The sequence below is a fragment of the Hylobates moloch genome, unplaced genomic scaffold, assembly GCF_009828535.3.
Source record: "Hylobates moloch isolate HMO894 unplaced genomic scaffold, HMol_V3 SCAFFOLD_4, whole genome shotgun sequence".
NCBI classification, from domain to species: domain Eukaryota; kingdom Metazoa; phylum Chordata; class Mammalia; order Primates; family Hylobatidae; genus Hylobates; species Hylobates moloch.
In genome coordinates, this window is record NW_026652279.1 from 163618157 (window position 1) to 163762335 (window position 144179).

Sequence of the window (144179 nt, forward strand, 5' to 3'; positions counted from 1 at the left end):
ATGACCCAACATATGGTCTATCTTGGTGAATGTACCATGTGTACTTGAAAAGAGTGTGCCTTCTGCAGTCATTGGGAGTATCTATAAATATTAATTATGTCAAAGTGTTTGAAATTGTCATTCACATCTTTTGTGTCTCTGCTTAACTTGTGCCTTGTTGTATCAATTACCAAAAGAAGGGTGTTAAAAATCTTCAACTATGATTGTGAAGTTGTCTTTTCTCCATTTAATTTCTTTTTTAAAAACGAATACATGTCTAATAACAGAAAATTTACCGTCTTAACCATTTTTACGTGTACAGTTTAGTGGCATTAAGTACATTTACGTTGTTGTGCAACCATCATCACTATTCATCTCCAAATCTCTTTTCTTTTCTTTTTTGTTTTTTTTTTTTTTTTTTTTGAGACAGTGTCTCGCTCTGTCGCCCAGGCTGGAGTGCAGTGGCGCGATCTCGGCTCACTGCAAGCACCGCCTCCCGGGTTCACGCCATTCTCCTGCCTCAGCCTCCTGAGTATCTGGGACTATAGGCGCCCTTCACTGCGCCCGGCTCCTTTTTTGTATTTTTAGTAGGGACGGGGTTTCACCGTGGTCTCGACCTCCTGACTTTGTGATCCGCCCGCCTCGGCCACCCAAAGTGCTGGGATTACAGGCGTGAGCCACCGTGCCCGGCCCTTCTTTTCATCTTACAAAATAAACTTCGTACCCATTTAACAATAAATCCTCATTCCTTCTCCTCACAGTCCCTGGAAACCACAATTTTACTTTTTGTCACTGTGAATTTGACTATTCTAGGTACCTTATGTAAGTGAAATCATAAAGTATTTGTCTTTTTATGACTGGTTTATTTATAGCCACCCCTGCTCTCTTCTGGGTACTATTTGCTTTGGAATACTTATTTCCATCCTTTTACTTTCAGCCTATTTGTATCTCTAGATCTAAAGTGAGTGTTTAAGAGATGGCATATAGTTAGCTAATTTTTTCTGTTTCTATTTTTGTATGTGAACCCACGTATACAAAAACATATTTTTAAAAAATCCATTCTGCCAATCTCTGCGTTTTGAGTGGGGAATTTAATCCATTTACATTTAAAGTAATCACTGATAAGGAGAGACTTTTGTCATTTTACTACTTGTTATTTATATGTAAAAACTCTGTTCCTATACTGCTTCATCCCCACTCACTTTCAGTTATTGATGTTATAAAATTACATATTTATATATTGTCTGAAGACATAAACTAGTAATTTTTATGTATTAATCTCTTAAATAATATGGAAAACAAAATGTGGAGTTACAAACCAAAGTTATTATAATAATAACTTTTTTATTTTTATTTTTTATTTTGAAATAGGGTCTTGCTCTCTTGCCCAGACTGGAGTGCAGTGGCACGACCATGGCTTACTGCAGCCTTGACCTCCCAGGCTTAAGCAATCCTCCCACTTCAGCCTCCTGAGTAGCTGGGACTACAGGTGCACATCACCACGCCTGGCTAATTTTTTTAATTTTTTTGTAGAGATAGAGTCTCACTATGTTGCCAGGGCTGGTCTTGAACTCCTGGGCTCAAGCAATCCTCCTGCCTCGGCCTTCCAAAGTGCTGGGAATACAGGCATGGGCCACTGCTCCTGGCCTACTACTAGCTTTTAAACTAATAATGATTTTTAAAAAATGTATTAGTCTCATAAATCATATAGAATACAAAAACTGGAGTTGCAAACTAACAAAATAAACACTGGCTTTTATAATTGTTCATGTATTACCTGCACTGAAGTAAATTTATTTCTTCCTATGGCTTTGAGGTACTAGCTAACGTCCTTTCATTTCAACCAGCAGGAATCCTTTTAGCATTCCTTACAGGGCAAGTCTAGTGGTAATAAACTCCCTCAGTTTTTGTTTGTCTGGGAATGTCTGAGTTTCTTCTTCACTTCTGAAGGACAGTTTTGCTGGATTTAGAATTCTTGTTTGAATTTTTTTTTTTTTATTTTAGCACTTTAAATATATCAGCCCACTTCCTTCTGGCTTCCAAAGTTTCTGATGAGAAATCTGTTGATATTCTTATTAACAGTCCATTGTATGTGATGAGTTGCTTCTCTTGTGTTGCTTTTAAGAGTCTGTCTTTGTCTTTTTGCAATTTTTAAATTTTTTATTTGAGACGGAGTTTTGTTCTTGTTGCCCAGGTTGGAGTGCAATGGCACGATCTTGGCCCACCACAACCTCCACCTTCTGGGTTCAAGCGATTCTCCTGCCACAGCCTCACAAGCAGCTGGGATTACAGGCATGTGCCACCATGCCTGGCTAATTTTGTATTTTTAGTAGAGATGGAGTTTCTCCATGTTGGTCAGGCTGGTCTTGAACTCCTGACCTCAGGTCATCCACCTGCCTCAGCCTCCCAAAGTGCTGGGATTACAGGCGTGAGCCACTGTGCCCGGCCTTACAATTTTATTATAACGTATATTGGTGTGGGTCTTTCTAAGTTCATCCTACTTGGAAATTGTTGAGTTTCTTGGATGTTTACATTCCAGTTTTTTAAATCAAATTTGGAAAGTTTTTAGCCATTATTTGTTTGGATAATCTCTCTACTCCTTTTTCAGTGGCTTCTCCTTCTGGAACTTCTACAATGCATAGGTTGGTCTACTTGATGGTGTCCCCAGGTCCCTTAAGGTCTGTTCACTTTTCTTCAGACCTTTTTCTTTCTGTTCCTCATACTCAATTATTTCAGTTTTCCCATCTTCAAGGTCACTAATTTTTCTGCCTGCTCAAAACTGCCTTTGAATCACTCTAGTGAGTTTTTCATTTCAGTTATTACATTTTTCAGCCCAATAATTTATTTTTGGTTTTAAGTTTTCTATCTCTTCATTGATATTTCCATGTTCTTCATACATACATCTTTCGTTAGTTCTTTTAGCATCTTTAAGATAGTGGTTTTAAAGTCCTTGTCTAGCAAGTCTGCCATTTGGTCTTTCCAGAGATGCTTTCTGTTGGTTTATATATTTTTTTGTTTCTTTGAATGGGCCTTATTCTGTTTCTTGTTATTTTTTGTTGTTGTTGTTGGAAACTAGACATTCAAATATTATTTAATAATGTAACTCTGGAAATCAATACCCCTCTTTCCCAGAGTTTGTTGATTTTAGTTTTTGTTTTTTTATTGCCATAGTCTGTTTCTATGCTGGTAATCAACCTGAGGTATACATTTAAGGGCTTCTCAGGGAAAAGCCCCTGCCTTTCTCCGAGTGTGTACAGTGATGTTCTACATTTCCCTGTATAAGTGATTGCTTTTGAATATACTGTTTTTGAAATGTCTGGCTCCCCAAAGGGAAAATGGAGAGAAAAAAAAACAGAACAAAAAAACCACACCAAAGGTGCTAGCCCCTTAAGTCCTCTGGAAATTGCTTCAGTTGTAGTGGGAGGGGCTTGCAACATTGGAGGGAGAGTTGCAACAATGGCTGCCCCCCTGTATCTGTGCTTTCAAGATCAGAAGCAGCAGTCAGCAATCAGAACACAGATTTCCAATTTTCATAGGACCTTTTTGCCCACCGTGGTTCCCACAAACTGCCTGGAGCTTCTCCAGGAACATATGCACAGTTGCCTGGACTTGGGGATAGGTGGTTGTACCTTGCTATGTGCTGAAATTGACCAAAATTTGCATTTACTGTTCAGGACTTCCTCTGAAAGTTGCAATCCTTTGAATAGACTCTGGAATTCCAAAATAATTACATCAGACAGTTTCTGCCAGTGCAGTTGTCTAGGTGGGGAGACAGATTCCTGGTGCCTCTTACACTGCACTTAATTCTGTTAATTTTTTTTAAAATGTAATTTGAAGCTCTGTTGTTAAGTTCACATACATTTATGAGATTTATGCCTTCTTCCTGAATTGACCCTTTTATCATTATAAAATATATTTCGTTATTCCTGGAAGTATTTCTTGTTCTGAAAGTTACTTTGTTTGATATTAATAAATCTCCTCAGCTTTATTTTGATTATATTTGCATGGTTTATATTTTTCCATCTATTTATTTTAGTTCTAGAATTTACATTTTTACAGCTTCTATTTCTCATCTGAGATTTGCTGTATTTTTCACTTATTACAACAGCATGTTATCTATGTCATAATGCATAGTTATAATATCTACTTTAATTTCTTATCTGCAAATTTCAAAATCTGGCTAATCTCAGAGTAGGCCTTATCTTTTTTGTTGAGAATGAGTCATATTTTTCACTTTCCTTACATGTTCTATAATTTTGCGTTGTATCCTAGATAGTCGGACTATTATGTTATGGTAACTCTGGTATATTCCTTCAAAGTGTTGATTTTTTTTTGGTTTTGGGAGGCAGTTAATTTGGTTGAACTAAAACTGTAAATTCTGTCTCCTTGGTACAGCTCCAACCATCTCAGTTCAGTTCTTTTAGCTGTGTTGTTTGAATTTGCTCCTTGCATACATGGTCCAGGGGTCAGTCCAAGATTTGGGCCAAATTTATACACAGAATTTGGGCCCCCTCTTCTCTGTGGCTCTCTTCTTTCTGGGTTCCCTCTCACCTCACTTTCAGTGATGGTGTTTGCACAGGACTCTGTCCTTTGGTTCTTCCAGTAAAAAAAGACAGTGGATTTTCTGCTTTTGTTTGCTCTTCTCATACCTTTTTCTAAAAGTCAGTGTGTGGATACATATATCTATGTGTGTGTGTGTGTGTGTGTGTGTGTGTGTGTGTATTTGGTGTTGAGGCTGTGTGTGTGTGCTGTGGGTAGGGTGAGGAATGGAAGAAGGAACTCAGTAATGAGAAGCAGCAGTGGGCGAAGGTTCTTGAAGCTGAGGTGATGGGAGGCAGAAGGTGCAGGTGTTGCTCTTCTATGTTCCCATCTCAAATGGAGCTTTCACTTTGATGTGGCTTCTTTCCCTCAAATCGAGTCAACTTTTGCGTGTGGGACCAGCTCTTTCTGTGGCAGTGTGGGGATTTTATGAAGTATGCTCATTTGGACCTTATATGCTCATTGATCCCAGGGGCAATCCTAGATTCAACAAAAAGAGAATGGGGGCAAGGTCATGGAACCCTAGAGGAAAGTGTGAGTACAGACTGTTTGCAGAGTCTGTCAAGGTCATACATTTCCATGTTTCATTAGCCTTAAAATTTTAAGTGGCCGGGAAAACTACTTGGGGAATTAAGTCATTGTTAGGCAGTGAAGACATCTCAAGAAATGTTAGAAACTCATTCTTCTGTTATCTAAGAGTCATTTTACCAGTCAAGGAAATTTGGCACCATTAATGAGATTTGGCACAATTGCTCGCCTTTGCCAGTGATGTTCAGCTCTGTGAAAAGTGTGTTCTGTGTAAAAACTAAGAAAAAATAATTAAAAGGGTCGAGCATGGTGGCTCACACTTGTAATCCCAGCATTTTGTGAGGCTGAGACAGGTGGATTGTTTGAGCTGAGTTTGAGACCAACCTGGGCAACATAGCGAGACCCTGACTTTATTAAAAATACAAAAATTGGCTGAGCATGGTCGCACACACTCGTGGTCCCAGGTACTCCTGAGGCTGATGTAGGAGGATTGCTTGAGCCCCGGAGGCAGAGGTTGCAATGCGTGGAGATTGCGTCACTGCACTCTTGTCTGGGCAACAAAGCAAGACCTTGTCTCAAAACAAACAAACAAACAAACATAAAGAATAATTAAAAGGAAGGTGAAACATTGTTTCTTGACTTTATAGTCTTCATTATTATTACATTTTTACAGAAATTCCCTGTGTAATAATAGTTCCTGAGTTCCAGCTGTTCGTAGGTGTCAAATGGTTTCCGTGTATAGTATCTTGAAGGAATAAAACCGATCTCTTTCCATGTTTGCTCACTAGGCATATATGTATATAATCTATTTTATAATTTATGAATGACTCATAAAAATGAAATATTAGCCTTCAGTTAATTTTTATAACAGAACTCTTGTAAAATAGAATATGTGTGAAAGATTAAAGTATTTGAGCATAGCTATCTGAAATCTTAATAGTATTTTAATGAAATGAGGCTTGGATGTTATTTATTGATATTTTACTTTATATAATTTTTTACTAGATACTTCACTAACAATTTAGAAATAAAACATATAAAAAATAAAAAGTATAGGGATGGATACCCCATTCTCCATGATGTGGTTATGTCACATTGCATGCTTGTATCAAAACATCTCCATGTACACCTACTATGTACTCTCAAAAATTAAAAAGTACAAATTTTCACTCTTACTTTTGGCTCCCTTTTGTCTAGCTCCCAATTCTCCTTTCCCCAGTAGTAACCACTGTTGTTTGTCTTGAGGGTCTTTTGGAGAATGTATGTATTTGTGTGCGTGTATGAGTGTGTGTGTGTGTACATGCATACATACATGCATACATGCACACACGAGGCTTGCTTTTTATTCTAGTTTCTGTACTAAAGTTGCATCTTAGTAATGTACATGTGTGCATCATTCTTCATTCATTCCGTCGTCTCTGTAGGTCCAGAGATGTTTTTAAACATCACATCATCACATTAATGGATCCAGTGCTTTTACTTTCTTAACAGAGTTGCATTAATTTGGTTTTATTGTTTTATAGAAAGCCTTCATTTTCTGGAAAGTGATCTAGTTAAATTTTTTTACTGTCAATAATTTGATTTTCTGGATATGGCTAAAGATTTAGTGATTGTTTCACCAGCTAAGTGACTAGCTCTGGAATTGGAGTATAAGAACCTGACACAAAATAGGATTCATGGTTGTTTAAATTTGTTTTTATTCTTTCTTTTTAAGGTAGGGGACTATTATTGAAAATACATGTATTACTTCACTGTGTTTGCAAATATCATTTTTAGAACCTGTGGCAGTTATTTATTTATTATTTTTTCTTTGCACTTTCTCAGCAGAATTATTAAGGCAGTTACTTCTTAATTTTGGTGCATAATTACTTTTTGTCGTTTCAGTTTACTTCATCTTAAGCATTTTGCTTATTTTATACTCTTGTATTCTAGGCAATGCAAAGAAACAAGTTTCCAAGAGAAAAACTTCAGATAAAAAGGGAAGATATCAGAAGGAATGTCCTCAGCATTCTCCTCTTGAAGATATTAAACAGCGGAAAGTATTAGACCTCAGACGATGGTGACGTTATCAGTTTTTATTTTTTTCATTTTTGAAATATGTAATATATGTTGGCAGTAACTTAGCAGTTTACAAATTAGTACATTATATGTATCATAAATATTTTTATTTCTAAAATTATTACCAGGATTTCTGAATATTTAAAGTCTACCACAAATGTTTGAAGTAGATCAATAATGAGCTATGCTGGTCTTTCCCAAACTCGGCTGATCATTAGAGTTATCTGTGTGACTCCACATAACTGCCATCTAGATTTAACAATGATTAACCTTTTGATGTAGTTACATACTTAGCTTTTCATTGCTGAAGAATTTTCAAGTAAGTGACTGATTTTTATCGTATTTCATCTAAAGTTACTTAAGTATGCATCTCTAAAAAATGACTTTTTTCTACTTAACCACAATACTTTTATCATACCTCATAAGATTAACAATATTTCCCTACTGTCTAATTCCCAGGCTAAATTCACATTTCCTAGATTGTTTTGAAAAGGTCTTCACATCTGTTTGTTCAAAGTGGGACCCAGTTGTGAACCACATGTTTGCTTGTCATGACTCATAATTCTGTCAATCTAGGACAGTCTCCACCCCTCTTTCCCCCTTGTCTTTTAAAAATTCTATTATTTTAATCGACAAATGAGAATTGTAAAGATTGGCTTATTGAAGAGACTTGGCCAGATATTTTGTAGAATGTCCTACATCCCAGATTTGTTTTTTCCTTTTAGTTTCCTAAATTATTCATCTAACCTCAATATTTCCTGTAAACTGGAAGTTGAATATAAAGACTTGATTAAATTCCAGTACAACTTTTTGTGCAAGAACACTGCTTAAGTGGGCCCTTATACTTCAAATGTTTCACATCAGAAGGCACATGGTATCTAATTATCCAGTATTAGCAATTCTAAGTGATTACTGGGTTAAGGTGGTGACAGCTGTATTCTACATTGACGAGTTCTTTCTTTCTCCTTTGCTACCCTCAAGTAATCAGTAGGGTGACAGAGTGGCATTAGGTAATAGCCAGGTTCCATCAACTTTTTACCTTATGGTTTTAGCCAAATGTATTGACAACCCAAACCCATTGATGATCCTTGTCTGAATATTTGTTGCAAAATGGTTATATTTCAAAATTCCATTTTTTTTTTTTTTTTTTTTTTTTACTTTTATTACCCAGCCTTCTTCTGTAGCTTTCATTGATCAACTGGGGCTATTTGGTTATCTTAAAATACAGTTCCTAGTCTAATGAAAACAAGTTTAATTCATGACAACTTTTATGTATTACTGACCCTGATTTGGGTTTTTAAAATTCCTTTGTATGACATTTTAGAAATATATTTTTATCACTTCTTTAATAAATATTGGACCCTTTGTTGTAGGCTGAGAAACAGAGATGCACACAACATGGTTTTTGTTTTCCCAAGGTTTACAATCCAGTTGAAGTGAGGGGACTAAACAGAAAAATGTTAAATATCTTAGGCAGTTTGTCATGTGATGGGTATGAATCACTAATTAACCATGAAAGGAGGTAATGATCACCAAAATGCTTTACTAAGGTCCTGGGTCTTAAGGGAGATAATATGAAGGGTTGGAGGGGTGAAGGGTCTTTGAAAGGATTACAGCATAGTGTCTCTGAAATGTGGGTAATGAAGAGTAGAATAGCTTGTCTAAAGTGAGGCTTAGAGAAGCCAAGAAACCTGCCAATGTCACATGGCTAATAAGTAGACGATCTTGTGTTGAAGCCGAAGAGTCAGACCAACATTCATGCTGTTTGCGTATAATACGCGTCATGATCTGTTTCTTAGATATCAGCCTCAATATTTAGATGTTTTTTTTCTGAGTTAAAGATAAGCCATGGACGATTTCTTAACAAAAGGAACTTTTATAAAGATAAATTTGGAATAGTTAGTGTGTAGGGAATAATGGAGAAGAGACATTAAAGTCAGAAACATTCATTTTAGTTTCTTTGAAAAGAAGGCTCTGCTCCTTTGTGCTTCTAATCACTTAGATTTAAGCTTTGTTTCAGCAGCAAATAGTATAACATGTGAGGCCATGAAGGCTGGGACTGGGAAGGATAGATGGGAGAAATGCCCTGAGGGGAAAACATCACCAGGACTATAAGCCTGTTTTCCACTGAGAATATTACAAGGTTAGGTTAGAATGGAAAGTCCCATAGAAGATAGTAGAATGTTGGTAAACATTTTAACCTGGTCATAAACAAGACTAGGAAACAAGTTTAGATTGATGAAAAAGTATGAAAAATCTTAAGAGAAATTCCCCTTTCCCTCTCCTTTTTAAAAATTCTTTCAGGCCAAATTTAGTGTTATGAGAAAAAATATACACATGCATGTAATACTTTGTTAGTAAATATATGTAAACATAAATGTTATAAAATATAAAACACTGTTAGTATTGGACTTGTAAAATAATACCCAAAATTGAACTCTGGCAAAAATATTCGCAGCAGAAAAGAAAAAAATCAGTAAATGAATGAGTTGCTTGTGTTTTATCAGCATGGGCCATATAGCTTATGATGACAGAGCTGTTAATAATCACTTGTCCACAAAGATCTCTTAGGTTGGAGTTCACACTCATATTTAAACAACTAGGGCAGATTACTTGAATAAGGACATTAGTAAATTGCTCATATGTTTCCAGGGATGGGGGAAAGAGGAAAAAGGGAGTTGTGTTGTTCACTGGGTAAAGAGTTTCATTTTTGCAAGATGAAAAAGTTCTGTTGCCTAACAATTTGTATATAGTTGACACTACTGACCTGTACACTTAAAAATGGTGTACATGATAAATTTGATGTTTTATATTTTTTACCACAATTAAATAACAAAGCAAAACTGAGGGAGGACTCAATAGATTTGACAATGAGGTGTTGAAGACAGCACTTAGTATGTTAAGTGACAGTTATTAGCTTTTGTGTGTCATTTTGTGTAGTTGAGTCTACAGATTTAGGGCTCATGGCACACGTTCTCACTTATAAGTGGGAGCCAAACAATGTGAACACATGGACACGGGGAGGGAACAACACACACTGGGCCCTGTCAGGGGGTGGGAACCAGGGACAGGAGAGTATCAGGAAAAATAGCTAATGCACACAGAGTGTAATACCTAGGTGATGAGTTGATAGATGCAGCAAACCACCATCACACACATTTATCTATGTAATAAAGCTGCACATCCTGCACGTGTACCCTGGAACTTAAAAAAAAGAGATTTAAGGGTCATGGTTAACTTGTATGTGTGCCAATATGCATAGTATATATACATATACAAATGCATATATGTACACATGCATATGTCTAATTTTTCATTTTGTAATTAATTTTCAGATGACACTAAAGTTGCTCTTAGTGATGATAGGTCTTGTTTCTTTGTTTCATTGTGGCTACTTCTTAGCACCTTCTTTAGAAAGCAGTTAGGAGAAGATCATTTGAAAGCCAACGAGTGTTGTGGGTTATTGTTAAGCTGATTTAACATTGTCTCCCCCCACAACCACGCATGACTAGCTTCTTGTTTGGCCAGGTGCAGTGGCTCATGCCTGTAATCCAGCACTTTGGGAGGCCAAGGTGGGAGGATCACAAGGTCAAGAGATCGAGACCATCCTGGCCAACATAGTGAAACCCTGTCTCTACTAAAAATACAAAAATTAGCTGGTTGTGGTGGTGCACGCCTATTGTCCCAGCTACTCGGGAGGCTGAGGCAGGAGAATTGCTTGAACCTGGGAGACGGAGGTTGCAATGAGCCGAGATTGCGCCACTGCACTCCAGCCTGGGCGATAGAGTGAGACTCCATCTCAAAAAAAAAAAAAAAAAAGAAAGCCAACATATTTCTTCTTAAAACAGAATAAATAAATAGTCTGTCTCTTTCTCCTTCTGTTCACATTCACCCCAGTTTCTTCTCTTGAATCATGACGGTTTGGAAAATTGTCTGGGTTGCTTAGTGCCACTGAATCATGCCATGGAAGGATTTTGTATTTCACTTCTAAAATTCTCTGTGACAGGAGAAGCACTGCTTCGTGGCTTCTTGCCCAAGGATTCTAGATGGACACAGTGGGTAATAAATGGATGATTTTTAGTTTGGGTTGAAGAATCTCTCTGAGAAGTTGACACGTGGGGGCAATGGTTTGTTTCTCCTGTATTTCTGAAGTTGCAAATAATCATGTAAGCAGTTCAACCAGGAGTTTACACCAAACTTTTAATAGGTGATATATCATTACTTTTTTCCCATTGGTTTGGATAACATCCACTTTAACTGGTAGTTAGTCATACTTAGCTATTTTTATTAAAGCAGGTGATTTATGGTTACTTTATATTATGACATGATTAATAAGTGAATATGGAAGATTTTACATTGACTTAGGGGATCAAAGTTTTCATTATATTAACACCTTTAATTGCCATGAGTTTTCTATTTCTAGCATGCATATTTTGTATTCATTCAAGTGAAGAAAACAGTCTTTTGTTTTCTCAGGTACTGCATAAGCCGACCACAGTATAAGACTTCTTGTGGCATCTCCTCATTAATTTCTTGTTGGAATTTCCTATACAGCACAATGGGAGCTGGAAAGTAAGTATGTCAATTTGTCAGTATCCCCAAACTCCAAAGTAATTCAATGTTGCTTTTTCTATAACAGAAAAAAATTTAAGAATAGACTTTTTATAAATTTAAAAAAACCCTGCTGTATTTTAGTGTAAGTCTTTTAGCTTAAAATATATACATGTATTATTTTCAGTGAAATAAAAGTGGCCTGGGTACAGTGGCTCACACTTGTAATGTCAGCATTTTGGGAGGCCAAGGTGGGAGTATTGCTTGAAGCCAAGGAGTTTGAGACCAGCCTGGGCAACAAAGCAAGACCCCATCTCTACAAAGTAAAAAAATAAAAACAACTAGCCAGGAACAATGGCATGTACTTGTATTTCTAGCCTCTTAGGAGACTGAGGCAAGAGGATCACTTGAGCCCAGGAATTTAAGGCTGCAGTGAGCTATGATCACGCCACTGCACTCCAGCCTGGGCCACAGAGTGAGACCCTGTCTCTAAAAAAATAAATAAAATAAAATAATGAAAAATATTACTAAAATTATTTGCAAATCAGACAAACATATTAACATTGCAATAGGTTGTATTTGCGTATGATTGGAATTGAAAAATGAAAGGCAATGAATATTTCTTTTGTAGTCTTCCACCTATTACTCAAGAAGAAGCTTTACATATTCTGGGCTTTCAACCTCCATTTGAAGATATTAGGTTTGGTCCTTTCACGGGAAATACAACACTTATGAGGTATGAAGACCCTCTTAGAGGCAATACCGTGTTTCTAGTTTTGCAAAATAATAATGATGTAGATGTGTGTTGATAGTAAACCATGTATCCAGCTGCTGGGCTTCAACCTCTCATAGGTATACCAACTTTGGGCTATGCCTGAATTTCTTTAGAATTGGAATAATGCCATCTTTTTGTAGAATTGTTGTCATGAGCAAATCTTCTTGTTATTTTCAGGTGGTTTAGACAAATTAATGACCACTTCCATGTAAAAGGATGCTCTTATGTTCTATATAAGCCTCATGGGAAGAACAAAACAGCAGGAGAAACTGGTAGGTAAACATATAAAGATTTACACACACACATACACACATGCACACACACACACATACACACACACGGTTTAGAGTTCATCTCAAAGACTGGCTGTTTAGCTTCCTGGGACATTATGTAAACCCTCAACACAGTCTGTTACTTGCATGTAATCTGTAGGGCACTTTTTAATATGCAGTTTAATATTTTATCTCTTCTAACCTTTTTATGTAGAACCTTTAGAACTTTAAGGTATATCACAAACACTACTCTAACACATTGTATTGTTTGGGTCCATGGTGTGTGTGTGTGTTTGTGTGTGTATGTATGTGCACGTGCACATGCTAGTAAAACTCTAAGGAAGTAGCATGGAGTTAGCAGTTTTTCTTTCTAAGAAGGAATGTAAGGATTTGAGAATATTTGATGTTAGACCTGTGTGGTAACATATAATGGCAGGAAAATAGACTGTTGAAGTGACAAAGTTCTGCTATAAAATAGTCTTGTTTATAACAGAGATATTAATGGAGTTGATCTCAATCATTATTTTAGTTATGTGCTAATTAAATAATTTGTACTATTTAGCAATTTCCATTTTTAAAATTGTTACAATCTTTTGACTGTATAAATCAGAAAATCGTAATACATTGTTAAAGAAAAAATTATTCTGACACTTGTTAAAAGGGTGAGAAGACTTTATTTAAGACTTGTGAAAGGCCTACCGTAGTAGGAATGAGAGATCAGGCTCAACTCTGAATACAGCAAAGACAACAAAGACAACTGTGACTTTATAGCCAAGGGACACAGTGAGGGGTTTGGGGGTGGGAAATTACTAAGAGGGTCAAGGGTATGGGGATTCTTGCTAAACTGGCCTAACAGACTTCTTGCTAAAGGCAGGTCAAGGGCTGAGACATCAGGAGTTGGTAGGGGAGGCCCATGAGGAACTTGATTAGATATTAAGGGTTATGGGTTCTCTCTAAACTGACTTAGCAGGATTCATGCTAAAACTGGACACAGAAGTCTAAGGTCCAGGCCTGTTTGAGAAGAGGACTCAAGGATTAATCAGGAAGAGAATTGTTATCAATAGAGGGTATATGGTTTACCAAGGTAAAAGACTGAGCACAAAGGCAGATATATTTCTGTTGATCTATATTGGGCATATCAAGTTGGTTACTTGGAGGCAGGCTTGGAGATTACATGTTGCTTTCTACACATACTAGTTTTGTGACCTTGAACAAGTCACTTGCTGAGCCTTGATGCAGACCTTTTATCTTTCTGTATTTGTGTAGGGTCAGTGTGAGGATAAAAGGAGACATATTTGTAATGTACTTAGCATGCTGTGTTACAGAGTAAGGGCTCAGTAAGTGCTAGCATTTATTCCTACTGACTAAATTCTATGCATTCACATGGGGCCTGTCTATCCCTCTGGAAAACATGGCTTTAAATGCTGTGTTGCTATTTATTTCTGTTTCTAGTGAGACTGTCACTACACTACTCTCAGTAAGTGATCAGGCAACAAAAAACTAAGAAAGGATATATTATCCTGTTTGGTAATTTTCTCTTTAGCTGTGTCTAGTTTGCTTTTTATACTGCCTATTGAGTTTGAGTTTTTTAAAAGAGGTTTTCAATCATTTTTATTCTAAAATATGTAGTTCTTTTAAAAATTGGTTTTTAAAAATAACCTCATTCCTTACTCATATTTTCATACCCTTTTATTTTTTAAATCTATTGAAACTTTTTTCCTCCATATTTGGTGTAATGTAGGAAATGTGTATATATCTGATTTTGCTGTCTCTTGTTTCTTCTGGATCTTATTTGAGGTGCCTTCGTGTGCCATGAAAAGAAAATGCATAATTTGGCATTGTCTTTTATAGTTCTTTAATGTGTACTTCCACAGGATGTGCCAAACCTTTTTCTGGTCCAAAAGATTTTCACAGTCATTCTCCAGTTATTAGAAGGTATAATAATGATTCTGCCAGTTGTGTTCATTAAAAGTTTTATAAAATGTCTGCCAATGACATTTTGCACCCTGTAAACTGAATACATAGCAGTTCAGTGAAAGCAAGTGAAAGGGTAAGGGGTGTCAAGGCATAGTAATTAGCAACCTGAGCCGGCACCACCATGTGGAGTTCCTGCCCCTCTCTCAGGATAGCACATGTGTGACCTGGGACCTTTGGATGTAGGGTTGTATAGTGTAGACAGCATCCACACTCAATCCACAGAATAAATACTAGTAAAGCTTAATTTCTTTTTAAAATACGAGGATCACTATAAACAAATGTTCTAATATTTTGTTTCTGTGCCCACAAAGGGGGTCATCTTGTATAACCACCTGGATGTGTCGGTACTGAAAATCATTAACCTAGAGGAGCAGTAGTTGGCAAATGTTTTTAAATAAAAGACTTGATAGTAAATATTCTTGGCTTTGAGAGACACATGGTTCTGGGGTAGTCACAGCTGCTTGATGCAGCTGCTTGGATCTTGAAGGCAGCCATAGACAACATGTAAACAAATGGATATGGTAGTGTCCTGAGAAAACCTTACTGATGGACCTGAAATTTGAATATCACATAATTTTCACATGTCACAAAATATTATTTTTCTTTTGAACTTTTAAAAATTTTATTTTTTATTTTTTAGAGATGAGGGTGTCATTCCATCCACTAGGCTGGAATGCAGTGGCTGTGATCATGGCTCACTGCGGCCTTGAACTCCTAGGCTCAAGCGATCCTTTCCCCTTAGCCTCCCAAGTAGCTAGGACTACAGGTTCATGGCACTGCACCTGGCTAATTTTTAATTAAATTAATTAATTAATTATTTTTCTGAGACGGAGTCTCGCTCTGTTGCCCAGGCTGGAGTGCAGTGGCGCTATCTCGGCTCACTGCAAGCTCCACCTCCCGGGTTTGTACCATTCTCCTGCCTCAGCCTCCCAAGTAGCTGGGACTACAGGTGCCCGCCACCACGCCCGGCTAATTTTTTGCATTTTTTTAAATAGAGATGGGGTTTCACTGTGTTAGCTAGGATGATCTCGATCTCCTGACCTTGTGATCCGCCCACCTCGCCCTCCCAAAGTGCTGGGATTACAGGCGTGAACCACTGCGCTTGGCCTAATTTTATTTTATAATTTTTTTCGATTAAAAAAATTTTTAGAGATGGGGGCTCACTATATTGCCCAGGCTAGTCTTGAACTCCTGGCCTTAAGTGATCCTCCTACCTCGGCCTCCCAAAGTGCTGGGATTACAGGCATGAGCTACTGTGCCTGGCCCATTTTTCTTTTGATTTTTAACAATGTAAAAACCATTTTAGCTTGCTGCCCATTTCAACACAGGCCACAGTCTGGAGACTGGATTTACCTGTTGGTGGGAGTTTGCCAAACCCTGACCTAGAGGATGAAGCCTAAATTCCTGAGCATGGTGTTTGAGGGACTGGCTTTTGAGTATCCTGCTCCAGCCTACCTCCCCTGATGTTCAGCCATGCTGGGCTCCTCGATGTTTCCCTGTTCTTCACAAGGTACGGGTCATGCTTAGGCCTGTGTGTCTCACTGATGGGATGTCCTGCTGGGGAGCATGTGGAATGTGGGATTTCATATCTTTGTGATTGGTGGATTCCTATTTATTTGTCCATCCTGGACTTCAACATAACAGATGGATATGGTGGTGTCCCAGGAAAACCTGGGGGGATGGCTTTTTCTTCTGCTTGCCAGGCAGGATTCAATCCCTTCCTCTCCTGGGTTGTCACAGCACCATGTGTGCCTCTGGTAGAACTTTGATTTCGTTGCGAGGTAATTCTTGGTGCACCATATGGTTTCATGCAGAAAAACTAGAGTTGCTTTTCTTGAGGATTAGGCCAAGTTCTTACTCATTTGTGCATCACAGTGCGTGATACTTAGGTGCTCAATAGGAGTTAATTTAATGAATTCTCAATTGAGGAAATGAGGCAGGAGGAATTCAGGAGATTGGGATTAGGAAACTTATAGGAGATAATTTTGTTGTCCATTCCAAAGCTGGCATTCTTCTTTTGCAAGAGTTCTCTCTTGTGATGTGGAAAGGAAAATGTTTTCAAAATGTTTTCTTTTTCCCTTTCTGTAGCTCGTCTTTCCTTCTGGCTCCTACCTGCTCTCCCCTCCCCACACTGCCAGACACACACTCACCTGCACCTGTGTGCTAGTTCTGCCCTGCTTTCCGTCAGAACCCAGTGTGTCCTCCTTCTGTCTTCTGGAGTCCCTCAGTTGACAGTTTTTCACGTGTTCCTAAGGACAGGAAATGAGCCAACTCATTGAATCTGATGTTTTCAACTTTACATCTTAGCAGTGCCTTGAACATTGCCTTTTACATTATAAAAAGAGATTAAGACTGTCTCAGAATCACTTCTTAACCGATTCACAGGGTGGCTTTATATCTCTTTTAATGGGGTGTGGACCAAAATGCACGTCTGGGATTATAGAAATGATCACTGGAGTGAATGTCATACTTACGTGTCGGATATAATGGAAAGCTATTACAATACAGTTCTCAGTCTTGTGTCCCAAGACTGCATTATGAGTAGGGCCCTGGGAGACACCAGAACAAGACTCATAATTCCTTTTACTTGTTTTCTTTTTGCCTGCTGATTAGAAGAGGACTTCATTTGAGTAGTTAATGGCTTTCTATTAATATCAGCAGTATCTGGATGGAGTGAGAGGATAGATGAAGAGATGGGTCAGTCAAAGTAAAGGAAATTAGGGGAAGCAGGAAGACCCAGAGAAATTAGAATAAGAGAGAAAATCTATCAAAGAAACTCTGGGTATCGAGGAAACATCAGCTATATAAATTTAATCAAATTCCCGAAGTAAGAACATATAATTTTTAAATTAATGGAATGGAATAAAACACTAAAAGGGCCATGGAGAGAGTTGACTTAGGAACCACTATTCCGGAATTTTAAAAGATTTTTGATCAACTGTCCTGTCCAATTTTAAGATTTTATACTATAATTTTGCTAGAAATTCTCATTTGTAGATCTTTTGAATATCTGTACTTTATTTGTTTTATTTTCCAATAGTCTGGTACCTCCCAAGTTCTTTGTGACTTATTTAAATGTAATGATTTGGCGCATGTGTTAACCAGTTCCCTTAATAATCTAGGATGTGTAGCATTGGGTCCCAATGACTTTTTTTTTTTTTTTTAACCTATTTGTTTAAATTTCCTCCAGCATACATCCACGCTTTTCATTGAGGAATGGGATAAACTACCTATTTTCCTTAAATTTGTTTTCTTTTATTTTGTTAGGGGGTTGAGGTGGTTACTGTAATTTCTTTGGGTAAGTTTTAATATATTTTTCAAGTTTTATTCCTACTTTCAATTTTTTTTCCAGAATATTCAACTTCTTACTGCTTTTCTGTGTGCATTTCCTGAAGGATAATTAATCTTTCTATGCCTCCTGGAATATTTTTGTCTTTACCTTTGCTAATTGGGGGACCCAATTAAGCCCTGCTTCATCTCTGATATGTTCCTTGGCCACCTTAGCCCTGGATTCCTCTAAATTCCTGTAGTACTGATTATTCACACCCATCATTTTCCATTTGCTATGTGCTATGTTTTATTATGTTTCAGGGACTCCCCGGTGCTTATTTCCAGTGGGCTCTCAGTAACTGTAAACTAAGCACACTAATGGAATAAAAGTGAAGTCCAGGGATTTTGGTAAGACTTAGCTGTTAATATTAGTGTTTTTTTCAGAGATGTCACTAGTCACAATGAAAATTTATTCTAGGAGTTGCCAACATTAGGTCTCTGTTCAGATAACTTCAAAGTATGGGTTCACTTAGCCACCAACATTTGTGCCAGGCAAGTCCAGATTCATTCTTTTTAATCAGCTAGCTTGAAAATTGCATTTATATTCATGTATTTAGTTTTTTCTAGTGGGTATTGCAGTTCATAACTTTTGCTTAACAGAGAAGACCCGTCTCTGGCCTCATTCCTATATAACTCACACATCCCTTCACCATGATTGTTGTTACCAGCTTACTGCAACACCTCAGTACATCTCAGGTGGACAATGCATTAGTATTCTGTTTTCCTCATGTACTGGTTTTCTCCAATTCATATTAGACACAAATAATAAATCTCTTGAACATGCAGTGCTAATATACCCCTTTCCTCTTTAGGAGCTGTCTGGTGCTTGCTTACAGCATAAACTGCTTAGTGTCATTCCAAGCTGACACAAATTGGCCTTCCCCTGCTGTCCTCCATGTACGGTTGTATTTAAAAGATGTCAGGGGAGGCTGGCATAGTGGCTCACGCCTGTAATCCCAGCAGGTTGGGAGGCCGAAGTGGGTGGATTCCTTGAGGCCAGGAGTTTGAGACCACCCTGGCCAACATAGTGAAACCCCGTCTCTAAGAATACAAAAAATTACCTGGGCATGGTGACGTGCACCTGTAATCCCAGCTACTCGGGAGGCTGAGGCATGAGAGTGCTTGAACCCAGGAGGTGGAGGTTGCAGTAAGCTGAGATTGTGCCATGCACTCCAGCCTGGGCATCTTTTTTTTTTTTTTATTTTTTATTAAAAAAGATGTCAGGGGAATAAGGACCTTGCAGAGTAATGTTAGGGTGCTGGATTACCTGTCAGAGTTTCAGAAGCTATTCTTGTCTTTGAAGGTGTAAAAATATACTCTAGTAAGTTCTTCTGGAGTTATCTAACATTCCTTTATAGATGATCAGGGTCTACAGGACAAGCTCATACTAAGCAAACTCAGAATGTCAGAATGTTAACGGAGTAACTTGAAGTAAGAAACATAATCTCAAAGGGACCAGAATTCTCTTGTTGGCTGCTCAGGATACCTGCTCTTCTCCATGCAGCAGGCCAGTGAATTCCTGTAGTTTTGTTCTCCTTTCTCTATGCCGTGCAGATCATGGCTCTGCATTTGGTGGTGGTTGCTTTGTTGCTTAAGTTTCAGATTTTAAAGATATACTGAAGTACAGACTCAACTTCATTCTGAATTTAGCTTCCTTCAGTAACACATTTGTGTCTTCTCATACACAGAATTACTTTCTTGGACGACTACCTTAATGTGTTAAATGCTGTATTTACTGGCTTGGCACAGTGGCTCACACCTGTAATCCCAGCACTTTGGGAGGCTGAGAGGGGTGGAACACTTGATGTTGGCAATTTGAGACCAGCCTGGCCAACATAGTGAAACCTGTCTCTACTAAAAATACAAAAATTAGCTGGGCGTGGTGATGAGTGCCTGGAATCCCAATTACTTGGGAGGCCGAGGCATGAGGATCATTTGAACCCGGGAGGTAGAGGTTGCAGTGAGCTGAGATCATGCCACTGCACTCCAGCCTTGGCGACAGACCAAGGCCCTGTCTCAAAAAATAAAAAAATAAAAATATATAAATAAATAAATGCTGTGTTCACTATCTTTTATTTCAGAGGGTGATCTTTTTCTGATTTTGCCCTGAAATTGTTGGGTTGTCCACAGTAGGCTTCTCTATACCATCGTACCCTGTATGCTATAAATTAGATCATGGGCTGTTCCCTGAGTATATTCCTACTTCCCCAGTGGTTTATTCTCCTAATGCTCTTTCCTCTGTCTAGATTGTTGAAATCCTGACACTTCATTAAGTTTCATCTTGAATACTACTTCTTCTTGACTCCTCAAACCTGATGTGCTCTTTCTCCTTTGAATTCTATGCCCCTTTTGTGGCACTACCGTATTTCACCTTATATAAAAGTTACTTGTTCCATCTTCCCTACTAATGCACTTGAGGGACCATGTATCACTCCTTGGCTCTCTGCTATGGCCGTGGACCTGCTGTTCCTAGTGGTCTTCAGCTATTTCAGTGGCCAGAAAGTCGATCATTGAAACTATGACTTTCAGGCTTTCATCTGCTTCATCTATTTTTAGGATTTCTAGTTTTAATGGGCTGTTTATGAATAAATAATTTAGCTTCTTCTACGACATGCCAGTTAATGAAACCTCAGTTAATGGCTTTGAGTACTAAGTGCTGGTGAAAAGTCATTTCTTATGGTAATACTTCTGAAATTGACTACTATTATAGTTATGGCAAATGTCCAAGGAAGAGTGGGTATAAGAGGTTGTGGTGGTACTACCAGCCTGTCTCTGTAGAGATGTTATCTTGTCACTTGGCTTGTGAAGGCTACTCCTCTAGCCTCCATAACTTTTGTGTAAAGATTAAAGTGTGTGTTAGTGTTGTAGAAAAAACTGGGTTCTTATCACACAACAAGGAAAGATTAGGCTCACAGATACTTTGAAGGGTGAGAGGGAACAGAATTTATTGGGTGAAAAGGAAAAAACTCAGCAAAGCGAGAAGAGTTCCTGCTAACAGGCCCCCATCTCACAGACTGAATCCCAGGTTACCACACAGGGACAGGAGAGGCCAGGCTCCTCCCCACTGCAAACAGCGGGCACTTCCCGAGGCCCAACCCCATCCTCCCACCACGCAGGCCAGGTGGAGATTCTCCAGGAAGCCCTTTTTACTTGACTGTCTCATTAGTAGGAGAAGTTTGCATTTTTAGAACTTGTTTATTACCTGGAGCTTATTTTTATTTATATACACCAGTAGTCTTTTAAGTTGGGGTGTGTGTACTGCATATATATTAGAACCTCTATATTTTAACCTAATTTTAAATTCCAACTTTTTGTATATCTTTTATAAAGACATATTAGTACAGTGGTATATGTATATACTTTATAAATGCATGTACTAACATTGGGCATGCTTGTTCAGAATTTTAAGTGATAGCTGTGTACAACCAGAAAAGTTGAAACCATTGCTGAATACACTAGGTATTAGGTTTTAGACAAATTAAATTTCATAGACAACTATGTGTGTTATTAGAAGGTTTTGGTAAGCAAGGACATATTTTAGTTCTTTAGTTTGCTAATGAGCTTGCCTGAATTTCAGTTTAAAGAGTAAAACAGAATACATTTAACATTTTTTGTACCTATCAATAGCTTCTTGTTTTTCCCCAGCAGTGTCAGTGTGTTCCAAGTCATGTCTTTTCTGTCCTTAAGCCCTTAACCGGTCCTTTGTGCAAAGCAAGGACACTGCTTTATGGGCTTTCAGTTTGTTTATTTGTTTGTTTTTAATAGCTTCAGGGGCCCTGTCAAAGTTAACCCGTGGATTGAAAGACGAATCGCTGGCTTATATCTATCATTGCCAAAATCATTATTTTTGTCCAATTGGCTTCGAAGCAACCCCTGTTAAAGCTAATAAGGCATTCAGGTAAGCATTGACATGTTTTAGAAAGTGCATTTTAAGAAATATTAAAAAATAGATGGGCGCGGTAGCTCACGCCTGTCATCCCAGCACTTTGGGAGGCTGAGGTGGGCGGATCACGAGGTCAGAAGATCGAGATCATCCTGGCTAACATGGTGAAACCCTGTGTCTACTAAAAATACAAAAAAAAAAAAAAAAAAAAATTAGCCGGGCATGGTGGCGGGCGCCTGTAGTCCCAGCTACTCAGGAGACTGAGGCAGGAGAATATCGTGAACCTGGGAGGCAGAGCTTGCAGTAAGCTGAGATCGTGCCACTGCACTCCAGCCTGGGTGACAGAGCAAGACTGTCTCAAAAAAAAAAAAAAAAAAAAAAATTAAAAAATATTTGAAGTCTCTGAAATTGGAAGGCTTGGTGATCTGCTTTCCTGACATCAAGCTAGACTATTCTTTAAACATTATGACTTATTCTTCTGCAGAATTGCATTTAGTTAATTGTGCTGTTGAAAATATTCATTTAGATACTGTTGTTCAGCCATTATAGGAAAAAGCCATTGAAAAGTCACTTGTTTTCCCCTTAGAGACAGGGTCTCACTCTGTCATCCAGGCTGGAGTGCATAGGTCACTGCTGCCTCAAACTCCTGGCCTCAAGCAATCCTCCTGCCTTAGCCTCCTGAGTAGCTAGGACTACAGGCATGTACCACCATGCCCAGCTCATTAAATTTTTAAATTTGTGTTTTCTATAGAGACAGGGTCTTGCTATGTTGTGCAGGCTGGTCTCAAACTCCTGGCCTCAAGTGGTCCTCCTTCCTGGGCCTCCAAAAGTGCTGGGATTACAGGTGTGAGCCACCACACCCTTCCTGAAAAGTAATTTTTACATTTATTATAAAACAGTTGCAAAGGATTTTACAGACTATGTCACAGTGCCTCATCCAACGTCTCCCGTGAACAATATATTATAGAATCTAGTGTCAAGAAGATTGTCACAACTGAGTAAATTAAAAAGCATCTTCTTTTCTTAAAGTGAAGAACATGGAATTTATCTGGGTTCCCCCTTTGTCCTGATTGCAAGGAAGCTCTGAGCCAATTTTTATTTCCAATGTCAGAAACTACATGACTTTCATGGTTATATTTCTTTTTTGCCTAATCTAGAGTTTCTGTTTTATTAACTATATAACTTTACAGGTAAACTTGCATCTTTTTGGAAGAGATGATCCCTAAGAAAGAGAAGGTGACTAAGTTTTAATGGTTTTTTTCCTGCTTAGCCACTTTTCCTTATGATGGGTTGAGATAATACCAGGATGGTTCAAAGCCAAGGGAGAAGTATCTAGTTAAGAATTGGTGGGTGGGGTGCAGTGGTGTAATCCTAGCATTTTGGGAGGCTGAGGCAGGCAGATTGCTTGCACCCAGGAGTTCAAGACCAGCCTGGGCAACATAGTGAGACCCTGTCTCTAAAAAAAATACAAAAATTAGCTGAGTGTGTTGGTGTGCACCTGTAGTCCTAGCTACTTGGGAGGCTGAGGCGGGAGGATCGCCTGAGCTGAGATCATGCCACTGCACTCCAGCCTGGGCAACAGAGCAAGACCCTTTCTGTATAAAAAAAAAAAAAAAAAGAAAGAATTGGTGAAAACACAAGCCATGACTACTTTGAGCAAAGGGATTGGCTTGGTCATGGGGATAGGATAGGGTTTTTTTGTTTGTTGTTTTTTGTTGTTGTTTTTTGAGACAAGGCCTTGCTGTGTTGCCCCAGCTGGAGTGCAGTGGTGAGATCATAGCTCACTGCAGCCTCGACCTCCTGGGCTTAAGTGATCCTCCCACCTCAGCCTCCTGAGTAGCTGGGACCACAGGTACACACCACCATACCTGGCTAATTTTTCTATTTTTTTTTTTTTTTTAGAGACAGGGTTTCAGGGTTTCACCATGTTGCCCAGGCTGTTCTTGAACTCCTGGGCTCCAGTGATCCGACCACTTCAGTCTCCCAAAGTGCTTGGATTATAGGCGTGAGCTACCACACCCAGCCAGGATGGGTTATTTGGGGCTGGAGGCCATGTGGCCTTGGAGTCCTACTCAAAGGCCCCTCGGGTTTGGGAAAGAGAGGGATTCTGAGACAGGTTGGAATGACCTGGGAGAACTAGGAAGCTGGAAGTTGTGTTTTGTGAATAAGGAGCAAGAGGGAACTCTCTTGTTCTCTCCAAATGCTGAAATGCTTTATTCATCTTTCTGGAGGTAGAATTTCTTGTAAGTGAGGTATACTGTGTGTTTCTTTTATGATTTCATCCTGCAGCTTCACCTTATTTCAGACATTTATCAAATATAAATCATGGTTTGAAACCAACTTTGTACCCTTTAAAAGAGAGTTCCTCACTTCTGCCTGTACCTAAGAATCATGTGAGATTTTTTTAAAAAAACTATACAAATCCCCAGGCTCTACTCCAGACCTATTTGAATTAGAATGTCCAGGGATTGGTTTAGGATATCAGTGTGTTTAAAGACTTCATTGCTTTAGGGTTTTATTTTTAGGATGCCTTTTGAGATGTCTTGAATTCATAGTGAAAGAAGAGTAGTGGAAAAATGCAGATAGCATTCCAGCATTTTTTTTCCTCCTAGAATTTTAGAGGTGGTATATTAAAACATTTTATAGCCCTGGATTTTGAATAGAGGATTAAGGCTGAAATTTAATTTGTGAGTTCTCTTTAATGGCCTGTAGAAATTTGCCCTCACCTAAGCTCTAATGTCTATTCTTGATGAATGAATGCCAGGTTTGAATACACTCTAGTATGCCTTTTATTAATATATAGTTGAAGCAGTATACTCAAGGAAGTAACTATTAAACTTACTGTGAATGTATTTTATATTTAGCAGGGGACCTCTCTCACCACAGGAAGTTGAATATTGGATCTTAATTGGAGAATCAAGTAGAAAACATCCTGCCATTCACTGTAAAAAGTATGTTAACTTCCCTTTATTTTCTTTAATTGAGGTAACATTTAGATACAGTGAAATGCACAGATCTTAGTTGTATATAATTAGTTTGATAAATGAATGCACCTGTATAATCACCACCCAAATAGGATATGGTACACATTCATTGCCATGGAAAATACTCCCACTCTCTACTCCTATCAATCTCCGTAGAAAGCCCCTCTTCTGATTTCTGTCACCACAGATTTGCTTTGCCTCTTCTTGAATTCCATGTAAAGAGAATCATACAATATTATTTTTGCATCAATATCTTAAGTAACATTTTTGAGATTCATCCATTGTGTCACGTGTATCAAGAGTTCATTATTTTTTTATTGCTGAGTAGTATTCTGTTGCATAAGTATGCTATAATTTGTTTTCCATTTTCCTGTTGATGGGCATTTGGATTGCTTTGAAGTTTGGTCTCTTGTGAATGAAGCTCTTAGGAACATTCATGTACAAGCCTTGAAACAAATTATATAAAAATTTTATTAAAATATAATTCACATACCATAAAGTTCACCGCACCCACCATGCGCGGTGGCTCATGCCTGTAATCCCAGCACTTTGGGAGACTGAGGTGGGAGGATCGCTTGAGCCCAGGAGTTCGAGACCAACCTGGGCAACATAGTGAGACCATGTCTCTACAAAAAAATTAAAAAATGAGGCAAGAGGATTGCTTGAGCCTAGGAGATTGAGGCTGCAATAAGCTGTGATCGTACCACTGCACTCTCGTCTGGGTGACAGAACGAGATCCTGCCCCAAAAAAAGGGAAAAAAATGTACAATTCCATAGATTTTATTATAGTTACAGGGTTCTGCACCAATCACCACTATATAATTGCAGAACATTTTCATCACTCCAGAAAGAAACCCCATACCCCTTGGCAGTCACTCCGTATTCCCTGAGCCCTGGCAACCACTGATCTACTTTCTGTCTCTAGGGATTTGCCTATTCGTTTTTGTTTGTTTGTTTGTTTGTTTTGAGACAGAGTCTCTTTCTGTCGCTTAGGTTGGAGTGCGTGGTGTGATGTCAGCTCACTGAACCTCTACCTCCCAGGTTCAAGAGATTCTCCTGCCTTAGCCTCCTGAGTAGCTGGGATTACAGGCGCCCGCTACCACGCCCAGCTAATTTTTGTATTTTTTGTAGAGATGGGGTTTCACCATGTTGGCCAGGCTGGTCTCAATCTACTGATCTCAAGTAATCCACCCCCCTCAGCCTCCCAAAGTGTTGGGATTATAGGCGTGAGCCACCACGCCTGGCTGGGATTTGCCTGTTCTTGACATTTTGTGTAAATGGTGTCATACAGTATGTAGCGTTTTGTACCTGGCTTCTTTCACTTAATACAGTGTGTTCAATGTTATCCATGTTTTAGCATGGATTAGAACTTCATTCCTTTTATATGGCCAAATCATTTCCTTTGTATGGAGAAGTCACTTTTGTTGTACAAGTCTTTTAGAGGACATATGTTTTGTTCTCCTGGAAGACACCTAGGACTAGAATTGCTGATTCATAGTATAGATGTATATTTAAGAAACTGTGAGAAAATTCTCCAAAGTGGTTGTAAACCTTCTGATGAACAGAAGTTCTGATTCTAATTAATTTTAATCAAATTTATTTTATCAATTTTGTTCTTTTATATGTTTTGTGCCTCTATAAGAAACTTTTGCCTACTCCACGACCTCAAAGATGCTTTCCTGTTTTTTTCTAGAAGCTTTATAGATTTTATGTTTAGATTTCTGATCCATTTCTATTATTGTTTTGAGACAGGGTCTCTCTCTATCACCCAGTCCAGAAAACAGTGGTGTGATCATGAATCACTAAAGCCTCGACCTCCTGGGCTCAAGTGATCCTCCCACCTCAGTCTCCTGAGTAGCTGAGACCACAGATGTGTGCCCCCATGCCCTACTAATTTTAAAATTTTTTTGTAGAGACAGAGTCTTGCTGTGTTGCCCAGTCTGGTTTCAAACTCCTGGACTCAAGTGATCCTACCTCCTTGGCCTTCCAAAGGGCCGGGATTACAGATGTGAGCCACCATGCCTGGCCTTAATTACCTTTTGTGTGTGGTATGTGGTAGAGCTCAACTTTGATTTTTTCCCCCCAGTGTTTATCTAGTTATTCTAGCACTATTTGTTTACAAGGATTTTCCTTTCCTTATTTAACTTCTTTGGTGCCTCTGCTGAAAACTGTATGTGTGGGCTGTTTCTGGACTCTGTCCTACTACTCTGTCTGTCCTTTTACCGATGCCACACTCTCAATTGTTGTTTATACTAAATCCTGAAATTAGCACGAATTCTCTGAATTTTTCTTTTTCTTAAAAATTGTTTTGGCTCTTCTAGGACCTTGGCTTTTCCATAAAAATTTTAGAATTTTTCTTTTTAATTACAGCCTGTAAAGATTTTGATGAGGATAGAATCTATAGAATTCATAATTTCGGCTGGGCACGGTGGCTAACGCCCGTAATCCCAGCACTTAGGTGGGAGGATCACTTCAGCTCAGGAGTTCGAGACCAGCCTTGGCAATATGGCGAAACCCTATCTCTACGAAAACTACAAAAATTAGCCAGACATGGTGGCATGTGCATGTAGTCTCAGCTACTTGGGAGGCTGAGGTGGGAGGATCAACTGAGCCTGGGAGGTCAAGGCTGCAGTGAGCTGAGATTGCACCACTGCACTCCTCCCTAAGTGACAAGGTGAGACCCTGTCTCATAAATAAAGAAAGAATTCACAGTTTAGTTTTGGGAGAATTGACATCATAACAACATGGACTATATCTTTACTTAATTAGAGCTTTAATTTCAACTTTTTAAAAAAAAATTTTTCAGTATGGAGTTTTCTGTCTTTTGTTAAACATTTTTTCTCAATGTGTTCTTTTATACTGCTGGTGGGAATGTAAATTAGTACAATCACTATGGCAAACAGCATGGAGATTCCTTAAAGAACTAAAAGTAGATCTACCATTTGATCCAGCAATCCCACTACTGAGTATCTGCCCAAAGGAAAATAAGTCATATGAAAAACACACAGGCACACACGTTTATAGTGGCACAATTCGCAATTGCAAAGATGGAGAATCAACCTAAGTGCCCATCAACCAATGAGTGGATAAAGAAAATGTGGTATGTGTATACCACGGAATACTACTCAGCCATAAAAAGGAATGAAATGATGTCATTTGCAACAACTTGGATGGAGCTGGAGGCCATTATTCTAAGTGAAGTAACTCAGGAATGGAAAACCAAATATCATATGCTCTCACTTTAAGTGGGAGCTAAGCTATGAGGATGCAAAGGCATAAGAATGATATAATGGACTTTGGGGACTCCTGAGGGCAGTCTGGGAGGGGGGTGAGGGATAAAGACTACATATTGGATTCAGTGTACACTGCTTGGATGATGAGTACACTAAAATCTCAGAAATCACCACCAAAGAACTTATTCATGTAACCAAAACCCAGCTGTACCCCAAAAACAATTGAAGTAAAACTTAAAAAAGATATTGCAATAAAAAGGTTTTCCTCAGTATGTTATACTTTTTGATGCTATTGTAAATTGATTTTTTAAAAAATTTCATTTCCTCATTATTTGCTGGTTGAATACAAAAATACAATTGATTTTCCTACGTAGACCTTGAATCTTACATCTTTACCAAATCCTGTTAGTTCTAGTAGTTGTTTTGTAATTCCCTTGAATTTTCTGTACAATTGTGTTGTCTCCTAATAGAGACATATTAACCTTACATTCTTTTAAAAGTGGACTTGACTGTAATTGAAAAGGAAATGTAGCATATTGCTGCTTCAGCCTGAAGGATGTCATCTAACATGTTGGTATTTATTTATTCTGTAGGAAGGGTAACCAATTGTATACTGAAAACCTTGGCAATGGTTGGATGAACAGAATTGTCATAAAACTAGAAGTTATTACAGTTTAGTGGATGAAACAATGTTGAGATAAGAGGATTACTGCCAATTATTGCTGTGATAATATTGCAGCAACTTGCTCATGAAAAATTCCATTGCAGTGATACTTTGGACCTAAAGAAAATTGTGCTTTATCCTTTCTTCTTAACTATAGATGGGCAGATATTGTTACTGATCTAAACACTCAAAATCCAGAATACTTGGATATCCGGCACTTAGAGAGGGGACTGCAGTATAGGAAAACAAAGAAGGTAAGAAGAACACCATTGTGTTTGAAGGCATTTCCCAGCTGACCAAAATGCAGTGTTTTACTTAGCACTCTTTAGGTTGTAAGTAACAGAAACCTATATTTGATAGAGGAGTGAAAATTATTTTAAGGACACAGGGCTGTCTTTAAAACCCAAGGGCAAGGAGTATAACCTGGAATCTTAAAGGAATGGTAGATGGTAGCAGGTATTGGAATGATAGCAAGGGCCAAGTAGCTGATAGTCTGCTTCACTCTTTTGGGGGCTATATATTGTTCTTAGCTCTCCTTTTGTCTGATTACTTTCTTCTTAAGATCATCATCTTTCAATTTATGTATCTATGTTAGATGAACAGTCTAGACTGAGACTGACCTGTCTTGGATTCAGTTCCATAGTCTTAGCCCAGCTTGGGCCAGGTTAACTGTGGCCTTGTGGCAGAGTCATGTGTACAAACAAGGCTTTGGGAGAGGCTCTCAGGAAATGATATCCCATTGATGCAATCTTACTCATATAACTATATGAAGAATAGGAGAGAGAGCAAAAGGAATGATCTTGGTGTTTGAGTTAGGCAGATGGGGAAGTTCTCTAGTATGTGTTGGGAGTGAGTAGTAGAGAGGCACGGGGAGGAAGGTGTTTTGGCTCCGGTGGGCATTGTTATATTTTGTAAAGGCAGCTGTTAGAAAAGGTGCAGGATAAGGTGCTCTGATGGTGCCTGGAAGGAAAGTACCATTTTGAGGCAGGTGAAGTAAAAAAAGAAACAAGGGAGTTCATAGGGACCTACAGATTAGTACAATTAATTTACCTTTATTTTCTTCACCCAACTTTTTTTTCTTCTCAGGTTGGGGGAAATTTGCATTGCATCATAGCATTCCAGAGACTTAATTGGCAAAGATTTGGCCTTTGGAACTTTCCATTTGGAACCATTAGACAAGAATCACAACCTCCAACACATGCCCAGGGAATTGCCAAATCTGAGAGTGAAGACAATATTTCCAAGAAGCAGCATGGGCGTCTGGGCCGGTCTTTCAGTGCTAGTTTCCATCAGGACTCGGCATGGAAAAAGATGTCTAGTATCCATGAGAGAAGGAACAGTGGTTACCAGGGTTACAGTGATTACGATGGGAATGATTGACTATGCTTGGTACTGAACAGCTGGCATTATATATGAAACTGCTATATACAGGACTGTATAAAGACAGTAGAAGATTTTAGTAAGCCTACATTAAATAGGAGCAGATCTTGTGGTATAAAAAATAACCTTGTAGTTCTCCAGATACTAAGCTTGTATATGATTATGATGGGTGATTTCAGATATATAAGCAGATAAGCACAGATTATTGTCCTTTCAAGTTAAAAGTATATAATCTGGACAGAAATTTTCACAAAATTCAATAAAATTACAACGGTTGTCTAAATAAGTGAAACACAAATTCACTTAATAGCATCAAGATTTGAAATACTTAAGCATGAAGTAACTTTTTTAATGACTCGATCCCTAGACATTTGTTACAGATAGTTTTATTCCTAAGACCAAGATGTAAAGTACCATCTGCCCTTAAAAAAAAAAAATTGGGGCTGTCAATTTCTAGTTTTCACTCATGGTTAACGCGCATTTAAAATTATTTCATGAGTCTAGTAGTTCTTTGATTTTTAGCAGGATCTTGCTTGCCTCGTTTGTTTCCTGGTTACGTTCTTAGGATTCTGACTAAGAGGCAAAAGAAAAGACTCAAGAAACTGATCCTGGAGATCGAGATCATCCTGGCGAACACGGTGAAACCCCGTCTCTACTAAACATGCCGGGCGTGGTGGCGGGCACCTGTAGTCCCAGCTACTCCCCGGGAGGCTGAGGCAGGAGAATGGCGTGAACCCGGGAGGCGGAGCTTGCAGTGAGCGGAGATCGCGCCACTGCACTCCAGCCTGGGCGACAGGGCAAGACTCTGTCTCAAAAAAAAAAAAAAAAAAGAAACTGATCCTTTTTTTCCTTTTTTTTTTTGGTGCAAATGGGTGACTTATTGCATTGATTTACATTTTTTGACTTTCTTGATGTAGTTTTTAATAATCAAATATTGACAAGAACCTTAGGTCTCGAAAGGCTTTTGTAAGTCTAGATGACGTTTGCCTTAGGGATAAAGTAAAAGAACAATTGGCACCTTAAGTTTCTATACCCAAGGTTATCTGTGAAATGAGATTTCCTGATATTTGATTGTTCTCTCAATATGGAGTCATATGTTGATAACAGTACTGAAGATGCATAAGAAATGCCCAAGTCACTCAGAGGACAACTACCAATATTCCAGACTCTGAGCTGTTTCCTTTTTTAAATCATATAGACAATTAGCTGTTTGAAGTGAGTATTAAATATTTCAGAAGTGTGAATTTCATGTATTTGAGCTCCTCTAGTTGCTGTCGGTTTTTCTTCTGCTGCCAACCTGTGACTCACAAATGACTAGGATCTCTTGTTCTTTAATTTTAGGGTCTTGATCCAGGACTCAAATCAGTAACTTGGTGATTACAAGGTGCTGAATGTGTTGGTAACCATATCGCAATACACCTCAAGGAAAAGGTTCAGATTTTTATTTTTAAAATATTTTCATTTTTTTCTTGAATTTTATATCCATTTGTTCACTCATACATGCCTAGCCTACAGAAGGGGATATATATTATGAAATGGTCATTTTTCTGAAGAGAATATTTTGCTTGAAATGCAAAGGACTGAAAGAGATTTGTAGGTTGTTGATTTTGTTACTTCATACTGGAACTTTTAAAAAAAGTTTTCATCAAATAAAGTTTTGTTTTCTACTTTTAATTATATGAATGTTTTTAAACCTTTGTTTTAGGTAGAAAGTACCGTTATGTCTTTGAAGTACATGATAATTTGTCACTTCTGCTCAACTGGTACATTATAAGAAACCATCTTGAGTCTTTTATAATTAATGAAACAATATGCATTATGATGACTGTAATTTTAGATTTCTAATTTAATAGGAAGTAGAAAATTTGATTCTTTTATTAGCTTGAACCAAATGAAGTTGTCATCTTTGTAGGTCAAAAATGGTTGAATATCAGCAATTTCATACAGTTCAACTCAATATTTCAGAGAAGAGGTAGGTAGGAAGAACCAAGAGGAAAGGAGAAAAATGCAAAATAAAATAAGAAATTAATGGATAGGGAGACACCTAGTAGAAGAGGATGAGTTATTCAGACTATTGACCATAATCAATTTTTATAAAAGTCTTGACCTGTTCTAAGTTTGGCTTCCAAGTTTGGCTTTCCAGTTATTAAGAGCACAATGAGGTTTGAGTTTAGTGAGATTATCTTTCCCGCAGAAGCTGTAAGCAGGAGTTACTGCATACTTCTCTTAGAAGATTAGTAAAATTCCCTTGATATTTGATTTCTTGGTCAGCTCTTAGGAATCCCCATAGATACAATGAAAGTTCAAATACTGGCTCTGCACTTACAAGCTATATCACCTGTAGTGATATAGGCAAGTTAAGGTTAATTTTTTTTCTGTGCCTATTTCGTCATTAGTAAAGTGGGGGTAATAGTATCTACTTTATAAATGATTTTGAAGAATAAGCTAATACATGTAGTGTTCAGAACAGTGCTTTGTAGATAGAAAGTGCTATTTAAGAGCTTGCTATTATTCCAAAAGATGTGAATTTTACTATTCAGAGTCTTTAGAGAGAGCCCTTTAGATAGCATCTTAAGGAGCTAATTCCTTTTAAATCACATATGCACCCCTTAGTTGCTGTTTCTTCAAAAGAATATTTCATATTCAAGAATGTTGCTTTATTTTTTTGAGACAGAGTCTCGCTCTATCTCCAAGGCTGGAGTGCAGTGGTGCTCTCTGCAACCTCCGCCTCCCGGGTTCAAGTGGTTCTCCTGCTTCAGCCTCCCGAGTAGCTGGGATTACAGGCATGCACCACCATGCCCGGCTAATTTTTGTATTTTTAGTAGAGACCGGGTTTCACCATGTTGGCCAGGGTAGTCCCGAGCTCCCGGCCTCAAATGATCTGCCTGCCTTGGCCTCCCAAAGTGCTGGGATTATAGGCATGAGCCACCATGCCCAGCCTTTGCTTTGGTTTTAAAAGTCACTTACAATACTCAAATGCCTATGTTGGCTATTTATTTTTACCCAGCTTACGGGCAGAAAAAAATAAAAGTTTATTTAGGTCAAATTCTGCAGCAGTTCCTTTCCCTACTGCTATTACTGTTAAAGAACCGTGTGCCATCATTAGGCCAAGTTGGTGCAGCACCTACAATACTTCCCAAATTGTCTTCTCCCAGACTGGAGGGGCTCAGGCAGCTCTTCTAGGATCCATCACATTCTGCATCTCAACTTTACCCATAACACTCCTACCCTTCTTGTACCAGCGATTCACTCAACAAACTAAATAATAACACCATTACCAGGTCAGTTCTTAAATAGCTCAACAACAACAACAACAAGATGTTGGTGGCATTCTCATTTTACTGGCAGAAACTGAGGCTTTCATTGGTGAAGAAACTTGCCTAGGATCACAGGGTCTTAGTTTCTCAGAGCTACCATAACAAAACACCACAGACAGGGTGGCGTAAACAACAGAAATTTATTTTCTCACGGTTCTGGAAACTGGAGTCCAGGAGCAGGCAGGTTTGGTTTCTTCTGAGGCCTGTCTCCTTCACCTGCAGAGGGCCGCCTTCTCACTGTGTCCTCACATGGCCTTTCCTCTGTGCCTATCATCCCTGGAGTCTCTCCCTGTGGCCCAATTTCCTCTTTCTACAAAGACACCAGTCAAATTGGATTTAGGGCCTATCCTAATGGCCTCATTTCAATTTAATCATTTTTAAACGCTGTGTCTTCAGATAGTGACATTCTGAGGTACTCAGGCTTCCACAAGTGAATTTTGGAGGACACAATTCAGACCACAACACAAGGCAACATATGTCTCAGATGAGCTCTGAACGAATTATCAGCCTAACCTCCAAGCAGATTCTTTCAGCAGACTGCAAGGTGCACTGGAGAGCTTTAGACTAGAGGCTTAAGAGGTCATTTAGGCAATATTTACAGAACTGCTAAGTGCCAGGAGTGGGGGACGTAGCAGTCAACAAAATCGTTCTTCGTTCCACTAAGTTTACAGTCTACCATGGGGAAGAGACAAATACTGAACAGGCAATTATATTACTCTCAGTAAATGACAACTGGGAACGGTTTCTGGGGATTACTTTACATATGGAGGAAATGCAAAAAACACTTTGTCAGGATCATTCCTGTAGCAAATTAGCTGTGACTAGGTCAACCAAACATGGCCACTGTGAATCATCTTGTTGGGCATAGAAATGGTTTTGCTAAAAATGGATTTCTCCACAGAGCATGGTGGCTCATGTCTGTAACTCCAGCACTTTGGGAGACTGAGGCAGGAGGATTGTTTGAGACCAGTTTGGGCAACAAAGCAAGACCCTGCCTCAAAAAAAAAAAAAAAATATCAGGGCGTAGTGGTGGGGGCCTGTAATCTCAACTACTCCGGAGGCTGAGGCAGGAATATCACTTGAGCCCGAGAGGTGGAAGTTGCAGTAAGCTGAGACTGCACTACTGCACTCCAGCCTGGGCAACAGAGTGAGACCCTGTCAAAAAAAAATAAAATTAACAATCAATCTCCCATATACTTCTGTTATAAAGAAGTCTTAAAAAATTGCTCCCTTAAATCAGCCTTTTCACTGAGTTTAAATTTAGTTCAAATTCGTACAAATATGGATGCTAATGCTATCATTTATTGAGTAGTTACTAGTGCGTTGCATGTAACACCTTGAATCCTTACTCAAGTCTGCAAGGTTGGTTTTATGCCCTGATTACTGATGGAGACACAAATTCTGAACAAATGTGACTTCAGGAATGCTAAACACCATAGTGAGGCACGATGGGGGGATTTGAATCTTGGCCTGAGGGTTCCAGAGCTGTGGCCTTTCCTGGGGTTACTCTGTTAATTGATTTCTAGTCGTTTCTGATCTACAAGCCGTGGCATTATAAATTTTAGATGCTGAAGAAAACTAAACTATATGTCAAGGATTAAGGCTTGTGAACCCCCAAAATTTGAGACAGGTCTCAGTTAATTTAGAAAGTTTATTTTGCCAACGTTAGGGACGCGCACCAGTGACACAGCCTCAGGAAGTCCAGATGACATGTGCCCAAGGTGGTCGGGGCACAGCTTGGTTTTATACATTTTAGGGAGACAGGAGACATCAATCAATATATGTAAGTACACTGGTTCCTTCCAGAAAGGTGGGGACAACTCGGAAGCAGGGAGGGCTTCTAGGTCACAGGCAGATGACAGACAAAGGCTGAATACAAGTTTCTGATAAACCTTTCCAAAGGAGGCAATCAGAATATGCATCTATCTCAGTCAGCAGAAGGATGACTGACTAGAATGGGAGGCAGGTTTTGCCCTGAGCAGTTCCCAGCTTGACTTTTCCCTTTCGCTTAGTAATTTTGGGACCCCAACATTTTCACAGGCTTTAAATTTTATTATTCTTTAGTTACTACGTGCTAGCATACAAATAAATAGCACAAAACCAAGAAGGCATCCACCTTTCGGTTGTCTCTTCACGTGTAAAACAACACTTTAAGCATCTTCACAACTGGCGGCGCAAAGGTGAGAACCGATACTAAAAAAACGCATAGAAAATCGTCACCTCCCAGCCTGGGCAACACAGGGAGACCTCATTGCTACAAAAATAATTCGCCGAGCATAGTGGTGCGCGCCTGCGGTCCCAGCTACTTGAGAGGCTGAGATGGGAGAATCGCTTGAGCTCGGGCAGCAGGAGTTCCAGGCAGCAGTGAGCTAAGAAGGCGCCGCTGCACTCCAGTATGGGCGACAGCGTGAGACCCTGTCTCAAACAAAAACAAAAACCCGTTACCCCACCAAGAAGGCGCTTTTGCGCGTTGTTTTAATGCTTAATGCCTTCAGGATGCCAGCGTGGCGGAAGCAGGTAACTACCAAGAGCTCAACACTAGGGCTAAACCTCTCACTTCCGGAGTGCTGCGAGCGCAGAAAATATACGTCATTTGCGGAGGCGGGGCTTCCGCCCTACGCGTCGTATTAGACGGAAACCGAGCGGGCCCATTTTTCGTGGGTTTGCGGACCCACCAGCGAAGGGGAGCGGTGTCGCAGGGACATCTTCTGGCTGTTTCCGTCGCCTGCGTGGCCCTTGCATCCCGGTCGTCCATTAGAGGCGCAGACGTTTGGGCCTAAGCGCTGGGTGAGGCGACGCCCTGCCCCTCCCCGCCAACGGCCATTCTCTGGACCTTTCTTCCGGGAGGCGGTGACAGCTGCTGGGACGTGCTGCAGCCGGAGTCTCTCCGCTTTAATGCGCTCCCATTAGTGCCATCCCCGCTTGGAAAACCGTGGCTTCTGTATTATTTGCCATCTTTGTTGTGTAGGAGCAGGGAGGGCTTCCTCCCGGCGTCCTAGGCGGCGGTGCAGCCCGTCGTAGAAGAATTAGAGTAGAAGTTGTCGGGGTCCGCTCTGAGGACGCAGCCGCCTCATGGGGGTCCAGGGGCTCTGGAAGCTGCTGGAGTGCTCCGGGCGGCAGGTCAGCCCCGAGGCGCTGGAAGGGAAGATCTTGGCTATTGGTATCCTTAACGCCGCGTTGGGACTTGGGGTGCACGGATTCGGGGCTGGATTCCTCGTGGGGCTCTGCCTTGGGCACAATGACATCTGCAGGATGGTGGTCTTGGGTCGGGGTCGGGGTCACTGTAGAATCTCTGTCACTAGGTTTTCTAAGTACAGTCGTCCCTCGGTATCCCTGGGGCTTTGATTCCACCCCCCCTCCGCATACCACGATGTTCAAGTTCCTTCAAGTCCCTTATATAATGGCGTGGTATTTGCATATAAACTACGCACTCCTGTAATCTTTTAAAAAGTTTCTAGCTTACTTGTAATGCCGAATGCAATGTAAGTGATCTGTAAATAGTTGTTATACTGTATTTTAAAATTTTCCTAGTTTTTATTGGTATGTTTTATTTATTTTTTTCCACCGCAAATATTTTTGATCCGTGGTAGGTTGAGTGCGGAATCGGGTGATGAGGAGGGCCACCCTGTCTGCTTTCCCCAGCTTTGCAGTCTTAGCGGCCTGTGCATCCTGGTTTGTGACTGTGTGGCGGTGCTTTATGTTCCTCTCTGCTTTAGTTCTCTCATCTGCAAAGTAGAGGTGGTGATAGTATCTACACACAGGATTGGAATGAGGAATAAAGAAATTACCTAAATGAGAGAAGTTTAGCGCGATTAATACAGTAAATCTTAAAGTTATTATCCCGTCCGGGAGGTCAGTAAGGAGAGAAGAGTAGACTTCGACCATTAGTTTTGCTTGAGTCTTGCCCCATTTATGTTTCTTAGAGGAAGGGTAGTGTGGACAGGTGTTTTACCAATCTTTTTAATTGACTTTTTATGGACTGTTGTTTCTGTACATGTTTGGCTGGTTTTGTTTGTCATTGGAATTAAATTCTTTTTTCATTAGCAAAACATGATATTGCTTTTGAAATTTTTATCTTTTTCTTTGTTACGTAGTCATTTTTTTCTTTGAGTATTCTGGCGCAGAGTCTGGTGATACCTTACACCAGTTTCCTAAATGGGGATCTATGAGTCTAGGGGCTCGTGGGCTTGTGGAAGGAGTCCTGTAAATGATTGCGGGGGGATTGGGGACGGGAAATGGAGTGCAAGAGTGTGTGGGCGTTCAGCAAAGGAGTCCATGACTGTGGAGCCCTAATTCTTCAGTAGGTACAAAACTTATAAATAAAACTACATTGATAAGTTTTAAAACATAATGAGATTGTTATCATTTTTTGCAAGTGAATAATCTTTAAATACATCTGTAATTGATTTTTGGCTTAAAAGTTTTTATACAGGGTACTTTGAATTGGGGAAAGCCAAAGGGTTTTTTGTTTTGTTTTGTTTTTGTTTTTTGTTTTTTGTTTTTTAGAGCATATGCGCTGTTGCTGCCCTCAAGCGGTTCGTCAGTATCATTGCAGTCTAGATTTTCTCAGAAATAAAGGGTAAAGGTTAGTTTTCAGTGAGAAGAACCCTTAAAACTTCAGCAAAGATTTAGATCATTTTATGTAGCAGCCCTTGTGAAGAATTACTAAAGAGGACTGTGGCCAGGCTCAGTGGCTCATGCCTGTCATCCCAGCACTTTGGGAGGTCAAGGCAGGAGGATCATTTGAGTCCAGGGGTTCAAGACCAGCCTGGGCAACGTAGTGAATCCCTGTCTCTACACACAGTTAAAAAATTAGCTGGACGTGGTGGCCTGCACCTGTTGTCCCAGCTACACGGAAGGCTGAGGCAGGAAGATTGCTTGGGCCCAGAAGGTCAAGGCTGCAATGAGCCGTGTTCATGCCTGTCTCTGAATAAATAAATAAAGAAAGAGGACTGTGAAAGACATTCTAGTCATAATGACAACCTCATGTATTTATAATAACCTCGTTTATGTCAAAGGAGTATATCTGATTACTTGTTCTACAATTGGTTTTGCTTTATTTCATTTTCATGGGAGTTCAGACACCTGAAATTATTTAGATTTTATTCTATTGTTTGTTAATGACAAACTTACCCGTTATTATACTAGTTTCATAATTTACTCTTGTATCTCTATAATAAATTGTTTGGTCTTTAAACCATCTATATAGCTTAGTGTCTTATTTATACAGTCTAAATGTCTGTGTCAAATAATGCAGAATTAAGTTAAACTTTTGTCTCTTAACAGATTTTAATGTTTGTAAGATGCATTTAAGTGTATTAGCAAGATATTACCATCTCTTTAGGCTATGTATACTAATGGAGATTAATTACATTTTAAGTCACCTAACTAAAGAACTAAAGAAATTTATTTTTTGTATTGAAATGTTATTGGTCTTTGGGTCTTATACCTAAAGTGATTTTTGGCTTTGCTGCAGATTTTAACTTTTCTGTCCGCAGAAATTTAATTTTGCATATATAAACTTACTGAAATTAGACAAGTCAAATTATCCAAATATTTTCAGATTGTCTCATTTTTCATATCTCTTGTCTAACAATTTATGTGAATATTTTCAGATCGTCTAATTTTACATATTTCATCTCTAAGAATTCAAGCCAAAATTCTCAACCCTAGCTGAGAATTGGCACTACCTGTAGTTAATTGAAAAATAAAAAATAAAAGAAGACCTACCTCAGTCTCTATGATTTAGAATTTTAGGCCCATGGGGTTTAATAATCCGTATGTTTCAGAAGCTTCATATCCTATTCTAATGGATAGCAGGGATGAGAGCCACTGATCTGAAACTAGATTTCCTCACTTAAGTTAAAGTTTAAAGTACTAGGCCAAGTAGAAACTAATTTAATCCTATGTAATAGTGAGCTCCATGGCTTTTCCAGACTATACTTGTAGCAAGCAGAAACATCGATCTAATACAAGACAGATGTGCATCAACACTAAGTTCTACCTCTGAGATGTATCTTTTATCCGACCTCTTCTCATGGTCTCCATCACTACTGTCTGCGTTAACTTGGGCTATTGTAACCCATTTTAGAACTGGTTTCCTTATAATCTGTTCTTCACATGTTCATCAAAGTTATCCTTAAATCACGTTCTAGAAACTTCCCAGTGGCTGTATCACCTCCTGCCATTCCTTTTGTCCTGCTGCACTGGCTTCGTGGAGATAGGGACTATTTCTGTTTTGTTCATGGCTGAATTGTTTGGTGCCTATCCCTAGGGTCTTGGATATGCCTGGCCCATGGTATTGCTAAATATTATAGAAATAAGCATAGCAGTAGCTTGCTTTCCACTAGGTATTTTGTTACATAATGTTTTGTAAGTTAATTGTTGATGGGCCTACATTTTTTTTATGTTAGTAAAAGTTAGGCTATGTACATTCATTTAAATACTAAACTGTTCAACTTATTTAATAGCAGATATTTATTGTGTGTAAGAGTCCCTGTGAAAGCGAGTGCGGTGCACAAATTGCCTGGGCAAGCCATGGAGCATACAGGCTGCGTTTTTTCTCTGCTAGAGTATAACCTCCATAGGGCCAATACTGTGTTTTGTTCAGTGCATTGGATATGCCAGTGCATAGAAAAATTGCTGCCACATAATAAAAACAGAAATAACTTGATAGGGATTCCTTCAATATTCTTTCCTGTATTAGAAATTTACCTGCAAATATTAGTATCAGTCCAGGTTTCTCTCTGTTTTTTTTTTTTTTTTTCTTTTCTTTTTTGTTTTTTTGTTTTTTTGTTTTTTTTAAGACAGAGTCTCCCTCTGTCGCCCAGGCTCGAGTGCAGTGGCATGATCTCGGCTCACTGCAACCTTCGGCTCCCGGGTTCAAGCGATTCTCCTGCCTCAGCCTTATAGGTGCACACCACCATGCCTGGCTAATTTTTGTATTTTTAGTAGAGACAGGATTTCACCATGTTGGCCAGGATGGTCTTGGTCTCCTGACCTCAGGTGGTCTGCCTGCCTCGGCCTCCCAAAGTGCTGGGATTACAAGCGTGAGCCACCGCACTCGGCCTCAATGTATTTTTTAAATAGGAATGTATATAAGGAGGAGGTCTTCATCTAGACTGAGGAAGGGACCCATGGACTGAGACCTTAGAGTAGGAGAGAACTAGGCGGAGAGAGGGAGAAACTGTTTCAGGCAGAGGAAGCAGCATGTAAGAGGAACCTGGAGGCAGGAAGGAGCTTAGTGATTTCCAGGGTTTGAGGAAAGCCCAGGGGCAGAAAGTGAGCAGAGGCCAGATCATTCAGGGCTTCCTAGACCAGGAGAAGAAGTTTTAGATAGTATCTTGAAGGCAGTGGGAAGCTTTGGATGGTTTTCGCAAAGATACGTTGGTGAAATCTAGTATATACCTTCAAGATAATATTAGAAGGTAGAATTGATAGACCTGGTAATAGCTATAGGGGGCGATACCCTGCATTCTGCCTCGGGTGAATGGCAGGGACATTCACTGAGATGGGGGCATGAGCAGCTGAGTGGAGAAGACATGGAGTTCAGTTTTGATCATGTTAAGTTTGAAATGTCTGTGAGGCATGGGGTAGAGATGTCATCTGGGCTCTCTGTTCTGGGGTCAAGAGAGCACTCTGGGCCAGACATACACATGGAGTCAGTGCGTGGTGTATGTGGAGGGGAGTGGAGGTTGATAGTTCAGACAGGAGGAAAGAAGAGGACCTGAGAAAGATCACTGACGAAGTGAATACTTTAACAGTGTTACAGGAGCTGGCAAGGAGTCTGAGAGCAGGAAAACCAGCAGAGCGTGGTGTCACTCTTTCTTTTGGACAAATATAAAATTTTTTGAGAAGCACCTTTTAGAAAAGTTAAAAAATGTAAGAAAACTTCAAGATGAAAATATAAATTATGTTTAATCTCAGCAGACATAATATCTTAATATTTTGGTGTGCGAACTTCTAGTTTTTTTATATTTAACATATATACTGTATCAGAAAATGGAGTTATACTTTATATATTTTTACAACCTGTTTTACTATCTTTAATAATATTTAATGACTGTCTTCCTTATCATACATGTTCCTGCAACTTCCATTTTTAAGGGCTTTTTGGTTTTCTAGCAAATAGGTCTGCCATAATTCGTTTTTTTTTTTTTTTTTTTTTGAAACGGAGTCTGTCGCCAGGCTGGGGTGCAGTGGCACGATCTCGGCTCACTACAACCTCTGCCTCCTGAGTGATTCTTCAAGTGATTCTTCTGCCTCAGCCTCCTGAGTAGCTGGGACTATAGGCACGCATCACCATGTCCAGCTAATTTTTGTATTTTTAGTAGAGACAGGGTTTCACTATGTTGGCCAGATGGTCTTGATCTCTTGACCTTGTGATCCACCTGCCTCGGCCTCCCAGAGTGCTGGGATTACAGGTGTGAGCCACTGCGCCCGGCCTATGATTAGTTTTTTTAAAAGACCTGCTGTAAAACTTTTAAGTTGATTTTTATATTTTCATTATTATAAACAAGCATTCTGTAAATAACTCTCATTATATATCCATGATGATTTTCTGAGGATCGATGTCTGGAAGTGGTAAAATAGACTGCAAATTTTTAAAAAGTTTTTTTCACTTTTTAAATTGTGAATTGACAATTCACAATTTGAATTGTCAAATTGTCCTCCAGAAAATTTGTGCTAATTCATGAAAATTCTTCAGCAATCACTTATTTTTTTTAAAGAAGCAATTCTTTGCAATGAGACTTCTTAAAAGGATATGTCTGTCTTTGTATGATTTTCAAATTCTGTATGTGAATAGGGGTAACAAGAGCTCAACTAAAGTTAACTGACTTTAGGTAGATCCCATGAGAGCTAAATGTTTTTCAATTTTAAATGAATAGTGATAAGTATTTAGTGTTCAACATTTGGATAATATCAGTTATTAGGAAATTGAAGTTGTGAGGATGAACAGAAAAATTCCAGAGTTTTTTCCATTAACAATTCTCCCAGATATTAGCATTTGGTTAAACCAAGCACTTAAAGGAGTTCGGGATCGCCATGGGGACCCAATAGAAAATCCTCATCTTCTCACTTTGTTTCATCGGCTCTGCAAACTCTTATTTTTTCGAATTCGTCCTATTTTTGTGTTTGATGGGGATGCTCCACTATTGAAGAAACAGACTTTGGTAAGTGTCATAGAGTTTTTGGTGTCAAATAATTTTTTTCTTTCTGCATTCTTAGAAAAGTTCACATAAAATTTTTGTTTTCTCTTTAGAATTTTAGAAACAGACTTATTTTGACACATAATTTAATTACATCTACTTTTTTATCTTGAACAATTAATTTTTCTTTTAAAAAGTTTTATGAGAGTTCATCATGGGTACAGTGATAAAATTTAACTTTTAAATAAAACTAACTACTAAAAACCTTGCCGTTGAGGGTTTTGCCCTTAGAGGATCTTGTTAGGTGTTCTATATTTCTTTTAAGGATGTGGCCATCACTCAGAACACTGTGGAAACCCTCTTTGGGAAGTGCCTCCCTGAATCTGAGATCAAGTATCCTCTGTGATAGCAAGCCTTCTTTTAAGGGGAATTGGATTTTAGGAGTAAGCAATGTTATGTGGTGCGAAGTGGTAACTAAAGTGGATTATCTAGGAAGGAAATTGACCATGATATAGAAGAGTGAGAATGAGTTGCTGCTTTATTGTTCTGGAGGTAGTTTTTAAAAATGTTTTCGGAAGGCCGGGGGCAGGAGGATTGCTTGAGCCCAAGTCCAGCCTGGGCAACACAGGGAGACCCCATCTCTAAAAAAATGACATAAAATAATGTTTAAACAGTCCAAATGACAGCACCCATTTGGATATATGACTTTTATTTGTTGAAAATACCAAAGTAATGAAGTGATGACTTTGTAATCATACCAGACAGATACTCTCTAATTAAGTGAGGATATGGGATAAAAGTAAGGTTTTATAAATGCTGGGGGACCTTTGTTGCCTCAGTAAGAGTGTCTAGTCTTGAATGTTGCAGTTTTCAGTTACCCGAGGCATACTGTAAATGAGGTACTTTGTGGAAGGATTAGAAAGGAAAAGAGAATATCTTGGTTATTTTCATCCGATATTCAGCCATAAGCACAGGGACTATCCATTTGTCACTACTTGAGCATTTCTTACGAGATATTTCTATACATTTTAGAATTTCTTATGATATATAATCTTGAATATTGAAGGGCCGAATTACATGTAAGTAATACATGTTTATAAAAAGCAATATTAGAAATTGTTGTTGGTGTCACTGTGACATTTTATAGAATAAATAAATAATTCCTTTTGGGAAGCATTTAAGCTTTCCACTTCTGGGGCATATTAAAGGATATTTAAAAGAAACTGAAAGTAAATTAATAGTTTCCCAAATATATTGTATAGTAGCCCATTAAGTAATAGATGGAAACTCTGGGTGTCCATTATGTAGCAGCAACCTGAAGATATTCGTTGATATGGCAATTAGGAGGAAATGCTAAAGCAGCCATAGTCTGAAAACTCAGACAAACCAAATTCTCTGGGAGATAAAATCACAGCAATGTTTCTAGTGGTCTAATATCCTGAAGTGAGATCTTACATTCTTTCTTCTCATAGGCGAAGAGAAGGCAGAGAAAGGACTCAGCATCCAGTGACTCCAGGAAAACGACAGAGAAGCTTCTGAAAACATTTTTGAAAAGACAAGCCATCAAAACTGCCTTCAGAAGCAAAAGGCAAGAGGAAAATTATAGTCATGTTAGAGATGAAGTTTTAAAAAAGTGATTTTTGTCTTGATTTCCTGCGATTCTCTTTCCCTATCTAATTTTGACTCTCAACAGAAAATAGAGAGTGAAATGAGACAAGTAGGCTGCCATTTGACCTGGTAATTTGGAGTTGTGGCAATTCTCCGTTCTGTGAGAATCAACTTTGCTAATGAGAAAAAAAAGCTGTCGTGTTGCATCATGTACACTTTTTACTTTGATTATGCTGTTCTTGACTCTAGGTGAGCAGCCCCGCCACGGTTCCTTCCTTTCTCTCGGCTGCATTTATTTTCCACAGCAGTGGCCTGAGGGCAGCCAGGTCAGGTCCCTGTTCACCATCCTGAGCAGGGTCTGCATAATCTGTTTAAAGATTTGTGTACTTTCCAGAGATGAAACACTACCCAGTCTTACGCACGTTCGAAGAGAAAACGATATCTATGTTTTGCCTCCTTTACAAGAGGAAGAAAAACACAGGTAAATGTTTAACTACTTAAGAATATTATTTTAGTCATTGCCATATTCAGACACATTTAAACCTTGATGTGTTATCTGCATGATAAGGTGTGTGAACATTTCTTAATGCATCTGAAATAGGCATGCTCTATACCTTTCAGAATATTTTTCAAAGACTAAGTTTTTTATTTACTATTCTTTGTGTTTTGGTGATTCATGATTCTTATTCCTCTTCATTCTAAAGAACTTCTGCCAGGGCTGTGGATTTAAAATTCTCCAAGGCATGAATTTTAGTTTTGCTTACACTTTGGTTACACATGCTGTCTCTAGCTGCTTTTCAATCCAATATGGTCTCTCTCACCATGATGCGAAAATACCACAACCCATGACATTCTTGTGGCTAAATCTAGCAGACGCTTTGCACTTCTTAGTGTGCTCAACTTCTCTGCCCTAAACACCATGCCACACTGCCCCGCTCCCCCCGGCATCTCTCTGGCCCTTTCTGCTTAGCCTCTCTGTGGACTCCACTTCCCCCGTCTATCTCTTAATGGTTGGTAGCTTCTGTGTTTGAAGTGAAGGTGGAGAACCAGAAGCTTGACAAGAACCAGAAGCCTTTGTCCCCTGTCCTTCCCTCCACCTCTTCCTTTCCCAGGAGTTCCCAAGAGCAAACTTAGCTTTTGTATCAGCTCAGTTCTATTTGTCTCCGTTGCTACCACCGTTATTTTTTCTCCAGGTTACATTATTAGCTTTTAAACTTCTTTCTGTCTTTGTTTTTGATCTTACCCTCTTTGTAATAACTCCTCCCACCAAGCCCAATCTCTGTTTTGTGTTATAGTCTGTTTAAAATCCAAATCTGATATTGTCATTTCCTTACTTAAAACACTTTCTAGCTTTTCATTTCTTTCTTTTTTTTTTTTTTTTTTTTTTTTTTTGAGATGGAGTCTCTGTTGCCCAGACTGGAGTGCAGTGGCACAATCTCAGCTCACTGCAACTCCCGCCTCCTGGGTTTAAGCGATTCTCCTGCCTCAGCCTCCGGAGTAGCTGGGATTACAGGCACCTCCACCACACCTGGCTAATTTTTTGTATTTTTAGTAGAGATGAGGTTTCACCATGTTGTCCAGGCTGGTCTCGAACTCCTGACCTCAAGTGATCCACCTGCCTGGGATTACAGGCATGAACCACCACACTCAGCTTAGCTTCTCATTTCTTTAGGGTAAAACTTTAACTCCTTAATTACACTTTCCAGTCTTATCCTTTCCTTTCTTCACATCATCCACAGGCAGGCTTTCTTTTCCTTGTTTCTATATGGTTATAAAACTTAGTTCTTTTGCCTGGAACACTCTTCTCCATGAACCTCCCACTCCCTACAACTAGACTCCTCACTTATTCATGGCTAACTCCAACCAGTGTAATTGCAGGAGATCCTGAAGCTTTCGTGACTCCTAAACTGGGTGAGGTGACTTCCTATTGCATCTCTAGCGACCTGCCCTTCCCTTGTGGTGGAAGTTATTAGATCCCTCTCTAATTGCTTACTTACACGTGTCCCCTACCAGACTGTGAGACTGGTAGTGGCACAGATCTTGCTGTTTTATTCACCACTGTAGCCCCTATAACGAGCAGCACCTTGCATACAAGTATTTTTGTAAGGAGTCATTAAAAATCATAGATATTGTAAAAGTATGTTTGACTTTCAGTTCAGAAGAGGAAGATGAAAAAGAATGGCAAGAAAGAATGAATCAAAAACAAGCATTACAGGTATTTAGATCATTTTTGAATTCAAAATGTATTCTGTTATTTGAAATGAATGACATGAAAATGAATATTAATGAGGCATATCAAACTATGAAAGTTCCTGATAAAAAGTAAAGACAGATGGCTTTTTTTTTTTTTTTTTTGAGACGGAGTCTCGCTCTGTCGCCCAGGCTGGAGTGCAGTGGCGCAATCTCCGCTCACTGCAAGCTCCGCCTCCTGGGCTCACGCCATTTTTTGTGCACATATATATGTGTACAGGTATGTATACAAATACTCACCTATACGTGTGTGTGTGTGTGTGTGTATATATATATATATATATATATATATGGAATTTGCCATTATGCACATCTATAGATTCAAAATAAGCCATTTTTCTTTTACAACCAACCAACCAATAGTAATGTGTGCTTACATAGAAAATATAGAAAACATATCATTCATAAATAACTTGTAGTAACATTTTGATATATTTTCATCCATTCTTCACCTGCCCCATATAGTTGAATACCTCTGTATTTGTATATATGTATCAAAGATATATATGTGTACACATATGTGTGTATGTTCTAGTTATCTGTTGCTGTGTAACTTAGTGGTTAAAACATCATTTGTTATCATCATCTGTCTGGGTTCCAGGGGTTGATGAGCACAGCCAGGCAGTTCTCTCTGGGGTCTCTTGTGTAGATGCAGCCAGTCTGTAGCTGGTGCTGGAGTGACTTAACAAGGCTTCCTTGCTGCCGTGGGCAGTGGTTGATGCTGGCTGTCAGCCAGTCTTCCATGTGGCCGGTGCCAGAGCACCTACTTGTGGCCTCTCCACGTGGCCTGGGCTTTTTCTCAGCATGGTGACTGTGTTCTGAGGGTGGGCATCCCAAGAGAACGTTCTAAGCAGAAGCCTTGTTGCCTTTCTGACCTAGCTGTGGAAGTTGTGTAGCATCCTTCCCACCACATCCTGTTCCTCAGAAGCTAGTTACTAAGGCCAGTCCCTATGGAAGGGGCAGAGAGTTAGACAAGAAGAGTGTCCCACACATATTTTCATGAATAACATTTTTACAAATTGAGATTATGCTGTATATATACGTTTTTTTCATAAACATTTTTCAAGTTTCTTAGTGTCACAGTTAGCATTTTTTGATTCCCAAATTCACTATTTTTTGTTTGTTCATATTGTTTTGTTATATCAGGTAGAAGACTTTTGAGCTAAAACCTCGAGATCCTTCAGGTTGTGGAGGTGCTGTGCTATTAATGCAGCTAGTGAGAGCAATCTTAGTTAAGACCATGGGCCTCGTGGTCAGAAAGACCTGCATTTCAATCCAAGCTCCACTGTTCACTAGCTGTGTGATCTTACACAGATTAAATTCTCTAAGGCTTTATTTTTTTTTTGTAAAACGAAATTGATATCAATGCCTTCCTGATAGGGGTGATGGGAGCATTAGTGAGGGAAAGCACAGGAAACCCTGAGCGCAGTGGCAGGTCTGTCCTACATGTTTGCTGGTTGGTACGTACACATGTAACATACAGACATGCAGGACAACAGGTTGTATTAGCTTATCTTTTTTACTAATGAAAGATTTTAAAGTACTTTTGATAATGAGTTAAAGTTGAGAAAAGTTGAATTCCTAAGGCTCATTCTGTCTTGGCTTCTTGCATTTTCTGTTCTCTCAGCCTGAAATGCTCTGTCCTCAGTGAGGCTCTTTGATTTCTTCCAAGTCCCTGCTCACACATCCTCTTTTTAGTGGGGTCTTCTTTATCTATCACATAAATCTTTTTTTCCACTTTCTGTTCATGTAATCACTCTCATATCAGATAAATCTGCTTTATTTTACCATTATCTTGTTTGTTTGTTTGTTTATTTATTTATTTATTTATTTATTTATTTATTGTCTTCTCTCCTCTACTCCTAAGAGCAGGCACCTTATCTGGCACCTCATCCGATCTCACAGTACCTTAGCACCTAGAACAGTGCCTGGTGCCTTAGAGGTACCTGCTAAGTATTTTTTTCTTTTGAATGAATTAAAGAGTGAATGGCTACATTCCCTAATTTGCCTCCTCACTTTGTTGCCTGTCACAGATTATATGCAACTGTGTTTAGCCAATTGTTGATTATGTAGAACTGTGTTTATTATATAAACATAATACATATCCCTAATGGTGAATAGAACTAAGTGTACGAATTGTAAATTTCATGGTGCTGTGTTTTTATCTTTACAGGAAGAGTTCTTTCATAATCCTCAAGCGATAGATATTGAGTCTGAGGACTTCAGCAGCCTGCCTCCTGAAGTAAAGCATGAAATCTTGACTGATATGAAAGAGTTCACCAAGCGCAGAAGAACATTATTTGAAGCAATGCCAGAGGTGAAATACACAACAGTACATTCATGCTTAGAATTAAGAACTTCAGCAAAACTTTTTATTAGGAAGAAGAGAAAATTGATAAGCAATACTTTTTTTTTTTTTTTTGAGACAGTCTCGCTGTCACCCAGGCTAGAGTGCAGTGGCGCGATCTCGGCTCACTGCAGGCTCCGCCCCCCGGGGTTCACGCCATTCTCCTGCCTCAGCCTCCCGAGTAGCTGGGACTATAGGCGCCCGCCATCTCGCCTGGCTAATTTTTTGTATTTTTAGTAGAGACGGGGTTTCACTGTGTTAGCCGGGATGATCTCAATCTCCTGACCTTGTGATCCTCCCACCTCGGCCTCCCAAAGTGCTGGGATTACAGGCGTGAGCCACCGCGCCCGGCCAATAAGCAATACTTACATGATATCTCAGTTAACCGTAAACAGCATTTCTGTATCTCAGAGATTCTAAGAAGCATCGTATATTTATATGTTCGAGCCTATAAACATTTACTCTAAGAAGTTTTTCTTGACTTTTGACCCACGACTAGGTCTTTTCTCCTGGTCTTTGTTCTCCCAGCACCCTGTAATGTCACTTTATAGTTCTTAGCTCCAAAACATGCTTATCTTGCTCACCTCTGTATTTTCAGTGCCTAGCTCAGTATTTTTCACATGGTATGTGTCCAGTAGATGCTTACTGACTCAATTCTTAGGTTAGGTCATAAAATTTATTGTAACCTATAATATACATTGTCTATAAAAACTGATAGTAATATAGAATCTAATCACAGTGGAAAAATAAGTTCTAAATTGAAATTCCAGGTATATCTTCCTCTGCCGCAGCCCTAGAGATGCCATTGGCTCTCCACATTCCCTCCCCCTCTTCCTGGACAGTGGGAATGGGGCTTCTTCACCTTGGAACATCTTGTAGCTCGGTAGGCCCAGAAAGCTAGAGTGGAGGTGGTGTGTGTGGTTGGGTGCTAGCAAATATGTCTCCTGATCATGCTACCATTGATACTTAATGCATGTTACTATTGATGATTCCCTGTCTTAGTTGCCAGTGAGTGAGTTCTTTTTCTCTTTCTATTGCTACTACCTGTTATTTCTACCATAGTTCTCCTTTCACCCACTGTAGGACAGAATAGAAGTTTTGCAGCATCATCGATCTTAGTGCATAGATGGAGTGTTTTTTTATTTTCTACAATTTTTGAATATTGCTTAAATTGATAGCAGAAATATGAAAAAGGAAGGGTACATTTCTTTTCTCATCACTCCCTGTGTTTCCCGCAAAGAATGTGAGGTAGCACACACTAAGGTGCACAGAAGTGACATTCTTGGGTCTTTGGATATACAAAGGACAGAAGTAAATTGATTTTTATTTCAGGAGAAAAATCCAGGCTCAGTCTGTCTATCAGGCATTTTATTTCTTGAGTATGAAAGGATCTCTGGGTGGCAGTTGAGGAAGTAGAATTTTGGTTGTGTAAACACTAATAGGAAGAAATGGGAGAAAGAGAGACAGTCCCTAATGATTTACTCTTCTTTATTTTCTTTCTGCAACCATGAAGTCTCTGGAAGTGGTGGACTGTAGGGTGGTGTGGAGTAGCAGCTTATTGGATCTGTAATTTTGATAGAGATGTTCTAAGTCATCCACGTTGGGCCTTTGTATCATCTGTACGTCGTGCAAATGTAATGTTGATAATAGTAGTGATGGTAGGTAATAATAGCAGTAGTAATAATCATAATACCATAGTTCCATCTTACTCAGGGTTTTGGTTTCTGCAGTTTTCCGTGACCTGTGGTAAACTGTGGTCTGAAAATATTAAATGGAAACTTTCAGAAATAAACAATTCATAAGTTTTAAGTTGCACACCATTCTGAGTAGAGTGATGAAATCTCACACCCTCCTGCTCCATCTTGCCTGGAACGTGAATCCTCCCTTTGTCTAGCATCTCTGTACTGTAGATGCTTCCTGCCTGTTAATCACTGAGTAGCTGTCGCGGTGATCAGATCGACCGTTGCGATATTGCAGTGCTTCTCCTCAAGTCACTCTTACTTGACTTAATGATGGCACAAAAGTGCAAGAGTATGATGCTGGCAATTTGAATATGCCAAAGAAAAGTTGTAAAGTGCCTCCTTTAAATGAAAAGGTGAAAGTTCTTGAATTAATAAGGAAAGAAAAAAAATCGTATGCTGGCTGAGGTTGCTCAGATCTACATAAAAATGACTTTTCTATCTGTGAAATTGTGAAGAAGGAAAAAGAAATTGGTGCTAGTTTTGCTGTCGTACCATAAACTGCAAAAGTCATGACCTCAGCATGTGATAAGTGCTCAGTTAAGATGGAAAAGCCATTACTTTTTGGGGTAGAAGACACGGAGAGGAACATGTTCTGATTGATGACAATCAGGTTTGGTACTTCTGCAGTTTCAGGCATCCTCTGGGGGTCTTGGAACATACCCCAGGGATGCGGGGGCTGTCTACTATGTTAATAGAATCAACTATAGTAAATCGACATGCTTTTGATCCCAGATCTACCACTTATTAGCCCTGTGACTCTAGGGAGGCCTAACCTATTTAAGTCCCGATTTCTTCATTTATAAAATGATCTGTTTCATAGGATGATTGTGAGAATAAAATAAGGTATTATATGTAAAAGCATTTAGAAAAATGCCCTCCATGGGAAATGCCTTATAATGTTAAGTATTACTATTAATAACTGTGATTACTATGATTTATTGTGTCTTTCATGGGATAAGGTTGTGCAGGGCACTTCACTTGCATATTTACCTGCATGATAAAAGATTGTTTGTTAAGCCACAATCAAATGTCGTAGTGACTGCTATGCATTACATGCTCAATACATGTTTATTGAATAATGATTAAATCATAAACAGTATTCATGATTTTTTTTTTTTTGAGAGGAAGTCTCGCGCTTATCCCTCAGGCTAGAGTGCAGTGGCACCATCTCGGCTCACTGCAACTTCCGCCTCCCCGGTTCAAGTGATTCTCCTGCCTCAGTCTCCTGGGTAGCTGGGATTACAGGCGCCTGCCACCACACCTGGCTAATTTTTGTATTTTTAGTAGAGACAGGGTTTCACCACATTGGCCAGGCTGGTCTTGAACTCCTGACATCCGGTGATTCACCCACCTCGGCCTCCCAAAGTGCTGGGATTACAGGCATGAACCACCGCACCTGGCCATAGTATTCGTGATTTTTTTTTGCCCAACTCTTTCGAAGATTTTTTTTTTAAAAGGAAGCTGTAGTTTTTCTTGTTATTCAACTTTTATAATATGAAACTACCATCAATGAAAAAAGCCAATTGTTCTTTGTTCCCTGTTGGGGAAAGGGTGGAAATATGATAATATTATCTGTATTTAATATAAAACAGTAATTTTGTTTGTTTATTTTGCCTTTAGGAGTCCAATGACTTTTCACAGTACCAACTCAAAGGCTTGCTTAAAAAAAACTATCTGAACCAGCACATAGAACATGTCCAAAAGGAAATGAATCAGCAACATTCAGGACACATCCGAAGGCAGTATGAAGATGAAGGGGGCTTTCTGAAGGAGGTAGAGTCAAGGAGAGTGGTCTCTGAAGACACTTCACATTACATCTTGATAAAAGGTATCAGGCACCATCATTTATATATTTACATTAAAAATCAAAGATATATCATGACTCTGAATTCTATAAACTGGCACCCCTGGATAATATTAATGAAATTCTAGTTATGTAATAACTGTATACTGCTATTAATGGATTAACTACTATAGTGCCAAACCACTTTAAAATTAGCTAATGAATTAACTCCTAGTTGCCGATTAAATGAAAATGTATATACTTATTTATGAGAACCAGTGTTCTCTTATTCATCTTACTAGAAGTGTATTGTCACACTGTAAAACTGCATGGTGAGAAGTGTTTTAATTCTTCTTAAGGTATTCAAGCTAAGACAGTTGCAGAAGTGGATTCAGAGTCTCTTCCTTCTTCCAGCAAAATGCACAGCATGTCTTTTGACATGAAGTCATCTCCATGTGAAAAACTGAAAACAGAGAAAGAGCCTGATGCTACCCCTCCTTCTCCAAGAACTTTACTAGCTATGCAAGCTGCCCTGCTGGGAAGTAGCTCAGAAGAGGAGCTGGAGAGTGAAAATCGAAGGCAGGCCCATGAGAGGAACGCACCTGCTGCTGTAGACGAAGGCTCCATATCACCCCAGACTCTTTCAGCCATTCAGAGAGCTCTTGATGATGACGAAGATGTAGAAGTGTGTGCTGGGGATGATGTGCAGACGGGAGGGCCAGGAGCAGAAGAAATGCGTATAAACAGCTCCACCGAGAACAGTGATGAAGGACTTAAAGTGAGAGATGGAAAAGGAATACCGTTTACTGCAACACTTGCGTCATCTAGTGTGAGCTCTGCAGAGGAGCATGTAGCCAGCACTAATGAGGGGAGAGAGCCCACAGACTCAGTTCCAAAAGAACAAATGTCACTTGTTCACGTGGGGACTGAAGCCTTTCCGATAAGTGATGAGTCTATGGTTAAGGACAGAGAAGATTGGCTGCCTCTGGAGAGTGCAGTGGTTAGACATAGTGATGCACTTGGGCTCCCGAATGGAAGGGAACTGACACCGGCATCTCCAACTTGTACAAATTCTATGTCAAAGAATGAAACACATGCTGAAGTGCTTGAGCAACAGAAAGAACTTTGCCCATATGACAGCAAATTCGATTCTTCTGTTCTTTCAAGTGATGATGAAACAAAATGTAAACCAAATTCTGCTTCTGAAGTCACTGGCCCTGTCAGTTTGCAAGAAACAAGTAGCATAGTAAGTGTCCTTTCAGAGGCAGTAGATAATATAGAAAATGTGGTGTCATTTAGTGCTAAAGAGCATGAGAATTTTCTGGAAACCATCCAAGAACAGCAGACCACTGAATCTGCAGGCCAGGATTTAATTTCCATTCCAAAGGCCGTGGAACCAATGGAAATTGACTCAGAAGAAAGTGAATCTGATGGTACGTGTCTGTGCTTTTGTACAAATTTGGAACGGTAGGATTTCCCGTCTGTAGGAATTCAGAGATCCTTTAGTGTAGTCGTGTTTTAACTTTTTACAGATAAGGAACGAGAGACGTAGAAAGAGAGGTGAAATGACCTTCCCAGGGACTCAGAGCTAGTCATGAAATCTTGACCTTCCCTGTGTTGCTCTGCTTTTTGTTATCATTTTTAAAGGCGTGAAGTGCCTTAGTTGGGGAAGGTAGAGTTTCCCTCTAGTTTTTAGGAACTTTTTATTTTGAAATAATTATGAACTTTAAAAGGTTGGACGAATATTATAAAACACTGTTTCCTTCATCCAGTACCTCAGTGGCTAGCATGTTACCACATTAGCTTATAATTTCTCTTGGTCTCTCTGTGGCCCTCTATATGTATATCATATATCTCCAAATCTGTATACATATGTATACCGTTGATCCTCATTATTTGTAGATTCCATATTTGCAAAATTGCCTGATCACTAAAATTTATTTATAACTCCAAAATCAGTACTCACTGCAATGTCTTTGTGGTCATTTGTGGACATTTGCAGAGTTGGGGAAAAGCTTGAGTTGCCACACTGTCCCCTGCTGAGGTTAAGCAAGGTGACAGTCTGCCTTGTTCTCATGCTCTGAAAGAGATGACCAGAGGGTGGGGACAGTAGGGGATTATGCAATGGAGAGAGAGCCAGAAGCTCCGGCCCCAGGCCAGTTGGACCAGATTTGAATCCCTATTCTGGCACCTGTTAGTGTGGCAGCTTCAGGCAGGTCACTAATTTGTTTCTTGAACTTTGTTTCTTGTTTATAAAATAAATGGAATCTATTAAGATGGTGGTTTTTTAGGATTTAAGATAATATATATGAAATATGTTCATATATATGTTATATATGTATATGTGTGTATATGCACATATATATGTTTAGGAGCAATGACTCAGTATTGGCTAATTTAGTGTTCACAGAGACTTCATAGATGATGGCCATTTTGAATAATGAGAATCAACCACACACACACAATTTGTTCCTGGTATCTGCTAGTTTTCTTCATTCGAAAGTTACTATTTCCCTTTTGTAATTAATAAGTATTTTGTGGAAAAGGAATTTTTGGAGCTATGTAAATATGATGTTCCTGAACAAACTTCCACCCACTTGTTAGCATCCATTGATGTTTACCTGAATAATTTGTTACTACGTGGGTTGCCAAATGATGGTTTTTCTAACTCCATCATTCCTTATATATTATCACTTGACATCCTCCTATGAGGAAGACCTTTTCCTTCTCCCCATTTATTTTTATTATTTTTAATCAGTGTAGACTCCTGTATTCCTATTTTATTCAGTGAGTTATAATCCAATACTGTCATAATTTACTTTGTTACTCAAATTGTCACAGCTTTGGCCAGTGGGGGCTCCTTCTAATGGCTTTTAGCAGTTTTTTCATTATATTTTGAGCTTTTCCTTGCTTTCTGGCCAAGCTGTTCCAGGCATATCTTGTACTCACTCTGCCCTGGTCCTGGAACCAGCCATTTCACCAGGGAGCTCTGGTTCCTTTCAGTGGAGCGTGGGGTTTAGACACCACAAGCTGGATGTAAGTGTGCTTATGGATCCTGAGGTGTAACTGTCTCAGGCCCTTTCAGCAACAGTGCCAGGAAGTATATTTATGTATACATATACATGCACACACACATCTGTATTTCTCTGTCTATCTGTACTAAAATCCATGAGTTTATACTGATATCTGCAATTCCATGGAGTTCAGTCTAGCCTCCTGCTTCTTTATAGTTCTCTAACAATGAGAAACATTGCTCCCCTTATCCTCAATATATTTACATCTGCTTATTCTCCCTTTATTTGTAACCATCTCCCCCTCCCACTGGCCTCCTCCTTGGCCCTGCTCTCTTCTTTGCTTCAGCTGTGTCCTTGGTGCCAGCTCCCAGTCCCTGAGAGCCCTCTCTGTTCCGATTGTCTCCTTAAACCCAGCTGGACAGGCCTTGCCAGCCCTCTCCACCTACAGGGAAGGAAGGGAACCAATAAATATGTTTTAAGGAGAAGGAAAGACAGTAAGAGAGGAGAGAAGGGAAGTGGAAGAGGAAGAACTATTTCTTACTCACAGCTTTATTCTGTGCTGTGTGAATAGCATAAAAACATATTGAGCAACTTCCATGATTGTTTATATACTTCGATAATTCTCCTTTTTGAATTTGTAAAACAATGTCAGTTAACTTAGAACATATTTATATAAAGCGAATATGCAAATCTTAAGAGTTTCCTACTTTCAAAGACAGTGCCAGTTTACCTAATTGAAAAGGCTTGTTTTGAAGTTACAGGCATTTGTGATTACATGTATTTAATAATAACGCTACTATTACATGTATTCTGTTATAGTCATATCTTTCCTTTTTAGGATGTAGCATTTTTCAGGTTCCTCCAGAAAGCTCTTGATGATTGCAGGATCATTTTAATGTTTTGGTTGTAGATGAAGTGACCTTTTAATTTTGGTACAGGAAGTTTCATTGAAGTGCAAAGCGTGATTAGTGATCAGGAACTTCAAGCAGAATTGCATGAAACTTCCAAACCTCCCTCAGAACAAGGCGAAGAGGAACTGATAGGAACTAGGGAGGAAGAAGCCCCTGCTGAGTCCGAGAGCCTCCCAAGGGACAACTCTGAGAGGGAGGACGTGGATGGCGAGCCACAGGAAGCTGAGAAAGATGCGGAAGATTCACTCCATGAATGGCAAGATATTAATTTGGTAATACCGTAACATTGTGCTTTGACTTCTTGCTGAGGAAGCCGGGTTAAGTAGGTTTTGAGTTTTAAGGAGTTGCTGGATGAGTATTTAGTAGCTATTTGCAGTACAACTTGTGGTTGCTGATGGCTTTGTTTTTGTGTAGGTTACTGACTGGGATAGACTCTGTTTTTTATGTGGTTTAGTGATGGATCTCTAAAGATATTGCAGAGTCTTGGTTAGAAATCCAGTGGAGTACTTCCCAAGGAGAAAGAGCTTATTGGTAATTTCAGTCAGACTAAATGCAGGCTTTTTGTAACAGATGAACTCATTTGGATTATTAATATAAATCTATAAATGAAAAAAAATTTTATAGGAGGAGTTGGAAACTCTGGAGTGCAACCTCTTAGCACAACAGAATTCACTGAAAGCTCAAAAACAGCAGCAAGAACGGACCGCTGCTACTGTCACCGGACAGATGTTCCTGGAAAGCCAGGTGGGTGCAGACAGCTTGGGCTTCCTTTACCACCTTCCTCAGACCGCGGGGGGAGTGCATTGCATGAAGTGGGTATGCACTGCGCCCCCTGGTGCTCGGGGCCTGGTGATGCCCTTTCCTGGGTGTCACTGTGTGTCCCTAACTCTGCAGGAATGAATGCATTACATGAAGTGGTAGGCACTGCTCCCCCTGTGCTCAGGGCCTGGCGGTACCCTTCCCTGGGGGTCACTGTGTACCCCTCACTCTGCAGGAACTCCTGCGCCTGTTCGGCATTCCCTACATCCAGGCTCCCATGGAAGCAGAGGCGCAGTGTGCCATCCTGGACCTGACTGATCAGACTTCCGGAACCATCACTGATGACAGTGATATCTGGCTGTTTGGAGCACGGCATGTCTATAAAAACTTTTTTAATAAAAACAAGTTTGTAGAATATTATCAATATGTGGACTTTCACAATCAATTAGGTAAGACTTCAGAGTCTTTTTGATCACTTTCTGACACTTACCTTCAGAATTTGTCCTAGGAATTTTTCTTTCCAAGGAACTAGTTTGATGCATTGATGGAAATCGCAGGTCTACGCAAATTTTCATATAAGTGATCTTTGGCTTATATAGAGGAATAGGATTTTAAACATTTGAATTAAGGAATTAAGGTCCTAGTATGTTTAGGTAGTTAATCATCTGACTTAGTTAAACTTTGACTAGTTACTCAAGATCTCCAGAGTGAACCAAAGATGGTGGAGAGCGGAAGCAGGGGGAGTCACTCCTGCGCCTGGGCCTGTATTCAGGTTTCTGGCACTGATCGTCTTCTGTTCATCCAGCAAATATATGTTTGGTGACTCCTATATGCCAGTTGTTCTTAACAAGGGGGAAAGAGCAGAGAGTAAAATAGGAGAAACAGATGATAAGCAGATACATAAATCATAATTTGACAGTTGGTGGTATGTGCCATATAGAAAAATATAGCAGTAAAGGAGAGAGTGAACTTCAGGCATCGAGAGTGCAGGTGCTGTTTCAGAGAGGGTTGTTGGGAAAGGCTTTACTCACGTAACTTCATTCCTGCAGGGGCCTGCAGGAAATAGGAAGCAAGCACTGTAGATAGATGCCTCGGGACTAGTGTGTGAAAGGGGCTGAGGCAGAAGCTTGTGGGCTGTGTTCTAGGGAAGCAAGGAGGCCAGTGTGAGAGGAGGAGGGAGGAAGTGGCAAGGGCTAATGTTAGAGAATAGGAAGACCCTGAAACCCACCAGGGTCTGGTGTGCTAGGGTGTGCAGGCAGATTGAATGTGGGGCGGGAGAAGAATGAAGTTGAGGAGGATTCCAGATACTGAGCAGCTGGTTGAGTGGACCTGCTTTCAGTAAGACAAGGAAGGAGCACAGTGGAGGAGGAGAAACGAAGCGTTCGGGTTTGGGTTTGATAAATTGGAGATGCTCATTGGATACCCAGTGGAGGTGTTGAGTTGATAGTTGAATATATGTGACTGTGGTTCAGAGAGACCCAGGCTAGATAGCTAACTTTGGGGGTCAGCGTATAGAGGGTATTTAAAGCTATGAGAATGGATGACACTTTAAAAATATTAACAGAATGCCATTGAATAAAATAATTTATTTTCAAATAATAAGATATTTGTGGTTGTTGGATATAGATATACACACATATATAATTTATATAATAAAATGTTTATAAATGTTATATAAGAAATCTTAATAAAAATTAAAAAATATTGTTACTCTTTAGGATTGGACCGGAATAAGTTAATAAATTTGGCCTATTTGCTTGGAAGTGATTATACCGAAGGAATACCAACTGTAGGTTGTGTAACCGCCATGGAAATTCTCAATGAATTCCCTGGGCATGGCCTGGAACCTCTCCTAAAATTCTCGTAAGGTCTTTTATTTCTTTAATTTGGATAATTGTGTAAATACCCAAATAAGCAAATAGAACTATTATTTACAGCATGAACTGTCACAAATCATCGTTCACTGAGAAAGCAGCAGGAAGTATTGGTTGTTTTCCATTTTCTAGAGATGATGAAATCAGAGTCAGTTCTTAGTGGTGCTGGGCTTATCCTAGTTCAAGGGTACAAAGCCAGTCCTGTGGATTTCACAGGAATGTAGAAGTTGCCTTTTCATTCATTGACATATTTATAGAGCAGCTATGATGTGTCAGACACTGTGCTGGCCCTGGGGAAAGGAGAGATGAGTAAGGCATAGGCCATACCCTCAAGGACTCCCCCCATATTCTTGGAGGTGATGGAGAAGCAAAGCAAATTGTACTTGTCTGTGTGTTTGGTGTCCTGAGAGAGGTCAGCCAGGAAGCGACTTGGAAATATATGCCAGGAATGTTACCTCCAGCACTCCTGTCCTGTTTCTCACTGTGTGAATCCCGTGACGTGTTCAGTGGTGAAGTCTTGCTCCATCCAGAACCCAGAGTCGTGCTATACTCGGCGTACATTTATCATTTTGAAGATTCTGAGATGGTAGGAGTTATGAGTATGTCTGGGAAAGTAGTTTTTTCTTTGTCCTTGATGGCATCTTTTTAAAAAGTTGAAATATTAGTCACATACCACAGAGTTCACCGATTTAAAGTATACAGTGCACTGGTTTTTAGTATATTCACAAGATTGTGGTGGCATCTTTTAACCATCACTGTGTCGTGAGATGCTGTTTGGTGGTGGCTGATTTAATGATCCTTGAGTGTTCTCTCCAGTTACATATCCTGTGTTTGAAAGATGCTAGGATGCTCTGGTCTGAAGAGTCAGTGATTGGAATCACTGAAATGAACGGCGAAACTGTTGTAGTGATTGCAATCTTCCAGTCATAGCACACTTACCAATGTGTTGTATTTTATGCTTTCTTCATTCATCTTTTTCTGATTTTCTTATTGTTGAGGAAATTTATATACCGGGAATGAGTTATGAGGTAGACATACATCATGGTAGGTAAATAACTTGAAAACCTACAGATAATTTTATTATACAAATAAAGTAAATACATCATAGAAAATTATAAATATGTATTAAAAAGATGATTACAGCTTACAATTTGTTTATGTAATTTTAGACTTCTCTTCACACATATATATGCATATACATTGCATATATATGTATACTCATTTGAGTGTGTGTATTATATTTTTTTACAAGAATGGGATGCTATATACTTTTTATTTTACCTGTAGCCCATTTGGTATTAGAACAAGGCCTATTATCAACGATGATATAGATTTATATCGTTTTAAATGGCTCCAAGTAGTCTCTTTTTGGGTCTGTCAGGACTAATTTAATCAAATGTCTTTTGTTATTTCTATTTTTAAAAAGGTATTAACAGACATTGATTTGAGTGTCCTTAATCTTCAGGTTCTTATCTAATGATTATTTCAGGATAAGTGAAATAGTATCTGACTTTTCCATTTGGTTTCTTGATAACTATTGAGAGTGAATTTTTCATGTTTATAGATAGTTTGTGTTTCTGATTTAGTGAATGACATGTTTAGGCTGCTCCACGTTTCTTTGTTCAGCAGTTTTTGCTCATTTGTTGCCTGCTGAATTGTTTTCATATTTGAGCAGTTTCTGCCTTTGGTCCTTCAGCTCCTTGATGCCAGATAGGAGCAGCCTTTGCTCTGCCTGGCTCAGGACATTTAGGATGAATACAGAGTAAAGAGCAGGAAGGATGGTGGGAAACCAGTAAAATCAGAATGTGGCCTCACTTTCTTTTCTGTTCTCCTCTCCTGAGGGCACCCTGGCTGGTGAGTCATTCTTAGAGTGGGGCTGCATTGGGCCTGCAGGTTGAATTCAGCTGTAGTCACATTTGGTTTGGACTACACGGTGTATTCTTCTCTTGAGTTTAATTTTCAGTTGGCTACCAACACTTACCTTTGGGAGATTTTACACAAAATTATGGATTCTGTTGGGGGAAAAAGGAGATCTGAAAATACTGGGCTTAAATTTCTGGATAGCCCCAAAATAGCTGGCATGGAGCAGCAGCAGTTCCCCTCCCCTACCCCACGGCCTTGGACTGGGCATGAATCCTTCAGTTTCATCACAGTTGCCTCCACTCCCCCAGCTCAGCTGATTGACAGACAGCTTCCTCCTTTCATCTTTATGTGAAGTGCCTGGCCCTCCTGCTTGAAGGAGTAACCATAGCTTTGGCTTGATGAGCTCACAAGTGCGCTGATTCTAACTGGCAGTCACGATTACAGTTTCAAAAACGAAAATCTGCAAGTAAAGTAGAGGAGAATTATCGGTATTCTCTCAGTGCACTCCTGGAAAAAATGTTGTAAAAGTAATGAAGAAAAATTATTTTTTCCTTTTTGCATTTTGTTGCTATAATACAATGAAGACCGCAGTTAGTCATTTCCAACGCTAGATGGCACTCCTGCATCGGTGAGGCGGACCCTGGCCCTGACAGCCGGTCTGGGTGGGTTCCTAATGTTGCACTAGCAAGCTTGTGAAGCCGGGGAGCCTGAGCTGCAGGCGTTTTTTCAGGTTCCATTGAGTACATGGATTGGTGAGGATTATGTTAGTAACTTTGATGGCATTTATTTTTTCCTAATTGTATAAATGTTTCTGGTCAGCTGTTACTGCATTACAAACTACCTTCAGCCTTAAGTGGCTTCACACACCAGTAGTCACTGATTTTGCACATGCCTCTGAAGCTCGCTCAGGCCTCGTGGGGGTGTCTTGTCTCTGTTCCATGTCGGCTAGGACAGCTCGGCTGGGCTAGGACCCCTTAAGATGGCTCACAGGGCTGATGAGGTGGCTTCGGCCTCGGGGCCTCTCCACCTGGATGGCCACTTTGTGAGCTTGGCTTCCTCGCAGCATGTTGGAGCCAAGAGCAGGAGGTCCAGGGGACAGGAAGTGGCGAGGGCCTCCCTAGGCCTGGACGGCTTGAGTCAACACTGGTCAGCCATGGCCGCCCTGCTCAAGAGGAGGCCACAGGGACCCCCTTCGTGATGGGAGGAGGGTCCGAGAGTGTGTCGCTGTCCTTATCCGGCCGATTTAGGCTTAGAATGGAAAACATTGAAAAATGAATAAAATATAAAGAAGAAACTGAATGGCTGTGTTCTCACGTAGAATATTGCCTAGCACACAGCCAAATAATAGTTGTTACTGTTATTTATTTTAAATATCTGTTTACTTTTCTCATATATGTGTTTTTTCCAAAACTGGAATCATACTTTAAGTAGAGTTATCTCTGTTTTTATATATATTTATCTGTTTTACGTACATATATATTTATATATATAAAATGTTAAATTTTAAAAACAGATACATATATCTGTTTTTACAGATTTGTTAAATTTAACATTTTCTTGGCATATTTACATTTTATTAAATATGCTTTGATCCATTATTGTATTTGATTTGAGGTAAATAATACAGATACATTACTTCCATTTTACTGCTGAGAAAGAGACCCAGAGAAGTTGTAACTTCTGTGGTATAATTACGAGTGTGGGCTCTAGAGGAAGACTGTACCAATTCCAGCTGTGAAATCTTGAGCCAGTTACCTATTTTTGAGTTCAGTTTCCTCCTCTGTGAAGTGAGGGTAACGATAGGACATGGCTTGTGTGATGATTGGGCATGTGAAATATTTAACACAGTGCCGAGCACAGAGGAAGCCTTCCATAAATGTTTGCCATCATTATACATTGTGGCTAATAGTACTAAAATTAATAAAATATTCTATATATCATATAATTTGAGTTAGAACTTGAGTTTACATGTTCTAAGTTTAGTTCTTCATCCATAGTGCATGAACTGTAATGTCTTTGCTGTGTGTTTCCTTTACTTTACAGAGAATGGTGGCATGAAGCTCAAAAAAATCCAAAGATAAGACCTAATCCTCATGACACCAAAGTGAAAAAAAAATTACGGACATTGCAACTCACCCCTGGCTTTCCTAACCCAGCTATTGCCGAGGCCTACCTCAAACCTGTGGTGGATGACTCGAAGGGATCCTTTCTGTGGGGGAAACCTGATCTCGACAAAATTAGAGAATATCCTTTGCTTTTAAAAGAGAAGGAAACACCTTGTCAAATATGTGTTTGGTTTAAAACTTACGGAAGAGAAACTTGGATCGTTTTTTTCTTAATATCCCATTAATCCCATTTTCTTAATATCCCGTTCTCCTTTTCACTCCTTTTTTCCTCTCCTTAGTTGTTGTTTTTTGTTTGTTTGTTTGTTTTAAAGGAACAATGTATCACTCTGTCACCCAGCCTGGAGTGCAGTGGTGCAATCATAGCTCACTGCAGCCCACTTCCTGGGCTCAAGGGATCCTTCTGCCTCAGCCTCCTAAGTAGCGCAAGCCACTGCATCTGGCCCCTCTCCTTAGTTTTAAAGAGGGTCTTTGTTTGAATAAGCAGTGATAAGCATTCATAGATATAACCACATACTTAAATATTATTGATTCTGAAAGAAAGAAAGATGACTAATCTTGTCCTTTTTATTACTGGTTGTCCTTTCCGTGTATATTTAAGTAATCATTTAGATAGATGTTTCAAAACTTGCACTAGAATTAATCCAACTACATTTTATTTTTTCTTTTAATGAAGTAGGTAAGATATCTGAAACTTGTTTTTATTCCAGTTAACCTTTTTTCATAGTCACAAGTCTTTGATGTCCTAAAGTGAGAGCTAAGTATGTTTTATTTTAGAGAATTGAAAAGGACATAGTGCCAGATGATTATGCTGGAGTCATTTATTTTGTTTCTTTTAGCACTCTAATCTTTATAAATAGGAAAATCTTAGGAGATACGGGGAATTGAATCAAGAATGGGTTCTTTGGACCTTTTTATTTATCACTTGTTTAAATATTTTTCAAAATATTTATAAGTCTTAACTGCATGCATATTTTGTCAGCGGTATTTCGGCTGGAACAGAACGAAGACAGATGAATCTCTGTTTCCTGTATTAAAGCAACTTGATGCGCAGCAGGTAGTCATGGTGGACCCTTTTCCTAAGTTCAGGATGAAGGGTAGGCTGTGGTTGACAGCTGTTAAAGACCAGTTAACTCTTTTATTTTAGGGCACAGAGCAGACATTTTGATATTAGGATAATTTAGATGAGAGAAGAGAATAGAAAAAGAAAAGTTAGACTTTGGCTTCATTTTCTATGATCACTCTTAGGGCTGAACTTTGGAGTCCTTTCATATTCATTTTTTTTCTTTGAAAAAACCAGTCTAATAACTGATTTCACACTAAGGTGTTTCTGACTAAATACATTACCCCTTGGGCATTACTTTCATTTTTTAATGAAAGGAAGTGTTCAATCCAAAGCAATTCTGATCATTTAAGTTTTTATAAGTACTAATATTTTTAAAGTCTATAAATGAATCTTGAAAGGTAGAAGTTCAGTCATTATTGTGTATCAGTAGGAGAGGTTTTTGTGGGGAAGGAGCCCTTTTGTATGATCTTTAGTTCCTCTAGGTACGTACTTCTTGCTTTATCTGTATGTTCTGACTTACACAAAACAAGCTTTTGCCCACACTAGAAACAACCCACAAAACATACGTACAAATAAACCACTTAGCAGAAATGAGAGTGTAGCTTTTGTGATAATATATTTAAATTAAACCTGTTTTCATTAGGCTTGGATAATTTTGAAAAACGTGAACAAAACTGAGACAACATTTCTACGAGTTTCTCTTTGTTTTTTGGATGACTATCTACTGGAAACATTATAAACCAACCAAAAAGGAAAGCTGTTTGGCTTAGTGTCTAGTGACTTCTTAATTTCAGATAAACTTTGTTGTAATATTTATCTCCCTTTTCATTCTAAAACTTAATGTGTTTATTTTTCCAAAATTAGAAAATGAAGAAAATGAATTAAAACTACTCATTAGTTACCTCCTCTAATACAGATGTTAACATTTAGGTTAAAAAATTTTCCTACATTTATTTGTGACCATACGAAATGTAACTTAATAGATCTAATCCTCCCCCCAACTTATTAGCGTATTTTCTTCTATGTATTGTGTGGCTTTCTTAATTCCAGATGACTAGATTATATTTCATGAAAGAGATTTAAATAATTAGTTCAGTTTATTTGTTGGACCTTTAATTTTCAAGTTTTTATAGTAATGCTGTGATGAACATTGGGCATATAGGTTTACCCATATATATATATTATTTTTTTTTGAGACGGAGTCTCACTCTGTCGCCCAGGCTGGAGCGCAGTGGTGAGATCTCGGCTCACTGCAAGCTCTGCCTTCCGGGTTCACGCCATTCTCCTGCCTCAGCCTCCCGAGTACCCGGGACTACAGGCGCCTGCCACCATTCCCGGCTAATGTTTTGTATTTTTTTAGTAGAGACGGGGTTTCACTGTGTTAGCCAGAATGGTCTCCATCTGACCTCGTGATCCACCCGCCTTGGCCTCCCAGAGTGCTGGGATTACAGGTGTGAGCCACTGTGCCCGGTGGCCAGAGAATATCTTCTTAAAAGTGAATTTGCTGAATAAAAGGCAAGAATATTTCTTACAATTGCTAATATATACTGTGAACTTGCCTCTCAAAGGTATTGTATGATGATAATGTTTTTAAAAGAAAGATATAGTGGGACTTAGAAACAGGCCCCATGAAGTTGTGTCGCTCCTGAGGAAGATGAAATGTTTAGCTACAGAAAAATATTTAATGCTCTTTAAGTATCTTAAGAAGAGATTTCTCATTTGAGATGTGGACTAAAGATTTAGTTGACAGAGATGGTACAAGTACTGCTTTAGGTATGATTTAAAAAGTGAAAATTACTATCAGTAATTCATTGGGAGAGAACTGGGTTTTGGGAGATAATGAATTAATATTTTCTGACATAGTAATCCAACGTGAGTGATCAAGGTTGAGCTTGTTGATTTGGTTTAGAAACTTGACTTACTTCTCTGATTTATTATTGTTATTCTTTTGTTATTTTTTTAGACACAGCTCCGAATCGATTCCTTCTTTAGATTAGCACAACAGGAGAAAGAAGATGCTAAACGTATTAAGAGCCAGAGACTAAACAGAGCTGTGACATGTATGCTAAGGAAAGAGAGAGAAGCAGCAGCCAGCGAAATAGAAGCAGTTTCTGTTGCTATGGAGAAAGAATTTGAGCTACTTGATAAGGCAAAAGGAAAAACCCAGAAGAGAGGCAGAACAAATACATTGGAAGAGTCATCAAGCCTGAAAAGAAAGAGGCTTTCAGATTCTAAAGGAAAGAATACATGTGGTGGATTTTTGGGGGAGACCTGCCTCTCAGAATCATCTGATGGATCTTCAAGTGAGGATGCTGAAAGTTCATCTTTAATGAATGTACAAAGGAGAAGAGCTGCGAAAGAGCCAAAAACCAGTGCTTCAGATTTGCAGAACTCAGTGAAGGAAGCTCCTGTGAAGAATGGAGGTGCGACCACCAGCAGCTCTAGTGATAGTGATGATGGAGGGAAAGAGAAGACGGTTCTCGTGACCGCTAGATCTGTGTTTGGGAAGAAAAGAGGGAAAAGAGGGAAACTAAGATGTGCAAGGGGAAGAAAAAGGAAAACCTGATTAAAAAATATGTATCCTCTATAATTAGTTATGACAGCCATTTGTAATGAATTTATCGCGAAGACATAATAAAATTAACTATTTGCACAGTCTTTGTATTTAGTGTGTGGTTCTTAAAAATACAAATGCTAATTTCACATTTGTTTTTTAATGTTTTACTTTTCTAGTATTTTTTAGTTGAATATTTCAAGTATCATTGGATATTATCTTGTAATCACAGGCTTTGTCTTTTCATGTTTTCATTATCTTACAATGTCTGATCCTTCCTGGCCACATGTAAAAAAAATGAAAAAGATTTCTATTGATCAGCACTCACTCTCAATAGGCATTCCCTCTGACATTCAGACATAGCTGAGAAGAAACACGTGCATGTTTCTAATTCCACAATAGTGGCAGTTTTACACAACTGTTTAGCCCTGCTGCCCACGGCTTTGCGTTTTCCCTCAGGTTCCACTTAAAAGCATAGCAGGAGGGAGCCTCACTGCTGGAACATATTTGAATATGTTTGCTGTGGTTTTAGCAAACAATTAGGAAACCTAAATGGTGTGCATCATTCTACCTGTGAGCATTAAGTGTATGGGAACCTCTGTACCATTATGTTTGGCTTTTAAACGAGACTTCACTTATCAGAAGCTGACTTCTGTGTAAATGGATTTGGAGGCTCGGGGCTGGAGTTGAACTGGGGTAGGTGGGTCAGCTTTAGGAGGGGCCTGCAGGGGTTGATTGTTGTTGACACAGTGTTTGTTCAGAGTGGACAGGGAAGGTTATTTTAAGACTGCTCCTGTGGAGACCTCTCCCAAGAACAACCCCCAAGCTCCTATTTGCTTCGAGTTAAGAACGATTGGAGGAGAGTACTACCAATTACTTTGAGCGTGGGTCCTCTGCCTTCAGAGCTACCTTCCCAAGTCTGTGTCTTTTTGGCATCATTAGTATTTCCATCTTTCCTGACTTTTTCCTTCAGCCTTCAAATTGAAAATCTTCACCAATGAAAACAAAATCCAAATAGATAATCTCCAGCAGTCTTTCAACGACTCCTAGATGTGTTGTTTTTTAGGTTCCCATTTATGTTGACTTGCCAGCCAAACTTCTCCAGTACTTGGACTACAGCAGCTGCTTTTCTTTGCACACTATTTTTTCCTAATTTCAAATAACGTCTTCTGCATCCATCATTCTTCTCCAGCAGCTTCCTTCTAAAGTCAACAATGATTTCCACATAAACTCAGATCTTTTCTTCATGCTTTTCTCTGGAGGTACTTGGAGCAGAACATTTTTGGAGGCAAGGGGAGGGGAAAATTAACTTTTTTTGTGTTTTTCTCATTTCTCAGAATTACTCGTCACTGGGAGTTTTCTGCATATATATTTGCAGGTAGAATAACAGTCTTGCTAACAAATTTAATTTGATGCCTTTAGTAGATATTTACATTTGTTTTTCACTGCATTAGCTGGGGTAAAGGATAAGCCACTGTAACAAAAGATGCTCATATACAATGGTCCGAATAAGCTAGAACATTACTTCTCTCTTACTCAACATGTCTGGCCAGTCTGAGCTGATGAAGCAGTTGTGCACCTTGAGGTCATTCAGTCCTGTGTTCAGCCAACCCCTAGGGTGCCATCTTGCCTGAGTGGTCTGTACTGGGTGATTACTTCATCTGCATTGCATCCTGCCAGAAGGGGAAAGAACCAAAGTCCGGGGCAAGCAGAATATCATGTTAAGGGTGACTAGGAACATCGCTTTTCTCCCATCTTGTCGACCTGGGCTGAGCATATGGCCACAGTTGGATACGCTCAGAAATGGAATTTCTACCCCGTCTATGTGCCTAGGAAGAAGGGGAAATGGATGGTCAGGACCATGAGAAACCTGGTCTGTAACACTATTTATATAACAGTTTGATATATCTTCTTTTTCTCTTAACCCTGTGACCAAGACATAATGCTTTTACAAGGGGAGAAACACGTTTAAAGACATTAACTAGTTTTGCCAAATTTACCCATGTAGTAGGTAAAACTTCTTGCCTGAACCAAAATCTTCTAACTCAAAATTCCAGGGTGCTATTTTACCTATAAAAGAGGTTGCCTGTTTAAAATAATCAGCAGCTGAACAAATTTTTTATTGTTCACATCAAGTTGGTGTACCTGGAGCTTATTTAGGATGATGACCATCATATGCCTTTTCGATTATCTTCCAGCTCATTAATATTTTGTTTAGCTTTATCTATACTTGCTGTTAAACCCATATATTGAATATTTTATTTCATTGATTGTTATTTTTCAGTTTTATTTGACTTTTTTTTTCAATTTGACTTATTTTTATAGATTCCAGTTCTCTGGTGTACTTCTTGTCATCTGTTTTTGAGCATCTTAATCACAGTTACTTTAAAGTCTGTGGAATAACTCCAATATCTAAGTCACCTATGAGTTTATTTCTGTTGTCTGTTTCTTGGTATGCTTGGGTAAATTTTGACTGAATGTTGGACAGTCTGTGAAAAATTAGAGGTACCCTGTATCTTCCTCTAGAGAGGATTCCAGAATGTATTTGGACAGGCAGCAGAGGGGAAGATCACCTCAGTGCAGCCAGCGAGGACCAAGTGGATTGAAGGCTAGTTTGCAGTTTTTTCTGTAAGACTCCAGCTTCTAGTTTCACCCATATTCCAGGAAAGTCACTTTCCACGAGTGCCCTCGTGTTTCGTCTTTTGCGCTTGGATCTGCTTTTGCCACTGAATGCTTCAAAAATTAGCCTCTTGCCCTAAACAGCTTAATCAGTCAATTCTTCGACTGAATGGTCAGCACTAAGTGTCAGGCTTCTCTGTCCCTTTTTTCTGGGATCTTGGGCCCACAAATCTGGCTGTCTTGGCAGCCACAAACACTCTTCTTTTGTCTCCACAGTTCTGTGAGATTGCCTGATGCTCCGCTGCTATCCTTACATGCGGTCTTCTCTCTTTGGCTTCCTCAAGAAACAGCAATGCCTGGAATTCGTGGCTGCCTTGACAGCTCTCTGATACTTTATAACAGAGGTATGTTTGTGTGGGGCGTGTGTGTGTTTAAAAATCTGCTTTTCTCATTCTTAATAGAAGCTGGGGTTTGCTATAAGCTATTTACAGCTGGAGGCAGAAGTCAGTATGTAGTTGTTAAACAGTCATGTTGGTTAAGATGCTTGATTTAGGGATTCTGCCTCTTAAGATATGTAACAGTGAGGATTGCATGATCTTTCCAAAAAATCCTTAAAAAAGACAATGGTTTTTATTCGTCATTTATTTTGTTTTTAAAAAAGCCCCAAAGAGAGAGTATTCTCTGCCCCAAATTAACTGCTTACGAATAATAGTTCGCATTGCTTAGGATTTTGAACTTTCCAGAATGTTTTTACCTATAATATTCACCCCACAAATATATGTTGTATGACCTTTGTATCATTTTTAAAAGACATTTATATTTTTTTGAGACAGAGTCTTGCTCTGCTACCCAGGCGGGAGTTTGGTGGTGTGACCACGGCTCACTGCACCCTCCATTTCCTGGGCTGAGTGGTCCTCCTGCCTTAGCCTCCCAAAGGCTAAGGCACCCTGCCAATATATCCTTGTTTTATAGATGATGAAACCAAGAAACATACTAAGTAAATGGCTTAAAATCACAATCTAATTATAGGCAGGAATAACTAAAATCAGGCTTCCCAACTCCTAGCCCTTCCAATACATTCAAGTGACCTCGATTCATCTGTGTATACATCATGGACCTGTAGTCACACTCCTAAGTTTAACTGTCCAATATTGCTTCATCTTAACTCTGTAACTTTCTATCAGGGAGCTTTCCAGTGGCATGGGAAATGTGTATGTCCTCTGAGAGGCACATGTACATACACTTGGGCAGGTGCACAGGTGGATCTATATTCTCAGCCTGCCCATTCAGTCTGAATAAAAAGGAATCATGGTAGTTTGATTCCTGGGTGCAGAGCAATGCTACACATATTCTAGTATGGTTGTTGGAGTCTAAAAACAGTGTTCCAATGCAGATAGGTGCCATGAAAAATATGTAGCGTTCATTTCCTGGAATGTCATAGCCACGGAGTCTTAGAATAACTCTTGGCATCCAAGATAAAAGCTGGATCACTTCCTCCAAATAGTCTTCACTCACTTCCGGGAGTGGGTTGTATTCACCTTTAGCTCTGTTCATGAGACACTCACATGGGATATTCCTAGCCTTCTGCCCCCTTAGTTACGGGCATTGCAGCCTCACTGCTGTATAACCAGAGGCATGGGAGCTGCAGCTGTCAGAATCCTAATCCTTTCTGCTTGGACTCGTTACCAGTGTGTGTAGTACTAAACTGTGTGCTGTGATGCTAGCCTTTCAGTCACTACCAGAGGTCTCAGCAGCAAAAACAAAAATTGTGGATGATACATTTTAACCTTCTAGAAACTCAGCTAACTCGTTTAGGTATGTCCAGGCTTTCCATTTAAATATCAGCCTTAAGGCAGACACGTCTTTCTTTAATGGAAGAGATCTAAATTGGGAGCAAAACATGTGACCACTTTTGCTATCGTTTTAGCTGTGTAGCCTCAGTGACATAATTTAACCTTGGTTTTCCTGATTTGCAAACTGTAGGGAGAATAATGTCTTCTAACTTGCTGAAGTATGCTGTTAAAGAAAATGTGGTGGCTGTAAAAAGTGCTTTCAGATTCTCGGAAGAAAGGAGTGCTATATTAATTCACAGTACTGCAATTGTTATTTTACCCCAGATTGAGAAGTAAAATATCAAATTGTTATTTTCTAGTTTGAATAACTGTTAAATTTATTCAGATAATCTGCTCTATTCAAGAGGCATAGTTTCTTCAGTTTTAAATATATCGGCTGTGATAGTATGGACTCCTTAAGGTAGACGCTGCTCAAAAGATTATCTGGCAGTGAGGCTGTTTGACATTGCATAGGTGCTAATGATGCATTGATGGTAACAAGTGAACTTTCAATGTTTTAATCGCCTCTTAAATTTTAGGATTGCAATCTTACTAGTCAATATGAAGATGATGCCTTTCTTTGTTACAACTGAGGTAGTCTCTGGTGAAGAATATGTTTTCTTTCTGTAGTAGCTTTTTAAAATTTCTAACTCAGAAGCCTTTGTTCTCATTTTAATTTCTTCTAGATAGTGTTTAGATGGTCTTTCTTAAGTCACGCTTCGTTAATATATGATATTTTAATATAATTTTGTCTGCTGTATTTGAAGTTAAACTTTATTAAGAAAATATAAAAGCACTCCATACATATTTTGAATTAATTATTACCATTTGATATTTTAATGTATTATCTGTCTAGTTTTCAAGAAATAATGAAGAAAACATCAATATATCACCTACCATCATTTCATTACTTGATGGATTCAGAAGCTCAAGAAGGTAAGTCATTTTATGTTTATGTAGCTTACCAATTCTAAGAAGACAAATAACTAATAGAATATAAAGTGTCACCTTTGCAGTATTCATTAATGTCTTAAATGGAGCTGGGACTTTTATCAATGGCATATTATGTCTTGGTTTATATTTGCGAGCCTGCAAACATCTTGAATAATGTTTAAGTCTATTACTATAGCGTGATCTTGATGATATGTTAAAGATACTTTTGATAGATTAAATTAAATATATAGACTTACTAAGCATGTACAGGGTTTTTGATCTTCAAATAAGGAATACATTTTTTCCTCAAGTGCTGTACACTAAATGTATGATGTGATTTCTAAGCAAATTTTATTTCAGATAAGAAGCTTGTAAGAAAGATAAAAATAGTTTTATGTAAAAACTATAAGTTTTTACTAGTAGTTGGATGAAAGGTGAATTTAGGCTATACAAACATCTGTAGCCTGAGTTTATGATTCCTCTAACTATTTATTAGAGGCAAATACATAATATAATTTGACCTCTGGATGTAAGGAGATTAAGTTTGAATTCTACTATCAGTGTGGTTATTTGAAATTGAACCATCATTTTTATATAGTCTTAAGTGTCAAGCGTGACTTTGCATGGGTTATGTAATATAACTGTCCTCATTGTCTCGAGATCAAAAGTACAGACATACACTCTTGACAGACTAGAAAAATTACCATATTTTTGTAGAGCGGTTGTAATACAAATCTAACTATCTTGATTTCTTTTGTTCTGTCCTTATCTGCACACACTGTAGATGTTTTCTGAACACTATAGTCCTGGTTTTTCTGTTTTTGGCCATTCCAGGTGGCTTCTACCTAGGAGAGCACATCTTTAGGCCAAGAGAGCTGGGTGTATGCCCAGTGTTGGCAGCCTACCTGGCTTTAACACAAATAGTTTAACCAAGCGATTCTTGCAAACCTAACCATTTAAGTTGATCACTTGGAGAACCTAGCCATTTAGATGATTTGAATGAAGATGCAATTTCTGTGTGGTTTATGAATAAAATTATATCATTATCATTACCATTAGTAACAATTCTTGGTTTCAACTGTGTAGAAGATAATTTGGCAAATTACAAAGGAAATGAAAGAAGTTCAAGGTAAGGTTGAGACGGAACTAGCATTACAATGTTTTACAACACAAACAAACACAGTCTGTAATCATCTATATAGCCAATTAAAGCTTTAAAAATGTGTTCACACACACAGAGCTAAGGGAATTAAGGATGTGCCCTTGGAGCAGATCAGGTGGCATTTGCTTGGAAAGGCATCACCAAGTAGAGGAACACTCAGTTCTCAAGTACTGAAGGATACTGACTTTTCCTGCGCTAACTCTTTTATACTTAGAATCCTGTGCTTGGAAAGGATGGAGCAAACCCATAGCTCAGTGCTCATATTTCAACACTGGCATGAAGATCCAAGAATTGTAGGATGTCACTTATTTATACACAGATTAAAATTAGGGCTATGGTGGGTGCTAAAAAATTCTTCTATATGTGTTTCTAAGGCTGTATTATAATCTAAGGTGTCTAAAACCTTATCCACATTAACTATTCTAAATATCCTATGTTGCCAGCCTCATGCCAACAGCCTCTCTCCAGCTGTTAGTACAGGTAGCAATCTGTTATAGAACAGTAGGGTCACCTAAGGACCTGCAGCCTTGGGGCAGATTCATCCTTGCCCAAGGCTCAGTGATTCTGGCTCACAGTGACCCTCAAGTCTGTCATGTCAGCTGCTTACTTGACATCCTACTTACTACCTCTTGTCAGTTTAGGGCCTTCAAGACGTAGATGCCAAAATGGGGCTAAGCATGTAAGGGATTTACTGGGGGAAATGTTTGTGGAGGATAAGGAAGAAAACAGAAGTAGGCAAGGGGAGCCTTCAGAGCCCAATGTGGGTCCAGTGCCCGTAAGAGGAGAGAGAGGACAGATTGGGTGGGAAGAGTCTCCAATTGCAACACAATTCTGAGACAGTCTCAGGTGGGCTGATGAAAATCCCTGAGCAGGAGTTGCCCACTAGAGGAGTGTCCTATATGGAACAGGAACCGGCTGGCTTGAGTAGGCAGCCCCAGGAGGAACATGGTCTCCCAGGAGCCACAGGTGCAGCAGTGGGCAGTGTTGGGCAACTCTGCTCCTTGTGGCAGGTTCTCTTAATCTGAGTGGCACACCCAGAGTAATATGTATTTAAAATAATTTTCCTTTACAGGTTTGCCCTTCCACCTATATTTTCGATCTCAGTCAATGGCAACATCACGCCCCAGGCTACCCAGAAACCTGGAATCATCCTGATTTTCTCCCTTTCCTTCACACCCTTCATCATTACATCTCATTGACTTTACATTCCTGATACATTTCCCTACCCCTTGTTCCATTTCCACCATCACTTGCCTTGATTCAGGTCTTCATTATCTCTGCTCCTGACTGCTGTTAGCCACCTTCTAATTGGCTGTCTCACTCCGGGCCAACTCCCTTTCTTTACCCTCTCTAGTTCTTTTTCCATACTGTAACCTGCACTGCATGATCTTTTAAAAATCCAAATCTTGTCACATTTGTCTTCTGCTTAAAATTCTTCAGTGCCTCATTATTTCTTATAGGATAAAATCAAGGCTACTTAGTATGGTGTAATGTGTTTTACCTTGTGCTACTATCCTCATTTATCCTGTATTCTGGTTCTCAGGATTTCCAAAGTTGGTCAGGAGACTTTTTGCCAGTGGGCTTTTGCACATGTCATTTCCTGTGTATGACAGGTCTTCCCTTCTCCTATTTGACAAACTCATAATTAGGAAGGCTCAGATAATTCTTTCCTGAGCTCTCTGAGAGGTAGAACTTCCTATTTTTGAGTTGCCTACTGAAGCCTCTGTTATAGCACTTTTACTGAACCTCTGTTATATAGCACTTGGTCTGCCTTCATAGTGCCCAGGTACTTAATAAATGAGTGAATGAATGAATGAATTAGCTATAATGTAACCCTATTGGCTGACTTAAATTTGCTCATTAGCGATGATGTTGTATTTCTGATCATCAGTCAGTTGACTCCCTTCAGGACCTAATATAATGTTCTACTCAAGGTATCACATTAAAAATTTTCAGGAGCATCTTCATAAATCTTTGCAGAATTGGATTAATGAGTAATATGGTTTTTATAAACAGTATTGCATTAATATATATGGAAATTTGTGTAATTCTACCACTGTTTTAAGAAACCTATCAAACTACAGTCTGAGGCAATATATTTAATATACTAGTTGGAGTACTACAGCACATATAATTACTAATGTGAGAATAACTTATTAACACATTTTAAACATTTTACAAGTAACATGAATAATTATCTTCCAGATAAGACTAATAAATTTTCTACATGTTGAATAAAAATAACTCTTGAATATACCAGTCTACTTCAGATGTCTTCAAAACTCAGATTTGAATGTCAAGTTTGAATGTCATTTGTTGCCCCTAGGGGAGACATACCACCACTTCGAAAGCACACAAGTTCATACTTGGCTCCTTGACCCAAGGCCTTCATTTAGACTCTTGTCATTTTTCATCTAGATTGTTCCAATAATCTTCTAATTAGCTTGTAAGGTCACCAGTTCTTCAGCTACTGCTGTCAGATGTAGTTCTTAAATATCAAATCTGATCATGTCAATTCCTGTTCTAATAATCTTTATTAGCTCCTCCTCACCTTATAGAACAAAGGTCAATGTTGCACATAAATTTAATTCCAACCTACTTCTTCAGGCTTATTTTCTATAGTTCCCCTGCGTGCACCTTGTGTAATGCTGATTATAATCCCTAAAGACACAATCCCAAATGCATGATCCTGAATGTTGAAATCCCCAAAGAACAAACTCCCTTACATCTAATTGAATTTCCAAACCATAATGATAGATTTGGAATTAGGTGCCATCAAAACTTCTAAAGGTGGATTTCAAGGTGTTACCAACAGTTTCTTTTTCCATGCAGCCCAATACATTTGCCGGAAAAGTCAGATGGATGGATTGCCTGTAGAATATAGTAACATGGAAAACTTCAGTTTATAATGCATTATTTGTCTGCATTGGCATTCCTTCTAGCTGATGAAATTCTAGGAGCTCTTCATGAGTTAAAGCTGAATTTGCCTGATGAAGCCAGCAAAGTTACTGACTCTAAAATAACTATGTGCACGGTAGGATAAGAAAGCACCCAATGATGTTGCTGTTCGATCACCAATATTGTTTCAGCCAAATCTGTGGTCTGTATATGAGTACATGAGCAAAGGATTTCCATGTGCCCAAAACAACATAGAAGCATGACACAGAAGATAGGAAATTTAATAGGAAATGCTCATGTGAGTGTATATTGAATCAAACTAGAATTTCAAAAAGAGCAGCATCATGTAGAAAATCAGTGTGAATGTATTCTTCAAGAAGAGCCATGTCCTAAAAGAAAAGAAACAGTTACTCATCTCCATGCAAGACTTCAGAATACAGTTAATTATTGTGGAAGTCGGCCAGCTCTTATGGGCTAGCTCCGTGCAGTTACCCATAATTTATCCCTGTAATACACTTTTTCATATGTTGAATTTTCTTTTTAGTTTCTTTGGGAAGGTTTTGTTTTTCTTTTTCCTTTTTTAAATTTTTTTCCTCACCATTTTAAATCATCAGCATTATTTTTTACAATTCACTATGGTATGCTACATGTTTCATCTTTACATTTCCAAATCTAGAGGTATAAATTGTATGAGCTTTTAGAGAGTTCTAATTTGTTTTATGCACTTTTTTTTTGCAAATTTGACTCCATGGAAGTGCATTTTAATAACACTGACTTTGTGTGTAAGCATTGTGTATATATATGTAAAAACCTTAAAACTTCCTCAATAAATAAAGGGATGTCCTTTTTCTGCATGTGCATTTGTGAAAGATAACATTTTTCAAGATCTCAGCTCTTTAGGCAACTGTATATGTGGTGGTGACTCATTGTTGGTATTTAATTTTAATTTTTTTAGCAAGGGGCGTCTCACTATGTTGCCCAGGCTGGGCTCTAACCGTGCTTCCACCTCAGCTTCCTGAGTAGCGGGGACTACAGGCGTGAGCCACTGCCTGCAGCTCCACTGTAGGTTTGGATCAGTTTCATCAAAAGACTTAGGTTGTTCATCAGGATAGTTCAAGTGACCAAACTATATAAGTGATTTCTTTATGAACACGATTTTTCTACTCATAACTGTTATGCCCGTGTAACTGTGGGTAGCACACCTGAGTGCTTATCATTGCAAAATTATGTATATTATTATTGCCAATTTTATTGTATAAAGTAGCCCACAAAGTGTTCTGTTGTGTTTTTATGTTTCTAAACTCTTTTAAAAATGTAAATATGTTTTAAAGAACTTTTAGAATTATTTTTATCAGAATTATGTATTTGGAGTTTTGATCTTTCAGGATTCAACACTGGGGATTATGGCGTCAGAAACTGTGTCTTTTGGGATTCTGGCCCAAACCCCTAGCCTTGTACCCTCGCTCCATAGATCTTCTAACAGCTCCTGGGCTTACATATCTCATCTTTTATGATGCTTCTCCTGATTCAACCAACCAGTGGTGCTTCCCATAGCATTTTAGAAAGACCTGTTTTATAGCATTTATCAAGGTATTGACATTTGTTTAGTTGTCTGCCCCTTCCGTGATCCCAGTAGCAAACTTGTAGTACAACTAATTTAGGTTTTTGTTTTTCCACTTGCATCCTAAGCAATCTCAATAAAAGATGCATTTTCTTTCTTTTGTAACGACAAAATGTAGCATTGTTTGGTTTACTTGATTAGAGTTACAACCTCCGTACATTCTTGAAACTAAGAAGACCAGCAGACAGAGAATATTTGTAGAATCTTCTCAAGAATTGGTTTCAACATAAGGGTCCAAGACCTTGGCATTGCTAAGGTTTTCAGAATTCTGTCTTTTAAGTTAAGCCTGTGACTATTTACTAATTTGAAAATATCTTTAACTTCTTTTTTTTAATCTGTAGGCATTTCTAAGAAGCACATGACATTCATCTTTGAACAGAAGATTCATTTGAATGACAGTTTCTTTCATTTAATAGAGGGGATTTTACTTTAAATTTTGCTGACAGGTTTTCATGACAGCCCTCAAATGGAAGCTTGAATTCACTTGTCAAAGCTATTAAAGAGTTGGGTTTTTTTTTGTTGTTTTTGTTTTTTTTTGGTGGGGGATGCATTTCTGTGATCTGGTCCTTCCACTTATTATTGCTATTATTGACCTTAAAGGTATAGAAGAATATAGACAAAGCCTCTATTTTTGAAGGCTTGCTGAAGGCCAGCATTGAAGTTAATTCACTGTTGAATTTTCCTCTTAAAATTCATCATCATAATGTGGCAGAATCTTGCTACTTTTCACCTTATACTTGAAACCCCTTTAATTCTCAGGAGAATAAGAGCACCTGGTAGATGTTATTCACTATCAGCAAAGACTGAATAGCAGGAAAATGGTGTTAAGACTTTTTTTGTATCAAAAGCATTAAAATAGATAAGCCCAAGATAGCAACATAATTGTAATAGTCTGTCTTGACTGTGTTTTATTTACAACCTATTTTAATATTTGTGTTTTTTTTTTTTTTGAGACAGAGTCTCGCTCTGTCGCCCAGGCTGGAGCTCAGTGGTGCAATCTCGGCTCACTGCAAGCTCCGCCTCCCGGGTTCACGCCATTCTCCTGCCTCAGCCTCTCTGAGTAGCTGGGACTACAGGCGCCCGCCACCACGCCTGGCTAATTTTTTTGTATTTTTAGTAGAGACGGGGTTTCACCGTGGTCTCAATCTCCTGACCTCGTGATCCACCCACCTCGGCCTCCCAAAGTGCTGGGATTAGAGGCATGAGCCACCGCGCCCGGCCAATATTTGTGTTTTAATATTAAATTCACCAATAAAATAATGTTCTAAAACTATAGTAGATAGCTTTTATCTGAAGATACAGTTATCAGAAGTTTTCTGCTTTTCATATAGGGAAGTCGATGTACAGAATCTTGTATAATATTATCTGGTTTTTGTTATTTTCCTAGGAGCTAAGTGCTAGATAATGAGGAAAGAATATATGTGGAAAAATTATTCTTCAGAAATGTATATTAAAATTCCATTGTATGACAATGCTATTAATTTTTGTAGGAATTGCTCTTCAAATCTTAAAAACCAGAGTATCTACTAATTCACCAGTCTTCTCAATATTTGGCTCATATTCAACAACTAAATAAGCATGCAGTTTAAGGGGCATGTTCTTTGTAAATTATTTGGAGCATAGATTTTTTCCTTTTTATTACAACAAGGCTGCTGTAGGGATGCATTTATAATAGGGCAGCTCTTTCCATTACATTCTAATTTGGAGATTCTTATTATCAACCTTGAAATGGGTGGTGTTATTGTTAGAACTTAATATTAAACATGTCTTGATTTACATACATAATTACCATTAAAACTATCACCTCAAGGCCGGGCGCAGTGGCTCACGTCTCTAATCCCAGGACTTTGGGAGGCTGAGGTGGGTGAATCAATTGAGATCAGGAGTTGGAGACCAGCCTGGGCAACATGGTGAAACCCCGTCTCTACTAAAAAAATACAAAAATTAGCCAGGCGTGGTGGCGCATGGCTGTAGACCCAGCCACTCAGGAGGCTGAGGGACAAGAATTGCTTGAACCCAGGAGGCGGAGGTTGCAGTGAGCCGGGATTGTGCCACTGCACTTCAGCCTGGGTGACAGAACCAGACTCTGTCAAAACAAAACAAACAAAACAAAACCCTCAAAAAACAAAACAACAACAAAAAAACCAAAAAAACTATTACCTCAAAATCTTGAAATAGAAGTTCACACTGGAAAACAGCAACCAATGTTTTAAGATGGAAATAATTGTGTGTTTATGTGTATATGTTTGCTTTTGAAATTTTACACTTTTAGACAAATTATTTTTTTCCTTGTCATAAAGAAATTGCATTTTAATCGTCATTCTTCTAAAAGAATTTTTTATGATTTTATCAGCATGATACTAACAAAGAGCATATCCCCCTTTAGACGAATCATTTTAGGCAGCCAAGTTTAGTTTATTTGGGTTTCATGCTATAAATTATGCTAATTTATGAAGGTTACTTCTTGTTGGATGCTTGTAGTATTCATATAATATTTAAATGCAAAAGAGAATATTAATATAAAGCATTATCAATTAAATTTTATTCAACCAGATGTTTTCTGTGTTACATGATCATCTTAGGTGTATAACTAATTTTGCATTACCATTTATGAGTGATATAGTTGTGTTCTTTTTAAAGTGTATATGCAATTAGTAGTGGTTATATTCATTTCATGAAATCTCTTTGAAGGTCGTTTGTTTTAGGAGTGTAAGTAATTTCCATTATAATATATTCATATATTTTTAAATCTCATTTCCATATGAAGGTAAAGATGGGGTCATTCTTAGAATGAAGTAACTCTTTTTCAGAAGGACACAGTCAAAAGCTAGGAATTCATTTGTTATCCCTCTGCAGTTGTTAGGACAGGAGCACTAATCTGGCCAACTTACCTTTAAAAGAACATGCAAAGTCAAAGATGTCAGGTTGTACCAGTAAATATTCACCAGCAAAGTTTTTATATCAAAGACTGGAACTTTCGAAGATGCTCCTGGGACTTAGTGTACTCTAACATCTATTAATCCCTGATACCTTAGGTGACTTGTCATAGAAGTGCTACATTTACAAGTAGTATACAAGGAGGCCCAAGAGGACAAATTCAGTTAAAGGCCAAGGAAGCAATTAACGTTCTCTACTTTTCCCTAAAGAACTTCCATAGCAAATGTTGCCCTCCCCCTGCACCCCCAATCTTAGCAAGGCAAGTGCATATAGTGAAATGGAAGTTAAAGTTCAAATAAAACATGTTTCCAATATTATTTGGTTCTTAGAGCTCTTCCTGAATGTGAATGCATACAGTTGTTTAAGGTGAAGTACAGTGAAAAATATTAGAAGAGATGGCTCTTACTGAAAAATACCAAATTTCTATTTCTTTGTTTCCCCTGCATCTCTGTCAAGGGTCAATGTTTGCAGTAGTGGTAGAGGTGGGTGGTAGGCTGGGTCCTTCCTGTGGATATGGTTAAATTGGAGTGCTTTTGAGGAGTACATGATTCTGTTTGTATTTTAAGCAGGACACACACACAGACACACACACACGCATGCACCCCAACCTTCTATTTTCTAGTCCTTCAAATTTTGAAAACTCTTGTGTTCACTCAGGTCTTTTCTTCTTTTTGATGAACATGTTGAACTCCCCAAAACTGTCCTTATAAGGCCAGGTTTCAAGATTTCTCACCTCCCAGTTGCTACAGTTTCTCAGTGTCCCTCTAAAGTGGGCCTTCCCTAACTGGATGTACAAGTATAATCTGACTGGTGTAAAATAAAGCCTCTACCTCCCTGATTTTGAAAATTATATTTTTAATGTGGGCTAGGTGCACTGATTTTTTGATGGTCATGTTAAACTTTTGACTCATATTGAGCTTGTGGCCAAGTAAATGTATCTATCTGTCCCCACCCCCTACACAGTGCTGCTAAACTCAGGCTGAATATGGTCTTTAGACTTATCTTTATTAAATTTCACATTGTTAAGACTAATCCATTGTTATAACTGAAGACATTTTCCTTCACATTTAGTTTTCTATTATACTTGTTGTCCCCATCACGTTTATATATTCTGAAAATTTTATAATACTTGTATTGTCATCAGTTAGTCAAACCATTGACAGAACTGTTCATCAAGGCAAAGCTGAGAACACACCATTTATTAGAAATGTCTATCCAGGTGGGCACCAAAGCCAAGAGCCTTGGGAGTACTGTGGAAAAGCACTTTCATCCAATCCAACAATTCTTCATAGGGATGCCATGAGATACCACATGTTTGTGTCTATGGATTTCCAATTTTTCCAAGGCAGGGACCATGTCTATTTGGCTAGCTACTATACTCATCACTCAGCACCGTGCCTGGGACACAGAACAACTAGAATTGCATTGGGACGCCAATATGAAGAGGTGGGTTCTTATATTCCATCACCAATCTCTCTCTTATTCTATAGGAACTGATTGGTGGCTCTTAAAATATATTGCTTTAAAAAAGTACATCAATTATTATTTGATGCGTGTAGCATTGCAGAAGTAGATAATGGTGGTTTGAACTCCCATGAAGATAAGAAAGATGTTGCCACCCTGATGAATGGAAATATTAGCTTATATTGAGAGTCATTTGCAAATAGTTTACCTCATTATTTCTCACCTAAAGTCACTGAATATTCAGAAGTTCCTTAGACTAAGCAGAAATGCTGTATTTCCATCAAGTTCTTTTCTCTTTTCATGGATTTACTTATACAACCATTACCTTTTTCTTTTCCTTTCAGAGACCAGAGAAGACTATGATGACAAGCAGGTGGTCACAGAGATCATGGCAAGATGTTTTATTCCGACTCTGATAACAACTACTTCCTGGGAAAGTTTCCATTTTATTGGTCATGAGATTCGAATTACTGAGGCCATGGATTGTTATGGTGCTGTTGTTTGGCCATCGGTATAATTTCATACAGAATTTGTTACATTCCAATTATTTTTCCAGCCAGTTTTGTTCATTATTATGTTCTATTTGGAAGAAGAAAACAGATTCCATATTCCTTCTTTGTGACCTCAAATAGTACTATGTTTTAGAAATTATGTGACTGGGAAATTATTTCTCCCAATTAATTCTGTAATTCTATTTCTTTCTTTTTTTTTTTTTGAGACAGAGTCTTGCTCTGTCACCTAGGCTGGAGTGCTGGGCTTGATCTCAGCTCACTGCAACCTCTGCCTCCTGGGTTTAAACGATTCTTCTGCTGCAGCCTCCTGAGTAGCTATGACTACAGGCGTGCACCACCACGCCAAGCTAATTTTTGTAATTTTAGTAGGAGTGGGGTTTCACCATGTTGGCCAGCCTGGTTTTGAACTCCTTGCCTCAAGTGATCCATCCACCTCTGCCTCCCAAGGTGCTGGGATTACAGGCATAAGCTACCACGCTGGGCCTCAATTAATTCTATTTCTGACTTTCTTGAAATTTGTAGGATTAATACAGGGTGTTGTTTACTTCTTCAGTTTTTAAAATAAGAGTTTAGAGCAGTAAACTTTTTTATTTCCCCTTTTATTAGCTCCATTTGAGTTAAACGATTACAATGAAATCTATATGAGTCTCACATGTAGAATGTCCTCGAAGACCGTCAATCCTTTACCAACTGTCCCATGAAGAGTAGTGGACCCACCACCCCACCTGCCCCAATCACACACACCACTTGGAAATGACTAGTATTATCAGAAGTTGCTTCCTTTAAAAATGATCAAACCTAAGCAATTGAACTCCACATTTTTATTTATTTCTCTTTCCCTCTCAATAATCCTCAAGGAATTTTTCTAGCAGAAATGTTGAACCTCTCAGAGGAGAGGATGCACTTTGGTTGATATTTTTTGGAGTGATGTACAGGTACACACATGAGTACTCTCACGTACTCATGTGCACGCATACATATCATATCATTAGCAGCATATTTATCCAATAAAATTTAATTTTACTTTCTGTTATTACTTGCCAAGCATCCCTTTTTTCTTTTTTCTAACTTTCATAGGCCCTTGTTCTATGCTATTTCCTGGAAACAAATGCAAAGCAGTATAATATGGTTGACAAAAACGTGATTGAAATTGGAGCTGGAACAGGGCTAGTCTCCATTGTGGCAAGTTTACTTGGTAAGCAGATATTTTTGATTGAATAGAGGGAGTGTCAGAGAATTTAATGATCAAATATTAGTTGTTTCACTATCCAGTGTACTATGACCTGCGCCTATCTGTGACTCCTTAACTGTTTGAATGGCCTTCATCTAGAAACTACAGATTTTAAAGTCTCCTTACCAGTCTCTTTCATAGTTTTCTGCATTAAGTTGTGTTAATTCCGGTCTCTTTCATAGTTTTCTGCATTAAGTTGTGTTAATTCTTCTTGTGGAATACTGTGACAAGCCTCAGATGAAGTGTTCTAAATAAGAGGTGCACGGAAGCATTCTGGTTGCAAGAGGAGAAATGTGAAATACCAGGCAGAGGCAGATTCTATTGCTGCTGATTCAGATGCACTTTAGATTTTAGCGCCATTTCAGTGTTCCCATGTAGCTGTAGATTCCTTTTGAGTTTTGAAGTGCTATGCTTTTATGAAAAAGCACGTGTCAGAATAGGGAAATAATATTAGAAATCACATAAAAATCACACGTCTACTTCTATTTTCAGGTGTTTGTCCTTGAATTTGTTTTCTCAGTTCATTCAATTCTTTTTTTTTCCCTCTGTCGCCCAGGCTGGAGTGCAGTGGCGCGATCTCCGCTCACTTAAACCTCCGCCTCCTGGGTTCAAGCAGTTCTCCTGCCTCAGCCTCCCCGAGTAGCTGGGACTACAGACACGCACCACCATGCCCAGCTAATTTTTTGTATTTTTAGTAGAGACAAGGTTTCGCCATGTTGGCTAGGCTGGTTTCGAACCCCTGACCACAGGTGATCCGCCCACCTGGGCCTCCCAAAGTGCTGGGATTACAGGCGTGAGCCACTGCGCCTGGCCTATCTCCATTCTTTTTTATTGTGACCCTGAGTTCTCTCACCAGCATCTTTTCCAACTGAGCATGTGATAGTTTTTAATGTATGCCTGAGCCTGTTTCAGTTCAGTCTTTTTGTTATTGTTATGTATCTCATTGCCTTAGTTTAGCTCCTTCTCTGATGTGTGCTACCCAGATCCATCCTGATTTCCTTGATCTTCAGAAGTGCACGCCTGCCACTCTAAAATCTTGAGAGGAATTGAACGTTTAGCAATTTATGACTTTCAAATACTAGAGATTTATAAGACTCTTGGAGTCTTCCCAAATATATTTTTTAGAAGTTGCTGTGTCCTGATATTGTTTTCCAAAGTCACTATTCCATTTAGTAAGGATAAGTCAGAGTAACTATTCGATTTATACCTGAAAGCCTTACTTAGGAGCAGAATTTGTGCTTTGGGGAGTCGTTTTATTAAAAAGAATTGGTCCCTTGAGTCCGCTTGTCTAACTTGAAACAAATATTAAAATATAGAAACTTTGTTTAGTCAGTATTCTGAAAGTGGCAGTGTTTATCTCTCTAGGCACAAAGATATTAAGTATAAGGGAGAGTTTACATTCAATATGGGCAAAGGTATATTCCTTACTCTGAGATTTAAGAAAGATTTGTTGAAAATGATAGTACCACCCATAGTAGAATGTAAAGGCTTATATCTCTGTGAGTGTACCAATATGATAGGCATATTCCCCTCCCATTTTAATATTTTCACAAAATACAATTGATGCCAAGAGACTTGTGATATTGCAGCTGAGGAGTGGCTTCTGATTTGGTCTGAGCTGAACTAGACTTCTCTTCCATTTCTGCTTTCTTGTTCTTTACCTGGTCTGTGCTTTTCTGATGCTGTAGAATTGGACAATCTTAGATTATTTGCAGATTATTTTTAGCCTTTGCTACTGCTTAAAGTTTACTTTAGTGACCAAATTTCTACAAATTTGCTTCTGCCGTATTTCTTCCTCAAAAACCCATCACTATTCACTTCTATCTGGAAATTGTTTACATCTTCATCTATGAGTGGTAGCTTTATGAGCACTATACACACGTTGTGACTAGGTTTTTAGCATGTTTTGGTGGGAAGATTTACACTTGTGATGGGCCAAGTTGAAAACCTGGGCATAGCATGGATGTCATAATACTTTTCAGTGAATGCCATTGAAAGGTCTTCTTTCTTCCCTCCACTTCTCACATGAGCACTTCCTGTTCAACTATAGGATGTCTGATGTTACATACACTCATTTGGTCTTACATGACTGAGGCTCAGAATTCTTTTAGGGAGGTACCTATTCTTCCATCAATGACTTCTCATTGGTCCAATGAGGGTGCCAAATATTTTGACTTTCTCTTTCTCTCGATTATTTTTCTCCTGGTATGTAGTAGATAAATAGCAAACAAAAACAATAGTAACAGCAAAACATACCAGAACAAAAACCAGGAGAACATAAAAAATGCAATGGTGCACAAAAGTACCATGGGTCTCTCTCTCTCTCTCTCTCTTTTTTTTTTTCTTCAAGCAGAGGCATATAGCTGCTCTGCATCCATTTGAATGGGATTCCCTTTTTCTGTAGAGGTACTGATGAGTATTTTTTTAGGAGGGGATGAAGAACTGTGCAGAATTGCAAAGTGCATGTTGGCTTGAAACTTTTGATTGTTCTACCTTATCTCATGAGGGTTACTTTCTCTACTATCCTTTGCTTCACAGGTGCTCACGTGACGGCCACAGATTTACCCGAATTACTTGGAAACCTGCAATATAATATTTCCCGAAACACCAAAATGAAAAGCAAGCATTTGCCTCAGGTTAAAGAACTCTCCTGGGGAGTAGCTTTAGATACAAACTTCCCCAGGTCTTCTAATAATTTTGACTATATTTTGGCAGCAGATGTGGTCTACGCTCATCCTTTCTTGGAAGAGCTCCTCATTACCTTTGACCATCTGTGCAAAGAAACCACCATCATCCTGTGGGCCATGAAATTCAGGCTGGAGAAGGAAAATAGATTTGTAGATAGATTTAAGGAGTTGTTTGACCTGGAGGAAATTTCCAGTTTCCCTAGCCTGAATATTAAGTTGTATAAAGCTGTGAAGAAAAACCGGAGGAGTGTATGACATCCTCGATCCGATGTGGAAATGCTAAGGCAATTTTTAGCAAATAATCACTTCAAAGGAAACCTTGAATAACTTTATGTGCCACTGAGTTTCCCAAGGGGAAATACACACACAGATGCGCACACACACACACACACACACACACACACACACACACACACACACCCCACTACAAGAATAGAAGATATTTTCCCAAATTTGCCTCACCCCAGGCAGTAATTTTTCCAGGTACTGCATGTGAGTCTGTAGGATTGGGGGTAACTTGTTCCTAGTTTGTCTCTATCAGCACCCAGGCCCTGGGCCTGCCTTCTACTCATGCGGTAATAGAAGCTCTTGGCAAAGTCACACTGTGCCGTCATTGTCTGCTCTCCTTATTCCTTATGTCATCGTTTATTATTATTTTAATAATGGTGCAATTATTATTTTTAACGTATAATCACAAAATGATAGTTTTTAATAATATCTCTTCAGTGAAATTTGTTATTCTTTTAAACATAAGCGCATATGATTCTCTCTTTAGAAATAATGAAATTGACTACAGTGGGATCTGCAAATAAATCTGAACAGGCAGATACATAATGTAATGGTAAATCTCAGACTTTTGTGGTTTTCATTAGTGCCAGCTTATAGGTGGTCTATCATCTCTGCCTGGCAGAGTAGACCTCTGGTGTAACCTCTGATGAAATCAGTCAAGCTTGTGGATTTGAGGTCATGGATGAGGACATTTTATTCTACCAAATGAAAAATGAATGAACGCAAGCAAAAATTGTCGAGACATTGGAGAAGTTATTGTTTTAAGCCAACTATCATTATTTTGTATCACAAAAACAGAAATAAGTATAAACGCTTTGGGTTAAAAATACATATGAAAAGATTTAGGTCTCTAATCTCAGATAATCAGACATATAGCTGGTTTTAAAGTTTAAAGCTCTTCTGATGAACATATATATATATATATCTAGATACTTGAAATACTATGTGATTTTTTCACATATGCTTTCCTTAGAGACTAGAATAAAGTCTGTAGTAATTCAAGTCAGTGCAAAAAGAGCAAAGAATTAGGATTTTGTACTATGTAACTGCCTAGACGACACTGGTTGGCAATTACTCTGCCGTGTCCCCAGTAATATTTTTTAGGCTGTTGCTGTGCCCTCGGGGTGATAATTTCCTTCCTAGAATTAGTCCTTTCTGCTTTGCTGAAAGTTTTCTGTCTACTCCAGGTTGAGTATAGTTGAAAAGAATATTTTCTAGGACTCTGATCAGTAAGTCAGGATACAAATATACTCCAGTGTATTTTATTTTATTTTTTTAGTACATGTGGTTCATAGGACCATCTCTCAATAATTCCCAATATTTACATGGATCTTTGTCATTTTCACAGTCTTTACTTACATAAAGTCATTTAATCCTCACTACCTTTCTAAGAGGTGGAAGCTATGCTATCCCTACTTCACGGATAAAGAAACTGAGGCTGAGATGTCCCCTGGCTACACATCTGCAGAGTGGCAGTCAGGACATTCAAGTCCAGGTCTGTATGAGCCCAAAGCCTGTATTAACCACTGCACTATCTTTATGTATTTAAAAGAAGAATTTTCGAACTTTTAAAAACAGGTGAAGTCATTTCTTCAAAATGTAATAAATATCCAGAAAGAAAAGCAAATACATTAGAAAAAAAAAGACAACTGTTCCATTTTAAAACTTTTATTTCCTATATGAGTAGGTCAGGGTAGGCTTGTTTTGAAGGCGATATTTAGGTGAAGCTGACAGGAGGTAGCAGTGCAGGTGTCTGGGGAAGGGTGTTGCAGGCAGAAGGAACAACCACACAGGGATCTGGAGGCAGGAGCCAGCCGATCCTCTGGAAATATCAAAGGCCAGAGTGCTTGGCACAGAGTGAGCAGGAGAGGCTGGCGCAGAGTGAGCAGGAATTCAGAGAGGCTACAGGGAGCTAGATCACGTCGGACTGTGTTGCAGGCTGGGTTCTCTAGAAACAAGACTCTGAGAGGGAATTGGGTGAGCAGGTCATTTTTTAGGGAGTGCCATTGAAATGAAGACCTGTGGAAAGGAATGGAAGGAAGTGGGGCAGAAACAGGTCGAGCTGCAATGCAGGCCCAGTAACAGTCTGAGGTGACCCCCACATGGAGCACTGGCCCAAGAGCGGCCTCTGGAGTTGTCCTGACTGGGGAGATATGTCTGGGCCTTTATGACCCCGTGTGGCCCAGTCATTGGATATGTGCTGCCCTGGGAAGACTCTGTGACCTTGGATGAGGTGACTTCAGCTGAGGCAGTCCTGAACATGTTGACAGCTGTGGGCTGCCTGCCACCAGCTCCAGCAGCAGGGGTTAGGTCACCCTCAAGAGGATCTGGGTGGCTTATCACAGGGTCCAGCATGATCTTTAGGCCTCAGAAAGAGCTCTGGTTTTTCTTCTGGTGGAACGGAGAATCTCTGAATGGTTTTGTGAGTAGAGGAGTGAAATAAACTTTCCTCATGTAAGGACCACTGTGGCTGGCGTTTTGAGACTAGAATGGGCTGATGTGGCAGCCTGCGTTGGGGTGGCGAGAAGTGGCCAGTTCTAGACGTGTTTGGCTGCCAGAGCCAAGAGACCTTCCCACCAAGTAGAGTGTAGAGTGTGTGGGAGAGAGTCAGGGCTGAGCCACTGTGCATACATTTAGAGTCAACAGCTTAGAGATAGTTTGTGAAGCTCCCTCAGGGAACAAAAAGACTAGACAGGGAGTAAAACAAGGACTAGGCCCCAAGTCCTTAAGAGATCACATATGGGTGTATATACTGAGATGATTTTGAAGGTTCTACACACTCACCCCCACTCCAGTTATATGAGTATCTGTTGACTCTGAACAACATGAATTTAATACCACAGTGGTTTTTGAACTGGTCAGTAGAGTTCCAAGGTTCCTGAAAGCTGCCTCTAGAGGCTTCTAGGAGCCTGAGAGTTGTAAATGCAGCAGGAACCTTGGGGTAACAAATGAAAAAATGGCTCCTCTGCTAAGAAAATATTCGAATATCATTACTAAGTTATTTTTAGGTAGAAAACATAAGGTGTCCTTTCAAAGACAGCATCAGGACCAAACCAACCATACAATTCTATAAAGTTCCTCTTTCTCTATGTGCCAATCTGTCAAACGCAGTGTTCCAGATTCATTGTTTTATTCTGTTTATAGCATTCACACCCAAAGTTTAACACCCAGCCACACACATCATGTCCCTCTTTTCCACTTCATTCTATTATCCACTTCATTCTTTTATTCTTTTGTCTTTTTGCTGGAGTTTCTCTATACTTTTTAGATCCAATTTTACAATAATTTAATTTCAAAAGATGTAATTAGAGTAGGCCTTTTCTGCCTAACTTTTTTTTTTGGACTGGGAATTGATTTGTTAACTTCCATCCAAGGGAGTTATACTGTGAATTTTCGCACCTTTTTATCTGGCTTTTTGACAAGTTAGACTATGTTATTAAAAACCTTAGTCCAATTCTTTCAGTAACTTTCTGGATTTTCAATAGAATGAACTTACTTATCGTCAAGGTTTTAATATAGGTTAATACAGAATAGCTATCACTCAACAGAAGATGCCCCAACCTGCAGGAGATTCTCTGCAGCTTAAAATTACACACAGGTAACCATGAGAGTTCTGTTCCCTAGACCGTATCAACTGTCTTTGGAAACTAAGTACTGCACTAAAACCTTCTATCTTGGAATGTAATGATATATCTTCTTTTATTTGTACCAATTTTTGTCTACCAGAATTTATAAAAAAAAGTTTTTTTCATTCCATATTCATACTCTGTTCCCTTTCTTTTGGATAAAGAATTGGTGACATTGGGTAACTTCCTAACATATCTGCAGCCAAATAGGATGCTCATTATATTGTGGAAGAGATGAGGAAGCATAACAGAATGGACTGTTCCTTTTCTTCATTAAGGCCTCAGAGTCTAGGAGCTTGGCCTTCTCAGTGAAAGCCTGGTCTTTATAGACAGAGACCATGTCTCATTTGTTTAGGTAGCACCATTTGCACATGAGCAGACAAATAATTTCTAAATATCATTTGGAAGTGAAACACATCCACTGAGTAGAATTTTGATACAAGAAGAGATTTGCAGGTATTAAATTTGAAAACTAGCTGGTGACCTTGGGTTGTAGATATAAAAGAATTAAAGTCAACCATAAGCAAATCAGACAAGTAAGCTTATTGATAAGGCTAAAATAAATTTAATATACTGTGCTTCTTCATACTTCATTTTAATTTAGTTTTCATGGAAATTGTAGGTGAAGAAAATAAAAATGGTCAAAAATATGTATTTTTAAGTCATATATAAATTATAAGGTGATAATAGGAAATAAAATTGGGAATGGAGCAAGTGAATAATTTGCAAAAGTGTTAATAGGAATACAGGCACAGCAAAATTTAAAAATTATAGGCATTTGTGTTAGTGTGTATGTGTGTGGACCCAGTTCCTTCTATCTTCCTTATGAAGCCTGGAAGTGGTTTGCGAATGATTTCCACACCCAGGTATCACTGTGTTTGAGTTTGTGATGTGAAATTAAGTCTAGGATATTACCTGCAAGTCCAGTGTCAATATTTGCTTTGCTTTGAAGTTCCATACAAAATCAAAGACAGCGTTCTGTATAATTATACTGTAGTATTAACGGGATAGTTGTGTCTTAGGTGCCTTGGTTAGCATCAATTAGTTCTGTGGTCATATTAACTCCTTTTTGAAGGATTCCTGAGCTGGACATTTGTGTTTACTCAGGTCGCATGTGGCTGTGTGGTACTTAGATTGCTGGGCATACACTGTTGGCTGCTTATTCTGTTGAACTAACCTTTGGTCTCTATCATAAGCAATGCTTTTACTCTCAAAAGTCCTGCTCAAAGGCAGGATTTTTCCTCTCTATTCCTTGTTTGTTTCTTTATTTCTAAGGCAATTGTCTTTTCCTGAAATCCAATCAAGTTTTAGAATTGGCATTTACCATCAAGCAATTTCAAGGGATTACTAAAAACAATAACAGATAATCCAGGTCAGTTTTGTGATAAATGGTATTAATGGAAAAAAACATAGAAAAATATTGAATATCTTCTGCCAACAACGAACACTTTACCAAACCAAAAAATATTGCCTGGTGTTTCAAACAAAAGCACAAACAGAATAAGATTAAAACATGCCATTAAAAATATTTTAATAGCTGGGCATTATTTCATGATGCTACAAATATAAGTATAAAATTTTTAAAGTGACTTATTTGGCAAATGCTAGGTTTTGTAGTTTAGGTTTTGAAAATTTCTATATTCTTATTGTCCATAGTCTGTAATGCCTATACTCTTTGTTTTAATTTTAAATTACCTTCACTGGATTTTTTTTTTAATTTCAGTGTCATGATTTAATTTGGGTGTTCTTATCTAGTGCCATGATTTAATTTGGGCTTCTTATCTACTTCTGTGTTTTCTTTGTTAGTAGAGTATAAATCATAATGGCAAAGGTTGCCTCTTTGTCACAAACCATCATAAATAAGCCCAAAGGACAGGACATAAAAATGTAAGAAATTCTTAGATTGAAAAACATGAGTAATGCTTCTACCTACCTGGCATGCAGAGGTAAAAGTACAGTTGGCAACTGGCAAATTATTAACAGTTTTCTACCAAGGATTTCCTCATTCCTTAGTACCTCTGTGATTAATAGATAGTCAATTTAAGAATTAGAAGATGTAAAACATAATAAACACATTTTGTAATCACATATTGGAAAGAAATTAAGGAAACATTTTGTGCAACATTCAAGGGGTCAGGGGAACAAAGTACTAGAACTCTTGGAAACAGATTTCATATTTTTTTAAGAAATAATTCAAAGAGGCTTAAAGGGAATTATAAGAATACAACTATTAATTAATGCATAATAAATAGTTGAATAAAGAATAATTAATGCAACCACCTTTTACTTTACTTGAATTTTAGTTTTTCTTCTTTTGGAAGCCTCTAATGGTTGTCATTCATTCATTTATTTATTCAGTATTTACTGAAAACCCACAGTGTGCCAAGCAGGGGCTGCAGATACAATAGTGAACAGACAGACAGGGCCAGTCCTCACAGAGGCCATGAGCCCAGTGCAGATGGGCAGAGGCAGAACTGGGGATGGCCTGGTAGGGGGAATACATGAAAACCAATCAGTGCTAGGTGTCCTGGCAGGGGTAGCCTAACCCACAACCAGGGCATAGTGAGGGCTTCCTGGGGAAGGTGTAGCTGGGTGAAGGAGATGGAGGTGAGGGCAGAGAGGAGAGACGGGACATGTCCTAGGCAAAAGGAAGTGTGTGTGCTAAGCTTTGGGGGCAAATAGGAGTGACTTGTTCCGATGACTCGCTGGAAAGATTGTAGTTTCTATGAACCTTTGCTGAAGTAATAACCATTATTAGTGGAATACTCACTCCTTTCAGGACTGTTTTTAGAGATTTCCAATATAGCATCTCACTGAATCATCCTGACAACCCTGGAGACATTAACCCACTTTATATATGAAGATATTGCGGCTCAGCAGAAATAAGCCTCCTCCCAGGTTACACATGGGTGGCAGTTGGGATGGGAACCTCTGTCTCTATGGCACCAAAGCTTGTGCTGTTTACAGAGTATGGCCTTGTGTAAGTCTTCCACTCTGAGCCCTGCAAGGAAATCCCGAATTTTAATTTTATTCTAGCTAATTTGGAGCTATCCAGTTTTGTAAACCTTGTCTTCATTTGCCACCTGAGCACAAATTAGCTTAAAGTGGGCTACTCTTGAGATGAGCCTGCAGAAATGTACTCCTGTTTATAATGTCTCCAAGAGTAGAATTTTATGAATCCACATACATACCCAGCAAAGACTTCACTAAGTTTTTCTTTGCAAGGAATATGGAGCACATATTATAGCAATTAATTTAAAGGCGTATGTTGATCTTAAAACAACCAATGTGGGAAGCGAAAAAGACCTTATTATATAAAGGAGGTGCCGAGGTGGAAGCAAACGCTGTTCTTTTGCTTGGGCAACAGCTCAGGAAGAATGAAATGAATGAAATGCGGGCTGCCCTCTGGTGACTTTTCAGCAGAGAAGGTCAAGGGGGTGGGGATGAACTTTAAAACCTCATCTGATCTGTTTGTAGCCATATTCTGTGAACGTTGCTGATGTTTATAGGTCTGTTACTAGGCGGGAACTCTCCCTGAATCAGCAGAGTTAAGCCATGGAGTGATGTGAGAACACCAGTTCTTGGAAACCACCTTTCAGCAATCTTTCAACGGGAGGGCCCGCATGGACTCAGGCAGCACAGCCTTCCAATGCCAAAGACCAGGCCAAAGGGACCGAGTGGGAGAATGGAAGGACACCAGTATCTTTGGCAGCAAAGTACTTGTCTAAGTGGAAATGGCCTTTGGTGCCCGTTAGCCTGAGGTTGGCCAGGCACCTCTGTCCCTGGAGGGCGATATTGCAGAGTAAGCCGCAAGTCCTGGCTGCAGCCCTCCAACAGGTGACAGGATGTAAGCTGATGCAGGAGCAGGGTGGTGGGTGAGGGGTGGTGATGGGGGGTGGCTCGGAGAGCTGCCACGATGTCAGAGGCTGTCCTGTGAGCATGAGATGCAGAGGGCGGTGCTGACTGCCACAGGAGAGCAGAGGCAAGGCAGCCACTGAATGTTCCAGAATGGAGAGGAGGGAAAATGTTGTATTTAAAACTTCTTGTGGGAAATGGCTACCCGGCACAGGCACAACTTCAAAAGCAGGATGGTAGAAATGGAAACCCGAGGGAGAGATCCCAAGGTTATTGAGGAAAGGAGTCACAAGATGTTTCTCTCTGATAGTCTCTTTATTGTCCTTATTCCTGGTTGATTTTTGAGCTGACCAGCAGAGCCTGAAGCCTGCCGATTGTCATCTCTACGAAGCAGATGACTGAATACGGAGTTTGATAAATGCAAGAAGTCAAAGCCAACATCTGAAGAAATTTCAGCTGGGATGCTGATGCAAACTCTCTTAGACAAAATGCTTGCTTTGCTTCTATTTCATGCTCCTACCAAGTAGGTGAAATTCTAAGGATTTAGATACCATTTCCCTAGAGCTCCCAGAATAAAATTCGAGTATGAAATTACAGATGATCGCCACTAGGAGGCCCCGGTGATCTGCAAAATAAACTTTTCCTTCTGAATAAATAAGTGAAAATAAAAGATGATTTAAGCAAGTGAATTGAATTATAGAAGATGATATGCAAATGCATCAAAAGCGGCAAGGGGTAAATGCACAACAACGTAATGTGATAAACATGTGGTGTTGTCTTCTTTAATTAGGTATTGTTTAAATTCCGCCCCTTGCCTGCGCACTATGCACACATTATAAAATACATTCTCCAAGTAAAGGAGAAATGGGGGCTGGTTTCTAGTTCTTTGAACGCTGTACAGGTATTCGTTGGTGTGTGGTGAGGCGGAGGGGGTGATGAGGGAGGAGAGGGAAGAGGAGGCGAGTGTAAGGGAATGAAGACAGGGGGCAAGCAGAGAGGACACTGGGGTGGGAAGAGAGGTTTTGATTCTTACAGCCTAAGAGGAAATGTCTGATCGGATGTGTCAGATTTCCATTTCTTGTAATCTAGTGGTTCTCAAACCCGAGGGTGTATCTGAATCACCTGGAGGTTCTGTCAAAACACAGGTTGCTGAACCCCAACCCCAGAGTTTCTGATTCAATGATTTGGAATGCGGCCCGAAGATTCGTGTTTCTAAGTTCCTGGTGATGCTGATGCTCCTGGCCTGGGAACCAGACTCTGAGACACACTGTGTGGCTGTACACTACATCTCCATCTTCAGAGATCATCATTTGAGACTGGGGCATGTTGGTACAAAAGGGAGATGCTTCCACCTACCTGCTCCACTGTATCCTCCACTCATTTCATCTGCTGTGTCTGATGATTCACATCTCTAAAATGCACCTCTTTCTGGAAAGAACACCTCCCCAAGAGGCCTTCTATGAACCACCTGGACAAATTCCTCTAGGCTCCATCCTTCCCAAGTTCTTGCAAGATTGCATGATACAGGCTACCATTTTTGCATGCACTTAATATTTATGTGCCACATATGACCATTTGAGTCTAACACTTTAAGCATAGTTATAGTCTATGAAGTGAAGACGAAGTGAGAAAAATTGTGCAGAGATTATTTGACAGCCAGAGACTAAGGGGATATTTCTTAAAATTATAATTTGGGGACTTTGAATATGAGATATGTGTCAGCTATTAAAGAACAGAGAGTGACAGTGTTGAATTTTATTGCTACAGTGTGTAATAGCTCCAAATTCAGACAGGCTCTTAATTAAAAATGCGCTCCTAGTACCAGAGATTGGATTCCTAACCTTTATATGGTCTTCAGAGGTATGATTCTGATATACACGAACAGTGACAATGTTAAGTGTGGGATTTGTGGGGTACAGAGGAGTTTGTAAGGGATGGGGGAGCATGGTGGGGGAAGCTCAGTCAGAGTTTTTGATTTCGTCATTGTAGGGGTGTACCTGGGCATGCACTTGTTTTCACCCACCTTCACCACTTGCTGGATAAGCTAGAAGATGATTGGCATTGGTGAGATTTTTTTTTTTTTTTTTTTGAGATGGGGTCTCACTCCTACAGCCTTGACCTTCCAGGCTCAAGTGATCCTTCCACCTCAGCCACCCCAGTGGCTGGGACTACAGGTGTGTGCCACTACACCTGGCTCTTCTTTCGTATTTTTTTTTTTTGTAGAGATGGAGTTTCACTATGTTGCCCAGGCTGGTCTCGAACTCCTGGGTTCAAGCAATCCACCCACCTTGGCCTCCCAAAGTGCTGGGATTACAGACATGGTCCACTATGCCCAGCCTTGCTTGGTGAGTTTTTTTTTTTTTTTGGTCACAAGTGAAATAATCTGGCAGCAGTGGAATATAGTATTTTTTGTCTTCAAATTTGGGATGAATTCAGGGCATATTCTTCCATGAAACTGGCATCAATACCTCCAACTAGATAATCTCCATTAAGTAATTAAAAAAGCTGAAATTCATCATTATCATTGTAAAAAATAATTTTAAAATAAAATAAATTTAAGAATTTTGACAGTGGAGGTGAAGGGAGGTGTTCATTTACTCTTTCCTATATGAAGGGACGGTCATCACAGTGAAATACACCAGCCTGAAGCAGTAGTTCTCAACCTTGGCTCCTGAGTGGAACCTCGTGGGAAGCTTTATGGAAATTCTGTTTCTCTGGTTCTGCCTTAATCCATTGAATTTAGAACCATCAGGAGTGGGGATGGGTGTATTTTGCTGCAGAAATCTGTGTTTTTGAAATGCTCTCCACAAGATTTTGTTGGCCATTTTTTGGGAAATATTGGTGAGGTGAATTTGGCTAAATGCCCAGACTTTCTCTCTTTGGCTCTTCCTGTACTCTTCATGGCTTGTGATTTACTGAACCACTTATGAATTCAAGTTTTCTCATTGCATGTAATTGCTAAGTAGAGAATTTTCCACATGAAAGACTCCAACTGTATTGAAACCAACCTCAGCTATATCCTAGGAAACATTTCCCCTAGAGCTCAGTCAATACAGAGTAATTGTTTTTGGAGGAAAGAAAACATACTACCTCACCCCAGCACTAGAATATTAATTGATCTAATCAATAGAAATTGGAATATTCCAATGTTGAACACAAACTACACCCTTTGCCCAATGAACCACAACACCGCCATTTTCCAAGAACCCGAGTAGTTCAGCCTCACAGAAAAGGGCTCTGCTTTTCACCAAGCAGTGGTCAGGGGTTCTCTAGGAAGGAAGACTCAGCAGGGAGTGACAGTGTCTCAAGCTAAAGTGAAAAGCTGAGAGTGACTGCACAGATCTCCAGGGAGAATAGTCCCAGGTTCTCAGCGCTTTCACAGCTCGGTCCACTCAGAAACATTTATTATTTCCACTCTTCGTCTGCATCGGTAAATTGGATGGAGGACAGAAAACTAACAACAAAGCCTCACAACATAAGAAAATAGATAGGTTACATAAAAATAGCTGGATTACATAGGTACATGTAAAGAGTACATGTGTCTCTCTGTATTATTTCTTATAACAGCACGTGAATCTACGACTATCTCAAAACATTTAAAAAAAGAGTTGTGTGTTTAGATGTATTTACGTATTTGCTTATGGACTATGCATAAAAAACTTTTGTGTCCCTCCCCTTCCCTATCCATCTTCCTCTATGTGTATATTTCTAGTACGTCTTGGGGCATGTAGAAAGTATTCAAACAGTACAGGGAAAAAGCACATTCCAACCTCATGCTGTAGGGATGTGGTAGGTATGATGTCTGATAACAACTGCCCTATATGAAGGGGTTTCTTTGAGCAAGGAACTTTGCCTAGTTCTTTATGTTTATTATCCTGAGGATAGGGATTGGGGAGAAATGGGGGAATGACTGCTGCTGGGTACAGAGTTTTTGTGGGGAGTGATGAAAGTGTTCTGGAATTAGTGGTATTGGTTGTGCAATGCTATGAATATACTGAAAACCACTGAATTATACACTTTAAATACATGGCTTGTATGAATGTGAAAAAAAATCCTTACAACAGTCTTATGAGCTAAACACTATTATCCCATTTTACTGACGAAGAAATTAAAGCTTATTGAGGTTAAGGGACTTGCATAGGTCACATCAGGTTTTAAATGGTAGAGGAGGGATTTGAACCTAAGCCAAACATTGAAGTTTATGCTTTCACAGTTTTAGCAATCTGTAAGGTAATGGGGATCATATCTACTGGCATCAAATCAAGTGTTTCTGACTTAACCAGTTGCTTTGGAAGAAACCCTTAGTTCCAGAATGACTCAAAATTCTCATGCAAAAAACGTGTTTAAGTATAGTATGTTATGAGTTAACCAAATATACAGATTATTAGGAACCTAGAATTTAAAGCTACCTTAAAGATTAGGAGTCCAATCTCTTATTTAGTACAAAAGTATTGGTAGCAGATGGTGAATGGGAATTCTTTCAGGAAAGTGACCCTTCTCTTTGACAAAACAGTGTATTCTAATTATGAGAAAGTACTTCCTTATATGGTGCTGAAATCTGCTTACCTCTTATAACCAACAAAAAATGAGCGTTTTTCCATGCAAAACGAACCTTTTCTATGAAATTGCAATGAGAAGAGTATAAGACAGTCTTTTTTTTTTTTTCCCAGGCTGAACATCGCCAGTTCTTTTTCAATCATTTGTCATTTGAAGTTACTTTCACAATGTTGATTACACTCTTTGGACATACTCCAATTACTCAATATTGCCTCTTAAATTGTGGTCTCCAAAGCTCGAGGCAATGGTGTAGACGTGATCTGACCAAGACAGGAAGCATGCTTTCTGAACATTCTTAATACCTCAGTAATTGGATGTAGGCATTTCATAGATATGGTAGGAACCAAGAAGTGTTCCTTCCAGGAATCTGACTTTAGTTGGTTCATAGGAAATATAGTATTGGAACACATTGGTGTACCAATGTGGATCCACCCAGAGTGATTATAATATGTGGGATTTCCCATGGAAATTTTTGCCCTTTGTAAACCCAAAGAGTTATTTGCTTTGCAAGATCAGAGTCCAATGCTTCACTTTTGGTAACTGATGAAATTACTCAAATCTATGCGCAGGCTGAGTAACAGGTAAGAGGGAGTGGTCATCTACCAGTAGCTGAGAAGTTGTAGGTACCCACCTGAATTTGGCTCCTGGATGAAGGGTCAAGAAGGTATATGACCTTTATATGTGGCATTAGGCATTTTTTATGTATATGTAGGTTCATTTAGGGATTTTGAAAGCCACATTCAATATTTTCTTAAAACCAGTATATTTTCTTCAGAAAGCTCAAGTTAAGTCGTAACAATAAATGTGCTTTGAAACTTGCCTTTTAAAAAAGATCTTACCATTCGACACAGACTGATCATTTCAAAATAGCGCAGAGCCAAAGACAACCGTATCGACTCTAAAGAGTTGGCATATTTATGTCCATGTTTTATTTTAGTTGAATTTCCTAGGTCTGTTTACGTTTCGCTATTGAAACATACATAAACTATAATACTGGTATAATAATATTATACTTCTCACATTTTTTAAAAGATTAAGAAAAAATTGGTATGCTCCAGTCTGCCTGGTTAGCAGAAGAATATTACATTGGTCTTATTAGGGCTCTACTCTTTGAATTGTTCAAGAACTTTAGACGCTTGCTTGGTCTTGAAAAAAAAACGATGGAGGAGTCTTCATCCAGGGCAGTTGATATTGTTACTATCATGCAGGCAATGCTCTTTGGCTATGTGTAGGACACTGACTCTTCCTATGGACAACAGAGATCAGCCACTCTGGTTGGGAACCGTAGGAGCCCTCATCCTTGTTCACAGGACCTGTGTTCGGTGCCTAGCCCCTTGTAGTTACCGATCATAGCTATATTTCTACTGACAACGTAGCTTCCAAGCAGAGCATAGGCCCCCATATCTCCAGAAAAAGATTTTTATTTTTTAAAAAGATTCTTATTTATTTATTTCTTTATTTGAGATGGAGTCTCGCTCTGTCCCCCAGGCTGGAGTGCAATGGTACGATCTTGGCTCACTGCAAACTCCGCCTCCTGGGTTCAGGCAAGTCTCCTGCCTCAGCCTCCCGAGTATCTGGGATTACAGGTGCTCACCACCGCGCCCAGCTAATTTTTGTATTTTTAGTAGAGACGTGGTTTTGCCATATTGGCCAGGCTGGTTTCAAACTTCTCACTCAGGTGATCTGCCCGCCTCGGCCTCCCAAAGTGCTGGGATTACAGGTGTGAGCCACCGCGCCCAGCCTAAGATTCTTATTTTTTAACTTTAATTCCTTTTAGAGAAATTATTTCTCTTTCTACATCATCTTACCATATTACCTTGTTTTAAACTCAAGTCTTTTGTGTAAATAGATGCATGCAAATGTTAAACCTTTAATTTACTTAATTTTCTCACAGTGCTAAATATCATCAAATGAAAATGGCCACTTAGGTGAAAGATCTTTAATAGAAATAACTTCTCTCCTTTGTCTTGGCCAATATCTGCATGCATGGCGTTTTATTTTTTATTAGGAGAGATGTTGTTGCTACAGTGAATGACCCCCATATTTTTTTTTGTTTTCCTTTCCCTTGATAGCAATTTAAAGATGAATTCTCTGGGTTTTTGATAAGGTTTTTCCCTTATCACTTTGATGCTTTCCAGCTTTGTTACTGACTTAAAAAGAGAATTCTGTTGGAATTCTTGTTTTATTCACTGAAGAAATACATAAAGATACTAATAAGCCGATTTGGAATTTTAATAGACCATTATTAGCAATAAAACCAGGCAGCTGTGATTAGATGTCAAGAAATCTGTTGCGTTGGGAGTTAGATCCTGAAAATGTTTTGTACAGGGCTCAGGAAGAGAAAATTGTTTACCCCTAACAAATGCTGTCCAGGCAGAACTGAGCGGGAAGATGGCCTGGCCTTCTGTTTAGAAAGGCTCTCCGCAGGGTGCTCAGTTTCCTGCCTCTCTTCTGTTTTCTTCAAAGTCTCTGTAAGAGAGTTCATTATAAAAGCCCTTCTTGAAGGTAAAGGCAAAATACCATTGCTAGGGATAATTCATAAGGGATTTAAATTCGCTCATGCCTCCCATTGCCTTTGGTGTATTTCAGATAAGAAGTAGAAGAGAAAAAAGAAAATAGCAGAGTAGATCATGATATCTATTGGATTAGCTGACTTGACAGGTATTACCAAGAAATATAGTAAGAAAAATTAAACGCTTCACTGTGGGTATGATACATGTGAAACAATTGAGCAATTCAGTTTATTTGAGTTACAAACTCAAGTCAACAAAAGCAAAAATAAAGATTCTTTTGTAAGTGGGTTTATTCTGACATATCAATTCCTCAGTAGAGGAATATTTGGAAAACAGGACAAGAATATATAGCTTTTACTTGAGAACAGCATAGATGAATAAAATGACTATTAAATGTTTCCCTTTTAAAATGCTTCCTAGGCCAGCACGGTAGCTCGCGTCTGTAATCCCAGCAATCTAGGAGGCCAACGTGGGAGGATCACCTGAGCCGAGGAGCTTCAAGACCAGCCTGGGCAACACAGTGAGACCCTGTCTTTACAAAAAAATTTAAATATTAGCTGCATGTGGTGGTGCATGCCTGTAGTCCCAACTACTTTGGAGGCTGAGGTGGGAGGATGGCTTGAGCTCAGGAGGTCGAGGCAGCAGTGAACTGTGATCATGCCACTGCATAGCAGCCTGGGCAACAGAATAGGACTCTGTCTCAAAAAAAAAAAAAAAAAAAAAAGAAAAAAAGAAAAAAACAGGAATGTTTAAAAGGCTTCTTGACTTTCCTCTGTTTACATTTGTAACATAAACATTGTTAATACTCATTTTATCCTTAATTTCCTGAGATTCTGAGAGAAAATACAAAGTAAGGACATAGAATAAAACCTTTGCCAGATCTAGTTAGGAAGTAGTAAACATTTTACTGTCTAGTTTTGATACAGATTAAAAACCAAATGAAACAGATTATTGTGCAAAACCATATTTAAGCTGCTTATAACTTTTAAAAAATACTTTCTCCTTTTGGAATTGAGTAAAACTCCTGCACAGTAGGGTATTTGTTAACTTCAGTGTAAAATTGAAAAATTTACCTGGTTTTGAGTATTTAAAATGCCTGAGGGAAAGCTTGGGAAGATGTGGTTTTCAGGTGCATTTTGCAGTGGGGAAGTGACTACTAGCATAGCTATGTCCATCCATCTGTCCATGCGGTTGAAAGGTGTGCTCTGGGTGCCAAAGGCAAAATGAATAATGTACAGGCCTGGATCCCCGAGGCCTGCGGCAGAGGAGGCAAATATCTGCAAGGCCAAGGCGGAGGGAGGGGCTGCTGCTGGCTCAGACCTGCCATCTCACATTCCCGTGAAATGTGTTTCACCTTTCTATCATTGTTCATTGTCTCTGGACCTTGAGTAGTTGCACAGGTTTCTGAGTCAAACTTTAATAAGAAAACCAAATGCACACTCTCGTTCTTAGGTGAGATAAAATCAAGATTGCATTTAAAACCTGGAAGTTAGGAGTGAATGAATGTGGAGCTTTATCACTGAAATGATTTTTCATCCTTAATTCCAAGGTAGCCTTTGCTTTCTCATTCACCAAAGGCACCGAAAACACAAACTAGACCTCTGAGAAATGATAATATTTTAAGGTCATAGTTTCCTTGATCTCTGCGAGGCTCCTCTGTATTAAAGTATTTTTTGCTATTTTCTGACACAGCTCGGAAACATGCCATTTGTTCCTGCCTTTAAGCGTATAATAGTTCAACATAGTGATGACAATTTTGAGACTATTTTGATGGCCAAGTGTCTCTTTTCTGGAGTTAAAAGTAGAGGTTCTAGTCTTTCAAGAAGCATTTCAACCACTCAGTTGTCCCGGCTGAAAACACCTCCATTATTATCAAGTCCATTTTTCCTTTTAGCTTTTGAATTATTTCATCATCAAGGGTTATCAATTTTACCTCCTAAACTTTGCCCTTAAAATAGCTATCAAACAGTATCCTGACTTTATTTTTCTTCTGCTCCAACCCATTCTCACAGTATTATTAAAAATATTATATATATACATATATTTAATTGACAAAGTATATGTTTATCGTGTATAGCATGTTTTTGAAATATGTATACTTGTGGAACAGCTAAATCAAGATAACTAACATATGCATTCCCGCACATACTTATCAAGCTTTGTGATGAGAACACTTAAAATCTACTATCTCAGCAATTTTTAAGGGTACAATACGCTATTAGCTACAGTCACCATGTTGTACAATAGATCTCTTGAACTTATTTCTCCTATCTAACTGAAATTTTTCATCCCTTGACCAACAACTTCCATACACTGTCTTTTTAATTTTTTTTTAAGTCTTTTAGTATCATTTGGAAACATTCATTTAGGCAAAGCTTCCAGAAGCACACTCAAGGAATGAATGGGGAATGAAAGGGACACTGCTTTGTGGTTAATTACATTGTCTTCCTAGACAATCTGATCTTGTCACTGTCCTGGTTAAAACTTGTTTGTGGTACCCTGTTGCCTTAGGTTAGAGTCCAGACCTATATTCCAGGTAGAACACAGGCCCCTGGCCAAACGATCACAGGCCAAGCTCTCTTAGTCTCCATCCTTTTTCTTTTCTTTTCCTTCCACCCCCTCTACCTCCTTTCTTCTCCACCCCATCCCATTTCCCTATCAACCTGATGCTCAGTGACTTCCTCTCCCTCAAGCCCATTCTTCATCACAGCCATTCTCTGCTTTGCCATCGCTCTCTGAGCCTGGAATACCCATCTCTTTCCCACTTTGGTTCCCTGCTTACTCTTCAAAGACCCAGCTCAAATGTCCCTCCTCGATAAATTCCCAGAGCGGGCAGCCTCTTGCTCTGTACTCTCCATGATGTAGTCCAGGATGGCTATTTCACATCTCTTTGTCTTTCTTTATGTGTTCTGATCTCTGCCTTTTCAACTAAACTGAACTTTATGAGGCAGAGTCTATGTTTTTCATTTTGTGTACAATTGCCTTGCATTGGGCCTGGCATGTCACAGATGTCAATAAATGTTTGTCAGTTGAATAAATGAAAGTGTGTCACTTTTCTGGCTAATGTCATATATTTTTCATTTTGCTCTAGGTCTCCAGAAAAGAGCATCCTTTGAGCGGAGTGGAATGAACTCAGTTAGTTGCTATGAAGTCTATACATCTTCTAGCCTTTCAGTGATGATTCATTTATCCATTCTTTCATATAACGCACAGTTGTTGAGCATTTTCTATCAGGTGTTTTACTAGCCATTGAGAATGAAAAGATATCTAGGCCAGATATCACAATCAGCTTCTCTTGGAGCCCTTCTAGGAAGGGAAAGGAGCTACAAAAACCAGACTTGCCGCCTTACATGATCTGTGGCACCTGTGAGCCTTCTGGCAGTTTGTTTCTAGGCTCTTCTTTCAGTTTCAGCAAAAACGCAAGTGAGCTAAGGGCAGGACCAGTTGACGTATTGATCTAGTTATAAATTCTTCTAAAAGGTCCCTCCTGGCTTTGGTAATGTCTGGGCTCAGACATCTCTGCAAGGCTGAATTATTTCTAGGTCAACCATTTTGAGGTTCCTTCCTCCCAGATGAATGGTTAAAAACTCAGATAAGAAGTATTTTTTTAAGTAATGCAGGGTGGAAAGTGAATGGCTTTTGTTTAGTTTCAAACCGATTCCTCATCTTAGGAAGACAGAAGAGCACAGATGATATCCTGGTGCTGTCGTTTATTTGTTGTGAATTTGCTAATCAAACGCCCACTCCCTTTTCTATTCCTCTCTGCTCAGCCTTCAGAAGAGTGCTGGCATCTGACTTAAGCGAAAGGGAGGAGCGAGTTTTCTAAGGTGGCAGAATGCCAACATCCCTTTGCCTTCTGTTGTCTTGTGAGGGATGCCAAGTCATCTGGTGGCTACTTGTAGCAGAGTAAAGGATTATTAATTGTTCTCTGATAATTCTGTCAAGGATTCTTTAACCCCTTGACTTAAAGTAGCTATGGTAGAGATATTAGAATGACAAACCCAAGGGCACGTAGTAGAATTAATATTCTGCAAAGACCAAAGTTTTGCACAGGTCCCATTTTACTTGTTTTCACGTCACTCCTGTATCTCTGGTGAAGTGGGCAGGATGAATTGATAGAGTAGCAAAGCGAAGACAAATGACCACATCTCTTCCCAGCCACGCGGTGACCCGGGTTGCACAGTAATGAGTATAAACAGCAGGCACTCTGAGGCTAAGGAGAGAAAAATGCTGACAGAGCACTTGCTTTGATTGGATTTATAATATTATAGGGAGAAATGGAAAGCGAGAGGGAGAGATAGGAAGGGGTGAGGCAATACGGAGTGAGGACGGGAAGACCTATTTATGGCTGTTTCGTGGTCATAACTCAGCTGCTTTGTTTTGCCCACTCAGTGAACTGAACTTCTTCAATCCTTTTGTTTGACAGCCTCAGGGAATAAATTCCTCCTTAATCCACCTCCTAGGCCCAGCTGAGGTGGTGGGAACAGAGCAGCTTCGCACAGAACCAATAAGTTCACTTCCCAGAGGCGAAAGGGTAATTTGTCCTGCCTGTTCACTCCATCACTGACCTTGCTGTTCTGCGGGTGCCCAGGGTACCAATTAGTGCTAATTGCTGCCGATGGTGGTGAAAGATTCTGTGACAAGTCTCTGCTGAGAACAGGGCTGACCCCTAACTCATTTCATGTAGAGCATGCCCGTGAGACCAGGTACTTTGGGATAGTACAACAGTATGGATGGGCGGGGAAGAAAGATCCTTGGCAAGAGCACAGGCCTGTCCTGCTACAGTCCACTAACAGCTGCTGAAAACCACAATTAATGTTTCCAGAAAGAGGAATTTTGCTATTGCTTCTCTAGATCTTACTTTGATGTGGAAGGATCCAAAAGTATCCCCAAAGTAAGAGTCAATCTAATTATATGTGGAGTACAAATTCACTGCTTCACTTCTGCCTAGCAAAGCAGCCAGAGATCTTTATGCCCAGTGAAATAAATTTTTAACAGACTTGCTATAATGTGTCAAAGTTTCCTGAATAAAGTTGAGCGAGTAAGCATGGCTTTTAAGATCTTTCAATGTGATGGACAAGAAAATATCCACGTAGAGAGAAGTAGGGCTGCTTATTGCAATTAGCCACATTATTGCATCTGGAAAATCCTCTCCATGGGGGATCAGTGGTCCTGGCATCACACATTTAAATTAATATAAAAGAGGTGCTTTGCATTAGCCAAGAAAAAGTTGAGAGTTTTCTGATTTGACCACGGTACTCTTGAAAAAGGTAGTTCATTTCGTATCTAAAGTAGCCAGAGCTAGCTTCAACAATTGCCAGCTACCAGTTATAAGTAGCTTTCCTCTCTGAAACAAAGCCTCATCTTTCAAATTGCTACTTTCTTAAGGAAAAAAAAACCCCTGACATTCTTTCAGCACTCGCCAGCTGTTCCACGTTATGATTCCACATCTAGGGCCACGTTCCGAACTAAAAATATATACATTAGCTTGACTTCCAACTTCTTCACTAAAGTAACATCATAAGTTATCTTATTTGTCCCTTTGTTATGTCCTAGAAGTGTTGGTAAGTAGTTTTTAAGGGGAGAGAGAATTTAATCCTCATTTTTTTCCGTGAAACCTCTTATGACAAATAGTAAATTTCACTCATAAAATTGTAACCTAGTCCATTAGAGTGTAGTCCAGACTTCTTTTTACTTATACTGAAAAGTAACAAAATATCCTATTGTTATCATATTCACAAAACAAGAGAAAATAAATAAATCGAATAACAGAAACTTTTGAAAGTGGGACTTAAAATAATTTGATTACAGACAGATCTTGCTGGTGGTCTGAAAAGACTTGGATGTTTCCAGAGCCCATGGAATCAAACAGTTCCTACTACGGCCACCAGATGGCCCTATGAGACCGGAGCTTTTCGTGTAGATGCTGGCGGTGGTAGTGGTAGTGGTGGTGGCAGTAACTATAGTTTCAGGGTGAGTTGGGAATCAGGCAGAAAGCAGCAACCGCCCAGCCTTCACGTTGGCTGCATCTCCTCCAACAGCTCTCCATCTCAGACATTCACCAGCTAGTGTGACATTTTAAAAATGGAACTTGGATGATCACATTTTCTTGCTCAAAACTCTCGAATGGTTTCTCAGTATGTGTAGAATAAATTCCAGACTCCTTATCCTGGTTTACAAAGCCCTACATGATCTGGTACATAGTTACTGTTCTGACCTTATTGAGGCCCACTCTCTCTCTAATCTTTTTTTGAGACGGAGTCTCGCTCTGTCGCCAGGCTGGAATGCAGTGGCGCGATCTCGGCTCGCTGCAACCTCCACCTCCCGGGCTCAAGCGATTCTCCTGCTTCAGCCTCCCGAGTAGCTAGGACTAGAGGCATGTGCCTCCACACCCGACTAATTTGTGTATTTTTAGTGGAGACAGGGTTTCACCATGTTGACCAGGCTGGTCTGGAATTCCTGACCTCAGGTGATCCGCCTGACTCAGACTCCTAAGGTGCTGGGATGACAGGCGTGAGCCACCGCGCCCGGCCGTCCCCCCTTAATCTTACTCCAGCCACACAGCCTTTTCGTATTTCTATTTGTTTATTTACTTTAAGTTCTGGGATACATGTGCAGAACCTTTTTGTGTTTCTTGAAGGAGCAAAGCTCCTTCAGAACTTGTGCATTAATTGTCTCATTTGCCTCAGATGCTCTTATTCATATCACCAAATGGCTTAGATCTTATCCTTCAGCCCTCAACTCAACATCTGTGTAGAGTAAAGCCATCCAATCCAAGCATTAACTCAGCTGCTCTCCAATCTATCACTTTAGTTTTCTGACTAAGCCTTAATCGTGATTTCTTTCTTCCTTCCCTTACTTTCTTTCCCCTTCTTTTCTTTTCCTTTTTTCCTTTCCTCCCTCCCTCCCTTTCTCTGCCTCTTTCTTTCTTTCGCTTTCCTGCCTCCCTCCCTCTCTCCCTCCTTTCTTCCCTCCTTTCCTTCCTTCCCTTCCTTCCTTCCTTCCTTCCTTCCTTCCTTCCTTCCTTCCATCTTCCTATTTGCTTATCTAATATATGATCTATGTATTATCAGTTTATCTCCACTGGAATGTAAACACCATGAGAGCAGGATTTTTTTTAAAAAAAGTTCATTGTTATTTATCTCATCATCAGGACCATGACTGTTCTTGTATAGAGAATAAATAAATGGATATTTGAGATATTTGTAAGTTAGGCATTTATAGTAGAAGTATGGTACATCCACAGATTACTGGCATTTGGATAATTTGTAATGGTAAAATTTATCATAAATTAGTTAAGTGTTTTCATTTTCCAAACAGTTACTGAACAGTAACTAAGTGCCAGGCATTGTGATGGGCACTAGAGATAACCCAGTGCTGAATGCTAGCAAGAAAGGTTATGTTCTGAGATCTCAGGCTCTATTCCAAGGGCTTTTATGTATTATCTCATTTAGTACTTACAACAATATTCTGAGACAAGTGCTTCAGTCTCTAATTTCATTTTACAGAGTAAGAAACAAATTTAGTCAAGATAAGTAATATACCCAAGATAACATGACTGTTGCATTATGGAACCAGACTCAACCTGATATGACATAGTCCATCCTGAAGGAATCAACAAAGGCAAACAATGGGACTAGACTCCAAGCATGTCTGGCAATAGAAGTATCAGGCAGAGATAACAGCATGATTAAAGACATAAAACAAGTTACCAAAATGTGAACAAGACTATCAGAATACTCCAGATGTATCTAACAAAGAACCACATAGAATTTCTAGAAAGAAAAAAATAGTAATTGAAATACAAATCTCAGTGGATAAGATAAAGTCTAGCTAGATTTAAAGAGAGTAGTAAACAGATGAAGAGAGAATTCGTGAACTAAACGATTGATCTTAGGAAATTTCAAGATTACAGCACAGAAAGATTAAGTGATGGAACTATATTAAAGAGAGGTTGAGAGATGTGGACAACAGAATTAGAAGGCCCAATATATTTCTAGTAGAAATTCTAGGTGAAAGAAGAAAAAGAAGGGAAAGGCCAATAGTTAAAGAGTTGATGGCTAAAACTTTCAGAAAATTGATTAAAGCCATAAATTGACTAAATTTCTTTCTTTTTTTAAAAAAATTCTATGTTAGGTTCAGGGGTACATGCACAGGTTTGTTACATAGGCAAATTGCGTATTGTAAGGGTTTGGTGTACAAATATTTCATCACCCCTGTAATAAGCATAGCACCTAATAGGTAGTTTTTCAATCCTCACCCTCCTCCTACCCTCTGCCCTCAAGTAAGCCCTGGTGTCTGCTGTTCCCTGCTTTGTATCTCTATGTACTCAATGTTTAGCTCCCACTTACAACAAATATGCAGTATTTTGTTTTCTGTTCCTGTGATAGTTTGCTTAGGATAATGACCTCTAGCTCCATTCATGTTACTGCAAAGGACATGATCTCATTCTTTTTCTGGCTACATAGCATTCCATAGTGTATATGCACCACATTTTCTGTATCTAGTCTACCGTTGATGGGCATTTAGGATGATTCCATACCTTTGCTATTGTGATTAGTGCTGTGATGAATTTGCATGCATGTGTCTTTATGGTAGAATGATTTATATTCCTTTGGGAATATACTCAATAAATAAAGGGATTGCTGGGTCAAGTGGTAATTCTGCTTTGAGTTCTTTGAGAAATCATCAAACTGCTTTCCACAGTGGCTGAAATAATTTACACTCCCACCAGCAATATATGAGCATTCCCTTTTCACCACAACCCCACCAGCATCTGTTATCTTTTGACTTTTTAGTAATAGCCATTATGACTGTTGTGACGTGGTATCTCATTGTGGTTTTGGTGTGCATTTCTCTAATAATTAGTGACACTGAGTATTTTTTCATATGCTTGTTGACTGTGTATGTCTTCTTTTCAGAAGTATCTGTTCATATCCTTTGCCCACTTTTTAATGGGGTTGCTTTTTTCTTGTAATTTTGTTTAAGTTCTTTGTAGATGCTGGATATCAGGCTTTGTCAGATGGGTAGATTGCAACAATTTCTCCCATTCTGTAGGTTGTCTGTGTACTATCTTGATAGTTTCTTTTTGCTGTGTAGAAGCTCTTTAGTATAATTAAGTCCCAGTTTCAATTTTTGTGTTTGTTTTGCAATTGCTTTTAGAGGTTTCATCATGAAATCTTTGCCAGAGCTTATGTCTAGAATAGTATTTCCTAGGTTATCTTCTAGAGTTTTTATAGTTTTAAATTTTGCATTTAAGTCTTTAATCCATCTTGAGTTGATTTTTGTATATGGTGTGAGGAAGGGGTCTAGTTTCAATCTTTTGCATATAGCTCACCATTTATTCCAGCGCCATTTATTGAATAGAGAGTCCTTTCTCCATTGCTTGTTTTTGTCACCTTTGTCAAAGATCAGATGGTTGTAGGTGTGCAGCATTATTTCTGGGCTTTCTATTCTGTTCCATTGGTCTATGTGTTTGTTTTTGTACAAGTATCATGCTATTTTGATTGTGTAGCCTTGCAGTATAGTTTGAAGTTGGGTAATGTGATACCTCCAGCTTTGTTCTTTTTGCTTAGGATTACTCTGGCTATTTGAGCTCTTTTTTGGTTCCATAGGAATTTTAAGATAGTTTTTTTCTACTTCTGTGAAGAATGCCATTGGTAGTTTGATAGGAATAGCATTGAATCTGTAAATTGCTTTGGGCAGTATGGCCATTTTAACAATATTGATTATTCCTATCCATGAGCGTGGAATGTTTTTCCATTGTTTGTGTCATCTCTGATTTCTTTGAGCAGGGTTTGGTAATTCTCATTGTAAAGATCCTTTCACTTCCCTGATTAGTTGTATTCCTAGGTATTTTTTTTTATGGCTACTGTGAATGGGATTGTGTTCTTGATACAGCTCTCAGCTTGAATGTTATTGGTGTATAGGAATCCTACTGATATTTTTACATTGATTTTGTATCCTGAGACTTTGTTGAAGTTGTTTATCAAGTCAAGGAGCTTTTGGATAGAGACTATAGGGTTTTCTAGGTGTAGAATCATATTGCATAAATTGACTAAATTTCATAAATCAGATTAAAAAATGCAACGTGTCCTGAGCTGAATAAATAATTCCACACCTAAACATGTCTTGATGGAACTTCAGAACACCACAGGCAAACAGATCTTATAAGCAACCAGAGAAAAAGACATAGCTCTCCTACAAAAGGATAACCATTAAACCAAAAGAAGGCTCATCAGCCAAAATAGATGTTAGAATATAATAGAATAATATTTTCAAAGTGCTGAGGGAAAATCATTGTTAATAAATATTCTATACTTAAACTATATTTCAAGAGGCAAAATAAAAAAAGACACTTACAGATAAAGACTGAGTTAGTTTGCCACAAACAAAGTTCTTGATTGAAAACATCCTGTGTAAGAGGTGCTTCAGGAAGAAGGAAACTGAACTCAGAAGGAAGGGGTGAGCTGTGAGAATGAAGGTGCATGTGCGACTCCATATGTATAAGCATCATCCACGTAAAACCACGGAGGCGGTGACTGTGAAGGGTGGCAAAGTCAAGATGGAACTCGATCGCTGCACAACATAATATGTCACATGGGAAGAGGATGTCTGTACTTAAATCACTGTAAAGTCATCTAAGGTTAGAAACGTTGACAATTTTCAGACTTTAAGTATGTTTTTGACTATGCTGAGGTAATCAAGAAAATCTTAATTTCAGGGTGACTTTGTTTAAAGGGATGACTTAGCAATCCAGGCTTCTTCCACTTAGTGAGGCCACTGTCTTCGATGCACCCACAGCTGCTGTGCATGCTGCTAACAGCGGAGTGAGTGCAAGATTGCAGAGGACATGTTCAGCTAGGCTTGGAAGTGCAGACATCAGGTGTGGCCTCATCCTTTGCCAGGTGCCATTCTCATCATCCCAAACTCATTGCCCTACTTTTGTGTAACTAGAAATAGGGACAGCTTGTCAAAATACTAATACTAAAACGCTAAACACTAAAAGAATAGAGGTAGGATCTGTAGCTTGCAAATAAGTAGAGGAAAGAAAAAGAATAAATAAAACTTGGTGAAATTGGTGAAATCAATAGAAAGCAAAAAGGAGGAAAAAAGCGTGGAAAAAAATGAAGAGAAAGTGCAAAATAAAATAGCAGAATAAACACAATAAATAACAATTACATTAAACTTACCAGTTATTATGCAGAGATTATCAGAATAGATAAGAAACTCTTTTCAGTCAAAGGCAAAAACTAAAACACAAAGCCAGCTGGATGTAATTTGTAAGGAACAAATCTAAAAAAGATTGAAAAGTAAGAATATAAAGAAGATAAAGATATACCAGCTAAATAACCAAAGAAAGCTAGTCTAACCATATTCATTGCAATAGATCCTTAAGGCAAAAAACACTGTTAAGGCTGATGAGGGTTACTACATTTGGATAAAAGGAATAATTCAGGAGGAAAATATAAGAATTAAGAAGTCTGAACTTTTAGTCACCTAATAATGCAGTTTGTATTTAAACGGCCAAAATTGTCATCATCACAAGGTTAAATTGACAAATCCCTGTTGTAGTGAGAGTTTTTTAGCACATCTGTCAGTGATCAGCAAATGATGCAAAATAAAAATTGGTCAGGCTGTAGTAGATTTGAGCAACACAATTACTTTACCTGTATAGAACCTGCTCCCAACAGAAAGAATACACGTTTAGGAGGATTCTGCCATAATTTTTTCAAGAGATGAAGTGAACCTCGACCAAAACAATCACAATGAGTTAAAAGCAAAGAACTGGAAAAGTAACAGGATTTGCTATTTACTAAATATGGGAGTTGAGGAGGGAAAAGGTGGAATGGAAAATTATTAAGGCCAGCCGGCTGGATCGTGATGCTGTAAACGGTGCGAACAAAAAGGATTGAGGAGGAAGTTTGGGCAGAGGGGAGGATGATGAGTCCAGGGGAGATCTTTTGAGTTTAAAGTGCATTTTATAGAGAAAGCTGAATATCAGCTCCCCGGGCCGTTCCATTTGAATAATCTTCTCTGGCTTTCCATATACGTGTGTTCAGAAATAATATTGCTGATTCATCCGTATTTAATAGATAACTCTTAGTGGAAATACTACTTGATCAATCAGGTAATACTTAGGGGGCTTATGTTGGAACAGCTAATTTTATTACGCACTATTTATTATTAATTGATTAGGGCTCTTAAGTGGGTAAGAGCTTTTCCTTTCAAGTGGGTTATAGAAGTAACCATTGATGCCCTAAAGCTGATCTATAACATGAATCAGATAATAATAATAATAATAATAAGCTATCATTTGTAAGTATGTACAAGCTCTTCCACATACGCTATTATTATTTTCACAGCAATGCCAGGAGGTAGATAGAATAGGATATATATTACAATACTGATTTTGCAGATGAGGAAATTGAAGATAAAATCACACAAGTGTATTCTCTGACCTTCAAATCCTGTTGGTTTTATAATTTAGACTTTCCAAGATGGTTGCAGGCTGAAAAGGTTGAAATGAAAAAAACAGCCACTTCTGTTTTTCTTTGGTGCTTAATTCAGGGTGCTTTGAGGCTTTTTTTTTTTTTTTTTTTTTTTTTTGAGAAAGAATCATGCTCTGTCTGTCACCCAGGCTTGGGTGCAGTGGCATGATCTCTGCTTACTGCAACTTCCGCCTCCCGGGTTCAAGCAATTCTCCTGCCTTAGCTTCCCAAGTAGCTGGGATCACAGGTATGTGCCACCATGTCTGGCTGATTTTTGTATTTTTAGTAGAGACGAGGTTTTGCCATGTTGGCCAGGCTGGTCTCGAACTCCTGACCTCAAGTGATCTGCCCACCTTTAGCCTCCCAAAGTGCTGGGATTACAGGAATGAGCCATCGTGCCTGACCTCTCCTGAGATGTTTTGATCCTGGAGCTTGTGGATAGGTTTACATGTGTGCAGATATTTTTGCATATGTTTTTATTCACTCCTTTTTTATGCCTTTTTTTTTTTTTTAAAAAAAAAAACCTCAAACCTCCTTTCCTCCTTCCATTGCGCCTTCCCATACCATAATGGGTGGAAAGATAAAAGCTACAGTTTCTGGGGGGATTCTGTTCTCTGCACTGAACCCTGACCAAGAGTGCCTATGTGATATTTTCTAAAGAGAAACTCAACAACTTTCATCGATTCTCAGAAGTCTCCAGAACCACTGAGGAGAGAGAAGGGAATAGTAACAGGAAGACGTGCTTTAAGCAATCATTAGATTTCTCTTTTGCATTTCACTCTCCTTTGCATTTCTCCGTTTTTCTCTTTAGGGACTGTAAGTCCAATTAGAGTTATATATGACTTGATGACGTAGCAGAAGCAGGGGAGGTTTCCAAAACTCTATCCTTTTTATTTGGGAACAAACAATACCTACGTACTAAGTTTCTCTATGGTTAAGCTAAAGGAAAATGCCCCTAATACCCTATAGTATTTTTGATATCTCTGGAATGAAATCTATATTATACAAATGCAGCTTCCAAAGGACAGAAGTAATTATACTCGTCCTTACATTTGTTCATTTCTGTATACTTCAGAAAAGTCACTTGCCTTCATTGGAATTAACACAGACAGATGGCTGAGAAGACTTGGATGTGGCTTTCAGCCTCTTTATGCCTCTAGGTCTTAATTCTTCCTCTTCTTTCATTTGAAATTTTCTCTCCTCATCTTCTGCTTGCCAAACTCATTCTCATTCTCAAGAATGAGCTAATGTCCCTCCTTTGGGAAGGTAGCTCTTAACTCACCCCCAGTCTGATGTAATAACTTTCTAGTCTTCCTCTCTAGACTGTGTGCTCCTTGAGCACAAAAGAACTGGGTCTTTTCGTCTTCAAAAAAAAACCCTTCTCTAGCACCGAGCATAGTGTCTCACATAAAAGGAAATTTATATATATTTTATTTTTTCGTATTTGGTGTGAGTAAATATTAGCAGTAAAGTGTGTAATTCTTAAAAGTCTTTTTGAGGCCATACACATAGCAAACAAGCATATGAAGAAAATATTCAACATTACTAATCATTAGAAAAATCAAATCAAAACCACAATGAGATACCACCTCACACCAGTCAGAATGGCTATTATTAAAAAGTCAAAAATAACAGATGTTGGTGCGGTTACAGAAAAAAGGGAACACTTATACACTGCTGTTGGGAATTCAAATAGTTCAGCCACTGTGGAAAGCAGTTTGGAGAATGTAGAACTACCATTTGACCCAGCAATCCCATCACTGGGTATATACCCAAAGGAATAGAAATCGTTCTTCAATAAAGACACATGCAGGTATATGGTCATCACAACACTTTCATAGTAGCAAAGACAAAAATCAATCTAGATGTCCATCAATAGTGAACTGAATAAAGAAAATGTGTAAGTATACACCATGGAATACCATGTAGCCACAAAAAAGAATGAAATCATGTCCTTTGCAGCAACATGAATGCAACTGGAGCCCATTATCCTAAGTGAATTAATGCAGGGACAGAAAACCAAATACAGGCTTGCACTTCCCTTCCTTCCCCTGCCAATGCCATGCAAAGAGAAAAGGGAAACTGAATCCGACATGTTCTCACTTATAACTGGATGCTCAACATTGAGTACACGTGGACATGAAGAAGGGAACAATAGACACCAGGGCTTACTTGAGGGTGGAGTGTGGGAGGAAGGTGGGGATTGAAAAACTATGTATTGGGTACTATGTTCACTGCCTGAGTGATGAAATCATTTGTACACCAAATACCAGCAACACACAATTCACCCATTTAACAAATCTGTGCATGTACCTTGTGAACCTAAAAGAAAAGTTGGACCAAAAAAAATATTTTCTCTCAAAGATGTTTGAAAATGCATGCATAATATGCATGAATGAGGGAAAGAAGGAATGAACTAAAGATTTGGCATGCTGGAGATCTGATTGTGTTGATATTGATTGGGAATCCCAACGTGCTCTCTCTCTTAACAGTTCAGAAAAACAGTTCCCACTAGTCTACCTCGCTGCTCTGCCTCTGGCTGGACATTGTTCTTTCTGGGTAAGACCTGAGCACAGCAAACTGCTGTTAGCAATAAAGAATTGCCACTTACCATTCACTCACATTCATTCCAAAGAGTTTATTGAGTGCCTGTTAGGTTCTAGACACTATTTTAGGCACTAAAACTCAAGAACAAAACCGAGAAGAAATATCTGTCTTCTCATTGAATTTACATTCTAGTGTAAGGAGATCAAAAATTATCCATAAATACAAGAAGTGAAATATGTTAGCATTTATGTGTTATAGAAAAAAATCGAGCTGGGTCAGAGGCTTTGGGGGGTCTGGGTGATAGTGGGGTGCTTTCATTTTAAATAGAGTGGGCAGGAGAAGCCCCTCTGAGAAAGCGACTCTTGAGGGAAGATGTGGGGTGAGTTGGCCATGAAGACATCTGGGAGAAGAGCATTCCCTGCACAGGAATAGTCAAGGCAGAGGCCCTACAGCAGCTGCTGGGACTGGAGCAGGGTGGGCAAGGGTGAGAGGGAGGGGGTAAGGGGGAGGGATTAGAAGGAGGTAGTAAGGGCCTTTGATGGTTTGGCTGTGTCTCCACCCAAATCTCATCTTGAATTGTAGCACCCATAATTCCCACGTGTTGTGGGAGGGACCAGGTGGGAGATAATTGAATCATGAGGGCAGTTTCCTCTCTACTGTTCTCATGGTAGTGAATGAGTCTCATGAGATCTGATGGTTTTATGTGGGGAAACCCCTTTTGCTTGATTCTCATTTTCTCTCTTGTCTGCCACCATGTAAGACGGGCCTTTTGCCTTCTGCCATGATTGTGAGGCCTCCCTTGCCATGTGAAACTTTGAGTTCATTGAACCTTATTTTCTTTACAAATTACCCAGTCTCTGGTATGTCTTTATCAGCAGCATGAAAATAGACCAATCCAGTCTTCTAGGCCATTTTAAGGACTTTGGCTTATTTCTCTGAGGGAAGAAGGAAGCCACTGGAGGGCTCTGAGCAGAGGAGGAATATAACTTGGCTCAGCGATTTCAAAGACTTCCTCTGGCTGCTGTGCTGGGAGTGGATGGGGGGTGAGCAATGGTGGAAGACAGAGGAGGTACTGCAGTGAGCTGGAGACAGGGGACAGGCAGCAGGGGACTAGTAGCAGGTGGACAGGCTTGGGTCAGAGGCGTCTGGTGAATGGTGCTTTTGACTAATCCTGTCAACTGTGAACTTAAACTGAAGACTCAGGTATCTTTTGAAAGGCTTCTATAAAAGTGTTGATATGGGTAATAATTGGTAAGGTTTTTGGATGACAGTGCCTATGCTCCACATAGACTCATATCTTGCTTTTTTTAAATGTGGGTTTTCTTCCTACAAAAGAGTTGCTATTGATTCAACATCCATACCATAAATTGAAAGTCATCTTGGTTGTATTGTGTGAGCTCTGTGGAAGGAATGCTTCCTGGATTTGATCAAGAAACATCGCATCTGAGTGATTTATTAGAGGATTGTGAAGAAGTGTAGGTGCTAGGGGATAATGTTTAGACTTTTCAAAAAGTTCTGGACAATATTTTGTACTGTGGGCTATTGAAGTGTAAGTGTTTGAGTAAGAAAATGTTTAAAAAATAAAAAACCAGTGGTATAAGTAAAATTTTTGTTGGGGGGCTCATTAAGAAAATTCTAAATAGCAAGATTCTTGGTGAATTCCACAAGTCTATGGTAAGAGACCGTTTCCAGAGAAACAGGAAATACTTTTCACATGGGTAATATGCTAACAGAACACATTAACCAGAAAGCCGGAATCTACTGAAAATAGTAGTAGATCTTAAAAGTCTGAAATAAATTATTTTTGTGGATACTTTTCTAGTTTGACACAAGAGATATAAAGACATTTGTATGTAAGCCTTTGAGATTGAACCCTAGAGAAGACCAAGAAGTTTCTGCGTGGATAACTCACAGATAAACCTCAAATTCAGATTCCCCTTTCCCTTGCTCCAGGCTCTTTATCTTGGAGAACTGCCTCATCCTCTCGGTCTATTGCTCAATCCAGAAGCCACGAATACTTCTGTTTGCCTGTTCCCCTAACAGGTGCACAGCTCGGCTGAGTCTTCTGTTCTCATCTGTTGCACTCCCTCCTTGGTATTTCTACCCCCAGCATCCTCCTTGGGTCTCTGCCGTTTCCCTCTTGGAATATTCCCCTGGCCATCTGGCTGGCTTTGTGGCCTCCATTCCAGCCCCACTCAAGCTTGTCCTCAGATGGGACACCAGGGTGAGGGTTCTCATCCACAAATCTGATAATGTCAGTTCCCTCGGAAAACCCCTGCATGGCTTCCCCTTGCCTTCCAGATGAAATCCGAAATCCTTAACGTGGCACACAAAGTCTTCTGTTATCTGGCCCTCGCCTTCATATTCTCGATTCCCCTCTTACCACTCCCTTCCTCGAACCCTGGAACCCTAATTGGAACCATGTGCAGCTCCCTGTGTGTCCTGCTCATCACAGTGAGGGGCTTTGCATGTGTTTAATTTCCTCCTGCAGCACTGGGCTTTCTGCACGGTTCATTCCTCCTCCTCCTCAACATCCCAGCTTGAGGTCACTGCCCTAGGAAATCTTTCTTCTCTGTCTCTGTTTCTACATCAGGTATCATTCCTGTGTGTTCCCGTAGCATTTTGTGTCTATTGTACTTATTTCTTGAATTGTTACTATTGTTGAAAAATTTTTTAAATCTTAGTCTCCTTAAGCTTTAGTAAGTCTCAGAAATGTGAAACATGCTTAGTTAATGTTTGCTAAAAGAACTCAGACCTTCCATTACGTATCCTTGTATATGACTATCAAACACATCTCTATTTTCAGGACTTTTTTTTTTTTTTTCGAGACAGAGTCTTGCACTGTCGTCCGGGCTGGAGTGCAATGGCTCGATCTCAGCTCACTGCAACCTCCGCCTCCTGGGTTCACGAGATTCTCCTGCCGGGTAGGTAGGATTACAGGCTCACACCATCACACTTGGCTAATTTTTTGTATTTTTAGTAGAGACGGGGTTTCACTATGTTGGCCAGACTGTCTGGAACTCCTGACCTCGTGATCTGCCCACCTTGGCCTCCAGACTTTTGGTTGAGTGTGCTTGTAGAGATCTTATTTTTATGTGGTAGTATTTTATATAGGGGACTGAAAGGACAAATGACCTCAGTACCTATGTTATCTTTTATTGCATTCCACTAACATTCCCATGTTTCTCTTTTTTGCCTTCTCTCATCTTCATTTAGCATGTCAATATTTTATAAAATAGGTGATAATGCAAAACTCTCAAATATATATCCCAGAAAGGAAATAAGATGGAACCTGGAGTTGGTCATGAAGAATTCTTGAGAGCCAGTATTCTGTTTTTCTTCAGTGACCCAATGTAAATCACTTTGAAAGAAGAGAGACAAAGAAGTCTGTTTTTCATTCCATCTCTTTGCCTGTGTAAATAATTACTATCAGTTTCTAGGCTTTAGGACCAGTGCCATAAAGGCATTTTAAGGTTCAATTTCACAGACTCATTTCTGACTATCTCAGGACACCATGGGAATGATCTGTGTACTGTGTTGTTTTCTGGAGTGACTTGGCCATGCAGCCCTTTTGCTATGACACAGCAGCAGAAATCGGGCCTGTTTTATTTAGTGCCTCCTTCTTTCTTCCATTGTTCTCATGTGTTTCAGACTCTCACCACCTGGTGACCGGCTGTAACCCCCTCTCCAGCTTCTTTAGGGGGCAACATCCCTATGAGAATGTGAGTCAGGGCCACAGTGGCCACTGGTTACAGCATTGCTAGAGACAAGCGAAGATCAAGCAAGCTGAGGTCAGCACAGGTAGACAGGTTCAGCTGGAAAAAGGGCTGGGTGAGCTGTGCTTGGAATGAGACTGACAAGTCTGATCTGGCGTTAGGCAGAATTCTGGACTTAAAAGTTGACAACAGGTGGGAGAAAATTTCAATAGGGCTGGACATACTACGAAGAATACACAGAGAAATTACTGGCTTTGATAAGGATCTCTGCAGATGACACATTTTATCTAGGGCAATTCAGATATATTAAATTGGCCCTACTCCAGGTAGAGACTTATTGGTCTTAAAGGGCTCTCATCAGTTAAGGAGAATCCAGTTCCCTTAAAAGGAAAGGCGTTTGTTCATCTAGCTGTGCTTCTTCAGTAGGTGAACAAGAGGGGGAAGGCAAGTGAAGAAGACGGGCACAAAGCCCGTCCTCCTTGTGGACTTGGGCTTCTCCGGGGAATGCTTGTTCTCGGGGATGTGGATGGATTAGCCCTGGGAGGTGGGGAGAGGAGGAGATCGGTGGAGGGCAGTTTTCTTACTTTTCCCTTTGCTTGGATTTCCCCCTCTGAGACCAAGTCACCATATGGCGCCAAAGGGAGAGGTTTGGCCCAGGAACATAGACTTCTCATTTTCCAGTTTGCACAGCTCATCCTGCCCATGTAGATCTCTTCTGCACTTTCAAATACAGCTTCCAGAAATGTAATTTTCATTGTATCAAAAGCCTTTCATGACTTCTTATTGTTAATAAATTGCAAACCCCTTAGGCTGACATTCAAGGATCTTGACTATCTGGCCCCAACCTACCTCATTCTTCCCAAAGCAAATCCTCGACTCCGTGAAGCAAGTGTACTGGCTGTTTCTTGAAGACACATGCAGTTCCTGTCTTCAGGATTTGTCCAGACTACTATCACCCATCTAGAACACCTCTTCACTCTTCTCCATTGATGTGAATTTTTAAACACAACTGCTCAAATCCTACTTTTTTCACTCTTTTTTTTTTTTTTTTTTTGAGACGGAGTCTCGCTCTGTCGCTCAGGCGGGAGTGCAGTGGCGCCATCTTGGCTTGCTGCAAGCTCCGCCTCCTGGGTTCATGCCATTCTCCTGCCTCAGCCTCCCAAGTAGCTGGGAATACAGGCACCTGCCACCATGCCCGGCTAATATTTGTATTTTTGGTAGAGGCGGGGTTTCACTGTGTTAGCCAGGATGGTCTCAATCTCCTGACTTTGTGATCTGCCCGCTTCGGCCTCCTAAACTGCTGGAATTACAGGCGTGAGCCACCGCGCCCAGCCCCTTTTCCACCCTTGACCCTTCTGAAACCAGTTGGGTTCTTGCTTTTCTTTCCATAATGTCTAACTGAGTTTGGTGATCTCTGGTGAGAGTAAATGAGTGAAAAGAAAACAAAATATTAATACCAAAGACTGTGTGGAGGGACTATGCTTTCCAGAAGTAAGCTGTCTAAACTTCCTCCAAGAGATAGATGCCTTCAAGATATGCATCTCTTACTTTGCCCTCTTGAGTAGCAGATATCTTCCTCTCTCAATGTGGCACTTGTTTAAAATCCACTGGGGATATTTTTGCATCACTGACTGAACACACTTAGAGGGCTCATGTAGCAGAACATTCTCAGGGCACACTCCGTGTCTTGAGTCCGGGACATTCTCAGTGACTTGCAGCTATCAGTTTTCTTTCCCAGCATGCAGACACTACTTATGTAATTCTGGCCTCAAGGGTATTTCCAGGACACTTGTCTGCAGACAGGAGCAGGATAATTAGCACATACACGATGGCCCATACAAGAGGGGGACAATTAGGATAAAAGTTGGAATGGTCCAGATTTTAAACTGAAACTGCTAGCTTGAGAAGGACTCAAGACAAGGGCTCTACGGGGTGTGGGCCAGGAAATGTGGGTTGGCGTGGTGTTAGAAAGTACCTATGAAAACACAAGATATGATTTATTTTATGCTTTCTTGTATTTTTTTGTTTTTGAGATGGAGTCTCGCTCTGTCACCAGGCTGGAGTGCAGTGGTACAATGTTGGCTCACTGCAACCTCTGCCTCCCAGGTTCAAGGGATTCTCCTGCCTCAGCCTGCTGAGTAGCTGGGATTGCAGACGCCCACCACCACACCTGGCTAATTTTTGTATTTTTTGTAGAGACAGGGTTTCACCATGTTGGCCAGGCTGGTCTTGAACTCTTGACCTCAAGTAATCCACCTGCCTTGCTTGGCCTCCCGAAGTGCTGGGATTACAGGCGTGAGCCACTGCACCTGGCCACGAGGATATGACTTAGACCCCTAGCATGTTTGCAATGCACACTGGACACTTGCAGATCTCATGTTTGAATGATGGGAATTGACTAACTTTCCAAAATGCTAAGACGGGTGGACTTTGGTTAAGGGAGGTCAGGAGCATCCAAGTAGTTGAAAGAGTTCTGAAGTCGTTGTGTAACTGCTTCCTTAATGCAGCAAATGTTCTGTGGATAATATCTTCCTGCCGAGTTACATCAAATGGAAATTGAGCTGTGTATTTTCTTAGCATCTTAGACCACAGTGCCCTGTGCGTTTAACTCAAAACTCTTTAAGCTATAATGGAACGCCCTTAATGGATCATTTGGCATATGTGGTGATGCTTACATGAAGCAAACTTCTAAAAAATTTAAACTAAACCTTTTAGAACTTCCCACTAGGGAGAACAGTTGCATTGAAAGGCAATATAATTTGTGACATCAGAAGACTCTTGTTAGTCTCTTTAGAAAGTGTTCTTTTCATTTTCCTGACTACGTTTTCTTTTTTTTCCAAAAGAAAATCAATTATTTCATTAGAGGAAACATTTTAGGATGCATTTATGTTTTTCAGGAATCACATACAAGGTAATAGACTGTTATGGTAATTTCTATCCAGCACAAGCTACATACAAGTAGTATTTTATTGAGGTTTTCTGGCACATTATTTTTATAGGTAAAGTTATATTTAGGGAGGGGTAATGGTGTGTCAGGGGAAATGGATGCTGAGACATTATAATTAACTTGCATTTTAAAGAAAGGCGAGTTAGACACTAGTCTTAGTGTGTAAGTTGTAACAATTAGAAAGAGATCTTTATTCTAAAATTATTAACTGCAATAATTAACTTTTAATAAACTCTGATTCTGAGATACTATTGGTTGGTATGACTAAATTTAAAAGTCAGCGTTTTGTGGTCGCACACATGTATCTATGTATTTATTTTACTATGATGCAATTAGTAAAACTCTCATTTTTCTTATTTTGAGTAGAAGTCAGTAGTAGTTTGTGACATAAATCCAAAAGAATTTAGCAAGCAAACTGTTCAGCATGATTCTTTCTATTTGTATGAGTGAGGTTTGATGACCCTTGGACCACAAAGACTTCACTTGGAGACAAAGTGTGACCCAGTACACTCCCGTAAACTTTTAAATGATCCAGCCTGATGACCTTAGCTACAATTATAAAGAATATTATAGTTCATTTTTCATTTGTTTATATATACACAGCAACTTATTTTATATACAATCTTGATGCATAACTCAGTAATTATGACACAGTTACCCCAAAATATCTGGGCTATGTGAATTAAAAACTGTTCTTAATAAGCTTGTATTTCTGTCAGAAGAACCTATAAAAAGGAATGATTGCTTTTCAGAGCAGCAAAGGATAATCAGAGAGCCCGGAGTGGGGGAAATCTCTTCTCTTGGCCTTTGCTTGGGACTCATCCATCTGCTGTCTCTGTTCTCAACTCTCTATTAAAGCAAACGAGCAGACTCATATTCTGTTTCTGTGGAAGAGCTCATTACCTCCCACCTTTGGATGAAGCTCTAACTTCTTACATAATGCTCAGTGCAGTAATACTGGGGTCAAGACTGGAATTCTTCCTTAAAGCAAGTTATTGGATTATGATTCTATAGTCAGGGACCTCAGTAATCTTTGGTGTATCTTTTTTTTTTTTTTTTTTTTTAAGGCTTCCTTCAAGCCTGGAATCCAGAGCAGACTTTCTTGGTAAAGAGATGATGCTTTATTGCTTCAACCACTATTTTAGTTACCAGGTGCTTAAATAATGCTAACTCTTTGCCAGATGCGTGAAAATGTCTTAGAAATAATTAACTCCTTTAATCCTCACAATGACTCTAAGATAGACTCTGACTTTTCCTATTTCACGAATGAGTAAGTCACACGCCCAAGGTCACAAAGGTAGACCAGGAGCAGAGGCAGGATGTGAGCACAGGCATTGGCTCTGGAGTCCATGTCCTTGGCCACAGTCTCTGCAGCCATTAAACCATCCATACAGGTTACCTTCTGGAACCTAAACTCTCATGTGCCCTGGCTGGTGTCTCCAAGCCTGTCCTGGAGGATGCATCACTTCTCTTCACTCCACTCTTATGGGAGGCTTTTTCCCTTTTTATTCATAGGATATTCTCCCAGCGACTTTTCAAGATATAGCTCTTTTGACCGTTGCCTCCTTCTGGCAGATTGAAGCATGTGCTTGGTCCACACCACTCCAGTGCTTCCTGTTTGATCATGGCCCTCTTATGCCAGCTTTCAGCCTGATTTGAGTCCTTTTAGACTGCATCTGGGATTTGGGGCCTGGCTCAATAGGCGCTGGGGCCTGATAATTCTGGGTGGTGAGTGTGGGGCCAAAGTCCCACCCCCTTCCTTAATGAAACCCTATAGAATTTTTAAGAGCTGGCCACCTTTTGAGCAATGCTTATTATCGTTATATGCTTGACATTCTCCTTCTTAACTGGATCAGCCAATCTGTTGAAATGGCTCTCATAACTATAATAAATTGTCTGGGATGTGAGCTTCAGAATACAGATATATCACTAGAAAGATCTAATTGAGTTTAACTTTTATTTTTTACAATTTTTTTAACCAAGCAGCAGCACTGATGGGTTTAACTTTTATAGACATACGTATTTACAACACTCGGACCAAAATGCTAAAAACAGATATGAAATAACACTCCACCAAAACATTACATTGAAAGAATATTAATTTCATATTAAATATGTCTATCATAGCCTCATGAATACACAGTTGTTAGTATTTCCATAGGAGCTGAAAATGCTGAATAGTTAAGAATTTCCTCAGCAATTTATTTCTTGTTAGGATTTCTCCTGTAATCTCTAATAGTTTTGGCAAACTGAAATAACAATATATTGCTGTAATCACATAAATCTCTAATAGTTCTTTAGTCAGCCTGGTTTTGATGTTTGAAAAATAGATATATTATTTTCACATGCAAATTGAGGATAAAAAAAGTGAGAAAAAATCAGTTCATAAGCCAAGTGTGTATTACAACAAAGTTTTTAATGTTTTAAAAAAATCTTGGCCGGGTGCGGTGGCTCATGCCTGTAATCCCAGCACTTTGCGGGGCTGAGGCGGGTGGATAACTTGAGGTCAGGAGTTTGAAACCAGCCTGGCCAACATGGTGAAACACTGTCTCTACTAAAAATACAAAAAAATTAACCTGGCGTCATGGCACATGCCTGTAATCCCAGCTACTCGGGAGGCTGAGGCAGGAGAACCGGTTGTACTCGGGAGGTGGAGGTTGCAGTGAGCCAAGATGGCACCATTGCACTCCAGCCTGGGCGACAGAGTGAGACTGCATCTCAGAAAAAAAAAAAAGAAAGAAAAAAAATTTCTTACAGTCGGTACCCTTAGGTGCACCTCATGTGACTAATTCCTAACTGTTTAATACACTATAGCTACCTTTTAATTATCTGGGAAGTGAAATTTCTTAGTAATTTTAAGAAAAGAAAAGGAAATAAATATTTTGGGTAAATAAGCTACCTGTCTGGAAAATCTTGCTTTAAGTAGAACCAGCACTCGGAATCATTGTCTACATCAAGTACGTTTGAGGTCAAACAGAAACAAAAGTGCTCAGAAATGGGGAGAAACTAGGACATCAACATAAAAAGTCCTCAGGTGTGTGCTTGGGTGAATGTATGTGTGTTGTCTCATAGGATGATTTCAGGAGCAGTTGAAATAATACCAAAATATTCTCTTTCCTTTCATGCGCAGGCAGTGTGGGGCAATAGTTTGAGAAAAACTGAAGAGAATAATTAAATGATCAACTGCAAAGATATCAGGAATGTTTGAACAGTGTCTGTCAAGAAGTTACCTTGGCTAAAGAGATTTGAGTTTTATTCTTTACCACTTGCTAGGTGCTGTTAAAGTTAATACATGTTTTTGTTTTTTTCTGAAGTTAAGTGTTTACTTGGGGATTCTGGTGCATTTTGATGTGGAGATGTTTGAAAAGTAACTTGAGAGAAAGGATGAACACATTACTATAAAGTGAAGTACACTGTTTCCAGGGATGGTTGGCTTTTAATTTTTACCTTGACTCACTTCGCTATTGAATTGAACATAAACTTCTTTTGTCAACAGATGAAATGAAACAGAATGACATCTATATGCTACATGTTCCTTCCCAGAAAAAAAGAAGCACTTTATTGCTAACTGGTGCAGTCAAAGAGGCATTTGTGTCTTATGTTTCATTTACTGAAGTTCTTGAAAATGAAGTTTCTTTAAGAGCCTTTGTAAATATTCCTCTTCTGCACGATAAAGGTTTTCTGTGCAGATTCATAAATTGCTATATGAAGGAGGTTTAAATCTATTTGCTGGCACTTGTAAATTAGAAATTTTACACACATTGTGAGTGCAGCCGTGCAGGAAACCACCACTGATCTCAACTTGAATTTATTCTATCCAGTTTTTACCTGGGAGGCTTTGATTTCCAGTGCAATTAATTAAGCAAACAGGAAGAAAGTTGGTGCCTTTTATAAAACAAAGGCCCTTACATTGAGGCTTTCACAGGTCTTATAAGTAGACAGTTCTCCTAAATCCTGCTTCACAGATCTTTTGATTCTCCCTCAAAAGCTTTATCCTATTCCAATTGATACTCATCACCACAGGAGGCTTGCTACTTGCAAATTTCTCTATTGCTGCTTTCATTTCCTCTTTAGTAATAGAGGCAATCAGTTTCTCATTATCCAGAAGATCCAGTTTTGGCATTTTAATTTTAGCCAGAATTTTCATAATCTGTTATCAGCTGCTAAGTCTGATGCAAATATCAGTTTGGAGAACAACAACAAAAAGAAACTTTTTACATTATTGCCATCTATTGATAAGATACACAACCTACTAAAATAAAACTGTGGTCTTTCTGATTTTGATTCTTATTAATATATTTGTTACTCCTGACATTGGGATACTCATTTACAAAATTTAATAGAGATTTATTAAGAAAATCACAGTACATAATAATACTAATCTTTAAGATTCATTAAATTTCTGCTTTGGGAATAGAACCACATCAGATATTATCAGGATCATGGAGAACAGGTTTGGGTCCTAGTAGGAAGAAATGAGTGCCCCTCAGTAAGGGTGGTATTGTGCTGAAAGACTGCAGTATAGTTGTGCCTAACTAGTCTCTAGTAGTTTTGGGCCAATCCCCCTCTCCACCCTAATCATTAGCCTTGTGTGTTTTTGAAGAATTAGAAGTTAGAAGAACTACCATTTAGGAGAAGAGAAAAGAACAAATAAAAACTGGAGAAAAAATTCAAGGGCTTTATAATTTATATTAGTAGACAAATTTTACAAAAACAAAGAAATGACTTTCTTGTTATAAAATATATAGTGCTTCACAAAGAATGTTGGAAAACAACCTGTGACTGTAGTCTTTGACATTCATTTGGTATTTAGGGGTCCGGGGTCTAATTTTAAACTTACCTTTTAACATTAATTTGTATAAACATGTTTGAAATTCTATTTGATTTGTTTGTGTAAGCTTACTTTTATGTGTGTGTGTGTGTGTGTGTGTGTGTGTGTATATGTGTTTGTGTGTGTTTAGAGACAGGGCCTCACTCTGTTGCCCAGGCTAGAGTGCAGTGGCATAATCAGGGCTCACTGTAGCCTTGATCTCTGGGGCTCAAGTGATCCTTCTGCGTCAGCCTCCCCAGTAGCTGGGACCACAGGCATACACCACCATGCCCAGCTAACTTTTAAAGTTTTTTTTGTAGAGACAAGGTCTTGCTATGTTGCCTGGGGCTGGACTTGAATTCCCGGGCTTAAGTGATCTTCTTGCCTCAGCCTCCCGAAGTACTGGGATTACAGATGTGAGTGACCACACCTGGCCTACTTATGTTATAATTTCACTGATTTTATTAATTTAATTCATAAGTGATTCATTTTTTATTTTTTGGACCTGTGTTCCTGATGGTACATCCATCTGCTTTGGGGCAACATTTCGTAGACTCTGAGAGCTGTGAGTTTCTTTAACATGCCAGTCTGTCTAGTGGGACAGCAGCCTATGGGCTTGAGGGCTAGGCAGGGGGCACTGTAGCGTCCTTGTTGGAATCTTGGACTCTTTCATTGGTCAGAAAGGCAGCAATGGGAGACTGTAGTTATTAGGAAACGCAGGTCGTCTTTCTTGCTCCCTTGATAGCTGCAGCTGCTTCATGCTGAGTTAGGAGGATATCACTGTGGCACAAGGAAATGTATTTTACATAAAAGGAGAGAGGCAACTACCAGTCAGGCCTTCTGTGTGACTAAGGCTCAAAGCGCCAGTTCTTTTTAAATTCTGCTGACTCCTGCTGCAGGCCGTCCTGGCTGATCCTCAGCTGAGCCGACAGGGACGTTCATCTGAGAAAGAAGACCCTGATGGGGGTGGGAAGCAGTGGTGCATGGCGGGGTAGGGGGTCCCCAGGGGTTGTGGTCTAGAAGGGTCATGGTGAGTTGTAGAACGGAAGCACTCAGCATAGGTTAATTCAGTACCCACCGTGAGAGACACATTGCTGTAGGCATGGCGGATGTTTGTGAATGGCATGTGGTCTTCACACATTAGAGACGCTTCCCGTGGAAGACTGCATATCCACATGTTGGCGGTGCTACAGAGGGACGATTTCTGCCTGAGGGAGTCAGAGAAGGCGTCTGGTGTAGGTAACTTCTGAGTTGAGGTTTGTGGGGCGAGGGGCTCACCAAGAGAGGAAACAGGGATGGGAGGGGGTGACGAGAGCATTCCTGTTGGAGCTTCACCCCATGGCGTGAATCGTGAGACTCCAAGGTAGGTTTTGTGGAGTGCAGTGGTGACCTGGTGTGGCTGCAGCATAAGGGAGGGGTAGGGAAGGAAAGTGGAAATGTGGATTGGGGTGAGAGTGGGAAGAATCCTCTATCAGTGCAAGTGAGTACACATCCTATGTAGACGGAGCGGGAACTTTTACTCAGTGGGAAGACGTGATCCATACCTGTTTGGAGAAGCTAGCTCTGCTGGCCTCAGAGTGTGGATTGAAACTGGGGAGAGACTGGCGGAGGGGAATGACATAGTCATGTGTATGGCCGATGCAGAGGACCTGAGCTAAGATCGTAATATCCACTCGAGATGCTGGATTTGAAATAAAATTCAGAGACAGAAGCAACTGGGCATAGAAAATGCAGCAAAAAAGAGAGGGGCTGACCCTGAGATCTTGAACTTAGGGATCTAGGAGATGGTTTTGCCATGAACAAAGGGAATGCAGGCAGGGGCAGTTTGGATTAGTAGGGAGAGATGATTCCAAATGGTGGAGCCCATACTCCAACTCAATGCAAATACAGAAACACTTCTATTTCCAGCATCTGAGCCTATCCCAGCGTGATCACCATTACTGACAGAGCCTCAGAAGACTTTTTTCCATGATAGAAGCATATTTTTTAGAACTATTTTAGATTTACAGAAACTTGTGAATATAGTATAGCAATTTTCTATATACTATGCATCTAATTTCTATTATTAACATCTTAGATCAGTATGGTACATTTGTTACAATTAATGAAACAATCTTGATTTATTATTTTAACTGAAGTCTGCAGTTTATTAAGATGTCCTTAGTTTTTACCTAATGTCCTTTTTCTCTGTGGCAGGATCTCGTCTAGGATACCACAATACATTTAGTTATTATGTTTTCTTAGGATCCTCCTGGTTGTGACGCTTTCTCTAAGTTTCCTTTTTTTTTCCTTTTAGAGACAAGGTCTTTCTGTTGTCCATGCTGGAGTGCAGTGGCATGATGTTGGCTCACTGCAGACTTAACCTTCTGGGCTCAAGTGATCCTCCCACCCACCTCAGCCTCTCAAGTAGCTGGGATTACAGGTGCACGCCACCATGCCCATATAATTTTTGTATTTTTGGTAGAGATAGGGTCTCACTTTGTTGCCCAGGCTGTTCTTGAATTTCAGGGCTCAAGTGACTCTCCTGCCTTGGCCTCTCAAATTGTTGAGATTACAGGTGTGAGCCATTGTGCCTGGCCCAAGTTTCTTTGTTCTTGACAACCTTGATAGTTTTGAGAATGCCAGGTCAAATACCATCCCTCAGTTAGGCTTTTCTTATGATTAGACTGGGCTTATAGGTTTTTGGGACAAAGATCACATAGGTAAAGTACAACTCTCATCACGTTATATCAAGGGAGCACACTGTGAATGTGACATAACTAGTTTTTTTGTGTGTGTGTGAGATTGGATCTTGCTATGCTGCCCAGACTGGAGTGCAGTGGCTATTCATAGGCATGATCATAGAGCCTTGCAGCCTCAAACATATGGCATCAAGCAATCCTCCTGTCCCAGCCTCTTAAGTAGCTGGGACTATAGGTGCAGGCTGCCATGCCCGGCAATGATTTATAAGTGATGTTGACCTTGATTACCTGGCTGAGGTAGTGTTTGTCAGATTTCTCCACTGAAAAGCTACTTTAAAAAATCCCTTTTTCATAATGCACTCTTTGGAAGGAAGTCACTATGGGTGGCTCAGAGTTAAGGAGTAGGGATTGACACTCCACTTCCTTGAGGGTAACATATTTACATAAATCACTTGGAATTTTGCACAGGAGATTTGTTTCTTCTCCCTTATTCATTAATTTACTCAATCACTTATTTATATCAGTATGGATCCATGGACATTCAATTTGTACTTTGGGTTATGAAACAGTACTGCTTTATCGTGTTACTAAATTGCTTCTGCCCTGGCCATTGGGAGCTCTTTCAGTTGGCTCCTGTGCCAGCAAGGGGCAGTTGTAAACATACGCCAGGTTGTGGCACCATGGTCTGTGTCAGAGGGAGGGCTGGGAGCTGTCAGGAGAGCTCTTGAGGTTTGCCTGCAGGAGGCATGGGGAATGGATAGCAGAGGTTGGTGGGCCCAGAGTTCTGTGTTTAGCAACTCAAAGGTTTTGCGCATTCTTAAGCAGGAGGGTGACGTTATGAATAATGTCTTGGATGATTACTTTGGAAGCTCCATGCATTGCATAGTTTCACTCATTCATTCATTTAACAAACTTATAAAAATCCTCTTCTATCACCTGCTGGGGAATGAGGGTGGAACATGATGGGGAAAGAGAACTAACACTTACTGAGAACCTACCTGCTACACGGCATTTTATACCCTCAATTCCAATTAATTCTTATAGCAACCCAATGAGTTAGACATTGCTTTCAACATTTTATAGCTAAGGAAACTGAGTTTTTTCTGAGAGTAGCCAGCTGCCATGTATGAAATCTAACTACCCTGCAACTGCTGTCCTGTGAGGTAGCATAAGCCAACCATATGAAACATCTGACCAATCCCCAGTTGTTCCAGTGTCTTAGCCCCAGCACCAGAAATGTAAATAAAGAAATCTTCTGATGATTCCAGTCCCTGCCAGCAAACAACTGCAATTGCACAAGGGACCCTGAGCAAGAACCACCCGGCTGAGCCCAGTCAACCCTCAGAACTATGAAAGATAATAAATTATTTTATTCCACAGAGTTTTGGAGTAGTTTGCAGCAATACAAAACTGATAAGTAGCAAACACAGGTGTTTTTTTCCTCTGCACTATCTTCCCTCTGGTAGTGTCTGCTGTTCTGACAGGGATTCTAGTTTGAAGCAAAGAACGTGGGAAGCCATTACATTTATCTATTGAGGATGCCATGTGGGTCTGGCTTGAGCTGGGCGCTTGTGGATGAGAAGAGGCAGAACTAGGTGCCATCTTAAGAGAACTTGCATTAGTGCATTGTAGAGGGAAAAGATAGTGAGTTTGTTATCAGATAGTATTGAATTAGCAATTGCTTTCTCACTTCCTGGTAGTCTAACCTTGGGCATATTCTTCAACTCTGATTCTCAGTTTCCTTATCTTTACAGTTGGGATGATCTGAGGATAACTACAGATCCAATGAGGCAAAAGTAGTAAGTACACAATAATTGTGTTCCCATAGTTTTCTAAACATATCTGTATTATAGCACCCATTGCATTGCATTTGAATTGTTTATTTTCCAGTTTGTCTCCAAAATACTCAAGTCAAGTAGACTCTGAGCTTCCTTAGGAAAGCTTATATTACATATTTTGTATTCTTGCTGATTAGCACAGTATACAGAACAGATATAAATAGCTGCTGAATGAAAGAAGGAATTGATGAATCAGTGAGTAAAGATGAATTGTGGAATGAAAGAAGGATAAAAAAATAACTTGAAGGTAACTAGCCTATTTGGTTTGGGGTTTGAAGGCAGCATTTGTTAAAAGGGGGAAAACCAAGGTGGAAAGAATAGTAGAACAATAGAAAGTGATTGGTAGTAACAGATGTAATACTAGGCTGAGAAACAGATCTGGCCAAGAAAAAAGTTTCAGATGAAAGTGTTAAGGAAGAAATGGGTGCTGAAGGAATGGAAGGAATGGAAGCAGCATTGGAGTCCTCAGGGTTGGCTGGAGATGCCTGTATCCACACATATAGAGTACATGCTTTATCCCCTGAGGAGTTTATTTAGCAGAAGGTGGACATATTAGATTTCATGAGGCTTAAAGAACACATTTTCTACTCATCTAATCATCAAATATTTATGAATCATCCAATGTATTCTAGCAACTGTGCCCAGCATGGGAACATTGTGCTGATCCAAGTATGTATAATGTTTCCCCCTTATCAAGCATATGTTCAAAAGAGAAGAGAGTCATTGAACAAATTATCAACCAAATAAATAGGTAACTATTAATTGAAATACAACTTGTGAAGAGAAAATATAGAGACTGTTAGCTTTTCATCAATTCCATTCTGTCCATCTTTAATCAGAGAATGCCTGAATTTCAGCCAGGAACATGACCAAGCATCTAGCATCTTTTGCAACTTGCCCAAGTGACTAAGTTCTGGCCAATGGTAAATAAACAGAATTATTATTATTAATTTTATTATCACTTCTTGAGTGTGCCTCAAAAAGGAATCATGTCTATTCTCTTGGTCCTTCCCTGCTTCCTGCTGGCTGGAAGATAATGACTGAACCTGCAGCCTTCTACTGCAAGATAGAAACCATGAGTTGTAGACTGTAGAACGTCCCATATAGTCTTGGACTATGGATTATAATGAGGCAGAAGAATGAATTTTCATCTTTTTTAAATCACTGTATCTTTTGATCTATTTATTATTGCTGTTTAGCCCATATCTTAACTAGGAAAACTACCAAAGAGGGTGTATTAGTTTGCTCAGGTTGGTGTAACAAAATACCATAGATTGGGTGGTTTAAATAGCAGAAATTTATTGTCTTACAATTCTGGAGGCTGCAAGTCTGGGATCAGGATGTCAACATGGTTGGGTTCTGGTAGGGGCTCTCTTTTTGGCTTGTAGACAGCCACTGTCTTGCTGTGTCCTTACATCATGACTGGGATAAAGAGAGAGAGAGAGAGAGCAAGAACAAGAGAGCACTCTGGCCTCTTCTTATAAGGGCACTGATTCCATCATAAGGGCCCCACCCTCATGAACTCATCTAACCCTAATCATCTCCCAAAGCCCGCATCTCCAAACATCGTCACACTGGGGGCTAAGGCTTCAATATATGAATGTTTGGGGGACACAATTCAGTTCATAGTAGAGGGCAAGGGGAGGACCCAGTTTAAATGGGAGTAAAGGGACAGGAATCTCCCATGAGGAAGTATCTTTGAAGCTGAATGAAGAAGAGTGTTCCAGATAGAAGGAATAGTGTGTATAAAACCCTTGAAGTGGGAAGGAACTTGATGTTTTCAAAGAAGTATGAGGGAAAGCAGGTCAGAAAGGACCGGGGTAATCCCAAATGAAACAGGAAGTAGCTGATGGGTTTTAAGTAATGAGGTATCATAAACTGATTTGCATTTCCAAAAGCTTCCTCTCTACTGGGGGGATTGGAAGGAAAAGGAATGGATGAGGGGCTATCACTCAGCCTCATGGGAGGATGATGGCAACTAGCACTAGAGCTGTTGTTGGAGCGGGAGAGAAGTGATGAATTTGAATGATATTTTGAAAGTAGAACTAATGGGTCTTTTTAATGGATGGGATGTGTGTCAGGGAGAAGCAAGATGCTTTCAGGGTGATCCCCAAGTTTTGAGAGGGAGGAGACTAGAGGGCGGAAAAAATTGGCAGATTAAGACCACGTGTCCAGTGTCTTTTGAAGATGTTATATGGAAAAAGAGCCCCAAATCCAGCATTCAGTACCCACCATTGTCGATTATTAACCATGACTTTGGAAATGTTACAGTTTTACCAACAAAGAAAACAAGGTTTTGAGATTAAGAAACTTAGTCAGCATTTTGAACTTAAAATCCACAAAAGTAATATGTCATAGTAGAAAGCATGGGCTGTGAAGACAGGTGTCCAGTTATATTTCTTCCTTATTGGGTGACCTTGAGGAAGTCACTTAAATTACTAGAACCTCAGTTTTCTCATGTGAAAAAAAATTAGTGGGCTTGTCCTGTGGATTAAAACTGATAATTTCTGTAAAACAGTAGCAGGCTGTCTGGCATGGTAAGTACCAAGTAGATATATGCTTAATTGCTCCAAGTAACTTACATTTAGTGTTCAATATGTGTAGAAATCAGATAACTTAATTGTATATTTATATTCCAAAACTCAGAAGGGGGAAGACTGAGAGACAAATACAGGCTGATTTGCCTGAACTGCTGCAGTCATTACACAGCCCTCTTTCTCCCCGGGTCTGAATATTCAAACTGGGAGGTGAGTCCCTGAGGGGTATTGGAATTGGACCCTGTAACTCACTGGTCAACATGTTCTGTTTTACAATTTTCCAGAAGGTAACGGTGATCTTCTGGAAAAGTTGTCAAGCACCAATAGTAAGCTCTGAATGCAACTTCAACAGTTGCCATTATTTTTTAGATTTTTCATTTATAGAAAGTCCATGCAGCTTCCTGGAATTTGGGGGTATTTGCTCAATGTACTGTGGGGAAGTGGTCTGAGCCTACAGCAAGAACACCACTTTCTTAGTTAATAACTAAATAGTCAACAAGGGCACCCACCCAAAGGGGAAAGCTGGCCAAGGTATTAGGATTTACACTCAGAAAAATGCCTAAGGTATTTCATGGATATTTGATGAAAGTACTTGGTCATCACCATGATTTTAAGTTCAGTGACCTGGAAATTCTGAAGGATGATTTTAAAAATGTTTTTACTCTTTTTCATCTCAGTGTGTGTTGGATGGTACAGAATGCATTCCTTCTGTAGAGTTACCCACAGGTGATAGCCTTCTTCTCAGTGTAGCAGAGGGGACATGGCGGGAACCCCTGAGGTAGCTGGACATTTATCTGGACCTTGCTGAGAGAGCCTGGCCTCCTGGTACTTTGAAAAGATGTGCAGTTTAGATGGAAACCTTTGGAAGTGCAACACCGGAGAAGTGGTGGGACTTTGCCTCCATGGGGTGTAACTTGATCCTACTGGGAAACAAGGATTTGCCATTTACAGAGTTTTGCCTCCATCAGATTATTATAATGAGATCCTTCAGCTTCTCCTTAGGCATTACTCTTGCACCTGTTGCTTGTGGGGCTTGAGATTTTAATATGCTAGATACCACTTTATGTCTCATTCCCAGTGATGGGTTTTAGTAACGCACAGGCAGAAAACCTGACGTTCTATAGCCATATGCTTGCATCGTTACTTAAAGAGAAAGATAGAGCAGAAAACTCTTGATGTTTGTTATTTTAATTTTTCAAACAAAAGGAGCAGAATGAATTTCCAGAAGTGAGAACAAAACTAAATCGTGCTGAAGATAAAATCTATTCTTCTATCCTTTGGACTTATTTTTTTGTACAAGTAGATCATACGTACGTTAAAATAATTACAAAACTTGGAATTTATCCAGTTGTGTAGTGGGTAATTACAGAGTTGCTTTATTTAATGATGTGGTATTTTATAGAAGGGCATTTTTAACCTTTGTCACTAGTGCCAAATGGAAGGGGATACAGCCCTTCATAATAAGTATCATAATTCTAATTGCATCTAAAGTTTATTTAGAAGCAATTCATTTTTAAAGACGTGCTCCAGTTTGTGTACTTTGTTTTTAGTAGGTAAATATTGCGGAAGTAAATTGGTTTGTGGTAACAAAAGTAAAGTAAGAGCAAGTGCTTGTTAATAATCTGTTTCACTATTCATATTTCCAAAGTCCAGCTCTGGCTAACAGAGACACTGCAAATTCATTTCTAAAACACAAGGCAAGGCTGTTATGTAATCAAGTGGCTCATTAGAGAAGAACAGAGGATTTCAAAGTACACTTTAAAAATCAGAACTAAAGTATTGCATTTAAAAAGAAGATCAAAGTGGACATCATGTCCGGAGATCCTTTGCATATATTATCCTTCTGTATTATTATCAGAAGTGACTTTCATTGACATTCACTGTAAGTCCATGCACGTACTAATGATAGATTAAACAGTTAAACCACCACATTTATTCATTTGACATGATTATTGGGTGACTTATGTGCAAAGTGGTGTGAAACCCAATACCGCATATAGTGCCTGTCTTTTGTCTTTGAAATGCTGCCACTGAAGTGGCACTTTCAAAAGAGAAGTCATGACACCTTGAATGTTGTCTTGGGGCCAGGATCATTTAAAATAATTAATAGAAGTGGAAAATGTATTAAAATTTCTAAAGGCTTTAAAATGTGAATTTAACTAAATTCAAACATTTATTGAGCGCCTCATGCACAAGGTACAGGGCTAGACAAAGTGGGTTGTGCAAAAAGGAATAAAACGTGGTCTTTGTCGTTGAGAAGCCTTTGGTTTAATGGGGAGACAGTATATGCAGATCTATGATATTATAGGAGTTCTGAGAAAGTGAGGGGCAAGATTCTGCATGATCACAGAGGTGAGAGGAATGCTCTGTTCAGGGGCAGCAGGAAAGGCTTCATGTGGAGACTGAGTCAGACCCTGAAGTACAGGTTTCAAAGCATATAATGAGGGAAGAGCCTTCTCCGTGGGTACTACTCTGGACAAAGGATGGACGTGAGGAAGTGCACTGTGCATTTAAGGAAGCATTTCCATGTAGCTGTGCTAAATGTCCCATGAGGGGGATCATTGCATGAATGGCAGAAAAGGAAGAGGATGAAGTGGAAAGTTTCAGTGATCTGAAAGTGATGATCTGAGTTCATAGTCTGATATGGTTTGGCTGTGTCCCCATCCAAATCTCTGTTCTCGTGACAGTGAGTGAGTTCTCAGGAGATCTGATCATTTTATAAGTGGCTCTTCCCTCTTTGCTCCTCACTCTTCTCTCTCCTGCTGCCATGTGAAGAAGGTCCTTCACCTTCCACCATGATTGTAAGTCTCCTGAGGCATCCCACAGCCATGTGGAACTGTGAGTGAATTAAACCTCTTTCCTTTATAAATTCTCCAGTCTTGTAATATTTTTATTGCAGTGTGAGAATGGACTAATACATAATCCTTCTACTTATTAACCATATGCATTTGGGGGTCATTTGCCTTTTGGAACCTTAGTTTTCTCATGTCTAAAAATATGTAGTTAATTTCTACCTGGATGGTTAGAATAAGCTAGCTTACACTGCAATAACAAACAAACTCTGAAATCTCATGGACTTAAAACAATAAAAATGGAATGTTTTCTAACATCAGGGTTTAACTTGGTTTCTATGGGTGGAAGCTCGGCTACAGAATGAGTTTTAAGTGCTTCATCTTGAGATGCCTTTGTCTCCCACACAGGTCTCCACATTCACCACCAGAGGGGAAGAAAGAGGGAAAGAGTGTGGGCAATCTTTTAGGGAGCAGGTGTAGAAGTACATTAAGTCTGTCCACATTCCATAGACCTGAACCAGTCCCATGGTTCCACCCAGATGTCAGGGGCTTAGAAATAGTCTTCAGTGTGCCCAGGAGGAAAATGAACTGTGTTGGGAGACACATGACAGTGCTCTGTGAATCTCCAATGTTACTGTGAAAATAATTCATAGGGCACTGCGTCTGAAATAATATGTGTGAAAGGACTAGGGCAATGCAAGTCACTCCTGTCATGTTAGTTTCTTAAAACTGGAAATAGATACAGGCCAGCATATCAAGGGGCTTCAACTGTTGTCAATTAGAGAATTTATAATTTACTTCCTAGGTTGTGGGGTTAAAAGCTTTCGAAGAGGGGAGTTGAAAAAATTGTGCTTGAGGAAGATTGGGCAACTACTTATAGGGCTGGAGGGTCCTGGGGAAAACTGTAGGCAACGGTCTTTCGTGGTTGTTGAGGGACTATAGAGCCTAGACATAAGCCAAAGCCAGGGTTCTGGAAAGGCAGGCAGGGAAGTAGGAGGATGGCAGTAGACCGAGATATTTTATTTGTCTTTATATCCACAGTATCTTCCACAGAACAGTACCTTCACATGCGGTAAATAAATGTTGCCGAATGAATCAATAATGACTTAATGAATGGATGAGGAAATGAATTCCATTTTGCAGAACAGTTAATTTTGCATTTGACTTTCTCTCCATATAGATAATAAATCCTTTGAGGTTGGGGATCATTTTTTTTCATCATGAAAGGTCATGATATGGGGCTAATATGCACAAATAATTTATGGCTCTGGGTGGCAGTGAGTCCTCATGCATGCAAATCGGGGAAGAGAAATTTGCAGCTGGGGATTATCCTGGTGGCGCCAAGACTAACAAACAATGGAGGGACAAAGCCCATGGACATGGGGAGACAGAATCATTGTGAGATAGGAAAAGAAAACTGGCCTATGCAGTTTAAATCTTTTATTGATTTCAGCATATTTCTCACTCATCAGCATGACATTTTAAATAACAAAGTATTCCTTTGTTAAAATCCAGAGGATTATATGAAATAAACACTACTTCATATGAGAAACTCAGAGTTGAAATAAATGAAAATTATAAAACCCTATCCATGATTTTACAAAAGAGAAACTATAAAGATAATTTTGTTTGCTTTTCAACTTAAATGTAATATCTGTGTAAACAGAATGTTATCTATGTTTGCTGTACTGTAGTGTTTCACTCTATATAATCCTCAGGATTTTAGCAATTTAGTTATTGCTTCTGATAAATCATTTAAACATTTCTTTTGTATTTTCTCTGTTTCTCTAACAAACTTTTTTAGTCATCTGAATCAGCTGGATTGGTGGTAAGGAATTTCATAAAAATCAGCAAATGTGCTAAAAATTGTACAATACAGTTATCAAATCAGTTATAAGGTGAAACATTCATTTATTGATTTAATAGACATTTTGACTGAATATCTTCTACATGATAATATGGTGGTGGGGGGGGATTCAATGGTGAGGTAATGATAGATTAGAGTCCCCTTTTTTCAAAACATTGGCGAGCCAGTGCATTGAATTTCTGCCATTCAACAGGCTGAAGCAGATGATGACAAACTCTTCCAAACATTTTTGGCCAGTGGAGCTTTTCAATTAATCCTCCCTTCAACTTTAAGGAAACAGTATTTGCTTTTTATTTTAGTGTGTGCTTGTAACAATAATTAAGCCATTTTTCAGCTATAAAATGGCCAACAATCAAAGGGCTATCAAATTTGCCCTGCTTGGCTTCCTAATTCTTTTTGTTTTAGAGTTAAGAAAAACTTGTCTAGGTATTTTCAGTGTATATATAATATATATGAATGCAGATATAGTACATATATTATTACATATATAATATATATATTTCCATACTAAAATGATAGGTGTGCAATACTATATTTTCAATGACCTAGAGTGTAATAAGACTCTGAAGGCATTCTTCAGCAAAGTAAATAATGTCTGAATTATACAGGGTAAACCTCCAAACTTCTGTGTTCTATTGTACTATACACACACACACACACACACACACATATATATTTCAGTATTATGTAAATTGTTCTTACAACAATTTAGTCAACTAGAGGTTAGGTGTATGAGTTAACATGTTCCTGTGCAATTAACGAAATGATTTATTATGTTTCAAGTCATTGGAGCAGAGAACAGATGCATGCAAGCCTCTATAGAATTTCACTTTCTTTAGGTGATCAAGGCTAGGATCACAGAATCCTAAGCCATAGATATATTTTCAAACTAAATCCAGCTAAAGATTAATTTTACTCATTTGTAATTTTATTTGTTTGTTTATAATAATGATATAGTGATTTTTAAATGGATAGACAGACATTACTCATATCAGGAGGAGCAGAACAATGATTCTGGGAAATGCTAATCAGGGTTCCCCAAACAAAGGATATCTGATCAGATTAGCTGGGGCTAGCTAGACTCTATGCTACAGTTCCCATCTGGTGATTCAAAATATTGATTGACATTTTAAAGTATCCAGAAGGGCTTCAGTAAAAAAAGTATCGAACTTCGCTTGCCGTTAACAAACTAACTTAATTGTGCAAGGAAAGTCTATTTTTCTTGGCACAGGATTAATGCTACATTACAAGGAAAACTACAAAGTTTTTCTCTGACACCAGTTTGGGAAGCACTGCATTAGCTAATTTAGACTATGCTTAATGCTGTTAAAAATTTTAACTCAAAATGAACCCTAAGTCTAAATTGAATACATCAGTTTAGTTTCACAGCTGTCTGCGAAATCTTTGGCGATGATCTGGCCATCCTGTTCTACTTGAATTTTCCTAAATGTGTCATGAGGTGATGCCGCCATGCCCTGCTATGTGCTTTTCTCCTTGTCTTCTAGAATGTCCTTACGGCTAACTTACACAAAGCCTGTATGTCTTAGCTCAAGTGGGACGTGTGAAATAGTTCCCTGACCTCCTCTAAATGTCAAGAACTGTGTTATTTTACCCCACTTTTGAGCTAACACTGAAGCCTGCCACTGATTCACAGATGCTGATAGAAGGCACAACACTCCTGGGTAAGAGACAAAGGACTTTTTTCCTAAGGACTTCCTGCATAGCAAGTGGCATGCGATGAATGCTTGCGTCAGTTCCCTTCGTCTCCCAAGTCCCACGGGGCCACACAGAGGGGTCCTGGATGTTTAATTAGATATATTTATTTATGTATTTTTATTTTATTTTATTTTTTAAAATTTTACTTTAAGTTCTGGGATACATGTGCAGAATGTACAGGTTTATTACCTCGGTATACATGTGCCATGGTGGTTTGCTGGATCTATCAACCCGTCATCTAGGTTTTAAGCCCCACATGCATTAGGTATTTGTCCTAATACTCTCCCTTCCCTAGTCCCCCACCCACCGACAGGCCCCAGTGTGTGATGTTTCCCTCTCTGTGTCCATGTATTCTCCTTGTTCAACTCCCACTTATGAGTGAGAACATGCGGTGTTTGGTTTTCTGTTTCTGTGTTAGTTTACTGTGGATGATGGTTTCCAGCTTCATCCATGTCCCTATAAAGGATGTGAACTCATGCGGGGCCCTGGATGTTACACGTGTATTTGAGAAACCCTCAGTTTAGGGAACACCAATATTTGGTAATGAATGAAATGCAAGCAAACCTACCTAAGTTTTGCCGAGGAGGGAGACATTATCTTTTTTTTTTTTTTTTTTGAGACAGAGTTTTGCTCTTGTCACCCAGGCTGCAGTGCAATGGCACGATCTCAGCCCACTGCAACCACTGCCTCCCGAGTTCAAGCGATTCTCCTGCCTCAGCCTCTTAAGTAGCTGGGATTACAGGCACCCTCCACCACGCCTGGCTAATTTTTGTATTTTTTTTTTTTTTAGTAGAGATGGGGTTTCACCATGTTGGCCAGGCTGATCTGGAACTCCTGACCTCAGGCAATCCAACCACCTCGGCCTCCCAAAGTGCTGGGATTACTAGTGTGAGCCACCATGCCCTGCGTGGAGACATCTTTATTGTACTGTACAACATTCTTCCCTCTGCTCCAGAAGACACTGTTCCTACCTTTCAACTGTTCCTGTACATTTCTGAAAAGAGAAAAAAGGCAGTCATGCCTCTGCTGAGAAGATGTGTGAAAATGAGAAAGACCAACGGAGAATTGTCTCTCAAGACTAAAATCCTAGTCACCAACTTAGTGCTCTTCCTTGAATGACCCCAACCACCAGTACAATCCCACGATCCTGGTCTTTCCTGAACGGCTCCAAGTGCTGCTTTTCTGGTGGGGATGTGCTTTTCTTTCTGCTTTTATTGCAGCCGGCTGAATAACAGACAGGGTGGGTGTTCGGCAAAGTTGATGAGATACCAGGTGGTGTCTTTAAATGTTTTCTGAAGCTGTCTTCAAGTGCATTTCCCCAGTTACCTAAGGAGAAAGGAGAGAGGAATGGAATAAGCAGGCTTTCACTAAAAGGCTCAAATGGCTTTAGTAATTCAAGGAGGAAATCTTCCTTTCTTACAGAAGCACCAGTGCTGCAGCAGTGTTGGTGGAGGCAGCAGGACTCAGTGGCCTGCAGCTGTTAAGGCAGGGAGAGACCACACTAACCAGAGAGCTGGCAGCCATACAGCAGTGTCGAGGAAGGTGATGACAACCAACCATCGTATCAGGGATGAAACAGGGCCTGGCAGGCAGCTGCAACACCGAGTAGCAGATAGGAAGACTATAGATCATGCAGCATCTGCTTAGGAGTTTTCTGGTCACAAAAATGTGAAGAGGAAGAGGAAGCAGCATGTGGGAAGGAACAGAGATGGATTATACATTGGGGAAACCCAAGTCAATAAATAAATAAATAATACGTAAGTGGATGAATGCACAAATGCATGAATAACATTTTGCAGGAAGAGTTGGGTGTGGGGGAAAGGGTAGATTGGAGGATAAGATTAGGAAAAAACTAGCTGGACCTAACTTAGGTGCTTCTCAAAGGGCAGCTCTCAGTCCAGTAGCTGTTTGTCAGGGGTCCATGAAGAGATGAGTGGAGAAATCGGGACTGTGTGTTTAGAAAATTTGCAGCAATTTGACAGACTCTTTTCTTTTTTTTTTGAGACAGAGTCTTGCTCTGTCACTCAGGCTGGAGTGTAGTGGTATGATCTCTGTTCACTGTAACCTCCACCTCCCAGGTTCAAGCAATTCTCCTGACTCAGCCTCCTGAGTAGCTGGGATTACAGGCATGTGCCATCATGCCTGGCTAACTTTTATATTTTTAGCAGGACAGGGTTTCACCATGTTGACCAGGTTGGTCTCGAACTCCTGACCTCAAGCGATCTGCCTGTCTCGGGCTCCCAAAGTGGTGGGATTACAGGCGTGAGCCACCGTGCCCCATCAGCAATTTGACAGACTCTTTATGCCCATGACATGTGACAATTAAAATTTGAGGCTTTTATTTTGTATGTGTTTTGGTTTTTTTGTATTAAATTTTTCCAATAAATACTTTTTACTGTTTTACACATGTATGTTCTGTTACTGAAACTTGGTTAGGAAACAAACTGATCTTCAGTCCAAATAGTCTGAGAAGACAGCAGTAGGTGAAGGGCTTTTAGAAGGAAAGTGGCATCCTGGGCTTGTCCTTTTTCACGGATTTCCCTGGTGCCTGCGGGGAGGATGGATTAGAAGAGGTGACATCAGGTGCTGGATTTAAGTTAGAGGGTGATGAATGGCACTCACACCCAAGAGGGATGGTGAGAGCCTGAACTGAGGTAGCAGCAAGCAGAGATGGAGAGAGAAGGAAGGACTCGGGGGCCAACAGTAATAGCTAACCCTATCAAAGTGCTGGGTAGGTAGTGGGCACAGTCTAAGTGCATCCTGTACTGTTATTATCACTCGCATTTTACAGATGAGGAAACCGAAACAGAGAGATTAAGTGACTGGTCCAGTGTCAATCAGTGAGTCAGTGGTGGTGATGAAACTGAAGCCAGGTAGTTCTATCAGTAGGACTTTGTGGTGAATTATTTGAGTGAAGCAGATGAGAACCACGTCAAGGAGGACTCTCAGGGTCGTGTCCTGAGGCCCCTGGTTGTTGGTGCTGACAGGG

General features: G+C 39.4%; 3 protein-coding genes and 1 long non-coding RNA gene across 8 annotated transcripts in view; all 4 read left to right on the top strand.

Moving 5' to 3' along the window:
• BIVM (basic, immunoglobulin-like variable motif containing) overlaps window positions 1-31827 on the top strand; it is a 42106-nt gene extending 10279 nt beyond the window's left edge. For all 4 annotated transcript variants that reach the window (XM_032151285.2, XM_032151286.2, XM_058438055.1 and 1 more), the window contains 8 exons: window positions 6979-7105; window positions 11581-11676; window positions 12287-12391; window positions 12608-12702; window positions 21775-21907; window positions 24757-24843; window positions 28931-29027; window positions 29860-31827. In XM_032151285.2, coding sequence (XP_032007176.1) covers window positions 6979-7105; window positions 11581-11676; window positions 12287-12391; window positions 12608-12702; window positions 21775-21907; window positions 24757-24843; window positions 28931-29027; window positions 29860-30153 — 1034 coding nt within the window. In that variant the 3' untranslated portion in view covers window positions 30154-31827. The remainder of the gene's footprint in view (window positions 1-6978; window positions 7106-11580; window positions 11677-12286; window positions 12392-12607; window positions 12703-21774; window positions 21908-24756; window positions 24844-28930; window positions 29028-29859) is intronic.
• A 4309-nt stretch (window positions 31828-36136) lies between these two features.
• ERCC5 (ERCC excision repair 5, endonuclease) lies at window positions 36137-82412 on the top strand. 2 transcript variants are annotated; one of them, XM_032151276.2, is made up of 17 exons: window positions 36137-36630; window positions 42468-42643; window positions 44092-44207; window positions 44622-44708; window positions 46382-46442; window positions 48651-48794; window positions 52187-52394; window positions 52709-53782; window positions 56302-56546; window positions 56899-57018; window positions 57269-57482; window positions 58752-58896; window positions 62814-63014; window positions 63866-63950; window positions 65923-69536; window positions 71821-71900; window positions 82324-82412. In XM_032151276.2, exons 1-15 carry the CDS (start codon window positions 36543-36545, stop codon window positions 66523-66525), a joined length of 3567 nt encoding a protein of 1188 aa, XP_032007167.1. In that variant the 5' UTR covers window positions 36137-36542; the 3' UTR covers window positions 66526-69536; window positions 71821-71900; window positions 82324-82412. The 2 variants fall into 2 exon arrangements, with proteins under 2 accessions (XP_032007167.1, XP_032007168.1); XM_032151277.2 differs by lacking the exons at window positions 71821-71900; window positions 82324-82412 and having other exon boundaries at window positions 63866-63990; window positions 65923-66081.
• LOC116467545 (putative methyltransferase-like protein 21E) lies at window positions 79037-87623 on the top strand. The gene is made up of 3 exons (XM_032151290.2): window positions 79037-82490; window positions 83569-83686; window positions 86261-87623. The coding sequence occupies exons 1-3, from the start codon at window positions 82143-82145 to the stop codon at window positions 86662-86664; spliced, it is 870 nt and encodes a 289-aa protein (XP_032007181.1). The 5' UTR covers window positions 79037-82142; the 3' UTR covers window positions 86665-87623.
• Window positions 87624-139543: 51920 nt separating this feature from the next.
• The window catches only part of LOC131383334 (uncharacterized), a 49236-nt gene continuing 44600 nt past the window's right edge, over window positions 139544-144179 (top strand). Inside the window, exon 1 of the long non-coding RNA XR_009213318.1 lies at window positions 139544-144179. This exon is cut by the window's right edge and continues 6051 nt beyond it. This is a non-coding gene — a long non-coding RNA (uncharacterized LOC131383334).

Excerpts from the sequence above, each read along its gene's own strand:
- ERCC5 (XM_032151276.2), top strand. The coding sequence starts at position 36,543 with ATGGGGGTCCAGGGGCTCTGGAAGCTGCTGGAGTGCTCCGGGCGGCAG. Across the intron at positions 48,795-52,186 it reads TATTTGAAGCAATGCCAGAG|GAGTCCAATGACTTTTCACA; the intron begins GTGAAATACACA and ends TTTTGCCTTTAG. Across the intron at positions 58,897-62,813 it reads GAACCTCTCCTAAAATTCTC|AGAATGGTGGCATGAAGCTC; the intron begins GTAAGGTCTTTT and ends TTTACTTTACAG.
- LOC116467545 (XM_032151290.2), top strand. The coding sequence starts at position 82,143 with ATGGAAATATTAGCTTATATTGAGAGTCATTTGCAAATAGTTTACCTC. Across the intron at positions 82,491-83,568 it reads GTGCTGTTGTTTGGCCATCG|GCCCTTGTTCTATGCTATTT; the intron begins GTATAATTTCAT and ends TAACTTTCATAG. Across the intron at positions 83,687-86,260 it reads CATTGTGGCAAGTTTACTTG|GTGCTCACGTGACGGCCACA; the intron begins GTAAGCAGATAT and ends TTTGCTTCACAG.